The sequence below is a fragment of the Sciurus carolinensis genome, chromosome 9 (genome assembly GCF_902686445.1).
Source record: "Sciurus carolinensis chromosome 9, mSciCar1.2, whole genome shotgun sequence".
NCBI lineage: Eukaryota > Metazoa > Chordata > Mammalia > Rodentia > Sciuridae > Sciurus > Sciurus carolinensis.
Window position 1 is genome coordinate 101,422,713 of NC_062221.1, and position 121,896 is coordinate 101,544,608.

Here is a 121,896-nt window from a genome sequence, read left to right on the forward strand (position 1 = left end):
CTTGGGTGGTGTGAAGAATAGACTAAAGGAAGGCAAGAGTGGAGGAGCCAGGCCCAGTGGCCCATACTATTCCAGTTATTCAGGAGGCTGAGGCAGGACCATCACAAATTCAAGGTCCATCTTGATAACTTAGTAAATTATAAAAAATAAAAAAATTAAAAGGGCTGGTATTATAGCTCAGATGTAGAGGACCCCTGGGTTCAATCCCAGATACAACCATTTAAAAAAAAATAGAGAACAGGGACCCTCTAATTAGGACACTACTACAGTAGTCCAGGTGAGAGAAGATGGTGGCTTGGGTGGAGGATGTCACAGGAATTACTACAGGGTTTTAATTGATTTCTGCCACAAGAGTTGCCATTCACTGAGAGAATGAACACTGGGCAAGTATATTTTAATAGGAATATAGAGTAATCAAGGTCGGGCATTATGGAGCAAGTGGTGATGCCTAAGAAAGGTTGAATTAGTGAGGGTGGTGCAGAAGGATGCTGAAGATTTACCTGAGCAGGAGGGTAGTAGTGAAAATTGCATAGAACAAAATGGTATGGTGAGCACAGTTGGGATTGTTAACATGACTGCCAGAATTGGAACAGTAACCACAACAAGGGAAATTTAGCAAAATCGTGACAGAAATCAGCACCAGACCCCTAACAGATTTAATTCTTATAAACTTTCAAGAGCTATCCACTTTTACAGATAAGGAAGTCTGATTTCAGTGGAATAATCTTAAGTGCTTAGGTTTGTACTACTATAAAACTGCCACGTTTGAACTTTAGTACAACAAATCTTCATGCCTTTTTGGCTGTTTTCAATAAACATTGCAATGAATACTTTCTTGAACAGAAATTTTAAAAATTCTCCAAGTTTGAGCAGTTTGGGGTATTAGTTGTTACTAGTAAAATATCTATTCACCCTACTAATGGGAAACTTTAGATGTCTTAGAAACAGAGTTCCTAAGAAGGATCTATTAATTTAAAAGGAAATAGATTACTTTCTGGGGAAATAAAATGAACTGTATTGCTCTAGATCTGTGGTTTTCAAACCACAGAATTACCTGGAAGACTTGTTACATGACAGTTCCGTTCTCAACCTGACCAATATTTAACATTTTTAACAAGTTCCACAGTGATGCTGATTCTTCTGCTCCAGGGTCCAAACTTTTATGAATCACTGCTAATAGAAGATAATGAAATATCTGTGTCAGACTTTATCCTGTCTCTGAAATCACTGATCTTTGGACCATTTTAGCCCTTTCTATTTGGATATATTAGATCCACTCATGTTCTATATTTGTAGGGAAACTCACATGGCAGAATGGAAACATGGTTTTTGGACACTTATGATTTTTCAGTCCCACCTCTCCACTTATTAACTGTGTGACTTTAGTTGGTCTTTGACAAAGTCTTGGTGTCTGGAAAGCAATGTTTATATTTATGCTTGAGTTTTAACACTTAGAGGTAATACATAGAAAGTAGCTGATACACAGTAATTTAGTAAAATAAAAACCATTTCTTCCCAGTTTAAAAGACCCATCAATAAAGAATGAACTTCTTATTTTTAATTTTTATTCCATATAAAATTGGGTTGACTCCACCTAAAGTTGACATATAACCCCAACTTCTGGTGCTGTTGTCCACTGATGATTTAAATCAATATAGATCTTACATTGTCCTAGGTGCTTTGGTGTTGATGTGATTTGATTGTGTCTCCCAAAGGCTCATATCAACACCAAAGCACCTAGCATAATAAAAGATCTACATTGATTTCAATCATCAGTGGATAACTGCAACAGGAAAAAAAAAAAAAAAAGCTTAGTCCCTGATTTAATAATACCAAGGTAGTTGAGCTCTTAAGAAATGATCAGACCATGGGTGCACCATTCTTGGAAAGAATCAGTGCAATTCTCAAAGGAGTTGGTTTGCTCCTGAGATACTTTTATAAAAGTGAGCCTGGACCCGATCCCCTCTCTTTTGTTTCCTTGCTGGCATATATGCAGCCTCTACTCACTGGTTCCATTTCTGCCTCTCCAACATGCTGTTATCTATCCAGAAGTGTATCAAGAAGTGGCACCATGTGGTTCTATGCTTCCAACCACCAGAATTGTGAGCTAAATAAACCTTTTTAGACCTTATGGAGCATGAGATATTCTATTGTAACAACACAAAACAGTCTAAGACACGTGAAAAGTAACTTAATTGTATTATCTTTGAAGTGTACTTAGTAACCAGAATTCTTCACATTCTCAAAACTTTTAAGTTTCTGGAAACTTCAAGAAAGTTATCTATATTCCAGTAATTTGCCCAACTACTTAATACTTTCATTATTCAAAAATGGATCACATTTAGTCTAAAACTGTGAATCAGACAGAATTTTTCTCCATATTTTTTAATTGATACATTATAGTTATATATATTGGTGGTATCTGTTGTTAGATATTTACACATGCACATAATAGACAATATAACAAGACGGTTTGGCCAATATCATTCCCCAACACTTTCCCCCTTCCTCACTACCTCCCACCTCTTGGTCCCTTTCCTGTTTTAATGTCCCTTTGATTTTCATGAGGTCTGCACCCATCTTTCTTTTCCTTTTTTCCCCTCTAGCTTTCACATGTTGCCCAAAGCTGGGTCCTTGTCCCGAATGCCTATTCAATAATGAGGACACTGTTTAGAGAAAAAGGAAAAAGAGGGCTTATTGTTTGGTTAGCAAAGGAGAAACACAAGGACTCCTGTCCCAAAGGCTGTGATTCTCCACATCAGGAGGAACAGGGGAGTTTTAAAGGAGCTCTTCAAGGGTTACATTCCAGGTGTGCTTTGGTAGGGGGTTCCAGGGCTCCTAGATGGTGGATTAGGGTTCACTTGTTAATTTAGGAGATAGTCATCTCCCAGAACCTCAGCAGGCATCTCCTTCCTGTAGAGCTCAGGGTAATCTTGTTCCAGTTCAGAGAGAGGGAGAGAGGGGAAGAGAAAAAGGAAAAATTGTCCCTTTTTAAAAATAAACCTCAGAACTGTATTCAAAAGATGAAGTGGACCACTGTTACAATTCTCCACTGTCAATTTCCACATTCCATTTCTGTGAAAAAATAGGTGCCCACAGACATCTCCAGGCTGCTTCCTGCTGAGAAAAGGCAAAGTTGAGGGGAAGTGACCCAAAGTCCTTGTTTTCTGTCAGCGGGGACATGGACATTTAGCGGTTTTAAGCATCATAGCAGTCCAGAGGTCCATGGTGGCAGTCGGCAGGTGACTGAACAAGATATACATAGGGCAAGGTTCATGCTAGCACCACAATAAACAACAGTAAAGCGTTACTTTTTTTGTGTGAACAACTAACAAAAAGGAATTAGTATTTCATCCAGGTTCTGAAATAGGACAAACTTGTGTGATAGTTAAATACCAGGCACTTCCATAAGAACCCTTCCTTTACAGCCTCCAGCTTTACTTACTTTTGGTAAGACTGACACAAGTGTATATCTTAAGTTACATTTTCAAAAATCCATGTAGCACTGTGCTTAGGCTATACTCTCTTGCCAGGTGTTTAAGACCAAGCTGGTCAAAACTGACCTTGTTCCTATCTATTCTTAAGAGTCGGCTAAGATTCCTCAGAGATCATTCTTAGGGACATGTGCAAAGCCTCCTGGCTCCTTTAAGTTTCCTCTTGTCAGTGGTGCCATGTGCCAGGATGGTCAGGTCAGGGACTTGATGACCACATATGGCTTCTCTTGGAAGCATCAGGCATTTCACTCTCCAATTGCCCTCCTCTTTGCAGAATGTACACCAACTGGTTGGCTTCATGTTCTCTAGTGTTCACTCAATCTCCCTGATTGGCAGATCAAGTAACTCTCGGGAGTTTCAGAACCTTTAGTGGGGTCCTATCATTCTGTGGGTGCTGGCTGACCTTAGAGGGCAAGGGTCAAATATTGGCTGCTTTTTCCTTGGCCCTTTTACTTTCTTGACTTTAGTCTCTAAGTTTTTTGTTTTAAACATCCAGCAAGTCAGTTTCACTAAAGAGGTAATAACAAGTTATAACTTCAATATCTATAATTTTATAGTTATTTATCCCTTTTATTTAATTGGGGTCTGTATTACTACTGGAAGTTAGTCTTACATCCTGTCTGTCCTCTGTAGATGATGACCTGTTATTTCAAATTAACTCAGGTTGTTATATTAGAAGTTACACTTCTGTAAGGTACTAACAAATAAAATTTACAAGGAAAATACAAAATGAAATTAACAATAGCAAAAACAGATTCAGTTTGTATAATAGCTATGGTCCAAGAAACATTTTTTTAATAATCCCAAACCTTACTTAGTTACATTATATATTTCCTATTTATTTTGAGATTACAGTAATCTTTACAACAAAAATCAATCTTTTAAACACACTTTAAATGAGCTGAAGTCTGACACCTATTTTGGAACCATTCTAACATGGAGTAAGGTGGGAGGCAGAGCCTTATCTCAGGTAAAGCAGGACTCTTCACAAATAACAATACATTACATCTGATACATGAATCAAAGAAAAGCTAAGAGAGCTTTTAACCCTTTTTTTGGTGGGAAAGTGGCAAAATGGTTGCATGTTTTATAATATCCACCTTAAAGGGGCTGGGAAGATAGCTCAGTTGGTAGAGTGCTTGCCTTATAAGCATAAGGCCCTGGGTTCAATCCCCAGCACCCAAAAAAAAAAAAAAAAGGAACTATAATATCCACCTTAAAACACATCAGGCTCTCATTATCTTTTAAAAATACATTTTAAATTTCTATCCCAGTGTAAAAAGGAACATAAAATTTTACATACATCTTATTGAGAACAGGTCCAATTACAGAACATTAAGTGATATAAATTTCCAATTTGATTTATTATTTCTATAAGATTTAAAGTTACCATTTTAGGGGCTGGGGAGATAGCTCAGTTGGTAGAGTGCTTGCCTTGCAAGCACAAGGCCCTGGGTTCAATCCCCAGCACTGCAAAAAAAAAAAAAAAAAAAAAAAAAAAAGTTACCATTTTAGACAACTTTAGTTTGGAGAATACCAACTTGGTAAAGTGCTCTTCCAAGCTTTATGTTTTAAAATTTGTATACTAGAACAACTTGAGTATACTTAATAAACAAAGAACTAATAGTTAGTGTTACCATTACACAGATGTCCTTATATTAGCTAGGTTTAATTTTCACAGTAAAATTCGGAATTCACAGATATTTATAGGCTTGCAGAGTACAGCAGTACTGGCAAAAATCAAGGATAGCCTTAAATCTCTTATACATTTAGGAAACAGTGTTAATAATCAGAATTAGACTTAGTCAAAGCAGACAGATACGTCAGTTTTTTAAATGGCAGTGTCACCGATTTGTGTCAGATGCAATGTATAAAAGATAGCACTTATTGGTTAAACCTATATGGACCTTCATTTTATAAACTTTTACATAACATACAGATAAGCCTCAGACAAACATATTTAGTTTCAGATATATAAATATCTCTTGTCACATGTGTTTAAGTTACTCATGCAAATCAAGCCTGGTCAAGATTTTAAGTTGTCTGTTTCTGTGACAAAGAAAAATCCTAAAAGCAATGGACATCACACTTTAATATCTTATAGTTCCCAAGTCTTGCACAAACCAGTGCTCATCAGTGTGAGGTTTTTAACAGGCAGAAGAGGCACAGTAGGATATCTGGCAAAGCTGACTCATTGTCCAATTTAAACAACTGTCCAGAAGAGAATGACTGCCTCTTTCTTAAGGGGTTATTATTATTATTTTTCCCCCTGGGGCAAGTTATTTCGTCCTAAAATAAATCTTGGTTATGATTACATTGATCACCTTTCTCAGGGTCCCCGTGGCCTAAAAGGCCTTACTCATTTCTAGTAGACCCCTAGCAGAGAAGGTTCTGTTTTATTTTCCTGGAAGACAATTGCAAATGAAGTTGTTAATTTTGGGATGAGTATGTTATCTGTACATTTAATTTACAAAACAAATTTTATCCCAGGAGAGGATCAGACAGTCCGGCATATTTTTAAAAACTGTGCCTTAAATCTTTTTTCTTCCAGTTTGCACTCAAGGGGTTGGAACACAGGTCATTGTTCTTTGACCAGTCTCTCTTATCATCACCATAATGCCATCAACTTCAAGTGAATTCTCTACTGTCAATTGTACCCAGAGACTCTCTCTTTATATACTGTGTATCTAGGGCACTCTGTCTAATAAGGTCACATTGACCATACAGAGATTGTTAGGGATCTTTCTTCAGAAATCAGCAGAGCCAAGACACATGGGAACTCAGGGAGGCCTTGTATTTTGCAACAGGCAAAGCTACACCCAGAAGTGTCCAAATAGGACAGATCTTAAAAGGGAGAGACTGTTTTGTCTCCAGGTTATAATTAAATAATACTGGAACCTATTACCCCATTCCTTGTCACTGGCAGCTTTCATCTTCCATCCCCACTAAGACTGGCTAATCTTCAGACAATGAGTATAATGGGCCCCAGATAAGGTTTTTTTCAAATGTAAAGGCAGCCATGTTAGATTAAGCGTTCCAGTCCATTCCTTTGTCCCAGAGTGGTGGAAAAATGAAAATGGGATTGGACCCAAATGGAGGTTACAAAATATTCAGACTTAAGGACAGAAAGTACACAGCCAAATAGAAAGTCATGGGCCAAGTCAACAACCTTCGTACCTTCCCAACATCTGAATAGCACAGATTTCAAAAATTAGCCTTAATGCTTTTTGATGTTTGTTCAGCATGGACTCTGATCATTGCCTTCATCCAGAAGCCCAAGTTCCTGATCTAGTATACTCAAGTGGAAAAGCTTTCCGCCAGTTTCTCCCTCACATCACAAGGAGTTCCGTCTTATTTCCTCTCATTTAAAACTAATTTTATTTATTTTGTTTTTGTCCTCTGCCACCATCCTTGGATTTCATTCTTGAACCCATGAGAGAAGAACCCAGAAAGAAAATCAGTGAAGCCTATAGCTCACACTGATTTCATTTATCTGCAGAAGCAGCAAACTGAGCCCTGTTCTCAAACTCCAGTTTTATTCCCATGGGCAAAGAATGACTGGAAAGCAGGGTAGAGGCCAGGTCCTCTTTGCCCATTTCTCTGTAGACCAGGCAGCTTTCCTGGGATTTTCTTTTTTTCTCCTTTATCTCAGGACTGGTGTCCCTGGACCCACAACAGAAAGATTTGCAGCTGCCTGGAGCCAAGCTGAGAAGTAGCACTTAGACTGTCAGCACCAGGTTGAAAAGAAAAAAAATATTAAATCCTCCTTTTTTATCTTGCTATACTAAAACGTTAGTGGCCACACCTTTTTGCGTCCAACTGAATTTTTGCCTGTTAAGACTCATTATGTAATTGCATACATGTCTATATTTACAGAATCTTGCACTTTTTTAAAATCTGACAGACCAACTCCCAACTGCAAGATTGTACAATAATTCAGAAAACCATTCAAAGACCAGATTGTTACAGTAAAACATCATCTTTTTCTTAGACAGGTTTGTACCTATAGGTGACTCACTCAGCCAAGATATTTCCCAAGAAACAACCTATAGGATCAACACAGTATTGCCTATGACTTAAGGGGCCAGAAACAAATACAAACAAAAAACGTAGAGACAGACAAACAGAGGATCCCCAAACTATGGCCAACAGTTGGGAACTCTTAAAATAGACCAGATGGGGGAAATTCCCCCAAGTTCCCAACTCCTGCTTAACTGGACTTCTACACCAGCAACACCACAAATATCGCCACAAAAAGGGACCAAATATCCCAACAAAGGGGAACCAGATGTGTAGAATCAAGGGTCTTTGTGTGCACACCGGGGGAGCTTACTGAATGGCCAAGGTGTCACAACTTTACTACATTTGGTTTCTTTTTCTCAAAGTAGACCAAGATATAGCAGGGAAGGAAGGCAGGAGTTTCCCGAAGCAAAGGGCAGCTACTGGGAATCCCTCAGTTCCTCCCTTTACTTATAGGAATAGCTCCTCTAGTTCGACCTGAGGCACACTCCCGCATCTCCTGATTTTCCAGTAGTCAGCTTTCAAAAAGTTCACTTTACATCTTCTGCATGGAGGTGCAGTTGCTTGGAGTGCCAGGCCTGCCCAAGAAAACTGGAGCAGGGACTGCTCTTGGATCCCATCTGGGGTGCCAAATTTGTTTCCAAAACTGGGTCCTTGTTCCCAATGTCAATTCAATAATGAGGACATGGTTTTGGGAAAAAGGAAAAAGAAGGCTTATTGCTTTTCTAGTATAGGAGAAACACAGGGGATTCCTGTCCCAAAGGCTATAATTCTCTCCATCAGGTGGGGACAGGGAGTTTTAAAGGAGCTCTTCAAGGGTTACATTCCAGGTGTGCTTTGGTAGGGGGTTCCAGGGCACTTAGATGGTGGGTTAAGAGTCACTTGTTAATTTGGGAGATAGTCATCTCCCAGATCCTCAGCAGGCATCTCCTTCCTGTAGAGCACAGATAGCTCAGGGTAATCTTGTTCCCTGCCCCCAGGTTAGGGAGGGGGAGGGGGAAAGAGAGGAAGAGAAAAAGGAAAACTTGTCCAGTTTAAAAGTAAGCCTCAGAACTATATTTAAAAGGTGAAGTGAACCTTTGAGTGAGTTTGACTTATTTCACTTTACATAATGGTCTCTAGTTCTGGCCATTTTTCCTGCAAATGGCATAAATTTTTTAATGGCTGAATAAAACTCCATTGTGTATATATACTACATTTTCTTCAACTGTTGTTGGACACCTAAGCTATTTTGAACCATGCTGCTATAAACATGGGTGTGCATGTATCATGTAGTATGATGATTTTAATTCTTCAGGATAAATGCCAAGGAATGGTATAGATAGATGCATGCCTAGCATACTGATTTCCATAGTGGTTGTTCTAATTTACAATTCCACCAACAGTGTAAAAGTGTTTATTTTCTCCACATCCTCTACAGGATTTATTATTATTTGTATTCTCAATGACTGCCATGCTGACTGGTATGAGATGAAATTTTGGTGTAATTTTAATTTGCATTTCCATAATTGCTAAAAATGTTGAATGTATTTTCATTTTTTTTTGCCAGTCATTTTAATCTCTTCTTTTGAAAATTATCTTTTTAATTCATTTGCCCATTTATTAATTGGGCTATTTGATTTTTATGGTATAAAGTTTTAGTTCTTTATACATTCTAGGTATTAATCCTTTGCCAGAATAGTAGCTAGAAAAGATTTTCTTCTGTTCTTCAGGTTCTTTCTTCATATTCCTAATTACTTCCTTTGCTGGACAGATGCTTTTAAATTTGATGCTATCCTATTTATTAACACTTGGCATTATTTCCTGAGCTTTAAGGGTCATATTGAGAAAGTTGTTGCCTGTGCCTCTCTGCTGGAGTGTTGACCATTATGTTCTAGGAGTTGCATAATTTCTGGTCTAATTTCTAGGTCTTTGATTCATTTTGACTTGATTTTTGTGCAAGGTGAATAATAAAGGTCTAGTTTCATTTTTCAAATATGCATAACCATTTTTCCTAGCCCAATTTTTTAAAAAAGGCTGTCTTTTTCCAATCATGTTTTTGGCAACTTCGTCATGGATCAAATGAGTATAAATGTGTGGGTTTGTCTGTGTCTTCTATTCTGTAACTTCAGTCTATATGTGTTGTGATGTCAGTATCATGTAGTTTTTGTTTTTATAGCTCTGTAATATAATTTGAAATTGGGTATTATGGTGACTCCAGCATTCCTTTATTCCTCCCCCCCCCCCCCCAGAATTGTTTTGGCTATACTGGGCCTTGTATTCTTCCAAATGAATTTTAGGATTGTTTTCTCTAGTTCTGTGAAGAATAACATTGATATTTTGATAGTGATTTCATCAAATCTGTATATTGCCTTTGGTCATAAGGCCGTTTTAACAGTATTAATTAATTAATTAATTAATTATCTACCTATTCATGAACATGGTAGTTCTTTCCTTGTTCTGAGGTCTTCTGCAATTTCTTTCTCCAATGTTCTATAGTTTTCATTGTAGAAGTGTTTCACTTTTGGCTAGTTTTTTTTTCTTTTTTCTTTGACTATTGTGAATAGAATTGTTTTCCTGATTTTTTTTCACAGCAGATTCATTTTTGTCATATAGGAATGCTATTGATTTTTGTGTGTTGATTTTGTAACATGCTACTTTACCAATTTTTGTTTTTTTAATTAGCTCTAGCAGTCTAGAGTGGAGTTCTTTGGTTTGTCTACATATAGAATCATATCCTCTGTGAACAATGATAATTTGACTTCTTCCTTTCCTATTAAATTTTTTTTTCTTAGTTGTAGAGAGACAAAATACCTTTCTTTTATTTCTTTATTTTTATGTGGTGTTGAGGATTGAACCCAGTGCCTCACATGTGCTAGGCAAGTACACTACTATTAAGCTACAACCCCAACCCGTTCCTTCCTATTTTTATCCCTTTTATTTCCTTCTCTTACTTAATTGCTCTGGCTGGAATTTATAGCACTGTATTAAATAGGAGTAGTGAGAGTACCATCCTTTCCTTATCCCAGATTTGAAAGGAAAAGCTTTCAGTTTTTCCCCACTTACTATGAAGCTGGCTTTGGGTTTTTCATATAGACTTTATAACATTGAGGTGGGTTCCTTCTGTCCCTAGTTTCTTCAGTGTTTTTATCATGAGTTGGTGCTGAATTTCATCAAGGACTTTCTCTGCATCTTTTGAGATGACTGAGTGATTTTTGTCCTTAATTCTATTTCTGTGATGAATTACATTTTTTGATTTGTGTATATAAAATCATCCTTGTATCTTTGGAATAAAACCAACTTGGTATTTTTGTACAGTCTTCTTAATGTATTATTGAACATGATTTCTTAATATTTTATGACATATTTTTGATTCTAAAGTTCATCAGGGATATTTATCTATAGTTTTCCTGCCTTGTTATGTCCTTCTCTGATTTTGGTGTGAGTGTGATACTGGCTTCATAGAATTTAGAGTGTCCCATCACTTTCTATTGCATGGAATAATTTGAGGAGTATTGACATTAGTTTTTTGTTTGTTTGTTTTGTTTTGTTTTTGGTAATAGGGACTGAACTCAGGGACATTCAACCACTGAGCCACGTCCCCAGCCCTGATACTTGTTTTGTCAGATGTGAGAGTAGCTTGTCCTGCTTGTTTTCAGGTTCCATTTGCATTTTATATCAGTTTCCATCCTTTCATTTTCAACCCGTTGTCTTTGCCTGTAAGGTGTGACTTTTACAAACAATTTATATTTGGGTCTTGTTTTTTAATCCATTCTGCCAACCTATGGATTTTAATTAGAGAGTTGAGACCATTTACATTCAGTGTCATTACAGAGAGATGTTTATTAATTCCTGGCATTTTGATTTAGTTATAATGAGATGGATTCTTATTTGCTTATCTGCATTTCAGTGAGATTTGTTCATTTGTGAACTTTCAAGTTTGTTTTTGACTTCCTCTGTGGGGAGTATTCACTAAGTAAATACTTTAGTACTGGTTTAGTTGCCACAAATTCTTTTAGTTTCTGTTTAATCTTGGAAATTTTATATTTCTCTTCAATTTTGAAGGATAACTTAGCTGGACATAACAGTTTTGGTTATTTTCTTTCAGGACTTGGAACATATTATTCAGCCCTGTTGCCTTCTAGAGTTTGTGCTGAGAAATCAGAAATGATTCTTATTGGCTTGCCTCTAAATGTGATCTGATCATTTTCTCTTGAGGCTTTTAAAATTCTATCCTTGTTCTATATGTTAGGCATTTTAATTAAAATGTGTCATGGAAAGATTTTTATTTTGATCTTGTCTATTTGGGGTTCTGAATGCTGTCTGTATCTGGATGTCCATCTCATTCTGAAGGTTTAGAACATTTTCTGTTGTTATTTCCCTAAAGATTTTAATTCATTCCATTAGCCTGCATCTCACAACCCTCCTCAATTTCAGTGATTCTTAAATTTGGTCTGATATTGTTGTTCCAGAGTTCTTGCATATTCTGATCGTGGTTACTTTTTTTCCCCTTTAATAATGACTGACTGTTCAAGACTGGCCATATTGTCTTACAGCTCTGAGATTCTGTCTTCAGCATGGCCTACTGTAGTAGAGAAACTTTCAACTGAACATTTTATTTGATTTATTGTCTATCATTTCCAAGATTTCTGTTTTTTTTTCAATATTTCTATCTCCTTATTGAATTTCTCATTCAGATCCTTTATTTACTTCCTTAATTCATTCAGTTGTTATTCTGTTCTCTTGGAATTCATTTATCACTTGTATAATGATTCTTTTTAATTCTATGTCTGATATTTCATCCACTTCAGTATCTTTGTGTCAGTTGCTGGTGAATTATGAACTTTAGGAAGTATCATATAACCTCGTTTGTTCATATTTATTATATTTGTTCTGTGAATCTGTTGGAAAGCATTTCTCTTCTGCTCTTATGTGTGGGCCTTTTTAGGACGTAGTCTTCACTTGCCAAAGTGTTCTAGAGTAATCACGATTGAGACTGCCCTTATGTGCTATGCACAGCCTTTGTGTTAATTCTCTTTTTGCTGTAGCAGTGAATGTCTGTAGGTGGGACCTGGGGGCCCACCCCTGTTTCTACTTGGGGCCTGGTCATAAGTTTGGGTTTTCATCTCTTGTATTCTTTGTATTAAAGTATAGCTGGAGACTGAGTGTCATTAAGGTGTGTGGAGCAAGGCACTATCTTTTGGTTGAATTTAGTTCAACAGCAGAGTCTCTATGCTTTGAACTTACACTGTCCCTATAGGGTTCCAGCATCTCACAGAATAGGGCAAAACAAACAATAGAAACAACCAATGTAAATAATATATGACATTAAAATAAATACCCAGTTCTTATTATGACATCTACAACATTATTGCCAAAAAAACAAACCAAAACCAAACAGGAATGTGCAGTCAGCAATTGCCAATAGTAAAAACAATAACCATGAACTAGATCTGGCTTTAAAGCATACTGCTGTCAACAATATCATCCACAGCAGTACTAATTTTTTCATCATTAATGGTAGGGGCAGGAGTTATATAAACCAATTCTGAAAGATGATCAAAATACAGTTAAGAGAAAAGAAAATGTGCTAGGAAGGAAGAAAAGAATTTACAATTTCAAAAAGTGAACAGAGCATGCAGAAGAGATATAGCAAGTGACGGTAATAAGGAACAAAGAAAAAAAATAGGAGAAAAGAAGTGAAGGGAGAGAGACAGAATAATAGAATTTGCTATTAACAGGAAAAGAGAAACAAAATGAACACATACAAATCAAAGAATACTAACTCTCCAAAGACAGCAAGGACAAATAATTACCTTAAAAATGCTAAAATTCAAGGAAAAAATAAATATCTATATATGTCCCTGAACCAACCAGCACATCAAAAACAGAGAGAGAGACAGACAGACAGACATTGGGAGAGAGACTGAGATTCTTCTCCACTGAGGTGGTCAAAATAGTCACCAAGAATGGATGGTCACTGACTATGCCCAACTGTCTTTCATGTCTTCTTGAGCTGTGTCCTGAAAGCAAAAGCAAGGGCTGTGGATTGTTAACCCTTTACTCTTTTTGTATTGCTCTCTGAGCTGCCAGTTGTAGTGGCTTAAGCCTGAACCTGCCGGAAATAATTCTCAGCTTCCTTTCTCAGCACGATGAGGTAGAATGGAATGGGATATACTGTCAGTTGGAGTTTTGTCCACACAGACCAAGTCGGTGTACTCCCAGGGTGCAACTGCTTTAGAGTTCAATGAGTGGACTTCTGGTGGGGTGGGGCTTAGGTCTAATCAGGCCTCAGGGAGTTTTTTCAGGGGTATCTGCTCTAGAGAGATTTGATCAACACACCCTTAGGGCCTGAAAGTTACTGATCTCTTTTGGGGTTCTGGATCTCAGGAGCCTCCCAAGAATTCTATTCATGGGGCATGGGAGCCAATCCTCCACACATGCTACCTAGAACACTGCCTTCCCAGAATTAGTCCCTAAGTGTATTCACATTCCTGTTCATATTTCCACCTACTTCACCTGGTCATGTGTGCTTCCAGACTCAAAGAAGTGAGTTGGGCTCCCCCTTCCTTTTCCAACATGAATCCCTATTTACAATCTTCTCTATACCTGTTTCCCTCATGTTCTGCTAAGTACACCCTAAGCCACACAGTACACACTTGCTGTTAACAGAAGAAAAGACAAACAAAATGAAAACATACAAACCAAAGAATCCTCTCAAAAGATAAGGCAAGGAAAAATAACTACATTAAAAAATGCTAAAATTGCCAATTCCCCAGCTCCATGGCTGCTTCAGGATAGCTCTGCCTCAGTTCTCTGAGGCCAGTTGGGAAACTAAGAGCACTTTTGAAGCACCAGTGGGCAGTGCAGCCTCTGGATCACTTAAGTTCAGGCCTCTTTTTCTGAACTCAGGTTTTTCTGTACCAAATATGTGTTTCTGTGTTCTCTCTCCCTCTGTGGTAAACCAGTGCCACCACAGCTGCCACTGCCATAACTGGCTTGGCTCCAAGTTACTCTCATGTTTTTCTGATATACCCAAAATTTGATTATGACATTCTGACTGTCCAGTATTCAATTTTAGTGAAATCTCTTTCATCCATCTCACTGAGGAGCAGTATTCCTCAAATCCCACGCCACAGAGCAGCTGAGAATGTAGCCTTCCTCTAAACTGCGGTCTTGAATCCCCCAAGAATTTTAGATCTCAGAATGCTTCGACAACTTTCTCAGTGTTGCATTGCGTTTGTATAGTATGTACAAATCATGAGATATTCCATTATCTGTTCTTTCCCTTGCAGTTGTATCTCATTGCATTTAAAGTGGTTGTTTTTCTACATAAAGCCCCACTTTTTTCCAGTTAAAAGTTATAGCAAATGTTATAAAACATTTCCTTTGTTGGTGAACCAAAAGAGGAGCCCTCATGGCAAAAATCATTCTTTTTGGTTACAGTTTATTAATTGACCTAAACATTTCCCCTACTTTTGTAGGAATATATTTCATTGTGATTTATAATATGTGTGTGTGCTGGGGATTAAAACCAGAGCTTCACACACATTAAGCATGTGCCCTACCCACTGAACTACATATCTAGGTCTCTTCCCTTTGTAAGAGATTGTGTCTCCCTGTTTCTCGAGCTAGCTCCAAATTCCTGGAGTCAAATAGTCCTCCTGCCTCATCCTTCAGAATTGCTGGGAGTAGACATGTGTCACCATGCCCAGGATATCCTAATATTTTAACATTACTTCAATCTATTTTTTTTTCATTTTTTAAGTTGAAGCCCAATTTCATCATCTGTGTAGAATTACAAATACAGATAAATCCATTCACTACACAGTGAATGAATGAGTCAGTCTTTGGAGAGTTCTGATATTTCTTTCTTTTGTTCCTGCTAAGCAGAGTTATTTATCAGACTGAAATCACTTACCTGAAATGATTTTAATAATCAGAAAGTCAACTGTTGTTCCTGCATATGTACAGTGGTTAAAATAATGTCCCAAAATATCTATTTTGTGTAAACTGTTAGATTTTTCTGTATTGTTTATTTTAAAAACATACAATAATCTGATTATGTAACTGAAATACCCTCCATGCCTTTATGATGAGGCACAAATATATTAGAACTTAAATAAGCCTAATTCTTTTGAAAGCAGTGTACTACATAAGACTGAACACTTGCATTATCAACAAGGACAATGTTTTATTGAACAAATCTATGTACAGTACAAAAATTTTCTTGAAATGAGACACTATTGTTGATTTATTGCAGTTCAATGGCTCAGTTTTAATTTGTACTCTTATAAAATGCAAAGTAAAATAATTTAATGTTCAACAAGGAAGCACAAATTTCCTTTCTTGCTGAATCTGTAATATCTTTCACATATTCACAATTCTAAAATGCATATGCAGCATTTACTCATTCCAAAAAGGTGTTTTACAGTACCAAATAAATTAAAAAATAAACACTATCATCCCTTTTAGATTTTTCACCCATACAACAGCATTAAACCAAATGTGAAAGGAGTACGGCTGAACCTTATGTGTGATTCAAAAAGTATCACAAGTTCAGTGATATAAATTATGTATGCATTATATAATTGGTGTTTTTTTTTAAAAAAAGGAATATGGCTAAGCCCAAAGTACCAGTGTCCTTGTCCACAGAAATTCCCCTTTTCTAAATAGTCTGTGGTGAGCAGCAAAAATTCAGATTTGCTCTTTTCTTGACCTAACACACAGCATGAAGTTAATATTTAATATTTTGAAGGATATTTTTATTCAAAACAAACATTTGAAACTTGGCTCATATAAGATAGTCATATCCTCAAAAGAGAAGAAAGAAAGAAGAAAAGGAGAATAATATAAGGACTAAGAAGACAGTTTCCTTTTCTTCTGAATCTCAAATTAAAACTGTTAGAATTTTGTGCACCCCGTAAAAGCAAAAAGATGTAGGTTTATGTTTTAGAAGACAGAAAAAAATACATTCTTTCAATAGGCATTATTTGAGAAGTATATAAATAAAGAGGTTAAAACAATGTGGTTAAATATAATTTTATGACATTTCCTGATTTATATCAACCAATTTGATATCTTGCAGAAAATTTTCTAATACAAAAGTAGAATTTTAAAACCTCAAATTAAAGGCAAAATAATATCAGGTTGAATATGTTTGAAACATCTCAGCATGAACTTAAAAATCAGTGAAAATATAACACTTTGTGGGAATAGATTTATGTCAACAATTACAACTTATAAAAAATTAAAATTAAAAAAGTGGCAAACTTCTATTTTAAGCTTCTGGAATGTACAAAGCGGAAATTTTATTTCAAAAAAATTTCATTGTCCAGATGAACCAGTTTTCAAACAAAATTTTTATTACAAGATGTACTTTTAGAGTGAACTGAAATAAAACTCATTACATTTTCAGTATCAGAAGTATGGAAAACATTGTTTTAGTTTACCTTTTTAAAGAAAGGATTTAAAAACTTTATCATGAGTTGTTTTTATTTATCTGTTATCTACATGTAAATTCCACAGCCTAATGTAGGCTACATAACAAAACAAACTTAAATTTCATTGGAATGGACTTAACGACCATCATTGCATAGTAGTGAATGCCCATGATAAATAAACTAAACTGAAAAGTATTTTTTAGATCAGCTGATCAAACATGACCTTGAAATCATAATTTAATAGTTTGGATGCTACCCTGGAAGAAATGTCCCATTTTTTTCCCTAATAACCTTATTCAAGAAGCTTCAATATTCCTAAAATTTATAGTAGTAGGATCTGATGAGATTATCTGGTTTGAACAAAAATTTAACAGTTGAAATAATTGGAATAGTTGGCTGACATTGATATATTAGTGGACCACTTTTTAAAGAATTTGCCTTTGCATTTTATCTTTTCACTTCTGTTTTACATTAACGTACTATTACGTAGAAGATCTTTAGGCATCCTCTTTTCAAGGGACAAGTGGAAAACATCTGAAAGGGTATTTTAAAATAATTTGTAAAATGTTTATTGTCTTAATAATTTATTAAGTTAAAATCTTCCTTAGGAAAATTACTGGTCACCAAGGAAAATAATGCATTAATATATCTCTTATTATGCTCCTGCTGTGCAAATTTTTGTGTAAATACTTCCTTTTATATATAAACATTACTATGCAGACCAAATTCATCACTAATGAATAAAAAACATAAGTAATATGGCTTACTTTGGAATTAATTCTAACTGAATAAAATGAATGAATTCTCAACCTGATTCTTAGCTGACATTTTTAAACCAGTTATTTTCATAGGACTGTACTTAGATAACTCACACTAATGTCTAAAGGACCTTACTATGAATCATCGAGCAGTGTCCTAACATTATATACAAATAAAAATATCCCAGTGTGCTTTTACCATTATTCACATTGAAGAATTTGCAATTCAGTGTTTTCCTTCAACTACGTAGCCTGTAATGGTCTTAGATTCCTCCCATATCCCCCAAAATTACTGATGGTACTTTTCCATTTAACTGATGCTGCTGTGTATGAAATATAACCAATCTGTATTACAAAAGTGGAAAATGTGGAAGGTTCTATCAAGAGCTCATTAGCAAAAGTGTTGTTTTTTTCTATTGTTTTTTAATTTTCAATACTGGCATCATCATTCATTGAGGTTTGACCGGCTAATCAATCATCTGGAAACAGTTATAATCTTTAATAGATAGCATGGTGATAAAGCAAGCTATTTTCTATGTATCAGCTTCTAAATTATATCACAAACCAAACAGCAATGGTTCCTTAAAACGTTAGACCAGAAAGGAGGACATAATATGATTATGCATGACAAAAAACCAAATTCCATTTGTAGAATGATTTACATTGTTTATTATTTTAAACCAGCTCCCACTCCACCTTCTTTTTTATAATAGGTTAACTTTTCCTTTTCTGTAAGGCCATAGTTGTTTTTTTTTTTTTTCCTCCAATTTGTTGCCCAAACATGTTTTCACATAAGCAAAACCGAACATGCTGCTGTTAATTGTCATAAAGTTTTTGAAAATGTGGTTTTCTGGATAACTGGTACTTTGGGAGTTTTATAATAACCCTTTTGGAGTCTAAGCCAGCACATCTCCTCTGCAAGTTCATTCTAGAAAATGTGCTTTGTCTTTTATCTTTAGTAATCCGAGACCACTCTAAAATTAAGGCCATCAGGGAAATAGCAAACTGATGATGCATTTTCTTGTAGTGCTTTTTTCACACTACTGCTTGATCGACAGATCATTCTGAAACATTTTTATCAGGCACCTGTAAAACAGAACATGTCTGTTAATTCAAATTTTATATATGTTCAAAAGGAATTCTAAGTCAAATTGTATTAATAAAAAGGCAAGCTCTTTTTTTACTCTTTTTTTTCCAACTATTTTCTTCTGTTTTTGTAATACTCAACTTCACTTGATTTATATTCTGGCATTCAGATGAAAAAGCATTTCCATAAAAATTGTTTTGTTTCTAGAATTTTTATTACATTAAATTTAGAATGAAGAAAAGCCTCTGACATAGTGGAAAAAGTAGGATCAGAATATACAAAACCTTTATTCAAGTTCTGGCTTCCACAGATTTATTGTCCTATGCCTATTCAAAACTTAACTTGTGAAATTCAGTTGTGTGATATATAAAACAGGAATAGTAATATCACCTAATAGTGCTTATGAATTAAAGGAAATAATGTGTGGGGTGGGGCTTTACCGTCTATGCTGTTATTATTTTAGTGTTGATTATTTTAGCCCCATAAAGATCTATTATACCTATATTTAATGGCACTTCATATTTCTACAGATACATCTACTGAGAACATAGAAGACTTACTTTCATCATCTGAATCAAATCCAAAGAGTGTCTGACATTTCTTTTGTGCAAGGTGAGCCTCAAGTGCTTCTGCATTACAGTAGGTGGTCAGGCATTTGCCACATCTTAATCTTTTCACTGATTTTTTATAAATGTTATCTTGATCAGAACAGGCATCTACTCTATCAGTCAGAAATTTTCTGCGTTTTGGCATACTAAGGTACCGTTCATCAAGGTAACTTGGAGGCAATGGTCTGACATATGGCTTTGTTAAAATTAAGCCATATGAAGTATGTTCACTTGCAAGATTTGGTTTGGATGGTGCCTGAGTTACTGGCAGGGTATGTTCTTGTGGTACAACAGAGGGTAAAATAGAACCATTTTCTGTCCTGATTCTGTTTGCATCAGTTTTCAAAGCAGGATCTGATGAAACTAGAGGTGTTTGCTCTATTTCACTGTGTCCATTGACTAAATCACTAATACTACAACTAGTTTCAGAATTTGGCTCTATGTCAGGCATCTTTTGGTCTATCAAGCTTATATCTGAAACAGTGTCATCAGAATGTTCATTTCCATTCTGGACTAAACTGTCTGATTTGTTTTCCATACTTTCTATACATGTCTTTGGTTCTGTAGAATCTTTCCTTGATTTGCTAGTAGAAACTGGCAAACTAACAGTTTGTTTCTCATTACTAGATGAGTCTTTCTCCAGATGATTAGAATTTGAATCTGTATGAACATCCAAAAGAACTGCTTCACTTGGTTGTACAGATGATTCTGGTGTTTTACTTAAATAATGCTGAGCCTCATGTTCATATAGCAGAGGAAGATCTTCAAAAAGCTCATGGCATTCTGGAAAACTACACTGAGCTTGAAATATCCTGTGACTTTTTGTGTGTTGGGCAAGTTGGAATGGCAGCTTAAATGACTCATTGCAATTAAAATGCAAACAAAAGTACACATTTGGATAGCTGTGTCTATTAAGGTGATCTATAAAATGTTGAGAATCTTCAAATTGCCTTTGGCAAAATTTGCATTTTCCTTTGCTCCACTTCATTACTGTTTGTCGCACATTTAAGTCAGTTGGATGTACAGTTCTTGCATGTGTGTTTAGAAATCCAATTTTTTTAAATATCCTGACACAGCCTAGAGCAGGGCACTTAAAGTTTCCTTCTTGATCTGTAGCATATATGTCTTTCGGATGGCACACAGTTCCATTGATTTTATGAAGTACTGAAGTTTCTTGATTCAGGTCATAATCATCATCTTCATAATCACCTTCCTCATCTTCTTCCTCCCCGTAGTCATCCTCACATTGAGGTAAAGGCTCTGAAACATTTAAAGAAGTATCAGGATTGCCATTTTCAATAATGTTTTCAATCACTTCTTCTGGTACACCTAGGGGAATTTCAATGAATTCAGCCACATGCTCAGGAATGACTTCTTTGTTTCCATCACTGGCAGCAGTCAGAGTCCCTACTTCCAAATCCATGTTATCAGTATTTCCATTTTCAAATGACATGGAAGGACTGGAATAATTTATTTCCTCTAAAGCAGTGATTTCCTGATCATCCTGTTGAGCTGCAGCAATTTGCTGTCTCTGTATCTTCTTAACATGATTCTTCAAATGCTTCTGCATAAGTCCTCTGTTTCTAAATTTCCTACCACATATTACACATGAAAAACTGCCTTTCTTCTGATGAGCTTGGGCATGCCTTACAATGTGACCACCAAGAAATTCCTTGTTGCATAGCATACACCGATGCCTAGGAACATTGTGATCCACTTTGGAACTATTAAGAGCTGTAAGGTTTTTCTTTGTATTAATATGACCTCTAGGTTGCACTCCAGATAGATCATCAGCATCAGTCTCTCCAGTACTCTGATCTGTAAGAGAGTCGAGCCCTTCATCTAAACTTTGCTGTTCCGTTGTCTTTTTTAGATTACCTATAGAATTTTCCAGTGTACTTTCATTTAGAAATCTAACTGCTGATTTATCACTCAGTAATGCCACACAGTTTTTCTTAATCATTACAAAGTTCCAAAATTCAGGATCAAAAAACAATCCCTTTTTCAAAATTGGAAGTAATTCAAAACGAACACGATTTTGAACACTACTTGTGCCTTCATTATATTCTTCATCTGGACGTTTGTAAAGCTCTTCAACAGTATGATAAGCTTCTAAGGAACGCTCAAGAAAAAATATTGAGAGTGCGCAAATCCTGAGGATCTCCAAATCATTTGGCAAAAAATGTGCAATTGTTTTATAAATTAGACATTTAGTCTTAGGATCATCATGAAGGTCAAGTTGTAGAGCACAACCACAAATTTCAACACAAATTTGCAAGCCTTCTTCTTCAACCTGTAAAAAGAAAATATTACTACTAAATAACTTTTTTTAAAAAGTGATTATACTGCTTTTTCTTAAAAAATACAATTCTGAAAGGGAACCATTTAGTACACAGTATTGCATTGTGCAATTTTCCTTAATTTGTAGCTTTAATTCCTGTTATTATATTTGTTTTTTTAAACAAGAAATCTGGAATAGGACTTTAGTTTTCACTTTAACAAACTCTACGAACCATAATAAAATACTTCATAAGCTTATAGTGATTAGGATGGCTTACAAATGCAAACTCTTACGCTTTATTACTTTAATTCTTTGACAGAAGGGTTAACTTGTATACAGTGTTAAGAAATAAATAACTTTATGCCAGACATGCCTGTAATTCCAGTGACTGGGGATGCTGAGGCAGAAGGAACACAAGTTCCAGGCCAGCCTTAGTAACTTAGCAAGACCTTGTCTAAAAGTTTGAAAAATTAAAAAAATAGGGAGTACCTCAGGGTAAACACCCTTGGGTTCAATCCACAGTTCCAAAATCAAAACCCAAAACTAATATGGAAACTTCTGTAATGCTATACTAAATATTACATATTTTACTGATTAATACTATTTTTTATTTTCAGTTCTGGGAATCAAAGTTAAAACTTCACACATGCTGAACAAGTGATCTACCACTGAACTACACCCCACCCCAAGTAGTTTATCTAAATAAAGGGGAAATGCAGTATACATAAACAGGGCAGTTACCAGTTGGCAGTCTAACTGAATATCAGAATAATAAGCCTACTGGAAACTATCTGAAAATAATTCAAACTTTAAAACTTTTATTAATTACTCAAAGACAAACATAACAGCTTTTATTTAGGAATCTGTTGTTGATCTATCTTAAGTTCAACTTAAAAATAATTCCTCTAATAATCTGGAAGAATCTAAATACTTGTTTGAATAGGAGAAGATACCATATTAATATATCTTTATAGATTATTATATGTAATATCTCTATATATTATTATATCTTATTTCAATAGGACAAGATACCACATTAACCTATCTTTAAAATCATATACATACGTATATATATATATATATATATATATATATATATATAGTGCATATGTTAAATGTCATACTGCTTGCATATGGTTATAAATTATAGGGAGGAGCACTATTTTGCCAGCCTCAGGCCTTCTTAATCCCTTTCATGATGTCAAACCCTGCTTAACTACTTAACAGTTCTACAAACAGGCCTTAACTTCAGACAGTTTCCACTTTATCCAGGTAGCAAATTCCTATCAACTATTCGTGATTTTAGTATCAGTTCTACTCTGCAATCAGTTTTCTTGATTCATTTTGGCCTCTTTCCCAAGGTAATCACTATTCTTTCCACTGAGAATAACTTAAAACCTAAGAGGCATTTACGTATTGTTTTATAATTATCTGTGTATATGCCTACCTTTTAATTCCTAAATCACAGGCATAGTATCTTATTTTTTGTATCCTCCTATAAGGTTAGTAGAGAAGTTGGTACATGGTGATCACTGAATAAATGTTTGCACAATGAATGGTTATCAGATCTATTCTACTGACTTTTGTTTGCCCCTATAAATACATCATCTTGGGCTTGGAATCCTTTCTGAACTTAAAGTTTTTAAGTCTATTACAATTAATTTTCCCACCTAGATTTTCCAAGTATAACAAATTCAAAATCCACCAGTTTAAAACATAATCCCTTCTCTGCCTTTCTCCAAAGTTCTGTCTCCATCCTCAAGTTTAAAAATTTTAAGATCATCAAAAAAGGACATAGGCTATTCCTTACCTGAAATCCTTTAGTGTTTTCAGAATTATGAACTGAAGTTACAATGAGTAATGAGCAATCAAGTCCCTTTAGGAACAACCCCTAACCCCTAACCCCTACTATCTCTGATTAGTCTCAACTCCCATCCATTTCACCATGTTTCTCTGTTTCCCTATTAATGCCACCAGAGAGTTGTGAAAAATAAATGAGGAAAAAGTGTTCTATAAACTACAAAATTTGCTACAAATGTTAGTACTATCTTCATCTGTTAAACAAAACCCAGGCTAAAATATCTTCCTCTATGAAACCTTGGTAGATACGTCATTTGTGATACCTCCTTCTGAATTCACTATAACTATGCCTCTTTTCACAGCACTGAAACACTTGAATGATCTATTGGATAAAACCCTTTTTAGTAGGGCATAAACCATTAAGCATCATATTTTTAATGCTTATTTCATCTTTGGGTATTTCCTCTTATTATGTATTCTTAATCTAACCAGACACAAGAAAGTAAGAAAGCTCTATAAATAATCATCAGAACATAAACTTTATATAACACAATCTCTCAACTTTTGGTACAAATGAGAACTATATATAAACATAGAGATAGATAAATAGATACATATGGTTACATCTTGATTTTTAAAAATAAAGTCTGATCAGTGGACTCAGATAAACATCATATGTTAAGTGTTCTATATCATACTTTGTTTCTATGCAGGAGAGGTAACTTTGACAATATATTTGAATAATACTTCACTATTCAGTAAGGGTACCATAAGTGCAGTTTAAAAAATTAGAAATAAAAAGCAAAGCAAAAAACAAACAATGCTGCCAACTTTATATCATGGGAACATGATTACTACATGGTCACACATCTAATGAGTGATGTGATAATGTGATAAATACATAAATACGTAAGAAAAAATCAAAATATATTATTGAACAGCTGCCTCCTTACATATTTAAGAGTAATCTACATAAATACTGAATTAAGTGGAGCTAGGAAGCGTAGGGTAGCTTTATCTTTCCTGATTTTGTATTGAAGGTCTTGATGGTATTTTGGGTGAAAGTCATTAAAAAATAAATATATTATTTAATCGATGCCTATATATATATTTTAAAGTAACCCACATAAAGAGTTAATTAAATGGAGCTACAAAAAAAAGGATGGCCTTATCTTCCCTATCTTTCTATTCAAGATCTTGTTAATAATATTTGAAGGGAAAAGTTAAAGGATCTACAGAATTTATTTTCATGTCTATGTAAAATTTGTATGTTCAATTATATTCATTTGCAAGTGGCCCAAGAAAAACTTGATTCAGGACTATTTTAAAAACAGGCAATAAGTTTTTATAATTACTTCAAATAAATACTTTAAAAACCTGTCTTTAAGTTTCAAAAACCTCCCAGAATTCTTCCTTTTGATATAAACACCAGTGTTAAACTATGAACTAAGCTTCTCTGCGACAGTGAACAGGTATGCCCTATAGAAATGTAAAGGTCATTTGCCAATTAACATTTCACAAGTGGAATTTAGGATAATGTTAAAAGTGACAAAACATATTTATAAGAGATAATAGCTTCTTATTGAAGCAACTGTTCCCAAATTTTTAGTAAACTGACTTTTTTCTGTTTCAGTTTTTTCCTTATGTATACCCACATTGGGAGATTGAAGTTAGGGGAGAGGAGGATGTAATACACGGAGAATGGAGCCTTAAAATCCTCCTTACTTTTAATTTTATAGTCAAATAAATTTTATAGGAGATTCGAGTTTCAGTGAATTGTCATTTAAATTTAATTTAAAATTCAAGGGATAAACATATCCTATTTACCTCATCTTTAATGATTTTCATGAAAGGAAATATGACTCTCACATTAGTTGCTGTTCTTAAAAGCTGGTAGCATTGATCTACAAAAACTTGTTTTGAAGGATTAGATTTAAGCTGTAGTTTACTCCATATGAAAATCAACTCCCTGTAAATGAGAAAAAAAAAAGAGAAATATCAAAAATACAGTTTATTCAAATACAGACATTACCTATCCTTCTCTGAGTCTAAAGTGCCCTGGAAAAGACATACATGAAGTGGGTGTAAATGTGTATGCTGACCCTTAAGCTACTTCTGCTCCCTAACAGAAGCTGGGAGAAAAAGAGACCAGAAAGTACAGTTTTGAAGTGATAGGAATGAAATCCAATCATATGTTGGCAGATATTTCTAGTATTAGATCGAAAGAAAAATTCTAATCCCAATGTACCAATGTTGATATAATTTTAAAAAGCCATGAACTTTGGTTTACCCTACTTTTAAATTTAGAAACCAATGTTATAGACTATCTTAATCTATTAAGGTACCAAAAGTAATATAGATTAAAAGTGTAAGTAATAGTATTGATTCTGAAATTGTATGTTTTAAATAATTACTTTTGTTAGGTTATAGTATTTTTAAGCAGACAAGCTATGTACCATTTAAAGTATTTCAGAGGTAGATACCTTTTTAAAATATAGCCAAGCTTAAAGGATGAATAAGGCTAGGAGCAGTGGGCTCTGAGGCAAAGGTAGAAGATATAAATGATGTATTTGATTATCACATTTTAGCAAATTAGAATTCTTTAAAACTTGTCATAAAAGTTAGGCAAAGCATCATAATCTAAAAGTAATACAGTAACTTATGAAAATGTTTTTTTTTTTTTTAAAGTGATTACTGACTATGTACTTTGAGTCCAGCACATATAGGTATTCAATCTGTAGAAATCTGCAGTCATTTACACTGACTCAGCTCCTTTCCTCGTGGGGCCTGAGTGTGAAATACTTGCAAACAGCAGCATCCTCAGTGATATACTCAAGTGTGTTGCTTGTTTGGATTACCCTAAGGATCCTTTGGAAATAGGATCCAATGGATCTTCCTGTCTCTTAGGTTGTTCCTAATCTAGGGCTTCAGACAGGTATTTGGGAAGCTTTTGGAAATCCCCAGGGCACAGTGATCAGAGTTTACACTGACCAAATCATCATGTCCACCTGCACCAAGTTTCAGAAGAACAAGGAGCATGATGTGATTGAGTTCTTAGCCAGGGCTCAAGTTCAAGTTCCCTGGTCACCAGAAGATTCACATCTCAAAGAATTAAGAGTTTTACCAAGTTTAGTGCAAAAATATGAAGACATGGTGGCTGAGAAGTGGTTCATCTTGAATAGCTGTGGGTCATATACATCCTTAATTATGGTCCCTGGACAAGTGGAGGGCCCTGTGCTTGTGAGGGCTTCCACTCTGCTGCCTGCCCCCTTTAATCATGCCCACCAATAAATCCTACTTCCTGCCCCCCCATTCAATGGACACCTTGACTGCTATATGAAGGTAAACTTAAGAAAGACAACACAGAAAACATAACACAGAAAATAACAGAAAGTAAAGAAGTAAAATCAAAATTCCATCTCTATTTCATACTAGCTGTGTGGGTATTTTAGTCCACCACACATACTCTTTTAGAACTTTATCAGGTTTCACACTTTCCTTCCAAATCTCTCACTTTTACTTGTTTCAGAATTTCATGACTGTGTATTTCAATTTAGATTTCTTTCTATCACACTAACCCACTTAGAATTAATCATATGCCACTTAGTGCTTATTCAATACGATACTTAGTGTATTAGCAACAGAAACATGGGTGAAAAGGATCAATATTTGAGCCTTAGGTAGTCTCCTAGAGTGGTTTTCTCACTGTCTGTAAAAGTGCTTCATTTATTTTCACCATTGTTTCGTTGTTTATCCTGATTGCACTACTTGGAAAGTACTCATTTCAAAGACTAGTCATCTTTCAAAGTTTCTCTTCATGAAACTTTCATGAATATCCCAAACTAAAGTGGAAACTACTTCAGAAAAGATCTCGTCCCTCTTACCCTTCATTCTCTTCATACCTTTCATATGCTTCCTTGTGTGTGTTTTATAGGTTGCTTTCCCCCAACTTTTAATACATTATAAATCACCTCAGTGACATGTTGTACATTGGGAGTAGTGGCAAGAACATACAATTGGGAATGAAACCCCAAAATTTCAGTAACACATTAAATACTAATTGGAGGTAACAGTGAGCCACAGTTTCTGGGAATAGCCTTAGTACTACAAGGGTGAAACTCCCACGGCCCTGTCTCCTATGTGTCCTCTCTTCCCTCTGAAGATATTATTCAGGAGTAGGAAACTGACCCCAGTCAAGCTAGAGTACCTGGAGTGTTCTCAGCTCTAAAATTATGAAACCTGAGGACTCTTGGTATCCCTGCTGTTCAAGAGCAGGAGACACTAAAGCCAAATGACAGAAAACAAATTTTTGAAAAACACTAGCAATCTCTGTGTCCGTGATAGCAATGATCCCTGAGGACCAACTGTCTCTCTATGCTCTTGTGTCTCATGTCATATCCCAGTATGCTATCAGTAAATATTATCTTTCCTTTACACTCTTGAAACACAGCTTACTTCCAAACAGACTAGTATAAATCCCCATTCTGTATTAGCTTTGAGGTGTTTATCTCTTTCAGCTACAGTTTCTTACACATAACAACTGAAATTATTCCTATTCAACATTTTTTTAATTTAAAATATTTTAGTTTTTGAAAAGACTTACACATAACAACTGAAATTATTCCTATTCAACATTTTTTTAATTTAAAATATTATTTTAGTGTTTGAAAAGAAAGACTAAATATATTTATTTCATTAAATGCTTTTGTTTCAAAGTTATCAAAAGACATATCTTTACTGATATTCATGTAAGTAACTGAAATTTCAAAAATAAGACTGAAAAGCTAGTGCTCACTTAACTTTATTCAAGAGCTTTATTAAAAGAATTAAGAGAGATAAATGAAACACATAGATGAAATGTCTGGCATATACTGACATTTAATCACTAGTTTCTTACGTTTGTTTCTTGTCTTTGTAATCTTCATAGTACCAAGCACTAAGATTTATTCAACAAATATTTTTAAGCTGATAATCTTGTAATTTGCATTTATGGGTGGTGGGGGGAGTATTGGGAATTGAACCATGGTCTCACACAGGATAGGCAAGTACTCTACCACTGAGCTACCCCCAGCCTGATAATGTGGCAACTATTATATTCCTAAATGCTGAAATGTCTTGAGGGACTATATGAAGAGAAACTACAAATGGAATAAGATAAAAGATGATGGTGGACATTACAAATAAGGAGTATTTTTATGAAAAGGAGGATATGAATGAAGAAGGCAGAGACAGATCAACTATATTTAAAAAGACAGCATAGTTCTTCAACAGATTTTAAAACAAAATGATAATTGAAAATCTTAAGAGAGATATTCTACTCAATATCATACAAATGAATGTTTGACATGTTGGAAATATATGTTTGTTTACAGCTTATTTAAAAAACCTGAGATTCCTCTCAGTCTAAGGGCACAAAATGAAGGGACTTTTTGTTTTCATGTTTTTTTGTACTTTTTGTTTTATGACAAAAATCCTTATTTCTCTTTTATTTCATTTGAGTCATAAGAAAACTTGGTAAACAAAATATATATTCTAAGATCCTAATAAGTTTGCCAGGATAGGGCTACCAGATGGATTTTAGCTTTGTTTTTTTTTTTTTTTTGGTACTGGGGATCGAATTCAGGGCCTTGCGCTTGCGAGACAAGCGCTCTACCAGCTGAGCTATCTCCCCAGCCCTGGATTTTAGCTTTGTAACAGGCAAAGCAGAAATCCTGGCACATGGTTGTAAACCTCCATTTTGAATGAATTTATAAAATGAGACCTTAGTTTTACTTGTATGTTGGATTTTGAGGAAAAACAAGAAAAAACACCTTGAAAGCCACTGATAGTCTTCATTTAGAGGACAGGTTAATAAAGCTTAGTTTTCTTTTAGTCAGAGGATCCTTTAAAAAATAGCACTCATAGGTAGCTTATAAAGGGCCCTATTAACTACTAATATAAACATCAAATTACCTACTTTCAAGAAAAGACTATAATAGGGTCTACAGTCACCCCTACAACATAGTTTTTTTTTCTCTCTCTCTCTCTCTCTCTCTTAATTTGATGCTTTTATAGTAGATACTGTTTAACACCAGAGGCTGTGGTTTGAAGCTGCCTAGGTTTGAATCCTGGCTTCACTACTAAACTAAATGGCTTGAACACAGTATTACCTACTCCATTAGACTGTGGATTAAATGAGATAATCCATATATAAAACAAAATATAGGAAGCACTCACTAGATGTTAGAAGTGTTTATTATTTTTGTTATTATCATTAATGACGGTGAAAGAGAAATGGGGGTAGTACCTTGCTCTATTGGCTTGAGATAGAATAAAACTAGATTGTGGACCTGGTTCTGTCCACATACGGGGGAAATGAAGGGCAAGCCAAAATAAAACAGACAGTACAGATGTTATAGGCTGAAAAGAATCCTCCTCTTCAAACTAAAATAAAAATCAATGTGTAGAATAAAAATATCAAAACTTAGCATATTTAGCCAGAGTCAGCAGTGCGCGTCTGTAGTCCCAGCAACTCAGAGGGCTGATGCAGGAGGATGGCCAGTTTGAGGCCAGCCTCAGCAACTTAGTGAGGTTCTAAGTAACTAAGCAAGATCCTGTCTCAAAATAAAAAATAAAAAGGGCTAGGAATATAGCTCAGTGGTAAAGTGCTCCTAGGTGCAATCCCTGGTACCAAAATTAAAAAACCAACAAAAACAAAAATCTCAGGTTATTCAGAAAGAAGGGTCAAAAAGAGGCGTAGAGAAATCTTTTCTGGTTAGACAGCAGGAGTCACACACTCAACTTCTATTCTTCTGCTGTCTGTGGCCAGTAGCTGGAAGACAGGCATTATTCCATTTTAAGGTCCCTCCTTAAATAACAGAAATTGGTTAACAAAGAAAAGAACAAAATAAGCATATTTTCCTGGGGTTTTTTTTGTTCGTTTGTTTGTTATACTTGATTCCATTCACTTGTGTATGAGTAAATTAAAAGACTAAAGATACACTATTTAGCTTGCTAGATCTATAAAGAACATACTTATTCCACAGGAAAAGAGCTACTATTAATAGCCATGACTATATTCCATTTCAGAATATAAAAAATGATAATACTTTTAAAACAATTTAAAAGTTCACATGTCTCACTACCACCTCCCGATCTCTTCCACTATTTGCAATTTCAGTTGACATGGTCAGTTTTTCAAATTAAAAAAATTAACAATTTAACTAAAAGTATACTCCCCTAGAAGACAAGTGTACTTCTTTCTAGGCCCCCTTCTATTATTAGCTATTTGAAAATTTTAATCTGTAAACCAAAAATGGTCAAGTATGATTTGGAGCTATATATCTTTAGAATTTAAGAACTTAAAATTTGAGAGCACTGTTTAAAAATCCTACTAACTTTTAAATAGTTTTTAAAATTTTTTTTAAAAATTCAATTTCAAACATTGTTTTACTATAACACATATCTTAAGCATTTAAACACTGAGTTACATGTTACAGTCTCTAGTTTTTACAATATACTATTGTTCTTTGCACAAAAGTCTTAAAGTAGCTTAACATTTTTACACAATATTAAAACAGATATGAAATCCAAACTCTTCTAATCAATTCTCCCTCTCTTACCCATCTTATCATTTCATTTTAATTTCCATATTAGGAATACTTACCAGATACAGTACATATCACCATTCTGGAGCTGTGGAATAAGAAAGGATTCACACAGTTGCAAAGCTAACATAGTCTTGCCTTCTTTTTCAGCGTTACAGATGATATCAATTCCACTCTTACAGTCAGTTTTCAACAAATGCTGTAAGAGGAAAGGAAAAACCAGTTCATATCATTAAAAATATCTAAAAAGCTAATTGCAATAAGTGTTTACACAGAAGAAAGTACTTAGATTTCTAGTTTCTTCTTCAAAGACAATGATGAATTACAGAGAAATACTTTAATGTTTCTCATTTTTTCTGCAATAGCACTTTCATTTTATAATGAGTGCTTGTAATTTCATTAATGCCTATAACCTGTAGGCAAGTAGGTTCCATATTAGGAAAAGATTCATTCCTTAATCTTGAAAAAATAAATAAATATGAGCTTTTAGCATTTTAGTACTTTTTATTAATTTCATTATTTGCTAATATCACATTCTAATTCAACATGAACTTAAAGAATGGTGTCAAAAGAAAACACATCTAGATAATGTGATCTTTAAATCATTATATAACTGCAAAAAGAATTCAACAATAATGAGCTACCCCTTTCCCCACCTTTTTCAGTAAGGTTAAAATGGTCATTGGCAAAAATAATCCCAAACAATACCTCACGGAATAGCTGGTCTTCCACAGGTGACATAAATAAACATGTGAAGAATGCTTGATGGAAGTACAAGTCTTTACTGATTTCTGGGTGATTTATACAAGATTTAATAAGAGCCATTGCTTCAGGTATGCGTTCACAAGCAATTAGGTATCTGGCACGTAGTTCAAAGAACAGTGGATTTTCAGAACTTAAATATTTGTTCACTATATTAAAAAGAAACAGAGTCTGTTACCCTCAAGAAAAGATTCTCTAAAACTTTGTTGTTTGAAACTTCACCACTAAAATATATCTGATTATATTAACGAGTTTTTTAACTAACATTTTCCTTAGAAAACTTTATGGAAAGAATTTTCAATAGTATGGTTGGAAAAATGAAAATAAGAGCAATACCAAAACTGCATTCAAGAAATATTTGCTGATTTCTTCTCAGTCTAAAAAGAAAAAAAGAAAAAAAGAAAAAAAAATCCTAAAACTAAAATTTAAGAAAGGGAAAATATGAAATTTTCTTCTTTTAGTTTGATAATGTTTCAAAGTGTACTCTCTATGATGCCTTTCTAATCTCGAATTACATAGTTTTTCTTCTTACAGTCCATTTTCATTACTATAAGATTAAAAAGCTGAATCCTAAATTATCACATTAAACTACACTAATTCAGATTAATTTGAAATGTAACAAATTAATGAAAAAACAATCATGATATATTTTATTAATTTTTAAAATAAAATTCATCCAAAATAGTGCCAAATAGAACTGCTTATTCACATATGTTCATGGATCACATAAGGATAATTACTAATTTATACCTACTTTCACAGAGTCTGAAAATATATAGGCACCCTTAACTAAATAAGTTTATTTAGACCTAACAACAACCTTATGACAGGTATTATGTTATTTGTGTTGTAGGTAACAAAACTGAGTCTCAGAGAGTTCAAATGGGACTTGTCCAAAGACAAAGAATTTTTAAGTGGCTGGATCAAAACTGAACTTTAATTTTATGACTTTGAATCCAAAACCGTTTAATTACTTTCATATGTTTTATTAGTAAAGTGCTTATGAGTAATGTTTTATTTTGGCTTAAACATTTGCCTTGTATTTCTGGTTACAATATGATAGGCAAACACTGATTTGTAGTTAGTACATAAACTTCACCCTAGTCTTTACTGTAATGATCACTAACTAAAGAAGAGTTATCCATTTTAATAAGGCTCTAGCAGCTTTTCCCAAAGTGAAGTTTGCTAGTGTAGTTATGAAAGGAGTATTTATTATTCTAATGTGATATGCAGTCTAATGGGCCATTAGCCCTCAGACCAAACAACAATAGGTCTGCTTTAGCTCTGACTCAAAGAAGGCTAAAAATTCCCATAGAAGTCCAAACTTTCTTCTCCCTTGACCTTCCTCCTTTTGAAGCTCTTTGTCCATCTCCTATCTCCTAGGGTCACATTTCCCAATAATCTTTGCCTTTCCTATATTAGACTCTTAATACTCTTCCTAAATAATCCAACTCTTCCTCCTCAGTTAAAACTGTCTTTCTCTCCTGTTTTTTTTTTTTTAATTCCCTTCCAAGATCTACACACATCAAGCACAAGTCTCTTTTGTATCCCGTGGGTTCTCCATACCATTATCACATATACCTTAGTTCTTTTCTTAATGTACTATCTCAAATATCCCATCCTACCCTACCACTTTGCACTGCTTCTCCTGGTTTTATCTCTTTATTTTCTCTCACTATCATAGCTCTACATTTGTATCTGCAGGTGGTTTATTCTTAAATCAGAGAATCACAGCCCCCTTCCCCATTCACCTCCACTCACAACCTACCCCTCACTTCTGGTGTAAATGGAAATATCCTAACCTGCTCAGCAAAACCTAGGATATGAAGTCTTTCTCACCAGACAAGGACTTTATTGGTTCCAGGGTTGTGAGTTCTTTTTTCTCTGCCTTTCCTATAACTGCACTTTATAGGCTCTCTTCACACTTTGAAATGTTTCCCACACTTTTGTGCTTATTCACTGCTTCCAAACATACATTCTAGGTTTTGGTGATTCAAAATATTCTGAAGTTCAAAACAGTTTAATAATAGACGAAACCCCACCATACCCCCCAATAAAGAATTAACTAAATGACAGAACCTACTGATTCAAAAAGAAATTTTGGCCCACAAGGGTCCACAGGAGGATCTGTTTGACAGGAGGTAATGTCAAAGAAGGATATACGTAGTAAGGGAGTGATATAAAACTTAACTTCTATTAGTAGATAAAGTTTAGGGAAATACTGCTCTATGATATTTGGGATTAGTATTAAAATGTATTTATTCATTCAATTAGTCATTCATTCATTCATTGTGTGGTCATTCATTCATTCAACAAATACTTATATTAAATAACTACTCTACACCAGGCACTGGACTAATAGTAGAATATACAGTACTGGTGAGAATAAATTCAGAGTTCCAGGCCTCATGGAGTTTCCTATAAGGGAGATTCCATGTGGTTTCATGAAAAGAAAGTTTTTGTTTTTACTTTTATAAATATGGGTATTCCTACTTAAACAGATTTTAAAACTATAACTGAAGTGATAAACTCCTTTTAAATAAGTAATGTTCAGTAAATATATTCTCAATTCTCATTACTAGAAATAAATGTATCTCATCTAATGTCAAAAATCACTCTGGGCCAGGTCAGAATAAAATTTAAACATTCTTCATTTGAAAATAAATAACTCCATTATTCAGTATTATAAAATAAGAGAAATGACTACTGCTGCTCTAATTAGGAAACAAAATTGTGTTTGCTTCTCACAAATGTTGGTTTTGATTTTGAATCTCCTGAAGTACCTATCTCCTGAGATGCTGGCTGGGCTTTAAGAACAGCTTGCAACACTGGATCTTCCCATGGGCCACCATCTCTAATGATTCGAGTCACCAGTTCCAGATTCACATTTCCATATCTGCGGAGGTGATTCTGGCATTCCTAGGAGAGAAAAATCATTTTGGCTTTGTGAATTTAAAGGGATTAAAAACTAAACTTAATTATCACTGCCAATAAAAATCACTGATGGCCAAATGAGACGGCTATTAAATTATAAAAGAGAAAGGGGTACTATTGTAACATGTAGGGTGACAAAACCCCATTAGTACACAAATTGGCCTTAATGCCAAAGGTTACACAATATGTACATAAATGGACTTAGAAAATCCCATTAAAACAGAGATGAAGTGTAACCCAAGGGAAAAACTTACAGAAATTCATCATTTCTAGGAAAAGAACCAGGTTGCAAAGAAACTAAAAACTAAATGTTCAGTTAAAATTATATTAGGACTCAAAAGTTCCAATGGCAGGCAAGAGCTGAACAAAATGATGTGGAGTGAGCCCTGCTCAGTATGCATACCCTGGTTTGCAGGTAGACACAGATCCCCTGCCCTGCCCTGAATTTATGCCAAAAATCTAAGTTGTGGTAGAAAGCTGGAAGATGGAAAGTTCTACTCTCTCTTGTTGAGTAATTAGATATGTAGTTTGGGGATGAAGAAATGACAAGTTGAAGAAAATCTAACCTATAATGTGAAAAATTTGTATGAGGTTTAAGATATATGTTGGTTAAAAAGATATATGTTGCTAAAGTGAGTAATAATGGGTAATTTGTCTACATTATCTGTTTTTTTTAAGGATATGTAAAATGTTTTTAGAGAATCTGTCATCTTTCATTATAATATGGAACTTGCAATAGAAGTTATGTTTGTAAAAAAAACAGTTGATATTTGGGAGAACCTGGTTTACTGAATTTGATTCTAATAAATTTGATTAGATTTAAATGTACAAGATTTTATTGGCTGATCATGCTTTTTGATTCATTATACTATACTGTTAAGTATTCTTTTTAAAGATGTTTCAGGAAATTCAGTCTGATAATTTCAAAAGATTAACTAAAGTCCCAGTGAAAGTATTATTTTCTAAAACACTAAATTGAGCTTGAAGCCTTAAGAAAAACACTAAACAAAATGACAAACTGACAATGTTAAAATTTTGAATATTAACTGTGAATCAATTAAAATACAAGCGATTGCCAGAATTTCTTTCTGTGCTCACAAAATACTTCAGACATTAAAAACTTGATGCAAATATTCATGATAAAAAAATTTCTTTGGAAATTACACTTCTCAGATGAATCATCAAGCTACATATTCAAAGTGACTATAAATATTTTACTTGTATTAAATTGCCATATTCTATCATTTGAACATTCCTTATTGAACTAAAAAAGTGATTTCTATATGCCACTTAAACTTCCTGGCTAAAACATACAAAAGAGGAGGTTTCATTTGTTTTATAAGAAAACGAGGCAAAAGAAATGAAAGTTTAAAAATTAGTATTTCAGTCATATAAGTCAAAGGATTGTTAAGTCCAAACATCATGAAATAAATTATCTACCAAAAGTTACTTAAGGGTGTACCCAAATTAAAACAAGCAGGCAAACAAAAAATCATATAAACAGAGGACAAATTACTTAACCTCTCTGTGTACCCATCATTAATTAACAGCACCTATTTCACAGGATTGTTGTGGGGATTAAATAATAATGTATGGGACAGTGCTTGGTTATTAGGCATTCAATAAATGTTAACTTTTATTCCTTTTACTGTTTTTTAACGTTTTGAAAAAGTATTTTATTTTAGGACATCCAGTCACCTTAGCATTTAAAAAAAAAAAAAAAACAGACTTTACTATTTCCACATGTGAGCATGTAGAGAATGCATAAAAAATAAGTATAAAGTTATTGGTTAACATAACACATTTGGAACATAATGATCTGTGGCAGAACTTTCATGGTTAAAAACAATCATCAATTTTAAACCTCATGAGGTAGACAAACAGTATACACACACACACACACACACACATTATTGCCCCTAAAGTTCAACTATTAGGAAGCTGGCCTTCAGTCCAATCAAAACAAGAAATAAACTGGACACTACTCCCTGAGTCACTGGTTAGTCTAGTTCTACTGGTGAGCCCTTGGACAGTCCATTTTTCCAGCTGTCTAAGGGTAGATGAGACACCAATTATGTAGCCATTAGTCTGGAGGACTTAGACTAACTAGACTTAGGTCCAAGTCAAGGTGTAATGCCTATTTCCTAAACTTGACTGAAAATTAGAAACACTTGGAGGTTTTGTTAAAAAAGATTCTGGGCCCCAAGTTAGACTACTGAATCAGATTTGTAGGGGAAAACCTTGACAATCTATATATTTAACAACTCCCACTTACAGGCAACTTTGGATACTTGGGTTTAGGGGTTTTTTAGAGATAGGGTCTTGCTGTGTTGCCAAGGCTGACCCCAAACTCTGGCCCCAGTAACCTCCTGCCTCAGCCTTTTCATTACTAAGACTATGTACACATGAAACCATGCCAGCAGCATTCTTTTTGATACCTCCATTTAATGTACACTGCATAAAAGTTATCATAAATTATATACCATCAGTCCTTCTAGTAAAAATTAGTAAATTAGCTTATATTCAAGTTTTCTAAAATAAAAATTAATTCTAAATGTTTTTTTGTGTATGTACTGTTTTTTTGGAGACAAGGTGTTGCTCAGTTGCTGAGGCTGGCTTTGAAATTGCGAACCTCCTGCCTCAGCCCCTGAGTCCACTGGGATGGTGTGCTTCACCATGCCTGGCCTTGTATGAGTACTTCTTGAGTCAATATACCATTATTTTGGAAACCACTCCTATTGGAAGTAGCTCTTGATAGGAAACAAATGAAATAAAGATTTCATTGTGGTCTATTTAAAAGGACAAGATGAAAGAGAACAAGTGAGTTTGAAAAAGTTTTTTGATTCTTCCTTTCTTTAATAGTATGTGGCTCTTTTTGTATGGTATTCAATTTAATACCTCCAAAGTGAATAAGGAAGAACTTAAATCACTGTAGAATTCAGTTATTCTCTTCTAGGATATATATCCAAATTTTTAAGGGATGTTTACTTAAATAATGAATTGGCATGTATATTGACTTGATCTTTTATTGTCATCTGTCTACCATTGTTATTACCTACTACACTATGCTAAATATAATCTCCTTAGATACTTCCAATCAACCTAATGTTTTTACCAATGTGGAAAGAAAACACAACTCTCTACCTTACTCTTCTTTTAGAATCCATCATGGGATGGGCTTGATGTTTTACTCCAGAACTGGTTGCCATTATAAATATGGCAACATGCATCTGTAAAGCTGTACATTGATGTTTGGATCCTTCAATATGTTGGCTTGAGCTCTTCAGCAGTTTATCGTAGAATGAAATTCTTAATGCTTTCACCTCACATATAAGAACATCCAACTCTTATTCATTCACCTATTACACACCAGGAATCCTCTTCTCCAGCATGATATCTGCCACATATCCCAATTTCACTTTGTATTTTCTTGCCTGTGCCCTTTCTTCATATCACTTTCTTTCTCCTACTTTAATAAAGCTCTCTAAACCCTATCTTTCCATAGTCCTAGTTCCCCTGAGAAGCCTCCACTACTTCAACCCACAATAAACTTAATTGTTCTCCTGCAGCAAAATCTGTACCATTTCACTCTTCTGGTACCTATCATATAAGAGGAGGGTCATGGATTATCATCTTATGTGTTAACATCTTACTTTCTTAGGTTGTTAACTTTCTTAAAAAGGAATGTGACAAAGATACCTTCTTAATATATTTTTGATGACTGTTTTGCGGAAATCTGTGTGAAGTGGAAGCATATGGAACATCTATGATATTTTGAATTAAATATAGATCGCAGAGTAAAATTACATCAAATTCACAGGTAAGTTACTGCAGCAAATTGAAGTAAAAATGTTAAAAGGTCTTCAATATGGTTAATTTTATGAAATATAGCCTTTAAATTAAAGCAAAATCTTTATAATACTTTGAAATGAAATGAGAATGATCATATCTTTCATTTTTAAACTTTCATTAGTTATTTTATGGCAAAGCACTTCAAAAAGTTCTAAAATTTGGACTGGGGATATAGCTCAGTGGTAGAACACCTGCCTGACATACATTAGGTCCTGGGGTTCAATACCCAAAAGCCATCCACCCAAAAAATAGTCGTAAAATTCAAGGACATTACACATTTTTTTCGAAAGGACAATTATACTAATTTTCTGTTCTTTTCTATATGTTCTTTTTCTATATGTTCCTAAGGAGTATTTACCTGATGTTTTTGAAAAAATCAAAAACAAAAACAAAAACAAGTTCTGAGTTTGCCCATATAAAATAAAGGGAAGAGTTAACGATGAAAGAATTGTTTTTCCAAAGAAAGTTTTTATGGAGAAAATAGTTTAAAATGAATATTTGGGAGTGTTTGCATCACTACATGATCACTGCTGCTGAAAAACCAGTATGTCACCTATAAAAACTTACAATTTTCTGTTGAAAAATCTTTGATTTGGATATTTTAGTGAGTTTTTAATTCATTTTTAAAAACTGATAAGTATTAGACTGGAGGGTATAGCTCAATGGTAGAGAGCTTGCCTAGCATAAGGCCTTGGGTTCAATCCCCAGCATGTGAGAGAAAGTGAGTTAGTATTCAAAACACTGATTTCAGGAATAATAGATATTTCCTAGTCAAATTTCAATAAAACCATTGGCATAATTGGTGAAAGGTATTTTAAACAAAGTGTTCTGATTTAGAGTAGAACATTTTTTCATTTGATTGTACCAAACCTATCCTCATTCTCTTCACCTATGACAGCAGTTAAAAATCAATCATAAACTCAGCAACTCGGGAAGCTGAAGCAGGAAGAACTCAAGTTCAAAGTCAGTCTCAGCAACAGTGAGGCGCTAAGCAATTCAGTGAGACCCTGTCTCTAAATAAAATACAAAATAGTGCTGGGATGTGCCTCATTGGTCAAGTACCCCTAAGTTCAATCCCTGGTACCTCAAGGGGGGTGGGGGTGGGAAATCTACAATCAAATTAAACTGAACCTAAAATCATATTTTGAGTCATTACATGAAAATGTATTAACATTTTTCATAAATAAAGCATACCCAATCACACTGCTGTCAGTTTCTATACTATTAAATTAAAAACAAAATTTTATATTTTAATGTATATTTAATAATGTATATAGTATTAGTATATGCACGTAATACACACATAATGAGTACATGTGCTCAAACTTTTTAAAAAAATTATACAATAATACAAGTCTGAAGATTCTTGATATTAGGTATTATTTGTTTTTATACTTGTGTATGGGGTCATATTTAAAATTTGTCTTTGTAGTCTACTAATCCTAACATCATGTCAGTTTTTAAAAATATCTTCTGACGTGTTCCTTCTTTGCCATTTCTGCAATTACTATTCCAATCTAGACAAACTAAAGTTTCTTATCTACTATCACTCAGATCAGCAAACTGAAGTTTCTTCATCTCTTATCTCCTCAATAAGGCAGGCTTCAGGTTTTCAAATGTTAAGATCATGAATCTCTTAATAGTAAAAATAAAACATTTCTTTAAATCTGTTGCTTTCCCATGTACATTAATGCAAACACATGCTTATATCATTACATATGACAGATTAAGGAATACATCCTACTAGAAAGAATGCTGGGTTGAGAAAAGACCTTCAGCACTTATTCTGTTTCCATAAACTTCATCTCTTTTAGAGCTGTTTTCAGATCTATAAAAAAAGGACTTGGATTAAACAATCTTTTTTTTTTTTTTTAAAGTTTTTTTGCACTGGGAATTGAACTGAATGGTGCCTTACCACTAAGCTACATCCCCAGTCCTTTATATTTTGAGACAAGGCATCACTAAGTTGCTGACGGTGGCCTCAAACTTGTGATCCTCCTGCCTCACCCTCCCAAGTTGCTAGATTTATAAGTGTGTGCCACTGTGCCTGACTGGATTAAACAATTTCTGATGTGAGTCCCAGATTCAAAATTATAAAAATATATGGATACTCATAAATGATACAGACATTAGATTATTAAAAAATACTTAGGATCATGTACTTAGTGAGCTATTTAAGATACCACTTTGGGAATTTTACAAAAAAAAAGAGTAAATATGAATAATCATTCCCTATTTAATAAGCCTGATTAGTTTTTATATCTGCTTTTAAAACATAAAAATGTAAATATTTCTTAAAGATACAGTTTTATTTGAAGGGGAAGCCAATCATAACTAACGTAAGTCAGTTGAAAAAGCACAGTCAAATTTCAAAAAGTGAATTGGTGGCTGCTATGCTAAAAAGCAAGTATGACCCTACCATTAGCATTTTAAAATAAGTAATGAATTAATATGGCTGCCAGCCAGGTGCAGTGGTGTATACCTGTAGTATCAGTGACTTGGGAAGCTAAGGCAGGAGAATCACAAGTTTGAGGCCATCCTCAGTAACTTAGAGAAACTCTGTCTCAAAATGAAAAATAAAAAGGACTGGTATGGGATTATAGCTCAGTAGTAAAGCACCCCTGGGTTCATTCCCTAGTACCAGAATTAAAAAAAAAAAAAAAAAGTACAAGGCTACCAGAGAAGTGCTATTGTCATAGTTTTAACCTGTACTAATAATATGGGCCCTGAAGTCTTAAGGTATATAAAAGATTTATTTGAACATGATTTCCCACATAAAGAAATAAACCAAACATCTAGCAGAAAAAGCACTGAAGTCTATCTAGAGAACCGATCTCCATTGCCGTCTATGCTACAAATTAGGCAAGTTACTTAATCTACAAATTTTATTTGAGTGGATAAAAGTATGACTCTTTCTGGTCATTTATTTCACCATTTATTTAAAAATAAGACTGGACTTAGTACTCGTACAGTTCTTTACTGCTTAAATTTTCTATGGCATGTTTAATCTGGAAAAATATAAACTGCTTCAAGCACTAATATGCTAAGAATTCTCCTTATTTGTGTTAGGACACTAACACAATCTGCTTTCAATAAATAATGAATGCTTGATGTGTAGTCAGAAATAGTTTCAAAGTGTTAACCCTATCACTGATTTTGAAGGCAATTTACATGCCTGCTTCTAACAACACTAGACTATAGGGTGCTCAAAATACAAAATCTTCCTTTATGGTTGGATACCAAATGTGAATAACTATCAGCATACAATGCTTAATTAATATCCTTTCTTGAAATGACTGCTTTTCTGGCTTTTTCTGCAATAAATACAACCTACTAATGTTGAGAGTCCCATCTTTTGGAGGCTGTCTCAAATTTATTTATTGTAAATTTCATCCTTGAAACAACTCTGCCTCTTGTACCTTCTCAAATTATACCAGTTTGGGGCTGGAGATAAAGCTCAGTTGGTAGAACGCTTGCCTTGCAAGCATGAGGCCCTGGGTTCAGTCCCCAGCACCACAAAAAAAAAAAAAAAAAAAAAATTATACCAGTTTAACAGCTAAAGATGTTTCTTTCTCAAATAGATTATTTTTTAAACACACAAAGTACAAAGATTTCTGAGGTGTGATATATAATTATCAAAGTAGGATTAACTATTTCAAAATAAATGCTAATGAATAAATACCAAACTTCACCCATTCAAACAAAGTTTATCCAAAGAATATAAGATTTCAAAATGATTTGAGAATCTAAACTTTTTTTTGGAATGGATGGGGCAACACTGGGAATCAGAACCAGGACCATACACATGCTATGCAAGTACTTCACCAGTGAGCTACATCTCCAACCATTTAAAATCTAAACTTAATTTTATCATCAGTCTTTTTCCTTTCAGGGCTAATGGTTTCTAATCAAATGTTTCTTTTCATAGATAGTGAAATCCTTTCCCTTATACTTTTCTTATAATTAAACATATTTCAATTTCCCTTTTTCCTACACATTGTCAAAGTAGATTCTATAAGTAAATATTTGATATTTTTATCCCACAAATACCTTGATTGATGTGTCCCATTTCGACATAGTGGTAACCAATGGAACAAGTAATTTCAAACAGTATACCTAATATTTTTATGTTTACATCTGTTCAGCAAGGATGATACCTCTAAAAGGGGTTGGCTTTTTTTTTTTTTTTTAAAGAAAGGAATGACTAGACATCAGAAATAAATGTGAACATATTTATTTATCCTCCATTTGTTTTGGTAAACATTAATATCAGGACTTAGGGATTAAGACTACTAAATATTGGTAAGAAAGGGATGAAAGCCAGTCCCTGCCTACCAGATCTAACGATGTAGTAAGAGAGAATAAAGGTGGATGAGTACTTTGGTAATGGTGAAAAAAAATCTTAAGAAGGGTAAAAGTCATATGTAGTCAAGATGGATTTGAGCAGAGACAGATAAGAACTTCTATTTAAGAAAATATAACACAGTTTTGAAACTGCTCTTTCCAAATGCCTTGCCATAAAACTGATTTGATTTTATCTTTTAACCAGCACTACTACAAGGTCGTTTTATTTTGAATACCATGAATAGGCCTTTGCCAAATTAAATCTTAAAGAAACTTTTTCCACATACTCCAGAAAGGGGACATAGTCTACTTTTTAGTGGCAGCTCTGTAGTTCTAGGAGAGATCAGTACTTATCCCAGTGAAGCAAGATAGGGCTTAAATTTTTTTGGCAATAACATTTGATTATATTTTGCTCTTATAATGCTATTGCAATAAGACAGCCTTGAGCCACTCCTGCTTAGAAAATGGCATCTCACCTTCCAGTCACCCAAGGGACACAAAGACAAAAAAATGCTGTGAAATTCCAAGAAAAGAACTTCTTCTTGGGGTGGAGGGGTGGAGGACTCTTTGACTTATACACTAACCCCAAAGGATGGGGATAAAGTTTTCTCAAAGATTAGGGCAGGCTCATGTGCAGAGCTAGAGCAGTAAGGATTTTAGATTACTGTTTTGGTTAACATTTTGGTTACTACGTGAGTCTTCTATTTTTTAAATTAATCTTCAAAATCATAATATCTGTTTTTCTCTTGATTTATAAAAGTAATATATGGTCTTGGTTTAAAAAAAACAAAATTAGTAATCCCCAGCACCATTAAAAAATTTTTTTTAAAATTTTTTTAAATTAGGAAAGTATAAACATAGAACCATTTATCTAACCATTTTTTTTGGCATTAATACTTGGATATTCTGATGATATTTAATACAGCAAGTCTGGAATGGGACTTACTTCCTCCTATATTCTGTTTTTATCCCTGTAATCACTGCCCACTTAGCAAATGATACCACTTCATGCAGTTACTTCAACTTAGCTTTCTCCAGAATATACTTAATTCTTGCCAATCTTACTTATCTCCATTTAGTCAATACTATAACCTGAGATTTCAGTTCCAGATTATTATGGTTTTTTTTTTTTTCCACAATCTGTCTCTCTTCCCGAATTATTTGACATTAATACAATCTTCACAACAGCCATAATAATAATAGTTTATAAACTCTTATTTGTTTCTTTAGGCCAGTGCCATTTCTTTTACTCTATAAGGGTCCTAACTGTAAATTCTTTGTTTTGATCATACAGCATGCTTCTTTGTTATCCTGATAAAAGACCCATAGTCAGTTTGTTTTCCAAGTATTTAAACTATATATTTTTGTTGACCTCTCTTATAAACTATAGGGCTTGACAGCTGTATTATTAATTTTTGTTTCTTTTGAAAACTCCACGGATATTATTTATTTATTCTGGCATTTGTTACCATATGAGTTCACTGCCAGCCTACCTTATTTTCCCTTTGAGGGAATCCTGTTTGTTCTACACGTTTGTGGGAACTTTTCTTTATTTTGAAAACTGCAAACTAAAACACTTATTCCTGAATGCAAGTTAAAAAAAAAAAAAACTACTTTTATAGATTATTTCCTTCACTAATTTTGTTTCTGTTGCCATTAATCTGTTGTTAATTGCTTTCACAGCACTTTCAATTTAGTAGTTTCATCTCCATGCAATATAAAATTTCATGGAACATAATTTGAACTTAACCTCAGCAAGAACATAACAGATCCATTTTTAAAATTTTATCATTTTATCTTACAATGTAACTGATGAAAGTGGTATTTATTTTCTTTGATCATCTTTGCGTGTGGGGTGGCGTTTGCTTGTACTGGCGTTTAACCCAGGGTTGCTCTACTACTGAGCTTCTCCGCCTGCCTTTTAAAAATGTTTTTATTTTGAGACAGGGTCTTGCTAAATTGCCAAAACTGGCCTTAAATTTGCAGTCTTCCTGCCCCAGTCTCCCAGTCACTGGGATTATAGGACTGCACCACCACACTCAACTCTTTGGTCATCTAGAATTTTAGAACATAGGGGTGTTTTACCAGTGGACGAATGGGTCCATATTAATTCTTTCAGGTCTGAACAAAGAGAAGAGGGCAAAGTTTATATGCACTACAGTTATTTTGTTAATTCAATGGCATATATATAAGGGAGGATACAGGAAGCTTTGGTGGAAATTAACCATATCTCCCTACAAGACTATCTCTCAGTATTAGAACAGATTGAGTTTCATTTGGATCATACTCCCATTTTCTCAATGGAAAGAAGGCTTTTAGGCAGTCATACATTACATTTTTAATGTGGGTATAAAGTTACATTGGGATTCCTGCTTTTGGGTCTCTACTACATGCCTGATGCACTTTTCAAAAACAATAACAAAGATGAGACTGGCTACATACCATATCCCCATAATCTGCTATTTCATCCAGTCCCTCTTGTTATATGCTAATGGTGGAGGATGGGATTACTGTATACCACTGGACAGTTTCTTTTTCTTTTTTCTCCTTCTCATACATTTCACTATTTCATCATATTCAGTCAACAAAGTATTTTTTGATCCATCCCTCAATCTGATTTTCAAGTCTGAGTGCTTTGCAAAAGGCCTTCATCCTAGTTTCCAACACTGACAATGAATTTTTTCCTCATTTTACATTATTTTTGCAGTGTAATTTTGCTGGGTATCTAGAAGATATTTTAATGATGATCATGTGTAAGGTAGGCTCATCATTTGAGAAGTGTGTCATCTTATGTTGAGGTAAAGAAAAACTTATTAGAATCAGAGCTAAGAAAGAAACTTTTGGATGCCAGGAAATGGAATATCTGGCTATAAGAATGAAGGTTTATCTTGGAATAGTGCAGAAAAAATTACAATCAATGGATGAGAAATTAAAAATACTTGTACAACTTAGATTTTAGGAGATCTGAAATTGATAAAATAAAAAAATAAGTTTATGAGCTAGGTTTTGGTCTTATTGTAAAAACTGAAATCCAGACATTTAGACTTCAGAATCAACATCTTTTACCAGGAGACCTTCAAAACAGTGACATGGTCATTTTGCATGGAATGATAACAAGTACTTTGTTAATAACTATTCAAAGATGCTATGCACTGACTACAGTTATCATCACCGATTCATAAGTAAGGAAACCGTTACAGAAATTATATAACTTGCACAAAATGACAGAGTGCTGAAGCTGGGATATTCACAGTTGAAATACGGGAGGAAAAACAAGGATGTATACTCAAATCTAGTGAAGAATGTTAACCTACTGCAACTCAGTGTGGTCCAGGATTAGCACCAGCAATATCACCTGGGAGCTTGTTAGAAATGCAGACTATTAGGTCTTATCTCACCTTACCTATCTGATTATAATATGAATTTTAACAAGATCCTAAGATAATCTTATGTACATTAAAGTATCAACACGTGTTTGTCCCACTTAAGGAAGGAGAAAAAGAACTCCATCTTAAACTGGTATGACTCTACAAAAGACAGATAGGAACCACTTAGGGAAATAAGAACTTATACTAGTATAGTACATAAGTGTATTTCAAAAGGTGACATTAGGATTTGCATTGCATTATGAAAGATGAGACAAAAGACTGGATGATTTTCAAGCTTAAAAAATACAGAGTTTTAGAGAGGTGTACATGGAGCACATGTTGATCTTTGCTAGATTCCCACGGGTTAGAGGCCTGGGAAGCAACAATGGCAATAAACTCAATTTAGAAAATGAAGAATGATCCCCCAAGTAAAACTAAAATGGGAACAAAAAGTGAAACCTCTCTTAGGTGGTAAGAGTTAAGAGAACCTGAAAGAAATTCACAGTGGGAAAAAGCCACAACAACAAAAGTGGCAGAGATTTTTTTTAAAGTGGCAGGTTATGTTTTAGTCTTTAGAAGTCAGCTAGGATTAGGGCAGGAAATTAAAAAAAAAAAAAAATGTGGAAAACCATGAATTCTCCCTTGAGGGATTATTTTAATAACAGAATGGAAACTCTGCTTCTAAGAGAATAAGGATATTCCCTTTGTGTTACGTTTTCATACATTTAAAATAGAAATTAAATACAGTCTCTCAATGACTGCAAACACTTAGGTGATTCCCCTTTATCAGTGCTCAGCTGACATCTCCATGAGGTATTTCTTGATCACCCCATTTAAAACTACAATGTGTTTTCCCCAATATTACCAGGCCAGCACTCTCTTAATTGCCTTAACTATTGTTTTCTAAAAATATCTTCATTTACAAAGATTTTATTTACTGTCTTTCCCCACACTAGAATTAAACTCTATAAATCAGACAGAGTCTTTCTATTTTGTTTATTAATGTTTTCCCCAGAGCTTAGTGCCTGGCACATTATGGGGAAACAGCACCTATCTGCTGAGTAAAAGTTCAAGAATGGATTGCCAGGAACACACATATCAAAGGAAAAGTGGAAAATTACCAAGTGCTAGATACTAGACTATATACTTTAATTAGATCTTGAATTTCATGACAGCAGGTATTTTGATCTCTTTTTACTAAGGTAAAAATGGATGAAACAGAAGTAGCAACATAATTTACATGATAGAGCAATACTCCTGATTGATCATAAGCCTTTATTTTAACATCACAGTAATATACATACAATATTGGAGACTGCCACTGAAGAAGTTAAAAACATATTTTCCTTAATTCTAGCCAAGAGAGGTGCTGATGAGATAAATGACACATGAGTGAGCCAGGGAACTAGTTTGTTGCTTCCCAGGTAGAAGATAAAAAGATCAAATGTTCTTTTGATCTACAGGAGGGGTATTGAAATCTTGTCATTCTTACCTGGATTTATTCTTTCCTACACCAGATACAACAACAACAACAAAAAGGCCTGCTAGCTTGAGAAGGTTATTTTGAGATGAGAAAATCAAGGTACAGCCAAAGGAAAAAGGGACATGGAACAGCCAGTTTACTTCTAGACAAAAATGCTTTTCACCATGGTTAAGTTCTATATATCACAGCAATAAAAAGTGAGATATATGACCAAATGTGCATAGGAATCTACAAAGGCAATACAATTCTGATCTAGCAGATATGGAATTGGAATCTTGGCTGTGAACTGTGAACTGCTTCAGAATATAGTTAAAAATTAATTTTAAGATCTTTATCTGCCAGTATAACAGGGTCTTAAACATCATCAACTTAGTGATCATAAAAACTTTTAAGCAATAAATAACTGATAAACTACTTTTAGGCTAGAATAGATGTGTACTAAATGTAGACAAATATGTTTTACCTGGAATGATCCAAGAATATCCTTTAAGGGCTCTTCATAGAACTCATCTCTTCCAAAGAACAGCAGCAACTCAAAGAAACTCCTAGAAAGAATAAATGAATAACCTTCATTGCCTGAGTTTTTGATCCAGTTTAGAAGATTATCAAGTGATAACAGCTGTCTAATACTACACATTTTATTTTAAAATATCCGGTTTTTAAAAAACTATCATTTAAATTCAAATTATGTTTTTAGTTAGATTATAAAAGAGATAGCCTAAAGAAATATATATAAAAAAAATACTAAAGTTACTATAGAATGGAACAATTACATTACTTATGCCTACCAGTATCCACAAGCAATCAAATTTAATGGCACAGAGGGTGGTAAAAATGATGACCATGCGTGGAAGGATGATTTAAAATAGGCATAAAAGTCCAGCTCTACTCTAGTACAATGTGCCCTAAGAAAACATTCAAAATCTTTTTCAGAAGGATATAAGGGATGGATAAAGCTGACACAAAAACATAAAGCTAGAGAATGACCATGACGTTCTCAGCCAACATATATATTAGAGCATATATTACCAACTATATTAAGTAAATGACACTTTTCCTCAAACTCTAGACTTACCTTGATTATCCCACTTATAGCAGAACTGCTCAAATTCTATAGTTCTTCCTTTTTAAATAAATCATTTGGAAAATACTGTTACGAAAATCTTCATGTCCTTTTAATAATTTATGATGTCATAAAGAAAGGAATTTCCTAATCATGACCATGGAAGATTATAAAATTACTTAATATTTTTAGACCATCCTAAAGTAATAAAAAGACGAACCTTTCCAAATCTTAGATTTTAATTCATTTACCATATACTCCACTAGAAATATCTAAGATATTATTATAAATGTTTGCCTTTAATAAAAATAAATCACTAATAAAGACTGAAATTTTAAAATGGAGATGTAACTATGAGAATAGTTTTTAAAAATATATGAGAGGGGCTGGGAATATAGCTCAGTTGGTAGAGTGCGCGCCTCGCAAGCACAAGGCCCTGGGTTCAAATCCCCAGCACTGCAAAATTTAAAAAAAAAAAAAAAATATATATATATATATATGTATGTATATATATATATATATATATGTATATATATACATATATATATATGAGAAACAGTTAAAGCCAATTAAAAGCAAAATGACAAAGAAAGAAACAATCTCTGCTGATATTCCTAATAAAAACCTTTCATATATCATTTTCTTAAAAAGTCAGGAAAACAGAAAACTGAGAGAGAAGACTATTTCACAGAAAATACAGGCAAGTGGACTTTTTTCCAACTATAAAAAAAATGCTCTATCTTATTCACAATTAAATGGAAAAAAAGACAAAAATCCACTTTTCCTATCCCATTTACAAAAATAAAACAGTTGATGTCGTCTATGATGGCTCTGGTGTACAGATACACATTGTGATATCTTGGAGAGAATGCAAATGGTACTACCTCTTTTAAGAGAAATGCATTAAAATCATCAAAATTTAAAACACACACACACCACTTAACTTAGCAGTTTCACTTAGGAATTTCACCCTCCAAATATACAACACATAAATTCAGTGACATACTATTTGGTTTGAATTTGGAATGTCCCCCAAAGTTCATGTGTTGAAAGTTTAGTCTTCAATGCAGCAAGTTCAGCCAATCATGGACTAAACATCTGAAACCATGAACCAAAATAAACATTTCCTCCTTTAAGTTGTTCTTGTCAAGTCTTTTAGTCACAGTGATGCAAAAGTTGACTGAAACAAGCAGCAAGATGAAATCTTATACTGTCTCATTCTGTCCCAAACAGGACATGAATCATCCCTTCATCCAATGTATCCATATGTGTATGCTATCTGCAACTTAGTCACTTAGTAGTTGGTTATCCGATCAACTGTCAAGTTATGGCAATGCTTGTGTTCAAGTAACCCTTATTTTACATAATAACTGCCCCAAAGCACAAAAGTAGTGATGCAAAGGAGGTACCTGGAGACAAAACAGAATATCTGGTATTATATGACAACATTGCAGGACATGCAGACATAAAAAAATATGTATGAGGTTTGTTACTATCCAAGGTTTTAGGTATGTACTGGGTGTCTTGGAATGTATCCCTCAGAGAAGAGGGTCTGGTGTGTATTATTTTTGTGCAAAGGGAATTGGGGGGGGGGGGTATGGAATGTACATACATACTAATACATAGAGATCTAACACTGTCAGAGTACTTACAGGGAAATCCAACAAGCTAGTAAAAGCAGTTGCCTCTGGATAGGGTAAATAAGAATTAAGGATAAGGGATAAAAGCAAGAACTATTTTTCATTATTGATCCTTTTGCATTTATTTTACTATTAGTACGCATGGGGGGGAAATCTAATAAATGTACCTCTGGAACATTATCTATTCCCATTTTAACAAAGTACTAATTATTCCCATCTCTCTCATCTTTAAAGTTCTACTGGACCTGTCTCTATCCCAGCTATTCCACCCTTGCCCAAAATCCATGTTCAACACAGCTACCACTGTTATCACCCTAAAACATGAAAATGATCCCATTACTTATAGAGGTTATAAACTGCTGTTTGAACTATACCATTTAAGGCATGGAGTTTCACATGACACACTAGTTTGATATGGATAATACATTGTTTGAAAAGCATTTTAACTAGTTATCAATATTTTTAAATTGTGATATTTCTGATTAAATCTAGATTTCTCTGAGTTTTTGAAAAACAGGAACCCTTAAAACATAAGACTTGCATTTTTCTATAAGGGTAAGCTGAGAAGTAACTGCATGAACTCTCCCCTTTCAATGTCAGCCTCCATTCACCTTTCTTAGTTTTCTAATACACTGCCTGTTTAACTTATTACTTACATTCTCTTCCCATTCTAGTTAGGTATTTGAGATCACTGATGAATCCAAATTTCCTATCACAATATCAGAATGTTTCTGTGATCCAAATCTGTCCTTACACACTAAGCTTTTACCATAATTTCTATGCTCTCCAACCATAGGTACTTCTCCCATTTCTTAAAATATACTTGTGTACTTTGAGATCTTCCAATCCATAACTTCAAGATCTGCTTACATGCTTTCACTTAGGAACATGACCTAAAACCCCCTTTCTCTTCAAGCATACACCAGATTCTTCTGTACACCTATTCTCCTTGCACTTATCTTGATAATACCAAGTCAAAATATGAGGAAGTTGTTTGTATTAAGTAGAAGAGAGTGAGATTGCATTATAATGTTGAGTAGATCATATTAACTGATGAACCAATTACAAAGGAGAGAGAGATAGAAAGGTTATTAGTGGAAATAATATGTGCAGTGATAAGCAATAAATTTAGAAATTAGTATGAAAATCAATATGACCTTGTAAATAATCAAAACATGGAAGAGACTGTATTGGTATTTTTGTTATTGTAACAAACCACCTGAGGCAGGCTACTTTATAAGGAAAAGGGGTTTATTTTGGCACATAGTACTTGGGTTGCAAGGTCTAAGGGCCTCATGTCGTGAAGGTCACATAGCGTGTTTTGTTTTGGAGGAATGTCCCCAAAGTTTCTCGTTGAAAGTGTGGTCCCCAATGCAGCAAGAGAAAAGGCTTTCAGGAAGTGTTTGGCTCATGAGGGCTCTGACCTCATCAGTGAGTTAATCCACTGAGGGATTCACAGCTGGAAGGCACTCTTGGGAATTCGTGGAAACTATAGGCAATAAGGCATGGTTGAAGAAAGTAGGTCCCTAGTGGTGTTTCCTGGAAGAGTATTTCTTCTCTCAGATTCCTTCTTCCCCTCTCACCCTCACCCTTTTATCTTTCCTTCCTTCCTCCTTCCCTCCATCTCTGCTTCCCATCTGCTACAAGGTAAAGAGCTCTCTGCCCTACCACACTATTTCACATTATATTTCAGCCCACCGTTGACTGAAACTTCTGAAACTGTGAGCCAAAATAAAACTTTCCTCTCAAAAGTTGATTTTTCTCACATATCTGTCACAACAACAAAAAGCTGACTAACACACAGGACATCATATGGCAAGACAGAGGAAGCATGCATGGTTAGTGTACATCTGTGTGGTCTCTCTCCACCTTTTATAAAGCTGTCAAGATTCAGTCATAAAGACTTTAATCCAAATCACTTTCCAAAGGCCACACCTCTAAGAATCATAGTTGAATTAAGTTTCCACCCTCTTAAAGTCTTCATAATGGGAATTAAATTTCAATACATAAGATGGGGGACACTCCCAACTTTATCTGAATCATAGCAAAAATGTAGAATTATTGTTTGAATTATATGAACATGAATGTGGAAGCCAATACAGAGACCTCTGTGTGTTCCACCACTACCTACCTCAATAACAAAGTCCAATTCAGCAATAATATTTAAATATGAAAAATATACATGGTAAATAAATAAAGAGTAAATAAAGGCAAAACAAAATGGTTTGGCTGTTTCTGCATGAGGGAAAGATTCATGAAACTCATGATGCATTTGGACAATAAGAAAAGGCCAAAATCAACAAAGGAAGACTCTATATGTAGAAGTAGAAATGTCACATTTCAAACTTGATGTCATTTATTGACTTACATAAAGGATGATTTAAATGTTTAGGGATCAACTTATCTAGTCCTCATGGAAGAAAACTTCATGGGGTACAGAATAACTAAGTTCAAAATAGAACCAATTAAAACCCCAAAATATTAGTGGCAGCCTAGATCAGGGCTGAAAAATTACTGCCTCAGGGTTAAATGTAAGCCAAAGAAATCCAGTGTTAGTGTACTGCACAATTTAAGAACAGTTAACCATATTTAAATTATTTTAAAAAGTCAGAAGAATATTTCATGACAGGTAAATATTACATGAAATTCAAATAAATAAGGTGTTAATGGAACATCCATTTGTTTACCTATTGACTATAGGTGCTTTCACACTACAATGGCAGAATTAAGTAGTGGCAACAGAGATGTTATGGGTGAGAACCTAAAATATTTACTGTCTCTTTACACATTAATGGTCTAGAGGGTCTAGAATCACCTTGTATGAGTTTGAATCTCAGCTCCAACATTTATTTACTTGATGTGTAATCCTGGGCAAATTACTTAGTATTTCAATGCCTCAGTTTTATTTATAATACAGATTTAATAATAATAGTAGCTGCCTCTTGAAAGAAGAGCACTTTAAACAATCCCTGGTATTTAGTCCCAAAGGTTTTTGCTGACAACAGTACAGGCATAGATGAGAAATACTATGATACTAGACCATCACAATAAAACAAATCATAATAAAGCCAGTCACACAAATTTTTTGGTTTCCTCATACATAGGAAAATTGTTTATACTATACTCAGTGTGTAAGAACATTATCCTAAAAATCAATGTACATACTTTATTGAAAAAATACTTTTATTGCTAAAAAATTGTTAATGATAAGCTCAGACTTTAGTGAATCTCATTCTGTTTTGCTGATAGGTGGGTCATGTCTCAATGCTGAAAGCTGTGGGACAGATCAGGTCAGTGTTTGCTGAAGGTGAGGTAGCTATGGCAATTTAAAAAAAATAAGACAACAATGAAGTTTGCCACATCAAGTGACTCTCCTTTTCATTCAGAAGAGATGTCACTGCAGCATGTGATGTTGTTGATAGCATTTTACCAATCAAAGTGTATCACATGGTATAGCATGAAGTAGAATTGTTTTCAAATTGGAAAAAACAATACCAATAAATCAGATGCATTTTTATACGTAAGCAACGAATCCACTGCAAGAGAAATTAGGGAAACTACCCCATTCACAATAGCCTCAACAAAAATAAAATACTTGGGAATCAATCTAACAAAAGAGGTGAAAGACCTCTACAATGAAAACTACAGAACACTATAAAAAGAAATTGAAGAAGACCTTAGAAGATGGAAAGATCTTCCAAGCTCTAGGATAGGCAGAATTAATATTGTCAAAATGGCCATACTACCAAAAGTGTTATACAAATTCAATGTAATTTCTATTAAAATCCCAATGACATTCTACATACAAACAGAAAAATCAATCATGAAATTCATTTAGAAAAATAGGAGACCAGAATAGTCAAGGCAATCTTTAGCAAGAAGAATTAAAACAGGAAGCATCACACTGGCAGACCTTAAACTATACTACAGAGCAACAGTAACAAAATGGCATGGTTCTGGCACCAAGACAGACATGTAGACCAATGCTACAAAATAGAAGACACAGAGACAAATCCACATAAATATGGTTACCTCATACTACTCAAAGGTGCCAAAAGTATACGTTTTAGAAAAGATAGCCTATTCAACAAATAGTACTGGGAAAATCCATATGTAATAAAATGAAATTAAACCTCTTTCTCTCTCACCCTGTGCAAAAATTGACTCAGTGGATCAAAGATTTAGGCACTAAAACAGACACCCTGTGCCTAATAGAAGAAAAAGTAAGCCCAAACCTTCATCATGTCAGCTTAGGACCTGACTTCCTTAACAAGACTTCTAAAAGCATAAGAAGTAAAATTAAGAATCAATAAATGGGATGGATTCAAACAAAAAAGCTTCTTCTCAGCAATGGAAACAATCATGAAGAGAGAGCCTACAGAATGTGAAAAAATCTTTACCACACGCACTTCAGATACAGCACTAATCTCCAAAATACATAAATAACTCAAAAAACTTGACACCAAAAAAACAAATAACCCAATCAATAAATGAGCTAAGGAACTGAGCAGACACTTCACAGAAGAAATACAATCAATCAATGAACATATGAAAAATGTTCATCATCTCTTGCAATTAGAGGAATGCAAATCAAAACTGCTCTAAGATTTCATCCCACTCCAGTCAGAATGGCAATTATCAAAAAATACAAGCAATAATAAGTGTTGGCAAGGTGTGGCAATAAAGGTACACTCCTACATTGTTGGATGGGCTGCAATTTGGTGCAACCACTTTTGAAAGCAGTATGGAGAATCCTAAGAAAACTTGGAATGGAACCACCATTTGACCCAGCTAACCCACTCCTTGGCCTATATATACCCAAAGGACTTAAAATCAGCATACTGCAGTGACACAACCACATCAATGTTTACAGCAGCTCAATTCACAATAGTTAGATTGTGGAACTACCTAGATGCCCTTCATTAGATGAATGGATAAAGAAACTGTGGCACATATACAAAATGGAATATTACCCAGCCTTAAAGAAGAATGAAATTATGGCATTTGCGGTAAATGGATGGAACTGGACAATATCATGCTAAGTGAAATAAGCCAATCCCAAAAAATCAAAGGCCAAATGTTTCTCTGATAAGTGGATGCTGATCTATAGTAGGGGGTGAGGTAAGGAAGAATGAAGGAACTTTGGATTGTTCAGAGGGGAATGAAGGGAGGAGTGGGTGGGTGGGGATGGGAAGAACGGTAGAATAAGATAGACATTATTACCCCTATATACATACATGGGAAAAAAAATTTTTTTAATAATATAAAAAAATAGATTCCATCTCAAAAAAAACCACTCTTTCCTTTCCTTTTCGTTTTTTTTTTTTTTTTTCTTTGTTTGTTTGTTTGTTTTTTGTTTCTCCTTCAAGACAGGGTGTTGCTATGCTGCCCAGGATGACTCTGAACTACTGGACTCAAGTCATCCTCCTGCCTCAACTTCTGCATCCTGGCTAGAAACCACTTTCTTTATTCATCCATAAGAAGCAATTCTTCATTAAAATTATACAATGAGATTGTACCAATTTAGTCACATCTTCAGGTTCCAAGTCTAATTCTAATTCTCTTGCTCTTTCCCATATCTGCAGTTACTTCTACTACTAAAGTCCTGAACCTTTCAAATTCATTCTTGAGAGTTAGAATCAGCTTGTTCCAAACTCCTACTGGTGTTGCTATATTGACAACTTCCCATTCATTGCAAATGTTTTTAACAGCATCTAGAATGGTAAATCCATCTTAGAAGGCTTTCGATTTACTTCGCCCAGATTCATCAGAACCACTGCCTAAAGCAGAAAGCATTATAAAACATATTTCTTAAATTTTTTAAAATTTCTTTTTGAAATTTCTTAAATTTCTTTAAAGTCTTATGACTTTAAAGTCAAAATTACTCCTTGAATGATGGGTTCCAGAATGGTTGTTATGTTAGCAAGCATGAAAACAATATTAATCTCATTGTATAGCTCTCTTACCAAAGCTCCTGGGCAAATGAGTACATTGATGATGAGCAGTGAATTTGAAAGGAATTCTTTTTACTGGGCAGTAGTTCTCAAGAGTGAGCTTAAAATATTCAGTAAATCGTGTTGTAAACAGATGTGCTGTCACCCATTGTTGTTACACTGTAAAGCACAGGAGAGTAGATTTAGTATAATTCTTAAGAGTCCTCAGACTTTCAGAATGGTAAATGATCTTTGACTTAAACTCACCAGTCAAATTAGCCCTAACAACAGTCAGCCTGGCACTTCTCTTCCTGACTTCTCTTCCCTAAGAATCCAAGGTTGATTCATCCATATTGGAAATCTGTTCTTTAGTGTAGACACTGCTGTAGTTTTAAACTTAAATGTCCCACAAAGGTCTGTATGTTAAAGGTTTGGCCTCGAGCCTATAGCAACATTGGGAGATAGTAGAACTTTTAAAAAGGTGGGGCCTAGTGGGAGGTCTTAGTCACTGAGGGTATGCCCTTGAATGGGATTATGGGACACCATTCTCTTCCTCTCCCTTTACTTCCTGGCCACCATGAAGGGAACAGCTTCTTCTGCCTTGTACTCCTGCAGTGATGTACTACTGCCTTATCACAAGCCCCAAAGCAACCAGGAAGGACAACTGACCATGGACTAAAACCTCTAATACTGTGAGCCAAAATAAACCTTCCCTCTTTTAAATTTGATTATTTTAGGTATTTGGTTATAGAAACAAAGTTGTCTAACACAGCCACCTTCTAGATGACTTGCTATAGCTTCTACATCAGCTTACTGCTTCTACTTGCTTCTTTCCTTGAACCTCCTTAAACCTCCTGAACCAACAGCCTCAATCTTTCTTCTCAAGTTTCCTTACTTAGTTTTAATCTTAGTCCTAACATTAGTCTTAGTCTTCTTTACTTCTTAGACTTCTTCAGAGAACTGACCTGAAGAGTCTTCCTCCAGATTAGCTTTTGGTGTAAGGGAAAGTTGTAGCTGTTTTTTTCTATCCAGACCACTAAAAATTTCTCCTTATAAGAACCTGTGTGTTAACTGGAATAGCATTTTTAATTTCCTTCAAGAACTTTTCCTTTGCATTCACAACTTGGCAAACTAGAACAAGAATCCTAGCTTTTGGTCTATCTCAGCTTTCTTTACTACTATTAATTGACATTATTATCCAAGTTTCCTTCAAAAAACTATTTATTTAAGGAAGTAAGTTCTTCACAGGTTTGTTATCCTCCATTATACATGTCAGTTTTGTTGAAATATTACACCAATTTTTCTTCTTAAGTTATGAAGATTTTTTAAAATATCTGATTAGATTCATCAAGATTACTTTCCAAAATTTCCAAAATACTATTATATTAATATTTATATTAGCTTTTAATGTTATTTAACAAATTTGTTTCTATAACATGTTTAACATGTTTAATATGTTAATAGCCCATATCAATTATAATCAAGCAAAATTATAGCTTACCTATAATTCATTTACTTAAATTAAAAGAATTATCCAAGATGAAATTACCTAAACAAAATGATCAACAAAAATAATTTGTGGGACAAATATACTATAAATGGTGTGCTTTTTGAATTAAAAAATAGATATCCCACACATAACCATACATAATTTACTTATTTGCCTGTCATCAATCAGTATATTTCTATTAGCTATGCAAGCTTAACTAACTATAGTATTACTGAAATCCCTATTTATATAACAAATTACAGTCTGTCATTTGCGTAGAATTTAGGTCATACTTTCCTGTGTCTTACAAATAGTAACAAGGTACCAGACTTAGGTATACAGACAAACACAAAGTGTTTGGTAATTATAACCAAACACTGTATCTCTACAGTCCATCAGTAATTTCCACACAGAAGTGTAAGAATGTGGATTTGTACAATTACCTACCATAAAAAATTCCACTATTCTAATACTTAATTATTCAAATATAAGAAATCCACTTACCAACTTAAGTCAAAGAAAATTAGGTCTATTTGATATATATCAAATAATAATAGAAAAATTTAGTGAAATTTTACACTTTATAACACTCAATTCTTAAGAATTTTTCTATGTGTATTAACTCTAAATCTTTGATATCTTACAGATATTTCTACTGAATGCTACTTAACATAAATAAAGAGCATTTACTTTGACATTCAACCTTCCATCTTTAATATATTTTCTTCAGTAACATGTCTATGAGGGAAGGAAAAGATTTTAGATTCGATTAATGATTATACCCCTGAGAATAACTAAAATGCTAAATAGTGGCCTTTGCCTTGACTAAAAATTCAAACATATTCAACGTACTCTTCTTACCACTTTTCTAAACTAAGGAAAATGGCCTTTCCATACTTAGAGTTTATGTAGTGTGAAAATTCTCAAGCCAGGAATTTAGTTAATATTGGTCCTGAGCTAGTAATATCCCGGTAGAACCTTGTTAAAAACAAAAACATAAAAAGCAAATCCTTTCTAGAGAGCCCCTGTTCAATCCAGGCTTCAATTACTAACACATTCACTAAAAAAATACACATTCACAAGGTCAAAAAAAGTAGCCACACAAACCCACAAAATACTAGGAAACATAGCACCATGAACAAGAGTCAATAGAGAAATGTTAATTTATAAGGGCTTAATGTATTAAAATCAGACAGAGAATATAAACTTTGAGTATAGTTTAAGAAATGAAAGCGAGGCGCAGTGGCCCACAACTGTAATCCCATGTAATCAATTGCAGCAACTTGGTACACTGAGCCAGGATGATGTCAAGTTCAAGACCAGCGTCAGCAAATTAGTAAGGCCCTAGCAATTTCATGAGATCCTGTCTCAAAATAAAAAAACTAAAAGGACTGGGGATGTAGCTCAGTGGTGAAACAGCCCTAGGTTCAATCCCCTACAAAATCAAACAAACAAACAAACAAAAACCTGTGGTGAGGTCAGAGGCAAACAAAGTCCATTTTCTGAGTAGAAATTTAAATGGTATAATCCTATATCATGAATTATAAATGGTATAATTCTTTACTAATGGAAGAAACACTGGGAATACGCAGCAAAATTACAATCTGCTCATCTTTTTGCCCAGATTCTTACCCATCCCAAATCTAATGACAGAAAAAGTAAAAGGACATATGCAAAAAGATATTAATCATAACACTATTTATAGTAGGAAAAGGATGGAAACTACCCAAATACCTCAGTGAAGGATAAGCTGAATAAACAACACTGCATCTACACAAGGAAATATTATGAACTATAAAAGTGAATTTGGATTAGTCTGTGTCATTATAATCTCTAAGACATGTAAGTAAAAAAAAACAGGAGAAAGCATATGTGTGTCTATCCAAGAGGACAGATATGTAGGTTTATATATTTTAAGCTGGATCTTGCTTTTTCATCCAACCGACTTTCTTTTTAATAGGAATAGATCATTTATATTTAATGTAATTTGTGATGTTTAGATTTTAAACTTACCATTTTAATTGTATTGTCATCTGTCCATATGAATCCAAAGACAGATTCATATTTGACCTCTTCTTTCACCTTCTTTTACACTGAATAATTTTATTCCATTTTTTTTCCTCTTTAGCTTAATGTATCCACTAGTGGATACATTCGCCTAGGCTAATGTAGTATAGGTTTTACAAATATGTACCTTTGAAATCCCAGCCTGGCCACAAATAATACCATGCTATTTTAGGTACCATAATCTAGGTGCTACTTTTATCATTTATTTAAGTATGCTATAAACCAACAATCCTCCTCTACAATTTTGCTTTATTCCCAGCATTTAGAAAACATGTTCCATACATTGGCTTTAAGTTTTGTAAAATTTCCAGGTGCTTACCTGTAATCCTAGCCACTTGAAAAGGCTAAGTCAGGAAGATCACAAGTTAAAGGCCAACCTTAGCAACTTAGGAAGACTCTGTCTCAAAATAAAAAAAGGGCTTGGGATGGACTTCAGCAGTAAAGTACCCCAGGGTTCAATTCCCAGGACCCCCCAAAAGAAAAAAACTTTTATAAAACTTATATTGGAATGCAGTCACATCATTTATGTATTCTCTGTGAATACTTCTGTACAGAAAAGAGTATCGTAGTTAAAACAAAGACATTAGGGTCATGAGTCTAAAATATTTGGTCCTATCAAATATTTTTTTTCCTTCATCATTCCTCACTTGAAAATTGTTATTTCATTGTATTCTGGCTTATATAGTTTCTTATCTTTATTCTGTTTGGGTAATGACTTTCCTCTTGATTTTTAGTTTGAATGTGATGCCTTTAGATGATCTAGGTGCTAAGTTCTTAAGTGTATGGGAGAAAGAGAGAGAGAGGGAGAGGGAGGGAGAGAGGAGGGAGAGAGAGAGGGAGAGAGAGAGAGAGAGAGAAAGAGAGAGGGAGAGAGAGAGAGCACTACGTGTTTAAAATGATCCTAGTTGGTGTTCTCTGAGTTTCTGGATCTGTGAATCGATTTCTCTCTTTATTTTAGAAAATTCACAGGTATTATTTTGTTAGTATTTCTTCTGCCTCATTTTCTCTTTTCCTTCTGGGATTCCAGTATACATAGTTAACAGTTTTACATTGTCCCAAAGTTCTTAGTAGCTGTGTTCTGGTTTCTTTTTTTCTCTTTGCCTTTTACTTTGTGTAATTTCTATTAATCTACATTCAAGATTCATTCTTTCCTCCACTGTGTCATTATCAACTAATGAACCTATCAAAAGCATTAGTCATTTTTCATCTATTACTGATTTATTTTTTAATTTCCAGCATTTCCATTTAAGTCTTTCTTAAAGTTTCTGTCTCTCTGCTTAAATCCCCAATCTGTTCAAGTACACTTGACCATCATTTCCACTAGAGTCCTTAGAGTTGAATCTGATTCTTTTAAAGGCTTTGTCTCTTGATGGTGGGATAGGATGGTAGAGAATGAGATATACAGTATTTGTGCTTGGAAAGAGGAGTGTCTTTTCTTTTCCTGTGCCTTTATTGTGAAACATTTGAGGTGGCCCATGACGATAATCAGACAGTTGGGTAGGCTGAGGCAGGAGGATCATTAAGTTCAACGCCAGCCTCAGCAAAAAGCAAGATGTTAAGCAACTCAGTGAGACCCTGTCTCTAAATAAAACACAAAATAGGGTTAAGGATATAGCTCAGTGGTAGAGTGCCCCTGAGTTCAATACCCAGCACTGCCCCCCTGCCCCAAAAAATAAACAGTAGTCAGAGTTAAACTTAGCATCAGTTCTGTTATTGCTATTATATACATTAATGTTACACTGGCAATGTTCACATTACTGAACTCTTTTATTGTTTGAGTGAAGACTGGGTTGCCAGATAATATTTTTCTTAGGCTTGTCCCACAGGCCACAGTTTTCAACCAGAGATAAAGATGAATGATATTAAGTAAAGAAAAGGAATATATAAAAGACCTGGAACTTTTATACATAAGAAATACAGTGTCAAAGATACAAAGTATATGACAAGGAACTAACAGCAGATTAAAAACAAAAGATACTATTCATGAAAGCAAAGATAAGAAAGAAATAGAAACTTTTAAATAAAACACAAAAAAGAAAAAAAAATGTAGAGCCATCAACAAGCTACTGGAAAAGTGTTGGTTCCCTTCAAATGGTATTTCTGAAGAAAGCATAACAGTGGTTTCTAAAAAATGTGTTTTGAAGAATTTTCCCAAAGTTGAAAAAAAAAAAAAAAAAACAACTCTATAGCCAAGAAGCTAAAGATCAGGAAATATGAAGAAAAACTACGTAAGACACGTTACAGATTCCTTAAAATCAACAATAAACTTCAAACTACACCAACAAGAACATGAAAATACATGCCGCATGGTGAAAAAATATTTATATTATCACAGACTTGATAAAGAATAAATAATAGCAGATAGCACATGAAAAGATGTTTATTCATGAATAGCACTGAGGAAATGCAAACTGAAACCAAAATGACAATACCACTCCACAACCACTAGAATGGTTATCAAGAAAAAGATAAATAAGTGTTAGTATAGGTATGGAGAAACAAGAACCGCCCCCATAGGTGTTTGGTTAGAATTTTAAACAGTGCAGGCACTTTGAATACAGTTTAGCAATTTTCTAAATGTTACACATAAACTTACACATCTAGCAATTCCACTTCTAGGTATCTATCCAACAGAAATGATCTGCTGACACAGACATGTACATATATGTTCACAACTCAAAAGTGGAAAATATCTCAACATCCCTCAATTAGTAAATGCATAAACAATATATACCTATTCTAAAGAATATTATTTAGGACAAATAGGAATGAGCTACTGATATATGTTACAACATGGATTAGCTTCAAAAACTTTCTGGGATAGAAGATACAGCTCAGGGAAAGAACAATTGCCCAGGATGTGAAAGGCCTCGGATTTCATCCCAGCAACACACACACACACACACCCACACACACACATTGTTCCAAGTGAAAGCAGTCATACAAGACAGTTACACAAAACTATCAAATATTTTCACTTGTGCATAAAAGCGTATTATAAGAAATGAACAGAAATAGCAACTCTAGAGAAAGAATGTAACCAATGGTTTCCTTGAGCTAGGTAGGCACTGGTGACTGCAGATGAATATAAGGGAACTTTGGAGGAGAGGGGACAGATCATTAAACTGTAGTAAAACTAGATGTGTTGATGGCTGCACAACTCTATAAATTTACTACATATCATAAAATATACTTCTAATGGGTAAATTTAAGTATATGAAAATTATATTACTTAATAAAATTAGAAATAAAAAGATAACTAGTAAGAGATAAGGAGTAGGGAGGTGTAATCAAACCAAGATTGGCAATATACTGATAATTGCTGAAGATGTTTAGAGGTAAGGGTAGTTCTTTATATTGTTCCTTCTACTTTGGTGTATGATTGAAAATAATCATAATAGTTTTGTTTTAAGTCACTATGTTGAAAAAGGTGTGAGAAATCGTGTATTCTCTTAAATTGCTGGCAACAATTGTGAGATAAGAGGAAACCTGGCAATATTTACAAAAATGATAAATCTCATCTCTGATCTGACATTTCACTCCTAGGATATATCTAGGCTATGAAAATGAATTTATTAAAGGGTTACTGATAATAGCAAAAGATTGGAACAAAACTAAATATCTATGAATTAGGGACTGGTAGTAAGACAGATACTCAACAGTCAATTTAATGACTGATGAGGTTCTTTCTACACTAATGGGGAATAATATACAAGTTAAAAAATTCAAAATAATATGCATAGTACATTAATATTTGCCTAAAATGATGAAAAGTGTAATATGAGCATTTTCCTTCTGTATGCATACAGTGTCTTTGGATGGAAATGAAAATAATTATATCAATTTACTACTGTAATAGAAACTAGGAGAAAGGTAAAAGTAAACAGCATGGATATATCACTGCATATTAATCATACTTTTTGAATTTTGCACTAGAAGCTGATATTATGTACTCAAAATTTAAATAAAAAGTAATAGAAATAAGGTGTCAAGCTTACCAAACTAAATAAAACCCTGATTTACTTCTAGAGTAGTTAATCTGTCCTCTGATATTTCTCATGCTTTAGTTACTAATTTTAGCTTTTCACTTGTATGCCCCCGGTTACACTGTTTCAGATTAAAGTGCTAACAATGGAGAATGTGCGAGAACAGAATCTTTAATGAAAAAATAGAAAAATTTTAAAACAGCCACCTCAAAAGTTCACATTATATATATGGAAACAGCTAAGAATGACAGCTGATATTTCAACCCCCTGGCGCCCCCCCCAAAAAAATGCAAGCCAAAAAGAAAGTAGATGGGTATCTTTAAAGTCCTGAAGATAAAAAAACAAAAACAAAAACTACCTGTCCATCTAGAATGCAATAATCAGTGGAAACATCTTTCAAAACCAAAAGTTGTTGTCAGTTACACTAAAATCAGTGGCCATAGTTAGGTTTGGCTAAAGGGAAGCCATAGCGGAAAATTAGAAATCAGGAGGAAGGGAGAAATGAGAGTGTTTCTCTCTTATTTTTCCCTTAGACTTTCATTTCTCCCTTGTCCCTCTATTTCAGGATTCCCTATAGCACAGTTATATTTCCTCATAGATTCCCTCTTACACAAGTTGGTACTTTTTCTTCTCATCAATCATCTACTGGTCTCTAGGCTCTAGTACCTTCACTGTCCTTTTCCTCCCAGTAGAGCTAAAGCAATTTGTATAGTTGCTAATATCTGGGTTAAACACCTGCTGTCTAATACCTAGATCTTCTAATACATTTAAAACTCATTCTAAGAATTTAATTCCCTCCATCAAATTACCTTACATTGGCATATCTTACATTTTCCTAACTGGGTCTTAAATGAAATCTTAATTTAAAAAAAAATGAAAACAAAAATGAACAAGGAGGAAGGTTTCTATAATTAAAAGGAAAAACCTTTTCAAGACATCAAAGCTTAAGAAAACTGAAGCCTATAGACTTCAACCACTAAACATACATAATTTGGTGCCTTGATCAAGAAAAAATGTCTTGTAAGATTTCTGTATAAGCAGCAATGAGCAAAATCTAATCATTTATTAACAATGACAAAAGCAATTCCTTTTTCTTTTTTTCTTTTTTTTTTTTTTTTCCCTTTTTTTCAGTTGTCTTACGTCCTTCCACAATGAAAGTTAACAGTATGTCATGGTCTAGTTCTAGAAACCAAAAATACCAGTGGAAAGAAACAGGAGTTAAAAGGTTCAGAACTGTAGTTTTTCAGTAGTTTGAGCTAGCACAAGATAAAGCCATTCGAATATCAAAAACATTCAGAAATGGATTTATACCCTTATAACTCTATGCATCATCTTCTAAAGAATAACTGTTCTTCCTAAGAGCAAGAGCTTTTAGCATCTTGTTTTTGCTCTCATTAGTTTGTATTCACACTGACCAACAGAATTGTCCATCTTTTCTTCCTTTAGTTATAGAAGAAAATAGTAAGTATCATTTTCCAAAACTCTACATGTACAATCCTCTAGATTCTGATATATACTAAAATGGATGGGAACAGGGTATCTCATCACATGAGCATTTTCCATCCCTGCCAACATAAATATACCCCTAGATTATCCCCTCTCTGTGCCCATAAAAATGATGCAGTCTCAACTACTTAACAAAATTAACAGAAGGGGCAAAAAAATACCAGAAATATAGAAATAAAGATGCTGTCACAACTAACACTAATTGAAATCCTGAGCTTCTAAACATAAACAGTACAAACAAATGTACATTGGTTTATCTAATATTGACTTTAGCTACAATACATCCTAAAAATGAAATATTTTAATAGTAAAGAACAAAACAATTACAATAAGATTTCATAAAAGAAAAGAATTAAGGTCACCAATATTCCTGAAAAACAAAAAAAACTCTCTTCTCAGAAAGAGAAAACAAAAACAGGCTAGACAATCTGTATTTCTCTCAAATAAATAAGGTCACCTGCCACAAATGATTAGTAATGATATTGGATGCAAACTGAAAAAGGTGTTGAATAAAAGTTGGTCAATATAATTAAGAGTCAAGAAGCAGTTAAGAGTGCTCTATGTTGTGAGGAAGGAAGGACCTACCTCCCCAACCCAACTCCACCACCACCCCCCAAAAAATATACCTATAACACTAGTCTTTCTCACTTTGATTTCTAGGCTGTTTCCTAAATTGGTTGAAGCCTAGACCTAAATTGTGTATGCAAATAAAACTTCATTTTAGTGTAGTCAAAACTAAAGTTGTGTACAAATGCTATGTTTGAGATATAGTACAATTAAGCAATATAATCAGAAAAGATTAATGATCTACCATTACATGCATAGAGTGGCCCAACACTACTCTAAATAAGAGATTGATTATATCTCCTTAGCTCCGTGAATGAGAAGGGTCTTTGGCCTTCTAAGCACATGATAGAAAGATCCACAGTTTCAAAATGTGTGGCTTCCTTTTACCTGTGAAACTTATAGTATTCAATCAATCTAAAATAAAAGAAAAAGAAGAAAAAAAAAAAAACAATTAAATCAACTTTGCAAAAGTGGCCCAACTTCTCAGTCCTCAGTTTCTTATCTGTAAAGATGAATTTGAGGTTCATTTTAATGCAAATACACACACACACACATACCCCAAAATCTTCATAAAACACAGCTTACAAAAAGTTAACCCAGAAAGTGAGACAATTATACTTAAAACAATTCTCTACATGACTATTCATTCCAAAACATTTGAAAAAACATTCTGGTATCAATAAAAATATAATCCACTTTCCTTCCCTGTAAAAAATACCTTAATTGAACCTTCGTTTTAAAAGTCTTCCAGCCTACATAAAGCAGATCTTCATATAAATGTAATTATAAAGTGGGTAAAGGATTTTTATGAAAGTGGGCAAAAGACAATATTGCCAGAGAATATAGTGACTTTCATATTTTACATACAACAGGTATTTTTTTATATGTATAAAATAAATACATAAGACAGAAACTTAGTATATAATAAGTTAATTCCTTGGCACACCTATATATTTCTACTATAAAGTAAATAAAATTTTAAATATAATGATACAAATTATAAAATAGAATTCTACAAACAGTTTCTAAATTTAATAAATTGTTAATATTTTGACTTCCTCTCCAGGTACCCTGAATACTGCTTTTGTCATACCTAGGAGGTATTTCAGCTCCTTCATCTAAGTTATTTCTATCATTCTTTCAGAGCTCAGAAAGTGTTAGTTCACCCAGAAAGTTTTCCCTGACATCCCGGACCAGATCAAGTTGTTTTGCTCTCTAATTACTGTAAGTATCCCAAAATTGCAATTACATAATAACATAACTGCTTATTTAGTATTTCATAGCTCTGTAAAGTCTTTCAGGAAAAAGACCTATCCATCGTATTTCCTATTTTATCACTTGAACCAAGAACAGATTTTTACAGAAAATAAATGAACAGATAATTATGGAGTAATTGTTTTTCTGGTCAAAGATTTATTTAAGTAAAATCTGCCATTACAAACTCACTACTCTTTTAGTAGAACCACCATGTAGCTAATTCTTCATCTTTATTCTGATTTGGAAAATACAGTTCATTTTTCTGTTAAAGTAAATCCTAAGAATACAGAACTGTTGTTATTTGGAATGGAGGTCCCGCTGAGGGTGATGACGATGATGTCTCCCAGTAAACACAGACATCAGAGACCAGGCTCAGAATGCACAGATCTAATTTTACTTATGATTGCAAAGACATATATAGGCACATTATTCAATCAGGTTAAGGCACTTGTTAAAACATAACAGAACCAACCTATAGGTAAGCTCTATGTCATACTAATGTAAACAAACCAAGTATCCTAAGTGATTCTGTCCAGCAACAAGTCTGAGACAAAGGACTGGGGGAAGGGCAAGCTCTAGCACACAGCATGAGCCAAGGCAGCACTGGCGAACTCACAGAACTCACATCACAGCTTGCTGTGATACCTGTTGAGAGAGGCTTTCCCTCAGCTTGTAGCTCAGCCTCAGTAACTGTAAAGGCCTACAATCCATGGCGAGTCTTTACCATTTCCTCAGTTTCTCCATCCAGACTGTTAGGTTTACTTAAACCATGGCAGTGACTGCTGTCAAATAAGCTTGAGGAATGTTCCCTACATTTCCCCTTCTTTACTAATTGAAGCAAGCAGGGTCTTTGCAAATACTTGTGATGTGGCACGGTAAGCTAGTCCCTTAGAAAGAAGATAGAACATACAACGAAACCCTCATAAGCATAAGAGAACGACAAATTTAAGTATGAGCACAGTTACAAAAAGTTGCTTTAACCAAGACATGTCTGGTAACCAAGAAGTCAGCCAATCTAGCAGGCCTATATTTCCAGGTTTTTGATGAATGTTATTAACAATATTCTTTAAATGACTTAGCTCTTTGGAAATAAAATTACCATTATCAGTTAAATTGAAACAACACATATTATTAAGCTTCTTACAGCTCTTATGGTGTAACAGCAACAAATAATCAATGGCAGCTCTATTATCAAGAATAGCTTGGCGATGCTGCCTTTGTTCCTCATTGAGCAGTGCAATAGTCATAAAAGTATGATTAATATTTTTTACCATGGCACAGGCTAATTTCATTACTCCTTTATATGCCCCTACAGCCAGTGTGGGAATTCCTACTAAAGAAAATGTTAATGCATCATACTCTGTCTTAGATAACAAAGTTACAGAGTCATCACAATTTTCGCCAAGAGGAATGGCTCGCTTATTGATTCTCTGAGAGGGATGGTGTCCTAAAAGATCACGAGATAAGGGTAGAAGCACAGTAAGTCTGCTAACATAACAAGAAGTACCATGTGACTTATTAGTTGGATATAATTAAATGTGTAAGCTCCACAGGAAAAGAACCAGCCAGAAGGCAAAGGAACATGTCCATACGCATAACTAATTGGTTCAGTAGAACTACAATTAAAAGAAGGACTTCGTACATCCCTACATTTCCCGCTACAATTTCAAATTTCAGCACATGTATCTGTTTGATTAAAGGCCACTATGGGAGTCAGGAATTCCACAGCATTAGAGGTTTTTTTTTTAAGTGAAGTCATACCCCAATTATAGTAGTCTTTATAGAAAATAATCTTGTTGAAGACTGAAAACACCGTCATATTCTTTACCTCTAGGACAGGATGACAAACAGGTAAAAGGCAAGATCCTAGCACCATGCTCATATGTGTATCTTGACAGATACAATTTCAGAGGAATTAACAATTTCTGCCAAACAAACTCAAATATAATGAGTACAATCGGTCAAAGAGGAAGATGATGGGACAGAGGCATGAGCATTGGAATTAGCAGTGATTATAGCACACATTAATAGGAATAACATCCCTGGCCCTGGATTGACCTCCAGTGACATCTGCTCTGCTTGATGCATTAGATTCTTCATATCTCCCCAAGGCATGATGTCTTCTGGTGTGGATCGAGCATCTTATCCTTAATCTTCAATTGCACCATCTGTCTTGTTGGTGGTATCATCTGTTTTTGTTGTTGTGACTGGTCTGACATTTCTTGCTGGCACCCAGATGGGCCATGTTGCCGATTCTGGAAAGACACAAGCAAAACCTCGACCTTGGGTTAAAGGAGGATGAGGGCAGTTCCATTCCTTTGTCAAGGATCTTTCCATCTAACCAATGGTAATGGTGATGGAGATGATAAAAGTGATCCCCAGTGTTTATAAGCAGGGGATATTCCATGTGAAATGAAAGTTTAAAAATTTTAAGATACATAAGGAAGATATTAGTATTTCTCCAGGGGAGGATGAGTTCCCCCTTTCCTTTTGTATTTGAGTTTTCAAAGAACAATTTGCATGTTTTATGACTGCCTGTCCTTGTGGGTTATGAGGAATACCAGTAAGATGATAAATGTTCCATGATTCACGAAATTGTTTAAATTGAGAACTAACAAAACATGGCCCATTATCTGTCTTCAAGGACCAAGGTATTCCCATTATCAAGAATGCTTGTTTCAATGGCATCAGAATGGCATGTTTTGTTTGTTTACCACTTAAAGCAGTAGCTAAGTGTAACTTGAATATGTATCTATAATTACATGAACAAATTTTAATTTCCCAAAAGAAGGTACGTGAATGACGTCTATTTGCCATAACTTATTTGGTTGTAGATCTCTAGGATTTACACCTTGAGACTGAAGACATCTTAAAGGCAACAAGGGTGCACATTTAGCACATGTCTGGATCAAATGTTTGCAAGAGGAAATAGTTAGATCCGGATATAAACGATGTAGAGACTGAACAGACATGTGAAATCTAGCATGTAGCTCTTTTGCTTGTTGAATTAGAGAAGAATCTATGTACATTATCAATTTATCAATAGTTTCATTACCTTAGTTAAAGGTTCTGGTAAGTTAGTATGACATCTTTTATGTTGAATAAACCAAGGATTAGTTTGATTCTCTATTAGAAGCTTTAATGTGTCCACCGCTTGATCTAGTGGGCACAATGAAGGTCTAAAAGTAGAGTATGGAAGATTTTTTGCTACTTGAGTTGCATAAGCACTGTCAGAAAAGAGATTAAAGATTCTGGGCAAACCTCAAAAGCCTTAATTATTGCTAATAACTGTCCTAATTGTGGCGATCCATTAATGTTTTCCTTTATTATTCTTTGTTTTTTTTTTGTAGGTGATATGATTAATATTCCCCAACAAGTTCTATTCGCATCAGTAAAACTTACTGTGGCTTCTGGCAAGGGTTTAGACTGAGGAAAAACTTGTTGAATATCAACAGGTAAAGTGTTCAAAGTCTGAAGAAGTTTGTCTTTAGGCAAATGACTATTTCTCCAGTAAATCCTTCCATTAATATTTGACAATTTAAATTGTTAGCTAGTAATGAAGCAAATTGGTCATGTGAAAAAGGAAGAATTATACTATCAGGTTCTCGTCCATATTGAGAACATATTATATTTTGTAATTTTTGAGCTAAGAGTGACAGTGTATCCGCCCATGAGTGTATCTTAGATAATTTACTTCTAGCCAAATGTACCCAATATAAAGGTTCTGACTGATAAATTAACCCTGTAGGAATAGATCTTGTAGACAGAACTATAACCAGAAGTGGTCTCAGAGGATCATATCATCCTAAGCTCAATGATTGAATTTGCTTATTTATCAATTTTATAGTCTCCTTAGCTTCTTCAGTCATAATTCTAGTGCTATTAGGATCAGATGAGCCTTCCAAAAGCGTAAATAATGGTTGTAATTGATTTGTAGTGATTGGCAAGGCTGTACGATTCCAATTAATGTTCTCACATAATTGCTGTAATTCAGCCAAATAAGAGTTTGCAATCTGTAACTGCGGCACTAGAGGGCACATGCAGTCTGACAAAACACACCCCAGAAACAAGTAAGGTGGCACATTTTGAACTTTATTAGAAGCAATATTAAGGCCCAAATCTAATAAATTTTGATGTAGTTGGTTGAATAATTCATTTAATATATCTGCATCTTGAACTATTAGGAATATCATCCATATAATGAATTATGTAGGATAAACCCTGTAATGGCCTTGTCGCATGTGCCACATAATGTTGACACATTGTAGGGCTATTTTTCATCTCTTGAGGTAAAAATGTCCATTGAAATCTCTTTGAGGGCAGATTAACTGTGAGAACAGTAAATGCAAAATATGGTTTATCTTCTGGATGCAGGGGAATCAAAAAGAAACACTCTTTGATATCTATTATTATACTGTGACAATTCTTTGGTATAAAGGGCAGATGTGGCAATCCTGGTTGTAAAGTTCCCATTTTTTTTCATGTGAGCATTAATGGCTCTCAAATCATGTAATAATCTCCATTTATTTTTATCTCTTTTTGAATAATGAATATAGGAGTATTGTGAGGACTAACAGAAGGTTCAATAAGACCAGCTATCAATTGTTCAACTAATAAATTTAAATGATTGAGCTTTTCCTGAGTTAATGGCCACTGTCCCACCCATATGGGGGCTGTAGTGTCCCACTGCAATTTTATGGGATCTGGTTTAATAAACGTAACAGTGGCCTTTAGCATTGGGGGTGCCTCCCACTTTGACCTGTTTTGTCATGAATAATTATATCGTCATAGGGGGCTTTATTATCTGTTGTGATCACTGCATCCATACCTTCCAACAAATCTCTCCCATATAATCTTTCCATAACTAAAGGAGTAATTGCGCCTTTGCTACCATCCATGTCTTCCCAAACTATGGTATGTTTAAGTTTTCGGGAAGGTTGTAGTCCTCCTATCCCCTGAACATTAGGTCCTTGTTCTGTTCTCCATCCTTAACTGTCAGCTTCATCCACTCTTAATGATGTTATATCAGCTCCTGTATCTACTATACCCTTAAATGTTATTCCGTCGAGCTTAATTTGCATTCTAGATTTATATATTTGCACTGGAATTGTCCACATTACTTTCGGATTATTTGTTCCTCTTGGTCACAGGGCTGAGAGCTGCCCCTTTTCCAGTTTAAAGGCGTCCCTGTATTATCTGATTTTGATCTACAATCTCTAACCCAGTGAAAACCTTTATGACATTTTGGGCATTTAGAAGGAGGAGTCTTTCATGACTGTCCTTGTTTAGGGTTTTTAGATGGGCACTCTCTTGAAAAGTGTCTTCTTCCTCCACAAGCCCAACACGTATTTCAGTCTTTCTCTTGAATCCCTCCTTTTAAATTGAAGGAGCAGCCAAAGTTTCTGTTAACGCCATAGCCTGAACAGAATTTGTCCCTATATCTCTGCATGCTAACAACCAATCATCTGCATCTCCGTTTCTAAACCGAGCTATAGCTCCTTGACATTCAGATGTCACCCCTTCAAATACCTTCTCTTTAAATAGTGCCTCTGCTGCTGCAGCATGTTCTACCTTGTGGTTAACTGCATCTGTGGCTCTAGCCACAAAGTCTGCAAAACTTTCATTAGGCTTTTGGATTAACTTAACTAATGGCTTAGAAGATTCCTTAGTAGGGACCTATCATAGAGCCCTGAGAGCACATGATCGAACCTGATCAAAATATTGGGGTAGTCCCAGTGTCTGTGTAGCTGGAGATGCATAAATTCCATTACCCTGTAAACAATCTACATTTAATGGCACACCAGTTGTTCTGTTTCTTTCTGCTTGTTCTTCACATTGATCCATATATGCAGCTTTCCAGAGTAAAGATTGCCCTCCAGGCAAACAGGCACACATTAATTACATCCAATCAAAATGACAATTTAATTCTGAACTAATTTGTTCTGTCATCTGATCAAAGCATGGGGATCTTATGTGGTCTTCCAAGGCGGCTTTTCTCAATGATTTTATGGTTTCAGGTGGATGCGAACACCATCGTTGCAGCCTTTGAGCATTTATTACTGGATTAGCTGGAAAATCTTGAATTACATTATCATTAAACTCCGAATGTTCTGAAATCATGAGACGGAGGGGTTGACCAAGCATTAGAACCTGCAGTATGGTCCCTAGAATTGCATAAGTCTTTGTAAAGTTCCTCCCATGGGGACTTTCCTTTTCCAGTAGGGAGAGCTCTTGCTTCACTCCTTTGTTTTGGATAGGGTGGGGGGGTCCACGAGGAATGTGAGGGAACAGGATTCTTGGCTGAAATTGATTGGGGGGGGGGGGAATTTCCTGTTCTCCCATTACTTGCAGAGGACAAAGGGACAAAGAGGAGTAGCTGGAGGGAGGTTATCTTCAGCTGTATCTGCCGCTTGGTCTCCACCATCTTCCCCAGGCGAGACTACATTTTTTGTTTCACCTTCCTCTATAGTCCGAGAGAGTAAAATTTACAGATCTATATTCTGTCAGAACTCCCTTTAAACAAGTATAGATCACTGTTATTACTGGATAAAATAGTGCTGGTGGGACTAAACTTTCTCTCACTTCTGCCTTCCTAGCAGCATATGAAACTCCCCCAAACATCAGGATCCCAGACATGAGCCACGGAAACCCAAGGAGCTATTTTTTGAACCTTTTTCCCAACATGCTAATAATTCCCTTTCAGACACTTTAATCTGCCTACTCCATAATAATTCTTTCAAAGCATTCACTTGAGGCTCCTTCGCTGAAGGAGGTAAATTACCCATTATGGAAGGTCACTCACACGACCTGAGGAATGTCAGCGGGTCCATGTCTTGGGAACCAGATGTAATTATTTGAAATGGAGGTCCCACTGAGGGTGATGACGACAATGTCTCCCAGTAAACACAGACATCAGAGACCAGGCTCAGAATGCACAGATCTAATTTTACTTATGATTGCAAAGACATATATAGGCACATTATCCAATCAGGTTAAGGCACTTGTTAAAACATAACAGAACCAACCTATAGGTAAGCTCTATGTCATACTAATGTAAACAAACCAAGTATCCTAAGTGATTCTGTCCAGCAACAAGTCTGAGACAAAGGACTGGGGGAAGGGCAAGCTCTAGCACACAGCATGAGGCGAGGCAGCACTGGCGAACTCACAGAACTCACATCACAGCTTGCTGTGATACCTGTTGAGAGAGGCTTTCCCTCAGCTTGTAGCTTAGCCTCAGTAACTGCAAAGGCCTACAATCCATGGCGAGTCTTTACCATTTCCTCAGTTTCTCCATCCAGACTGTTAGGTTTATTTAAACCATGGTATCAGTAACTGCTATCAAATAAGCTTGAGGAATGTTCCCTACACAGAACATTTTCCTTTTAAGAAACATTACTACTGCCAGGTGAAGTGGCACATACTATAAACCCAGTGGCTCCAGAGGCTAAGGCAGGAGGATTGTGAATCCCAACCCTGCATCAGCAATTTAGTGAAGCCCTAAGCAACTCAGTGAGACCCTGTCTCTAAATAAAATATAACAAAGGACTAGAGAAGTGACTCAGTGGTTAAACTCCCCATCCTCAGTACCAAAAAAAGGGAAACATTACTACTTAGTAAATAATCCAGATTATTAATTTCTTTCACCAAACTTTCTCCATCTTATGTAAGATTTGATTGTTTAATATTACTTATTACATGAGTAGGAATAAATAAACTAGCAATAAAACAGAAATCAGTATATGATATTTTAAATAAAAGTACTTTTGAAAGATCTAAAAGCATTTTTACATTGCAACATTATAATTCACAAAGGTAGGGGGAAATCCTAATGGGCACTGAAAAAACAATACTAATTGCTTAAAAACAACTTATTTCTTTTATACTTATTTTATTTTCCCTAAAATTCAGTAGAGAATAACTGGAACTACTTTGTTAGCTTGTATAAGAACATATAAAAATGTTCTCTGAACATCTGCTTTTGTCTATCTAGTCAGCCTTCTTTCACACTGCCTCCCATACTTCTAAAAGGAACTGCTTATTTCTCTAACATCTCTGTGGTTCTGGGGGGCTACCATGTAGTACATTTGTTATCTCCAACCATGGGGTGGACTTGACTTCAAACAAGCCAAAAATTTTACCATATTCTCCTTAACTGAGTGATTAATCCAAGTGGTAGACACATAACACAGGCTGGGCCAGGTATTTTCCCAAGATATTTTTGGAATTGGAAGTAGTAGGGTAAAGGAATTTCTTCTTCCATGTTTAATAAACTAAGCTCAATCTTTGTTGTTGTTGTTGTTGTTTGTTTGCTTTTTGTACTAGGGATTAATCCCAGGGGTGCTTAACCACTGAGCCACATCCCCAGCCCTTTTTATTTTTTATTTTGAGACAGGGTCTTGCTAAGTTGCTTAGGGCCTCTCTAAATTGCTACAGCTGACTCTGAACTTGCAATCCTCCAGTCTCAACCTCCCAAGCCCTTGGGATTACAGACGTGTACCACCATGCCTGGCAAAGTTCAATCTAGATGTGTTGGCAACTCTGAAATAATTAAGCCAAAAGAGCAAAGAAAAAAAAAGAAAAAGCAGTTCTAAATGATATTTTATTTCCCAAACTCAGAAGATTCTGAAACAAGTTCTAATTCTTGCTTTTCCATGGTTTAATTATCTAATAAATCATTCCAGTCTTTTCTTTTCTTTCTTTCTTTCTTTTTTTTTTTTTTTGTTAATTTGCTTAGTTAGTTTGAGTAAGATTTTTCAATTATAATCATATATCCTGTGTTCCTTTAGGCATCACAAAATTAATAAAAAAATTTTTTTAAATGATTGTTTTTTTAAAAAATGTTGCCTCACTTTTACAAATGTAAGCAATGTTATATTCTAAATTCTTCCCTCTTACAATTTTAAATATATAAAAATCAATTTATAAAGAAGTACGAAATACATGTATACTTTCTTAAATTTCTTTTTTGTTTTGTTTTATATTTTGGATTATTTCTTTAACTATTAACTTCCAACCTTCCTCAGAACTTTAAATGTTAACCATATTTTCTTAATTTCAGTTTCATTTCTGCTATCTCATTATTCCTCTCAGCACAATGTTGCTGTTTTAATGTAATATATATATAAAGTAATATATATATATATATATCTTCTCAAATCTCTTAAAATGTTATAGATTTTATATTTCATTTTAATGTTTTAATTTTCAGCATTAACACTATTCCAGACTCTTTTTGGTTTGCTTTCACTGTATTTTTTTCATGTTAAACTGCATTCTTTAAATGTCTGATGATTTCTGAATATCCATTAACATTTAAAAATAAGCCACAAGCAAGTACTTAGAAGCCTTGTGAGCAAGTCTGAGTTCCTTGACTAATGATTTTTTTTTCTCTGGGGTTATTAAGTAATTAGCTATTTCAATGAGGTACACTTAAATGCCAGAATGTAAAGATCTCTGCTCCAGGATAATTTTATTTCTTTAGAAAAAAAGAAAGTAGTAAATACAGTTCCCCACCTTACCCTGGCCCTATAGCCTGGTGACTGAGCTGAATGAAAAATTTGCAATTGCTTTATCTCTATACTCCTAAAATATCTCATTCCCTATAAAATTTTATGCCTTCCATGTTCAAATTCCACGCCTGTTGGTGGGAGGAATAAAGACAGAAAGGCGTCCTACTATCTTACAAAATATGAAAATCTTGTTTTAACTGCTACACAGTTTTAAAAAAATAATCAATGTGTGCATACAAAAAAATAAATAAAACAATAGAAGTTTCACAAGTAATACTCATCCTATGAGACATTCCCTGATATTTTCTATTGTCTAAGTAAAGGTGATAAATACCTTCAAATTATTATGTGAGTACAACCTAAAGCTAAATAATTATAAACAGATAAAAATTGTAACTTGTTCTTCTAGGTTTTAATTATCCCTCCTCTATCTGCTTTCTGAACTCGAGAAAATTGTAGTTATCTTTCATTTGATGATGCTCCTTCTCTAGTCTCTTTTCACCCTATCTCTTTTACCACTTTATGATAATTTTAATGGACACCTAAAAGGGCAAAAAGGAGAAACTCAAGTGCCCAGTTTGTAATTTTTAATTCAGAGTTCTCCACAGACATTTTTTAAAAATATTTTCCTAACTCTTTCTGGCACATCTTAAGGTCCCTCTGCTAATTACCATGGCCTCAATTGCTGGGACTTACTATCTGATTATGAAGGCAATCTGGGGAATTAAAAAGCAAATTCGAGTGCTTATAGTGATCAGAAGAATCTATGTATCACAATTCCATTTAACTCTAAGACTAAAAGTAAATTTTGGGTTAAATATTCAAAATTAAATCTAAATACTTAAATGAGGAAATGAAAAAGGTTTTAGGACAGATTTCAAGAAAATTTTCTTCAGAAGAATAATCAAAAACCATTTCTCAAATACATGAAGAAAAATAATGTATTTATGAAATAAACAGTACTTACACAGCAAGACTACTCAAAACATATTGTACGTGCTCACATTCATCTGGGAATGATGCACTGGCTGACGTAAAACAACAAAGTGCAGTCTGAAGAACCTGAAGTTGTGGCAATGGGACCTGCCATCTTCCAGCATAATCTTCAACCACCTGACAGGGAAGCAATCAAAAAAGTACATTACTATAGAAAATGTTCTCAACTTTTCATGTTAAAGATGTGGAGACAATTTATTGGATAAAGTAAAACTTTTAGTTCAGCATGAACACAGATGACCTGAGGGATAGGGAAAAGTCCTGTATTATTTATTTTCATGGCATACATCTGAAAATAAAATCAATTATTAACTTTAAAAACATGTAAACAGAACGGTATTGATCAAACACCAATTATTAAATATTAAAATAGCTAGAATATAGTAATAAAAAAAATTATGAGTGTGATATTACCATCATTATTTATAAGGCTCTAAGTATTCTGTCAACAAAAGAACATGATATATTGGTTGTGAATATCTAATGGATATCCTATTATGAGGAAGAGTCCAGAATACAGTCAGTCTTGGCTCTGTCACTTAACTAGTTTTATGAATTTGGATAGGTCATCTTTCTGTGTGCCTGAGTTTCCTCACCATAAAATAGAAATAGCATTGTTTATCATGCAGGTTTCCTCTGAAACTAAATTGGAAAACATTTTAGGATCCTCAAATCTTTTAAAAATGTTAATTATAATCTAACATATTAAGGCTGCTATATTAAAACAATGTGCTATGTTAAAATCCATTGTATTAAACTATGGTCTATAGGCTAAATTTGGCCAGCTGCCTACTTTTTGCACTACCTTCAAGCAATTTATGATTCTTACATTTTTAAGTGTGTGAAAAAAATATTTTGTAATGTGTGAAAATTTGAAATTCCAATTTCAATATCTACAAATATGTATCATAACAGAGCTTCATTCATTTCTATATGTTCTATGGTTGCTTTCTTTCTACAACAACCAAATTCAGTTGTTATGACTGAAACCATAAGGCTTGTAAAGCTTAAAATGTTTACTACCTGCTTCTTTACAGAGTTTGTTGCTTCTTTATGTAAAAGCTGAAAAAACTTGAATACAAAAGTCAACATTCAAAGCCCAAAAGACTTCATAATAATCACTTCCTATTTGGAGACAATGTTCTGTGAGTCTCTAAAATTTCTGTGATTTCAGAAAGAAGTTCTTTTCAAAATTATTCATCTTTTCAAAGACACATGTAGGAAACAATCTTGAAAATAAAGAGATGATGTTTCCCTCCAGAGCAGTAGCCTCTACTGTCCAGTACAAAAAGACAGAATCTTCTGCTGAGGCAAGTCAAGAAGACATGCCAGAGAAACAACATGTATCCCACTTGTTTACAATAAAAAAAAAAAAAAAAAAAAAAGAAGAAGACATGCTTACAGAACATTATATAAGATTAGGGTTCCTTAAGTTTGAGGTTCCTCAGATGTGATGGAAACCTCAATACATAATATCCACCTGGGCCACTCACATCAACCACATGAGACCTGAGGGGCAAGGGCAACCATCATAAACATGAAGATCAAGCTGTTTGCTGTGCCATGATTAACAAAGTTCTTTTTTTCTGAGCAAGGAGTTTTAAGTCTTCTGCCAGCATTCATAAAATCCTGTCAGGCTAACCTAGATAAAATCTCAGAATCTTTATAATTTTCAACAATTCCAAATGGTAATACCTGGTACTTTGTACATTTTCTCCAATGTTCTGGCAACATATACAGATGAAAAGTAAAGGTAGAGGGGATAATCTCTATAAATTTGTATCTCTTCTAGATCTTGTGATTCTCACTAGCTAAGAAAATAAAAAGTACTCCTAGCTGTGCTTTCCCCAAGTAGGACCTTTCTAAACTACCAAAGTTCAATAAAGAATGAATGTTAAATAAACAGCAGTGACCTTGTTTCTAAATTTCTCTTCACTAGGGTCTAAACTAACTTTATTGTTTCTTTCAGGCCACCATACCACTTTGGTGCCACATAAAAAATATGTTTCTTGCAGCCTCACAACTTTTCTATCTCTACTCCCAAATAGTTTCCCCTAATTTATGTCTACTTACAACCTTATTCATTTCATATTCATGGACATAATTTCTATCCTTAGAAGTTTTCTTTTTTCTCAGGTTATACTTCTCATTATAGCTTCCCTTATTGATATTCAGTTACCACTACCTTGCCTGGTCTAGCTTAGCCCAAACCTGACATAATAAAAGTTCTTGTGAGCAACACCTCCAACAGGATTGCTACAATTCTCCTGAAGGGGCATAAAAAAATGAAATGATATTTAGGTATATTTTTACACTAATGTCATGAGAAGCAGTGCTAATTCATCATAACACTATTTCTCTTCGAAATATTTTCCTTGAAATATATAAACAATTACTTGGAAACTTTTCCTACTCTGAGTGCTATCTAAGCTTTCAGCAAATGGGAGCTGATACCATTACATCATAATGTGAATGTGCTTTACCAGGCTGCACTGCAGAGAACAACAAATCTTCCATTTTCTTTTTCGTGTTTTAAAAACTAATAGTCTTAACATAATGATAGACAAGATAATGCTGAAGTTGCTACAAACAATAGGAATAGTTTTTTACCTAGATCTTAAAAATCTACTTCTAATCTTACTACAGTTCTTAACTCTTAAAGAAAATGGTATTGAGAAGTAGAGAATCAAGGTCAGCAGTCCTTTAGGGATTGGAAGAAAACCTTTCCTCGGTCAGGAATGGTACTGCACACCTAGTAACCTAGGAGGATGGCAAGTTTGAGGCCAGCCTCAGCAACTTTGTAAGACCCTATCTCAAAATTTAAAAAGGAATGGGGATGGAGCCCACATGGTAAAGCAACCCTGGGTTCAAACTCCAGTCCCCCACATACAAAAATAGAAACAAATATTTTTGTGGTATTTATGGAGACCATATGAACACTTTTGAAAGAAGTTATAGCCAAGCAAGTTATGATACAAGGGGAAATGAAGAGACAGGCAAAACTCCTTCCAAAAAAGATGTTGGAATAGTCTAGTAGTACTATAGCACTTTCTCAGCATTCCCATTTACAGGAACATATACCCTGCTCTAAAAGTGATACAATGTTCCACAATCTAGCTGCTGTGAATTGAGTTACTATAAACATTGATGTGGTTACCTTACTGTAGTGTGCTAATTTTAAGTCCTTTGGGTATAAACCAAGGAGTGCGATAACTGGGTCAGAAGGTGAGCCCATTCCAAGTTTTCTCCACACTGCTTTCCAGAGTGACTGCACCAATTTGCAACTCCACCAGCTAGATTGTGGAACCAACCTAGATGCCCTTCAACAGATGAATGGATAAAGAAACTATGGTATATATATGCAATGGAATATTATTCAGTCATAAATAATAATATTATGACATTTGCAGATAAATGGATGGAACTGGAGAATAAAAGTGAAATAAGCCAGTTCCAAAAAAACAAAAGATCAAATGTTTTCCCTGATAAGTGAATGAAGATATATAATGGAGGTAGGGAGGTGGGGAGTGAAAGAAGAATGGAGGAACTTTAGATTTTGTAAAAGGAAATAAGGGAGGGGTATGAAAAGTGGTGGAATAAGACAGACATCATTACCCTATGTACATGTATGATTACATCAATGGTATGAATCTACATGGTATACAACCATAGAAACAAATGATGCACCCCATTTGTGTACAATGAATCAAAATGCAGTCAGTAAAAAATAAAAATAATTAAATTTTTTAAAAAGAATAAAAAAAGTGATATAATGTGTACTATATAGTGTCACATCTGAACAGCATAAATTTAATGTTAACAATAAGCACAGGCTCCTTCTCTGTCATAACAGTCAAAATACTGACAATGTAAATCTTTTAAAAAGTGAAAATTAAATTATTTATTTAGGAACACTAAAATACACCATCTAGGGGCTGGGGTTGTGGCTCAGTGGTGGAATGCTTACCTAGCACATGTGTGGCACTGGGTTTAATCCTCAGCACCACATTAAAATAAATAAAACACAGGCATTGTGTCCATCTACAACTAAAAATATATATATATATTAAAAAATACACCATCTAAACTGTTATGGACTAAATTCTGTGCATCTAAAATCCTTATGATGAAGCCCTAATGTCCAATATGACTGTATTTTGACCCAGTTTTAGGAAGTAATTAAGGTTAAATAAGTTCATGTGGGATTTTATTATGATAGGATTGGTAGTCATATAAAAAGAAGTAGGGAAGAGAGCTCTCTTCTATAAGCATGCACCAAGGAATACACAGCCAGAAGGATACCATCTGCAAGTCAAGAAGATATCTCTCATAAGGACCTGACCATGCTAGTACCCTGATCTGAAACTTCTAGCCTTCAGAACAAATTTTTGTTGTTTAAAATACCCAGTCTATGGAATTTCGTTGTGGCAGCCTAAGTTAATTCATGAATGTACAAAAATAAGGAAATGTAATAGTTCAGAAACAACAAAAAATAATAATGTTATCAACTGAAATACAGTTATCTATTTAAAGTGAGCGCTCCTTTTTTTTTTCTTATATAACAAAGAAGGACACCAAATATTAGTTGTCACTGACCAAACAATGATCCTGATATCTGAACTCAGGTAATAATTAATAGACTAGATCATTAACAACTTCATTTCTATTAGTTAGCTATTCACATAGCTATCATTCTCCTTGAAATCTACCATTGTCATCAGCCTTCATTATTTTGAACAGTTCACAATCAATAATAGTGTTCACTAATATTAATTTCATCACTTGTTTATAGTAAAATCATCCAGAAGACATGTTGCAATTATCTTCCTTTCTAACAGCTTCAAAGAATGGCTATAATACGCATTTCTATTAATTTGTTCAATATAGATTACTACAATCTAGGTACTTATAAGCTGCTAATATTCTAAATATATGCTTTGGAATCAGAGAGAACTAGGTTTGAGTTCCAGCTCTCACTTACTGACTGTGTAATCTAACAAAGTTAAAAACTCTAAGTTTCCAGTAAAATGAATTTAATATTGTCTTAATCAAAGGTCTATTGAAAAACTAAGATGTTAGTGACTTTATCATAGCATAGTTAGGACATGGTTAATGATTTGTTTCCAAATGTGATTAAATACAATAAAATTTAAACTTTCAGCAACAAAACAGGTCGCTCCCAAATAAAATCTCAAAATCCACTGTTAACTACTTAGTTCTATACTCATCTAACAAATGAATCATATTCTAGATAAAGCCAAACAAATAAAATGTCCCTATGCCTGAAATATTCCTAAGGATTCACTGTTTTTACAATTTTCAATGATGAATGATGAAGATAAAGAAAAACTATAATCAAAAACATTGTTTTGTCATTTTGGCTTGTTTTATCAGTGTAATTCTGTAAACAAAATCTAAAAAATCATTTTAAAAACTATCAAAATGATTTAGAAACACATTCTAGTAAATTAAAAGTTGTTCAGAATCCACAAAGGACATAATCTGGGGCAGCAAACAACCTAAAACCCAGTACTTTTCAATGCTTAATAAAGGACATTCTTCATTCAACTCATTACTCCTTAAGTTGATATTTCTAAAACATGAAGGTCTTTAAAAAGTTCTATGAATGTGGTAAAACTAAATCTTTTCTATTTGCAAGATGGGAGTGTCTCTAATTCTTAATAATCCTTACAATCTTACTGTTAAAAAGTATATTGAATAACAAGACTCCCAAAGCACAAGAAATAAAAGCAAGAATCAATAAAGAGAATAGATTCAAAGTAAAAAGCTTTTTCTCAGCAAAGGAATCAATAATATGAAGAGAGATCCTATAGAGTGGGAGAAAATCTTTATATACACACTTCGATAGAGCACTAATCTCCAGAATTTATAAACAACTCAAAAAACTTAACACCAAAAATACAAATAACCCAATCAATAAATGGGCTAAGGAACTGAACTGACACTTCACAGAAGAAATACAATCAATCAACAAATAGATGAAAAAAATGTTCAACATATCTAGTAACTAGAGAAATGCAAATCAAAACTATCCTAAGATTTCATCTCATTCCAATTAGAATGGCCATTATTAAGAATACAAGCAACAACAGGTGTTGGCAAGGATGTGGGGGAAAAGGCACACTCATATATTGCTGGTGGGATTGCAAATTGGTGTAGCCACTCTGGAAAGCAGTATGGAGATTCCTCAGAAAATACGGAATGGACCTACCCTTTGACCCAGTTATCCCACTCCTCATTTTATACCAAAGGACTTAGAAGCAGCACACTACAGTGACACAGTCACATCAGTGTTTATAGCAGCTCAATTCACAATAGTTAGATTGTAGAACCACCTAGATGCCCTTCAATAGGTGAATGGATAAAGAAACTGTGGTATATATACACAATGGACTATTAGCCATAAAGAAGAATAAAATTATGTCAATCACTGGTAAATGGATGGAGTTGGAGAATATCATGCTAAGTGAAATAAGCCAATCCCAAAAAACCAAAGGCCAAATGTTTGCTCTGATAAGTGGATGCTGATAGGGGTGGGGGGTTAAGGGAAGAATGGAGGAATGTTGGATTGTGTGAGGAGGGGAGGGGACCGGGGGAAGGAAAGATCATGGAACGAGACAAAACATCATTACCCTTTATACATGTATGATAACACGAATGGTGTAACTCTACATCATGTACAACCGGAGAAACAAAAAGTTGTACTGTATTGTGTACAATGAGTCAAAATACATTCTGCTGTCATGTATAACTAAATAGAACAATAAAAAAGTATATTGAAGATTTTCTAGTCCAACATACCAACCAAAGCATGAAAACCCATTATTACATCACTCCCAGAGGGTTAAACAATATTAATACTGCTACTAATGGATAGCTCATTTCTTCAAAAGACAATGTACTAGATTTAACAGATCAGATTCATTTATTGGAAAATTCTTCATTATTATGCAAAAGCTACTGATATCTGTCAGTTCTAGCTTGAAGTTCTAAAATTATATAAACAAAACAAAATTCTGACAAACATTATAAAGCAACCATCATTCACATTTTTTTACTATTCTCTAAATTAAACACTTTTCAACCATTTCAGTTATTTCCTAATAGTCTCCAAAATTTTCACCGTTCTCACTAGTATATCCTGTTTGTCATCCATGTTCCTTTTAAATATGGTTCCCAGAATGGTACTTAAGATTCTGGCCAATCCAGTCAGAATCAGTAGGCCTACTGCATCCTTGTTTTTGACTCTGAATATATTTATGCAGCTAGAGAATTGTTTAGGTTTTACTGATTTTGAGTCAACAAAAATGTTATATATTTTCCACACAGATTGCTATTAAACCAATTCTTCTACATCCCATAACTTTCATTTTCCCCATTCCTAGTGTCTGGACTAAACCTTCAGCCCTACATTTCTAACTAATACATCATTAGCTTTTACTCCCACTTTGTGTTGCCAATAACACAAACTCTGAAAAGGAGTTTTTTTTTTTTTTTTTTCCTAGTCACAGCAAGGTTGTATATAAAAAGTAATTCACAAATAATAGAGCCAAATTCAGATCCTTCAGTATATATTAAGGACAATTAACCAATATCATTTTAGCAAGAGTGGTCAGTTACTAACACTAATCTACCCCTCATATCTCCATCTTTCCATAAGAATGTCATGATAAAATTTTTGTAAAATAAAAAAATGCTGAAATCTATATATTCCAAGTATGTCACATTTCCTATACTCTTTAGACTCTTTAGCAATAATCCTATTTTTTAAGAAGTAAAAATAAAACTTTTAATGATCTGATTTAATGATCCTGTAAAGACCAGAGATAAAAATATCCTTTTCTAACTACTGACCTCCATATTATTATTATTCAGTAATTCTCCATATTATGCTACTTTTAGTAGTTTCTATAGTTTCCATAAGCCATCTTTTTAAAAAGCAGAGTATTTGCCCATATCTAGAATGAAGGCACATCTTCAGTTTTCTGGTTCTTCAAACACTGGTATGATTTTATACAAAATGTTCCCTGTATAACAGGTTGTCATTTACCTGAGAGATTTAAGCTTATTTTGAAACCCAGTCCAGCTTTACTTATATATTTTGGTCTTTAATTCTTTTAGTCATCTCTAACTTGAAAATCACTCACCTTGTTAGAAAATATATTTTTAAAATGAAGTAGTTACAGTTTTTTACCCAAGGCATTCATATTCATTGATTTAACAGAAGATAATGAACATATACAAGAAAGAACAAATTAAATAGTCATACTGTAGGAACTCATCCATCTAAGAGGAAAGAAATATATATCAAAATCCTACTAAATTAGTTTAACAGAAAAATCAAATATACATAAAAGTTTGAAAGTGTATTATACTTGCTAATACAAGAATTCTAGATTTAGCATTATAATATTAAATACAAACACACTTCATAAAGCAATTCAGTCCATGAAGTAGTTTTTACTGTCATAAAATCCACCTAAAATTCAATACATACACAAAATAAAGGGTTTCTGGCAAATCATGAAAAAATTACAGTGCAGTTATATGCTACAAAGAATTACCTCCACACTAAAAATCAACCTTGGCTTGACAGATGACTGCCATTAAACACACTGTAAATAAGTCTTTGAACAAAGATGTTTGATATTAGTATTTAAAACTAATTGTGACTTCTGTTTTTCAATATTCTGCTAAACTGCACTTTGCCGGTCTGCACCTGGAACAGTATACAGCATTTTTCATTTATCTTGCCTCCGTTATTTCAATAAAGAAAAGGTATCCCTATCCCAGAAGCAGCATCTTTTATTTTTATATTATTGTCACAATTTGAAGTTTTTGTATGCTTCATGAATAAAATGAGGAAAAATGATTTCCCATGAAACATTAAGTGTATAACTTTTTCTTCTTTTTGTACCTATCAACTTCATCTATAAGCCAAGGCAAAGAACCAAAAAGCAGAATTCCTATATTGGTGAGTTAAACAGAGAAGGGACCGGTAAACCACAAAAACTCATTCAATACTCTCTCCTCTATTCAAATCTTCTATCTTTTTTTGTTCTCTTCCTAAATTCTGGATATTGTGAGTTTAGAGAAATTTTTTTTCTCTTTTTTCTCTATACTCTCATTCATAAAATAGGAACTTAGTACTTCCTCAAAAACTACCACTGTGAGGACAAATTTCATCCTCTGCTAAAATTCCCCTACTTCATAGCAGTAAAAAAGTCAATGATACTAGTGAAAACCACCAGCTCCAGGTCAATGTTAATGTACAGGTTTTGTCTGTCTCCTTCTTGAGTTTTCTGCATTCACTACATGTAAGGCAGGTCAAGACCTCCACATCTGGGAATCTGTTCGAAAAAATTATAAGTAGAATACATCATTTTAAAGGCTTCAGATAAATTCTGATCCCTCTAAATTATGTGAGTTCCCATCTGTTTTGAAAACAGAGGAGAGAGTAAATAATATATTCAACGTTTTCTTCATAAACATTAAAATTGGTGCCTGAAGAAGGGAATCTCAAAATACATACACAAGGAGAAATGTATGAAGATCAAATTAAAATGAGAGATGAACAAATACTAAGTACCAGGTTTGCTCAGTCTCAAGATGAACTAAATTTGTTTTTAAAAAAATGTACTTACATTAAAATAAAAGAATTAAAAAAAAAAAAATAAGGTTAAAATAGGAGTATGAGTTCACTCAAAAGCTAGATTAGAATGATACCAAAAGAGAAAAAGGAGTTATATACCAAAATAACTGGTCTTAAAAATGGAACTGGGAGGAAAAGTAGCATTATAGTTGTTACTTATTAGAAAGGAAGGATAATTGATTCCAATGAGGGACAGAAGATAACTGTACGATGGAAATAGCAAGAGTGAACCAGACCAGAAATCCAAGTGTGGTAAAATGCTCTTTTTAAAGACAGATGGAAGGCTGGGGTTGTAACTCAGTGGTAGCACACTTGCCTAGCATATGTGAGGCCCTGGGTTCGATCCTCAGCACCACATAAAAATAAAATAAAAGTACTGCATGTAACTACAAATTAAAAATATATATTAAAAAAAAAAACCTAAGTATAGATGGAAAGGTGACAATAAGAGCAAGCAAAAACTGCACCTTGAAAACTGAGACTACTATGCAAGGTAACATAAAACCCATACAGATTTGAGAAGTAAAAAATATTTAAAATACTGAAGCATTTCAGGTGCATTTCTTCTTAACAGTTATTACAAATGGCAACATGATACAGCACTGTGCTATAAAGGAAAGTGCTCCAAAAAGTGAGCTCTCAGGAATGAACAGGAAAAGCAAATGCTAAAGAGAAACAAAGTAAAGAGATCAGTCCTGGATTTGACATTTGGGATACCAAAGATTTTCTTCAATAAGAAAGATTACAGTGGATGTGGGGGCAAAGGTACACTCATACATGTACAAATTGGTGCAACCATTATGGAAAGCAGTATGGAGATTCCTCAGAAAACTTGGAATGGAACCACCATTTGACCCAGTTATCCCACTCCTTGGTTTACAAAAGGATTTAAAATCAGCATACTACAGTGACACAACCACATCAATATTTATAGCAGCTCGATTGACTATCGCCCTAGATGCAGTTCAACAGATGAATAGATAAAGAAAATGTGATATATATTACTCAGTTTAAAAAAGATTGAAATTCTGGCATTTGCTGGTAAATGGATGGAGTTAGAGAATATCATAATATGTGAAATAAGCCAAACCCAAAAAACCAAAGGTTGAATATTTTCTCTGATATTCAGATGCTAATTCACAATTAAGGGGAGGGGGGTCAATAGGGAAGAATAGAATTACTTTAGATTAGGTAGAGACCAGTGAAGGGAGGGGAAGAGATATAGGATAGGAATGATAGTAGAGTGAAACAGTCATTATTACCTCATGTACATATATGACTGACTGACCGATGTGAACCTACAGTATGTATAATCAGAAAATGAGAGATTACACTTCATTTATGTATGATCTATCAAAATGTATAAATGCATTCTACTGTCATGTATAACTAATTAGAACAAAAAAATTAAAAAATAAAGAAAGTGGGCAAAAGTTTTTTGATACTGAAAGCTTCTGGATGAATTGAGGACTCCTTGACTTTCATCTCTGGTATTATGGACGATACTGTAAGAGATTGAAAGAGCAAAAAGAAAAGAGAAAGGAAAAGAAAAATAGGATGGCCCAACTTAAGAAAAGCCTAAAATGTAAACAAAAAAAAACTCCAGCTAGCTATGTTTATCTAAAATGACATGACATATCCTACTATTGCTAAAAGCAATGTGATAAAAATACATATTTACACTGTCAATAAAGTTTAACAAATTATGAAAGACCTAAAACAACTAAAAGCAGTTTTAAAAAAGGACCAAGAAAAAAGGAACAGATATTATCTTCACTGGGCTCTGAAAAGCATAAACTTCAGAAACAACAACAGGTAATTGTTGATGGTTATTACATAAATAATCCAAATATGAGACACACAAAAAAAACACTTTTTATGATTTAGTTCAATTTCAGGGGGAGTGGCAACAGCTCACGTAACAGGACTAAATATGTCTTGGCACAGAGAGATAGAGAAACAGACAAGGCAGTAGAGAATGCAGGACAATGGCTGTGCTTGGAGCCTTACACATTACTTGGAAGTGATATACACTACTAGATACACTACTGCACACTACTATACACTATATACTCTAGAGGCACAGTACAAGCTATGCCATTATGCAGATTCCGCAATTCTTTCAGCACAGGAGCACAAGGACAACACAAAAGAAAGCTTTTAATATGAAGGAAATCAAAAGCAATAGATACCAATTATGACCTAGTGCCTAGGGCTGCCATTCATGGAAATTTGCAAACTTTGCAAAACCACAAATTTAGATATGACTTTCAGGAACAATGAAATGTTTGATGATAAGAGCTCTCAACTCTTCCCCAAAATGATAAATACACAGTGGCATAAGCAACTACTTGATGAGTTTTTTGGTTTTTTTTTTTTTTTTTTTAAACTTAGGTACAAGTTATAAATTCTGGCAGTTGGCACATAAGACTGACACCATGTTGAGGTTGAAAAGAAAAACCGACTAGTTACCCTATTTCCAGGACATTATCTTCCCTCCAATATCATTAAATCATACTGGCAAAAGTAATGTGAGTCAACCGTATCCTTTAGTGGGGTGAAGACTCACAAGCAGGGGAAGATAAACCAAGTTACAGCTTGAAAAATTCCCAGCTCTAAACTATAGAGGCACACAAGAGAACCTTTGGCTTTGATGAAGCAACATTCTAGAAAGGAAGGAATTTGAGATTTTAATCTTTGGACTCTAGATTTTCTCCCTGTAAAAATGAATAGGATACATTCACTCGATCAAATGTGATATACTGTCATTCAATTGACTAAATATGATTTAGTCCCCTGTACCAAAGCTGCTTACATCCCCAAATTATGACTTAAAAGAAAATTTTAATCTTAAAAACTATCATGAGGGAAAGTGTATGGTTCAGTAGTACAGCATATACTAAGCATACAAGTGGCCCTGGATTCAATCCCCAGCACTGAAGGGAAAAAAAAAAAAAAAAACTTACCTAAATTAACTAAAACAGAAAAGCAATCTCTATTCAAAGTCCTTTTAACAGATCTAAGTATTGAGGCTTTGCTCAAAGGAGAAAAAAATAATAAGTTTTATAGTTTAATAAATAATTATTAGTTACCATAAAATTAATTTTTCTTAAATGGGAATGATATCCTCAAGATAAATTAAAATGCACATTGTGGCAAATGATTAACAATTTGCTATTCCTTTTTTTTTTTTTTTAAAGAAATGTACTAACTTTTCTAATCTAATAGAACCAAAATTATACTGTTCATTTAGATATCTTAATTGTCCCTTCTACCATCTACTATTTATTGCTAATATTACTGCCATATGCCCAGATACTCAGATAAGAAACCGAATGCAAGTTCATAGAATTCTTTTGTGCCTTCTCTTCACAATCAACAAGATTCAGCTAAATTCTTTATTTCAATTATATTTCTTGAAACCATTCCTGCTACCCCATTTTCATTGCACTTCCTCAGCCAGGCCCTCAGTTATTCCTTTTCTAAATATCAGTAAAGTTTCCTTTTTTGTGCAGGTGTTCACTCTTTAACTTTAGTCTACCTTAAAGCATTTTAAGATTAATTAATGATGTCACTGCTTTGCCCTTAAACTCTATATATCATTCCACAGAATTCAAAACCCTAAGCCAAGATCTAGAGCAAAACATTTTCCCAATCTAATACCTACCAATAATTTCTAAGTCTATGTTCTAGTGCAGTGCTTCTCAGAACCTGGAAGGCTTGTGTAAAACTAAGGTGGTAGACCCTAGACCCAGAGGTTTCGGGGAAACAAAAATTGCATATCCACTCTAAGTTTATAAACACAGCATAACATGCAGGAAATCAAATAAATTAAGAAAAGATGAATGCATTTAAATATTCTCACAATTCTAGTCTACCCATTTGTTTTATATTTTCCCTACTCTTGATAATAAGTTATATTCACTATAGTACCTTTGCATAACATTTAAGAAAAATAAAAGATCATTTCATTGTCCATATATAACAATAAATAACATCTTGATTTATTTCCCTTTCCTAGCTACCTGTTTTGGGAGTAGATACTTAACCTGAGTCTCAGCTGCATCATTCACAAATGAAGATAAAAATAGTGCTTACAAGATGGTTGCAAAGAATAAATGAGAATCTAGGACAGGGACTGACGTATTTTTTTCTTAAAGAGCCAAAAAAATAGCTTATGGGCCATACACCCTTCATCCCAATTATTCAACCCGGCTATATCACAAAAACTGGCACAGAAAATATAGGAAAAAATGGGCAAATTCCAATGAAGTTTATTTGCAAAAACAGGTAGTGCTGCCTGTGCTACAATGGCTTACAGCAAAGGTTCAAAACTTTTGGTGTGTTTGGATTATTGTTGCTTTGTTTATATGACAAGTTTTAAAATTAAGAGAATTATAAAAAACCTTGAACCTGCTCACAAAAGAAAATGCAAATTAAGTTTTACAAGTAATTTCAGAGAGTTCTAGACTTCCTGAAGTATGCAAATGGCTCTTATGGATTATCATCAAGGAATCCTCTTTCGAGTGAAATAGTTCATCTGATTTTTCTTTAAAGTACTTTTCCTCTAAATTTCAGAAGTGACCCCACTAGGAATGGACTGACCTATAGTCAAATCGTAGAATTCCTGTTACGAACAAATTTTTTCTCTAGTTTTTTTTTTTTTTTTTTGTAGTTACCATTACATTTTTCTAGGTGATCACATAGTTACTTAAAACAGTTTTATGGCTGAATGATATTTTAGTTATGGCAGTTAAAAAGATCACTCAATTATTTTAAAGATTCTGGCTGCTTTCCCATTTTTAATTCATTCATTTCATTAATTATAATTGTTATAATTAAAAGTTTTATATCCAAATTTATATTTTCTAATATAAAGTTCTATAAGAAAATATATAATATATAACATATAATACATAGTACTATAAGAAGAATGATTAAGTCAAAAGGTACAAATTCTTTTTCAGATTTCTAATATACTTTGACAAATTGTGACCCAAAAGGTTGTGATTTTTTACTCCCCCAACTGAAATGAGATAGGCATTTGTCAGCACACCCTCGTGAGCATGGAATATACAAATTTTAAACTTTACTAATTCTATAATCTGGAAGAGCTTTGGGAAGTTTTTTCAAAGGATGATAATAGAACAGATTAAATAAAATCCAAAAATGTGTATCCATTTTATTTTGATTTTGTAAGATTTCTCAACATTAAATCTAAATAATATGGGAGACCAAAAGTTTAAATTTAAATAATCATTTATAAACATTTAAAACATATCTCATACCTTCCTGCCTTAAAAACACAAATAACTTGTTTGTAATCAATATAACTTTTATTTTGAGAATAACTGCTATAGCAAGCTACTGTTTCTAAGTATATCCCATTTAGATGGATTAGGGAGGGAAGTTAAAAGAGTTGAGAATCACTTCCTGCCAGGAACTTTTAATATCTTTAATTTTTTTCCCTTTTTCTCTCTTTCATATTCATGAACTTCTTCAGTTTTTGTTGCTATGGGTCTTTTTTATTTTTTAATCAATATCCATTCCACTACTTCAGCTCAATCAATACTATTTTAATATGCTACAATATTATGAAATAGACATGCACAGATACTCTAATACATACCAAGTAGATATTCCAGATATAATACAATGTATATGTGTATTGTACTAGGGAAATGCACAGGCTGGCTCTTGGCAGACTGGCCAAGTTCTAGTCTTGATTATTACATACTAGCTACATGACTTAGTCAAGCCACTTAATCTCTTATCTTAGTTTCCTGACCTGTAAAATGAGAATAATGTCATTCTCCACATGGGTATATGGCAGATTAAATGAGATTAAAAAAGAAAAAGTACTTATCATACTTTGTGAGGCATGGAAAACACTGAAAATGTGAGTTATAGACATATACATATAACATCCCAATATAATTTCCAGATATTAAAAACATAATATACATACATGGAGTCATCAATGCTATAGTTTTATTTCCCCCACAATTTGTGTGTTGGAAACTTAATCCCCAAAGACATGTACTGATGGTATTTGGAGGCGCTACCTTTGGGAGGTTATGGGATCACTAGGGTAAGACAATCGTTATGGAATAAGGGGCTTTTATAAGAAGAGAAAATATGAGTATACACCCTCCATAGCTCTTTCGATGTGATGCTTTCCATCATGTTTTGTCTCAGAAAGAAGGCCTTCACCAAAAGCAGCCCATAAATCCCAGACTTCCTAGGCTCCTGAACTGAAAGAAATGTCTTTCATTTATAAATTACCCAGTCTGTAGTATTGTATTTTAAGAACAGAAAACAGTCTCAGACAATTGGCAACAGTGAGTAGTGAGGATTTAGAACATTTAAACTTTAGAGTAGCCAAAAATACTGGTAACGTCATTTAACTCTAATGGCAGAAATAAATGTTAATAAACTGAATACATATATTTTTGGAATAGTACATATACACATATAAATACATATATATTTTCACAGTAGACACAGCAATGCTGTGACCTGTTTGCTAATGTCTACTCATATAACACTTTTCCTTCTGTCTTTTTTCCTTTCACTTCTTTGTGCTGTTTTGCCAAATATGGGGCCAGAAAATTATCCTGACTCTTTTTTCAGTTAGTTAACCAATCAATTGCACAGTATCACTCAACCCTGAATGAATGAGTCATGTTCTCCATGCCTTCACTTAGTAAGCACTGATAAAGGTACAAACTAGTAGTCACTTTATAATCATAATTAGCAAACTCAAATAGTGCTGAGGTCAGTTCAACCTACTTCTCAAAGAAGTTATCATTTTAGGCTTCCATTCTCTTTAACCTCCAATCACCTCTCAAACAATGAACTATTTTCCTTCTGTAGAACTCCTAGAAAAGCAATCCCTTCATGTATGCTTTGAAACTTGTACTTCCTTCCCTCCAGCAATTTTCTATTATAAATTATCCTTCTTTCTTCTGTATATGTACCTCTTCCTTTCAAATGGCTCATTCTCAAGATTTTAAGCAAACCCAATTTTCACCAATTTATCTATTTTAAATTTCTTCCATTCAATCCACACCTTCCAGTTACCACCCATATCTTTCCTTCTCCTTTACACATTATCTACATGTACCACCTCTATTTCTTCACCTCCCACTCCTCAAACTACTCCGGTATGATTCCTGAACCTACCACTAAGTCAAAATAGCTCCTCTTGGAATGGCCAAAGGTTCTATGTTAATACAATTGGATCTCAACAGTTTTTGATGCAGGTTACCACTCACCCTCTCCTGAAACATTGTGTCACCTTGTCTTTAGGGAAACCATAGTTTCCTGGTTTTCTCTAATCTCTTTAATCCTTCTCAAACTTCATTTGAAGACTCATCCTTTCCTACTGGGTCATTTAATTTTGGAGTTTCTCAAGCTTCAGTTCTAATTCCTCTTATTTTCCTATTCTGTATTTTCTTCCTTATGTGAGCTCATTCACAAATCTGGCTTCGGATAACAACCACACAGCTCAAACCTCCCTTCTGAGCTGTAATTTCTCTAAGTTCAGCTATCTTTAAAATCTCCTGGTTCAAAGCAAAAGTATTTTAAATTCAACATGTTCAAACTAAACCAAAGAATCTCAGCAGAGCTCAACTTGCCCAAGAATCCACAATAGCACCATATCTACTATATATTCCCAAAGTCTTATATAAGTGACAAGCCTCAACCCTCACATCAATGATTTTATTACTCCTCAGATAAAGAATTTGGGTTATTTTCATATTCACTGCTGCTTTTGAGAGCTGAAGGTTTACAGTCTTAATGTGCTGAACTTTAGAAACAGGAACACAAATCACTCTTCTTTCATATTTCAGTTGCTACAATGTCTTCCCCATCACCTAAAATCCTGACGAAGACATCCTGGCATTTTTTTGATCAAATTCTTTCAACTATTTCACCAGACACATATTTTGTCATAAATTTCTTGAATTTAATTTGAAGTTATTTCTTGTTTGTAATTGTTAAGGTATAGTTTAGCACATTTTGGCAGGAAAATTAAAAAAAAAATTGGTGCCAACATTAACAGTATAACTGGTGCCTTCTTTTTGGCAGAACTACAAAATGATGGTATCACTAAAAAACTTAAAAGTAACAAACTCCACTTTAAATACTTTCTTCTACCATTTTATCTACAAAATTAAAATTGGGGATGGGGCCTAGTACATGCTATGCGAACACTTTACCACAGAGCTACACCACTAGTCTGAGTTTTGTCTTTGTTTTTTGTTTTTTGTTTTTTGTACCAGGTTTTGAACCCAGGGGCACTCTACCCCTGAGCCCAGTTCTTTTTAGTTTTTATTTTGAGACAGAATTTTGCTAAGCTGCTGAGGCTGGCCTCAAACTTGATCCTGCTGCCTTAGCCTCCCAAAGGGCTAAGATTACAGGGATGCATCCCCACCCTTGGCCTGGGACAGATTTTTTTTAAAGCATTGCAATGAATGGTTATTTAGAACACTAGATATATATCTAATCAAAGTCTTTGAATTAAAAAGTTACTTAAGTTTAGGATCTCATTGGTCAACCTAAAATGATCTTTATTAAGTTCGCTTCACCAATTCTTTAAAGAAAAAGGCAGTTCACATATTTGGGGGAAAAAAATTAAAATTTCATCATACTCAAATTAACTAAAATGAATTGTAGAAAATAATCTGTGCGGAATAGAAAGAAAAAATTATTTTTATACTTTATTTTTCCTTTGATTATAATAGCAGTAGGTTTAATAAAGAAAATCTAAAGAAATAAAGAGGAATAAAGAAAAATAATGATCTAGGGATGCAGTTCAGTGATAAAGCAGTTGATACATAGGCCCTGGATTCAATACCCAGCACCACAAAGAAAAAATTTTTAAAAGCAAGAAAAACAAAATTCAGTCATAAATGTACCACTAAGAAGTCACCCACAGCTAACAATCAGGCTTAATGTTTTTTAGTCTTTTTTATTCACAAAGGTAAACCATCCATGTCCTGTCTTTGCAGAAGTTTTTATACTAGATGTTGAACATCCCTAAATCAAAATTCAAATTCAGTAGCTCCAAAATCTGAAATTTTCTAAGTGCCAAAATGGTACCACAAGTCAGAAATTCAACATCTGACCTCATGTGACAGATCAAAATCAAAAATGCAATATGCACCAGAAATATCAAATAAAATTACCTTCAGACTATATATATATGAAGTATATATGAAATATAAATTAAGTTTATATTGAGTGTTGGGTCCCATCCCCAAGATATCTTATTATGTACATGCAAATATTCCAAAATCTAAAAAATTCTAAACTCCAATATACTTCTGGTAATAAGCAATTCAGATAAAGGACACTCAATCTGTATAAAAAATTTCCCATATGAAGAAAAATTATTTTTCTTTGGGGGTAGGGAACACAGAATTGCATTATATGTAAAGCCATTTTACATTATTTTCTCAAGGATTTATTACTATAAATAACATCATTGTGAACAATTAGAATTCAACTATGAAACTCAACCTGAAAAGCATTAGTTCACCCAATATAGGCATCATGGTCTAAAGTTCATTTTAATTGTTTTTCCTAATTATAATAAAACAGTTAATGTTCTTCCATGAAATTCACTTTTTATGACCTGGAAATATTCAAATGTGCCAAATTTTAAAAACAATTTTTCAAAAAGCACTTTCAAAAAAGAGCTAAAAATTTTTCTTTGCAATTAGAAATAAAAATAACTCTGCCAAAGGAATACATAAAGTAAATGAATGCAATGAAATTATTTCTAGCTCTGAATACAGGTCAAGAATAATACTCTTGCAAAAGTAATAAATCATTACAATTACTTTTAATATTTTCCTTTTCATCATCTTCCATATCTATTATTCTTTACTGAGCTAGAAAACTTATTTGAAACTTCTAGTTAAATGTGGCAGATTGAACACACATTTACTTCTGCTCCCACTTGCAAACTCCACTAAAATAACAGTAAAAACATTTTTGTTTTAGAAGACCTAAATTCACAAGGACAAAAGGAATGAAAAAGGAGAGATGACTATATTTGGGTAGCTGGAAATTAGGTGGATGGGTGGTAACTAGCTCACAGACCTAAGAAACTGAACCCATTCCATGAGTGAAGAGAGTTTAGGAAGTTAACTGATTTGTGCCTGAAGAACCTCAGAACCCCAGAAAATCTCAGGAATTTGAGGCACTGCATACCTCTAAAAATGGAAATAAAAGCAGAGTGAAAAACAGAAAGATCAGTTTAAAATCTTCCCAAGATTCCCTTCATAGAAAAACAATGGAAACTACCTTCTAATTCTCTAGAGAGGCTGAAAACTAACTTTCTGGAAAGACACTCACAAATGAAGACGGAGGTTTGAAAGAAAGGGAGTATGGAGAAAACAGGGTAAAATCAATGTGTACACCACGAATATGCTAAAAATCAAAATGGTAATGTAGTTCCTACCTTTTTCAATTAAGCTTACTGATCACATGCACAATTAAAGAAAAAAACAGGCATGGTGGCGCACACCCAGCAACTTGGGAACCTAAGACAAGGAAGATCTCGAAGTTCAAGACCAGCCCCAGTAACATGGAGAAGCCCTCAGCAACTTAATTGAGACCCTGTCTCAAAATAAAAAAATTAAAAGGGCTAGGCATGTAGTTCAATGGTAAAGTTTCCCTGTGTTAAATCCCCTATTTTTAAATAAAGAAAAACCATTTTTAAACATGGAGGTAAATACCAAAAGAACTAAGAATTGTAAGGATTGCCTTTGAAGAATAAGAAGTAGGAGAGTAATGAGAGCATGAGTGCTATTTTTTATAAGCTATGACCCTTTCCACCATGAAAAGTTAGCTGAAATCTATAATCCCTATTCTTATTTTCTTTCTTCCCTACTAGCAAAATCACAGACATGAATTGATTAGGAAAACACAAAAATTTGAACAAAAAATTTCCTACCATTCTTTTTCAGAAGGGGATAGCTAAACAAGCTGGAAGAAGTCAATAAGTAGGTTTTGAGGCAAGTGATTTTTTTGTCTATTCCCTGTTCCTGGTACTTGGAAGTCAGATATGACGGCTTCAATTTCAGCAATCATTTTAGGTCAGAGACAAACTGAGGCTAGGAAGCAAAGGATGACGGATAAATGTAAATGATAATACAATAATGATAAGCACACTATATCCTGCCTGTCTATGTAAGACTTTTTACATGAGAAATAAATGCCTACCTTATTTAAGCTGCTTAAGTCAGGTCATTATTAGCAGCAAAATGCAAGTCCTGATATTTGGTCTAGTATGATTTTTTAAATAATGCACATGGATAAAATTAAAAGGTAATTCCAATTAATAGCAACAATTGGCAAAAACTAGAAGTATTATATAAATTCTATATAAAAACCAAGAGATATTGTTTTTCACCAATTAAATTTTAATACCTCTAAAGAGACATATATGCATATTTTATAAAAGCAAGGATGCAAATTCTTTTTTCTGTTAAGTATGTGTTACAGTGCCTACAAGAGTTCATCGAAAAATTCTTTTTAAGTACATGTTACAGGGCCTAGCCCACAAGAGTTGATTAAAAATTTTTTAAGAATTATTAATTACCCTTTTGCCACATAGAGCAGTAAACATATAAAGTACTTGCTAAGCGTCTCAAAATAAAGGTACAGCAGAATTTCTCAACAAAGGCACCATTAGTATTTTAGACCAAATAATTCTTAGTTGGGACTATTCTGTGCATTGTAGGGCATTTAGCAGCATCTCTGGCTCTACTCACTAGCTGCCAATAACAACAATCAAAAATATTTCAAGATTTGCCAGATGCAGTGGTGCACGCCTATATTCCCAGCAACTTGGAGGTTGAGGCAGGAGATTAGCAAGTTAAAGACCAACCTTAGCAGCTTAGCAAGACCCTGTCTCAAAATAAAAATAGAAAGGGCTGGGGATGTAGCTCAGTGGTAAAGCACCCCTGGGTTCAACACCCAGTACCCAAAGATAGGTAGGTAGACAGACAGCTGGCCAAATGCCCCCCACCATAAGATACAAAATTTCTAAATACCCCTAAAATAGAGAAAATGTAGTGTTCTGCAAATCATTGATTTCACCAGGAAATAGTACAAAATTTAAGAATTATAACATTTCTAAATTTTCTCAAATTTATTGTAGGATACAAATTATAAACTACCTTCAGATTAGATTATCTCTAATGCCCCTTTTAAACCCTCAGTCGATTTCACATGAAGAAGTATTAATAGCTTCTATTTAAGCCTATTTATGCACTAGGTATTGTACTAAGCACTTTATGTGCACTGTCTCAGTATATACTCATGACATCCTCATGTGATGGCTATTAAGAAAACTGTAGTACAAAATAAGTTTAAGGTCCACTTTAATTAACATTTAAATGTGTTTCCAGAAATGTTTATTTATTATTCACTATATTCATTCTGGCACCTAAGAAGAAAGTACCTTAACTTGTTTAGTTTACAATTTATGACCAAAAACATATTTTTCAATATATCTGGTAATAAAAGAAAGTTTAATTATTATAACCTTCAAGAATTCAGGAAATGTTCATAGCACTTAACAAGTCAGAGAAACAATTATATGTTTCTTTAAATATTTTTTACATTATGGTATAAATTTAAGAATACTTTTTAATCTTTTTATCCATGATTCCTTGAGTACTTCCAGGAACATTTTTTTCTTCTCTTTGTACAAACTTGCCAAAAATAAATTTTTTTTTCACTTTATAATTACTTGAGGATTATCTGTAATTTTAATCTGTCTTTCAGTATATACTGATGACTAGGTTCAAATCCCAGCCTGTCCACCCACAGGAACCTACACAGATTAATTTATTTAGGCCTAAATTTCAACTATGTAACTTGCTATCTCAAGGTTAAGAGTTAGTAGGTTTTCAAAAAAAGTTACTTTCCCTTAACTTTCATAAGTGAAGCTAATTAAGTATTAGTTAAGAGCCTATTTTATGTAAGCATTGGTTGAGAATCTACTCACAAGGGCAAAAGGGAGTATGGGATAGGGACAGTTAGCTCAACATTACACAAATCTGCTGTTTTACTTTTCATTACGATGAAAGACACAGAACCTCTCTTCAAAAGAAGTGTTCCTTCCTCTGTCCCTTCACCCACACAACTAACTGCCAAGAAATTTTGATTCATATTTCCCTCTAAAAGGAGGAAGATAAATTTGAGCCTTTCTTCTCAAAACCATGGGGCTATGTGTATAATTCATATACTGAGTTAACTGTCACCTACCTAGTGCATGCTATCCATTTTAAAAATTACTCATGATTAAGTCATTTTCTAATGAATGCAAGTTATTTAATATTACTCTCAGTGAAGAGTAGAAAACCAAATCTTTAAAAAGAAACAATTTGGGGAATTAGGTTATATAATCCAATTTCCCTTACTGACAAAACAGAATTCCTATAGTAGAACTTTATTAATCATTAGACAAAATCCAACCTAATACAGATGATTCTTTTACTCCATCTCATAGGTTGAATATAAAAAATAACTTCACAAAGCTTACCTGCAAGGTGAAACCAGAACAGAAATTCAAGAACAGTTCTATTGGTAATCTAGAGTATTATAAAATAAGTAATGAGGTTTCAGGTTAAAGTTATTAACATGAAAGTATGTCATTATAACATTCGCAATTTAACAGTATAAAACAAAAGTCCATTAGGTTCTTCCTGCTTAGTTTTATTTCCTTGGATATTCAGCAGGTACTAGAATTTTATAAAATTCTCAACTTTGTTTACTGTCAATAATCTACCAGTTTCTCACAGGTTAAATCTGTTCATTTGTTCTTAAAATTGATTTCAAGAAACAAGAGTAGTTAGAAGTTCTCCAAAATACTGTGACATACAGTTTCAAATTCTTCAGCAATTAAGCTTTATTTGATCAAGTAAATAATACTAATATGAACAAAACTGAGCTGTTGCTCAATAGTAGAGCATAGGCCCTAGGTTCAATCTCCAGAACAAAATAAAATAAAATATAAAAAAACCACACAAGGCCAAATTGCTTTTTAATAACATAAAAGGCAAAACAGAAAACGTGGAGGGTTTTTTCTTTTTTACACCTGAATACATTAACATCAATTATATCCTAATTTCAAAAGTTTAAAATTCCTGTTGATAAAGTCTACCATTAACATCATTTCTAGAAGTAAAACAAGTGCTCTGAAAATAAGACACTGAACTTCTAAATCCAGTGACTGTCAATTACCAAAATAAAAATACATTTTCAAGAAAATCACTAAACAGAGGTCAAAACAATTTGACACACCCTTTATACCAAGCCAATTTCAATCTGCAAATCAAATTATTGATGACACTAGGGGCAAAAAAAAAAAAAAAAAAAGAAAAGAAAAAGAAAAAGCAAGTTAAATTCAAGCATTAAAAACTTACCTGAATGTCAACTTCATCTTTTTTCTTTCAATGTTTAGAGGAGTATAAAAACCAAATGTAAGTAAAAATGATGCCTGCTTCTAGTTACCTTTATTTCATGCTTGTTACCAGAAAGAAATTAATAGTTAACGATCCAAACCCTTACATATTTACTCATTTAACCACTATCCCTAATTGACAGAGGAGGAAACTGAAGCACAGAGGGGTTAACAAACTTGTGTAAGGTAAACAGCTAAGAAGTGGTGGAGCAAGTATTTGAACCCTGCACATCCAAGATAATAAATTTTAAAAGAGGTAGGATGAAAAAGGAATATTTTTTTCCAAAGTAGTTTACAGAACAGTATTGTGAATGAGAATAAAGCATTTAAATAATAAATGTATGAAGGTGAGAACACAGATTACCCAAACCTCACTCCTGAACAAGTAGGTTAGTACTATCATATTTTTTTTTACAAATACTAAACTACATCCAATCCTAATGGCAGTTGACTGAGTAAAGGAAATAATTTACTGTCACTGTTTGGACACTGAATTTATAGGCTAAACAACATACAGTGTAATTTAAAGGACGATGGGGATGATGATGGTGATGTAACTGGAGCAATAGTTTAAGGAAAACGACTTTCTCCATAAGCAGTTAAGTAGGAAAGAGTGCGTGTGTCAAGAGAAGGGGTAAGAAAAGGAACGATGACAATCACACTCCCTTAACGCCCCCCCCCCCGAAAACAACTAACTAAATAACCGAGGGTCAGCGCCAAAACAAACTGGAGGACTGACCCAAGCGAGATCTTGGGAGGGGATGACAGGAGACCCCAACAGAGGGGGAGGGGTGGCGGTGACAGGAGAGGCAAGAGAGAAATGACATGCCTACTATCCCCCCGAAAGAGGAGAATACAGAAGGCACGGGCGGAGAGGGAAGACAAAATGTTACCCGGGGTTCCAATGAAGTGAGAAGGAACAGTACAGAAAACAAGAAAGGCGGGACCCTCGGGCAGGAAGGGGTCTGTTTGGGGCAGAGGAGGCATGTCAGAACAGAGCTTTCCGGCCAGCTGACCCTCCTTCTCCCTAGTATCTTCTCCCCCAAAAAACTCACTTTCCCAACAACCGTAAACCCACAGGTCACTCTGCTCCCCGTCCCCCACCCGAAGCCCGATAGGTGCAGGCGGGGGAGTCGGTGGGGGGGTCACCCTCACCCTCCTTGTTGGACTGCAGAAGCGAGCACCGGACATAGCCCAAATTCGTGGATCAGAAGGCCACGAGACGCAGAGAGGCCCAGAATCCCGGTGACAAGTCGGGGCGGCCGACAGGCGCCTCACCTGACAGAAGCGTCGGCAATAATCCCGACTGCTGATCCCGACGCCGTCGCCGCCGCCACAGCTGCCGCCACCAGCGCCACCTCTGCCGTCGCCCAAAGCTCTAAGCCCTATGGGGCCCGGCGGCGACTCCACAATGGCCACGAGCTCTTCTCCGAGGCGCTCGGCCTCCTGGTCGCTCTCTTCCTCCGCCATGAGGCTCTCGCCGCCCAGCGCGTACCAACCCCTGCGCCGCCGCCGCTGTAGCTGCCTAGGCTAACCTCCTCCTCCCCCTAGTTCCCTCCCCCTTCCCTCCGCCCCAGCCGGACAGGGGCCACTCGGATGGGCTCTATTTCCGGCTCCGCCCACCCACGCCCCCAGTTGTCATTGGAGAAACATAACCGCCAATCATACTCATGCCCGCCCTTCCACTACTATTGGTTAAGTCAGCCGTCTGTTTGCTACAACCGCAGTCTGTTGGTCAATGCTGCTCGGCGGTTGCTGGGGACCGCCTTACGGGCTCTGCCATAGGCGGTGCAGGAGGACGGGGCGCGGCGGGGGACACGGCGGCCGCCGCGGGGCTCGAGCGGGTAACGGCGGCGACGGCGGCGGCGGCTACGGGTCCTCCTCCTCCCTCACCCCCTAGCTCCTCCTTTTCTTCCTCTTTCCTTTCCGGCCGGGTCTCGTCCACTTCCCCTAACAGCGGCCCGGATCTTACGGTACCGTGTAGCTTGGGAGGCCAAGGGTGGGCCCGGCCGTTGGTGTGGGCTGTGGGCCCCGGGCCTTGGGTCCCGAAGCGGGAGCCGGGGGCGGGGCCGGGGCTGGGACTCCGTTGTCGGCGGGAGGAAGGAGGAGGAGACGGGAAGCCTGACAGCGGCAGCCTCCGCCAGGCGACTGCCGCCTCCTCCCCTGAGACTGCCGCCAACTCGGCTGTCGAGTTCCTGGGCCCACAGCCGGTAGCTGGGACGCGGCCCTACCCAGCTCGCGGGGTGGGCGCGGTGGGGCGCCAGTGTGCTGGGCTCGGCGCGGGAGGACGGAGTCTAGACGCCAGGAACGTCCCGCGCCCCGCCTCTCCCCACCCCCGCCCGAACCCCGGGGCCTGGGGAGCGCGAGGAGGTGTAGAGCAAGGCGGAAAACCTAGAAGGTATCGGGCTGGGAAGTGTGGGGGTAAACGTGAGGATCGAGTTGGTGGCGTGGAGTTACCTAAACAGATTTTAGAGACACCTGCGTGGTAGCCGTTGATTTTTCTTGTTCATATTGTTATCCACCCTTCTTTCTTTCCCCTCCCCCATTTTTCTTTCCGTTTGTTTTCCGTGTTTTACAGTAAAGGCATGACTTCCCGGCACCTCAGGGAAAATAGGGTGCAAGCCCAGAAACTATTTCCCCACCACCACTTGTTGAAAAACTGATTTGAAGGCGTCTCCGGGTTTAAACAAACGAAAAGTGCCAGAATTTGATGTGTCTCAAGTTTTGCGCTGGAGACCCTTCACTACTAAGTATCAAGAAAAAATAAAACTGGAAACTAATCCGGTAAACACTTAAACTTGAAAACTTCTAATGAGTTTTACTTCTAGTAAATTAGATCTAGTAAATTAGTTGCTGTTTTTCTTTTGTTGACTAATTCCTACTCTTAACTTTTTAACTTCCTCGTTTGTTTAAAATATCCTTATATTAAATACATTTGTTGTTTGGGTCTGTCAATTGGAGCCTCATCTGCCGGGTGGATAGTTGCCTCTGCAGTAACAGAAAGATATTTTGAAAGTTCCAGGACGTTGGAAAGTGTAGGCCTTTCACCGTAGCACAAATGATTGAACATTTCCTACTGCAAAGAATTACATGTTTGTGTATTGTTTCGATATTTGAAATCAAATATTTAAAGACAAGATTTTTCACATAGAAAATAGAATTTAAACATAAGTGTGCACAGATATTTGACGTTTTTCACAACTATCTTATAGACATTAGTCAATGTTAAGGAGTGTAAAATACATTAGTCATAAGTTATAGGAGTGTAAAATACATACCATTAACTTAAAGTGCAAACATATAACGATAACAGTACTGAGCAGGAATCGTATCTGTTGTCTCTGCCATCACAAACCTATAACCTAACACAGTACCTGACAAATGAGAGTTGTACACTTAAAAAAAAAAAAAAAAGAATTTAAGCCTGTTAAAACCTAGACTTACTCATGCTTTTCAGAATTTCTGCAAAATGTTAAGTCCTCTGGATTGGATCCAGAGATGTCCAACACACTGACAGTTTAAAGTTCTTTGGAGTGAAAATTCATATTACTCAGCTATTAATTCTGTACTGTGGAGTAATGCAGTGAACTACTGCATTGTTTGTGATTACACTTGTAAAGCATAATTCTTCATAATATACTTGGAAATCTTTCTCTCAACATATTTATACAGAACAGAGTTCCAATTAATGCTCTCAAATTTATTTCATCTTATCCCTAGGGAAAAATTAAGACTTACCTAATAATTTCTCACCAACTAAAGTATGTTCATCATCTCAGGTCATCAATGCCTATAATTTATGTTTTTGACATTTAATCCAGTGGTCATAAAAGTTTATAATTAGGATAAATTGATAAATCATTAAGCTGCTTCTAAATTGAATAACTATTTGGACAAATAGTTAAGATGCTCATTTACCTTTTTTTTTTTTTTTTTTTCTCTTTTTGTGGTGTTGAGAATTGAACATAGGTCTTCACTCATGCTAGGCAGGTGCTCTACCATGGAGCTACATCCCTAGTCCTTCATTCACTTTTTTCATCAGCCAGTTTTGATTGATCATCTGTCATACTGGACACTATATTAAGTCTTTAAATTGTCTAAATTATTAGTTTATAGTGAAATAAATATTAACTGATACAGTTATTCATGGAATAATGAATGGCAAAAGGAAACCAAGTATGAAAAAAAGAGCACTTTGCATATCTTGGATTAACACCATTTTGAAAACTTAGGAGTTGTATACTTGCATTAAAAAATAACTTCAAATTCTATATATTGACTTTAAAATTTAGTGTCATTGTTGCTGTTAACTGCATTTGGTTTATGTTCATTCTTAGTTTTTACTATTTGTTCTCGGAATAATTTTGAAGATTATATCCCTCTTCATATAGAGCTACGCCAGATTAATGGTCCACATGTTAGAACAAACTTTGTACACAGTCAAGTTCCTAAAATCATTTGCCCAAAGTTCAACTTTCTATACTTGCCCCAGAAAGAAGCTCTTTTAAACTTGAACACATATCTAAATTGGATAAGATTAATATCATCAATACTCATAAAGTTTACACTGTGATTAGGTTTTCTTAAAAGATAGTGACATCTGGGATAGTTTGGGTTCTTTCATAGTTCTAATTTATTTGATTAACATTAAAAAACAAAGAACCTAAATGTTAGTATAACTTTCTCTAGTTTTGTGTTCCTGTAAGATTTAATGTTCAGTTAAGATTTAATGGAGTCCACTAATTTGAATTAAGTTTTATGAAGTCTTTAATCTTAAAATGTTTATACTCTGCCTTTTATTGTCAGTTACTTCTAAAATAAATTGTTGTCATAATACTTATATTTGTTTCTCTTGTCTTGAAAGAACCTAATTCAAGATCAAAATGGAACGATTTGTAGTAACAGCACCACCTGCTCGAAACCGTTCTAAGACTGCTTTGTATGTGACACCCCTGGATCGTGTCACTGAGTTTGGAGGTGAGCTTCATGAAGATGGAGGAAAACTCTTCTGCACTTCTTGCAATGTGGTTCTGAATCATGTTCGCAAGTCTGCTATTAGTGACCACCTCAAGTCAAAGACTCATACCAAGAGGAAGGCAGAATTTGAAGAGCAAAATGTGAGAAAGAAGCAGAGGCCCCTAACTGCATCTCTTCAGTGCAACAGTACTGCGCAAACAGAGAAAGTCAGTGTTATCCAGGACTTTGTGAAAATGTGCCTGGAAGCCAACATCCCCCTTGAGAAGGCTGATCACCCAGCAGTCCGTGCTTTCCTGTCTCGCCATGTGAAGAATGGAGGCTCCATACCTAAGTCAGACCAGCTGAGGAGAGCATATCTGCCTGATGGATATGAGAATGAGAATCAGCTCCTCAACTCACAAGATTGTTGACAAGGAGGTTACCACCGTTGTGATCAAGATAAATAATGTGGAGTATTAAAGTTATGTGTTGATTGTGTGGTTCATTTTTATATTTATTTCATTTAAAATCATGTGATGCAGAATAGTTTTGCAATGTGTATATAGTTGCAGGCAAAAAAAAAAGAAAAAGAAAAAAAAAACCTCACTGCAAAACTTATTGTTAATTTTAGTCACCAATGGTATAAAGCAAAACTTAGGTATAAGAGTGTGCTAGGATACCTGAAGTCTGATGGTTATCTTTAAAATTGATGGTTTTTCTCCTGAAATGTTTGTGCATGGAAGAACTGCCCTGCTTTTTTAACCCTGTTGCCATGTATGATTATTCCTTGTGAGATTACTTAATTATTTGGATTGAAGACTAGCCTAGGAAATTGAAGCTGCTGCCAGGCAACACCACTTACAGTAACTTAAAGAAATTATTTCTGATTAGAGGATTCTCTTCAAAGTGGAAGAGATGGTGAGAAACTGTTCTTATTTCTTGAGATTCCCTCGTAGAAGTGAATGTTTATTTCAAACTGTTTTATTTGTATATGAAATAGCTACCTAACGATCCTTCAGTTCCTCACTGTCTTTTCTCCCCCTTTTTCAGGCTTGTTGTATTTAGTTAGCAGCTTCTAGTGACCAAAAGACTAAAATCTTTCTTTTAATGTCAATGCCAAAAAATATTGGGGATTTTGCAGTGACAAGATTTTAGTCTCTTACTATAAACACAAATTTTTGAAACAGCTTTCATTTTAAGCATCATCTTAAATTTGCAATTTTTTTTAATGTCTTAGTGTCACTTGAGGACTGATGTTTTACTTTAAACTGGTAAGCATTTTATGGTTGAGTATCCTCTTTTTATGGAGAATTAGTAGTTACTTTTTGGCTGACAGATAAATAATAAGGAAATTGCTTTCTACACTTTTAATTTTTCCATAAAATTTTATAAGAGTTTATTTAGGTAAATAGACTAGACTAGAAACAAGTTTACTTACTTTCATTTTTATCTGCTTTGCCTCTGGTGGTGTAAGGTTTTTAAACATGAATGGTAAATAAATGGCTAGAAAATCTGGTGAGATTTTTGTAGTGGAGATCTGGCAGCATCCTGCATAGCTGTTTGGGTGAGGAAATAGTTCTGTTAAAGGTCAACCATGTTCAGAAAATGATCTCTTCCTGAATCTCACTGTCCTGTAAGGTTGTAAAAGTAGTGTAGCCCAGCTAAGTTCTCTCCATCAGAGATCCAAATTATATTTTTTAAAAATTTAACAGCTGAAAACGTGAACCAGAGCTTTAATAAAAATTGTTAATTATTTGAAAACATTCAAGTTAAAAATGTTTATAAAATATATTTCTATTACAGAGCAGTGACAAATGATGCCCTGTGTGACTTTTAGAGGGAGTTTTCTTTGAGGTCATTTTTGCCACATATCTTCATTTAAAAAAAGAAAAAACCAAAGTGAGAAAAATACTGAACATCTTAAGTGTCTTAAAAATTTAAGTTTCTAATTCAAATTGTCAGTGACTATCTGATTTTAGATTTTGTTTTGTTTTCATTTTTAAAAGCCTGCTACCAAAATCACTTGTCAAAATTTGAACTTTTAATTTTTCTCATGTTTGGTTATGTTAAAGTAGCACAATAATAGCCTAGAGGAGTGCTCTTATTGGTAAAGCACATACACGAGGAGACAGCAGCAAAACCCAAAATGTGTGTTTTGCTTTAACTTCTTGAAAATTTGCAGGCAACCATGTTTAATTTGAATTTTTTAATATGGTAGAAGATCTAAGAAGCTAGGAAAATAATTGAGTTATCTAGAACTGTTTTCATAATACAAAAATAAGGTTAGATATACAATCATTCCAATTTTTTGAAACTCCATGTGATTCAGACTACTCCCTATTGTTTGGGTTATTACTTTGCACTACTAGTAACTGTGTAATGGAAGACCAAGGTTAGAGCACAGCAGTGATTGATATTACACTAGAAAAATGAGTAATTCACATTTGAGTTTCTAGCAGTTATTTCTTATTTGATGATAATTTGGGTCCTGTTTATTTTAATGTATTCTTTCAGGCTCCTAACTATTCCCACATTCACTATATCTAGGGACATATCCATTCTGTTAGGATTATATCATGTCCTTAGAAGACTTTTCCATCCTATAGTGGTGGGGGTGTTAATATTAATGTTTCTTTACTGATTATGAACCGTTCATTTCCTGAAAGTGGTTAACTTTGTCTTGTGGTTAAATAAGAATGATTGTTTTAGCCTGCTCAAACTGATACAGAACCGTGAAACCATGATTGGCATATGTTAGGTAACAAATGAGAATGTCCAAGAGGCATATGCTGCTTTGGAGGTAAAGTGAACGTGTGTACAGAAGCTTTCAATCTTAACTATATAGTGTTAGTGTGATGCTATCCTATTGGAAAAATAGCAACTTTTTTTTATTTTATAAGTTGTATGCATAAACATAAGATTTGTAATGTTTCATTTATAAACTGCCTTCAACACATGCTTAACTGTTAATAGTGTTTTCCCAAAGTATGGTAGTATGTCTTCCAGAATTTCACTATATACTTACAGTAAATAGTTCCTAGCTTGTTGAAATGTTGAATTTCTTAATTGGTTTTGTTTTTGATTATATGGGGCATATAGCAAGCCTGAAGGACATTGTAATCATTTTTACAGGGTGAAAATTTAGAAAGATTTTGTATGGGAGCCTATATATTTTATCCATTATCATCTTTGATTAAGGCTTTTTTTTTTTTTTTTTCTTCCCCAAAGGCTACTTCCAGTTAATGCATTTGACCCTACCAAATTTCAGGGACCAGCAAACCTTTAAAAAGTTCTGCATCTTACCTATTGTAATCAACTAAGTATCAGTTTGGGATTGTTCTGAAGTATTAATTGCTTAAGAGCTATTTTATGTACAATTGGTGAGATCTTCAAGCTGAAAGTTCCATGTTAAAACTTTTGCCTAAAAGAATTTGTGTGTGCATCTTAATGGAAAATACCTACAAGCAAAATAAAATTTAAGGTGGCCCAAACAAAAGCCACGGTTTACCATTTGATGCTTAGTCTTTGTAAGGGCTCTCTATTTTGACTCACTTCTACTGCCATTAAATGAGGCGTCTAACCTTTAAACATGTTAATTTGATTCATTTACATGGAAGATTAGTTCTATAATTTCATTTAAACCTTACCTAAAATTTCTTTAGCTTCTGGTCAGCACTGATTAAAATGTGAATAGTGAAGTGGCTCTTTTTAACCTTGGTTTATATCAACCCATACTATCATAGATTTCTGAGGTAAATAAAAGTTCTTATCTAGTGGTATTCTACTTGTATCCAGAATACTGTATTAATTAAAATTTTACCATGTTCATTTTTGTATTCCTGTGCTTATTTTTTTTGTTTTGCTTCTGCATGTATCTTTAGTATAAATGTATTGCTTTTTAATAAGGTTTTGTCTTTGTGACTTTTAGAAATAAATTTCAAAAAGTTGTTTCAGAAGTTTTTGAAAGCACATTTTATTTTGCAAGCCAATGACAAATATAGTTCATAATTTCAAAAGTTAACAGAATTTTACTAATTATTTTTCTCCCTTTTTTAGTTTTAGTCCTTAACATTTTGCCAAACTGGACTCACATCATAGCTACAAATAACCTTTTTACCCAAAATAATATAGGTAATATTTAAAATTAACTAGTGCTTTAGTAGGAAACATTTGAATTCTCTATTTTTAGGAATGGTAATTAAGAAACAAAGGACCTCATTAGCAACTTAGAAATTTGATTTTTGAAGGATCTGCTTTATTCTGATCATTTGGATCAGAAAATACATAGAAAATAAAAATTGGTTTTCAATAATTTCAATACCTCTGCCACTTTGATTTATCAAGAAAATAAACTCGTAATTATATCTTCCTGGAAACAAATGGTAAAAAAGATTATTTCTACTTCCAGTTTAGTATCACCAAACCATCCTGGTCTTTATTTTTCCTAAGGAATTTCATCACAACTTTTAATAAATATAGAGCAATTGAAAGTATCTGGGTCTTGTACTTTTTAATTTTTGTTTTCTTTTTGTAAACTGAGTTGTATTATGTATCTGTAGTGCTGTATGTCATTCTGCAAGATTATCAGACAAGCTAACCTTTCACCGAGAAAGCTAAACCTAGAAAGTAGACTAAGAAATGAATGTGTGGTATTCATGGTATATATAGGATGACTCCCATTTAACTACTACTCCACTACGTTACTTGAGTTCAGTGGTTTAATGTCCATATTATTGATAGTGAATGCTTCTAGCTTGCTTTTTTTTTTGTAATTGGTTCTTTTTATACATGACAACAGAATCCATTTTGATATAATTATACAAGCATGGAATACCATTCTTACAGGTGATGTGGGATTCATTGTGTCATTTTCATACATGTACATGGGAAAATTAGGTCAGATTTGTTCCACTGTCTTTCCTTTTCTTGTCCCCACTCCTTTCTCTTCATTCCTCATTGTTAAATCTGCTGCACTTCTATTCTTCCCTCACCCCCCACTTCCCTTATTGTGGGTTAGCTTCCACATATCAGAGAAAATATTCAACCTTTGGTTTTTTGGGGACAGGCTTCCTTCACTTAGCATTGATAGTCTTCAGATCCATCCATTTGCAGACAAATATAAAATTCTTTATGACTGATTTAATACTCCATTGTGTATATTTACCACATTTTCTTATCCATTCATCTGTTAAAGGGCACCTACCTTACCTATTGGGAGTTGAGCTGCTATAAACATGGATGTGGCTGCATCATTGTAGTGTACTGATTTTAAATCCTTTGGGTATACCAAGAAGTGGGATTACTGGGTCAACGACGTTTTCTGAGAAATCTCTATACTGCTTTCCAAAGTGGTTGCACCAATTTGCAGTTGGACCAGCAATGTATGAGTGCACCTTTTCCCCCACGTCCTCACCAACATTTGTTACTTGTATTCTTGAAAATTGCCATTCTGACTGGAATGAGATGGAATTTCAGTGTAGTTTCAATTTACATTTCTAATTGCTAGAGGTGTTGACCATTTTTTCATATATTTGTTGACCATTTATAATTCTTTTCTGCAAAGTGTATTTTCAGTTCTTTTGTCCATTTATTGATTGGGTTATTTGGGTTTTTTTTTTTTCTTTGTTTTAAGTTTTTTGATTACTTTATATATCCTAGAAATTAACGTTCTGTCCAAGATGCAGATGGCAAGCTTTTCCTCCCATTTTGTAGGCACTCACTTTGAGAGAGAAATAAATGCTCTTATTTCCTTTGTTATAAAGAAGCTTTTTAGTTTGATGCCATCCACTTAATGATTATTGATTTTACTTCTTGTACTTTAGGAGTCTTAAGGAAGTCAGTCCCTAAGCTGATATGTTGGAATGTTGGGCCTACCTTTTCTTCTAGTATGTACAGTGTTTCTGATCTAATTCCTAGATTCTTGATCCACTTTGAGCAGAGTGAAGGTGAAAGCTAGGCATTAAATTTCATTCTACTACATATGGATTTCCAGTTTTCCCAGCACCATTTTTTAAAGAGGCTATGTTTTTCTCCAATTATGTTATTGGCATCTTTGTCTAGTATGAGGAAACTATTTTTGTAGGTTGTCTCTGTGTCTTCTGTTCCATTCATCATGTTTATTTTGGTGCTAATACCATGCTATATTTTTTTACTATAGCTCTATAGTATAATTTTAGATCTAGTATTGTGATGCTGCCTGCTTCATTTTTCTCACTAAGGATTACTTTGACTATTCTGGGCCTCTTGTTTTTCCAATTGAATTTCATGACTGCATTTTCTATTTCCATGAAGAACATACTGGAATTTTCATGGAAATTGCACTGAATCTGTATAGCACTTTTGGCAGTATAGTCATTTTGACAATATTAATTCTGCCTATCCAAGAACGTGGGAGGTTTTTCCATCTTATTAGGTCTTCCTCGATTTCTTTAGAGTTCTGTATTTTCATTGTAGAGGTCTTTCACCTCTTTTGTTAGATTTATTCCCAAGTACTTTTTTTTTTTTTTTGAGGCTATTGTGAATGGGATGGTTTCCCTAATTTCTCTTTCAGCTGATTAATCACTAATTGATTAAACACAATTGATTTCTGGGTGTTAATTTTGTATCCTCCTAGTTTCCTAAATTTATTAATGAGTTCTAGAAGTTTTCTGGTGGAATTTTGGGGGGCTTCTAAAGATAGAATCATGCCATCAGCAAACAGCTAGTTTTAGCTCTTCTTTTCTTATTCATATCCCTTTTATTTCATTCTTTTGTCTTATTACCCTGGCTAGGAATTTGAGGACTATGTTGAAAAGAAGTGGTGAAAGTGGACATCCCTGTCTTGTTCCAGTTTTAGAGGGAATGTTTTCAATTCTTCTTCATTTACAATGATGTTAGCCTTGGGTTTGTCATCTATAGCTTTAACAATGTTGCGGTATGATCCTTTTATCCCTATTTATTCTAGTGTTTTAATGCTGAATGGATGCCATAATTTGTCAAATGTCTTTTCTGCATCTATTGAGATAATCACATGATTCTTATCTTTATTTATATGATATATTACATTTATTGATTTCTGTGTGTTGAACCAACCTTGCATCCCTAGGATGAAACCTACTTGGTCATTGTGCCCTATCTTCTTAATGTGTTTTTGTATGTGATTTGCTAGTATTTTTGAGAATCTGCAACCGTGTTCATCAACGATATTAGTCTAATGTTTTCTCTCCTTGATGTGTCTGTCTGGTTTTGGTATCAGTGTGATATTGGTTTCAGAGAATGAGTTTGGAAGAGTTTCCTTCTTTTCTGTTTCATGGAATAATTTGAGGAGGATTGGTGTAAATTCTTCTTTAAAGGTCTGACATAACTTGACTGAGAATCCATCTGGTCCTGGTCTTTTATTTGTTGGTAGGCTATTGGTGACTTCTTCAGTCTCACTACTTGAAAATTTTCTATATCCTCCTGGATTAATCTGGGCAGATCATATGTCTCCAGGAATTCTGTCTCTAGGAATTTATCGATGTCTTCAAGATTTTCCAACTTATTGGAGTATACATTTTCAAAATAGCTTCTGATTATCCTCTGTATTTGAGAGTGTCTGTGTTATCTCCATTTCATCATGGATTTTAGTAGTTTGTGTGTTTTCTTTCTCTTCATTAGCTTGGCTAAGGGTTTATCAATTTTGTTTATTTTCTCAAAGAACCGATTTATTGATTTTTTTGAATTTTTTAAAATCTCGATTTTATTGATTTCAGCTCTGATTTTAATTATTTCCTGACTTCTGCTAATTTGGGTGTTGATTTGTTCTTTTTCTTGGGCCTTGAGATGTAATATTATATTATTTATTTGGCATCTTTCTATTCCATTACTGTATGAGCCCAGTGCTATGAACTTTCCTCTTAGAACTGCCTTCATAATGTCCCAGAGATTTTGATATGTTGTAACATTATTCTTATTCACCTCTAAGTATTGTTTTAATTTCATCCCTGATTTCTTCTGCTATCCATTCATCATTAATAGTGAATTTGTCTACAGGTATTAGAGTAATTTCTATTTTTTATCTTATTGATTTCTAATTTTATTTCATTATGATTGGATATAATGCAAGGTATTATCTCTATTTTTTTGTATTTGCCAAGAGTTGCTTTGTGTCCTAAAATATCCTATATTTTAGAAAATGTTCCATGTGTAGCTAAGAAGAAAGTATATTCGCCCACTGGTGGATGAAATATTCTATATATATATCTGTTAAGCTTAAATTATTAATTATATTTTTTAGTTCTGTAGCTCTTTTATTTAGCTTTTCTTTGGATAATCTGTCTAGTGATGATAGAGGTCACCCAGTATTATTGTGCTGTGGTCTATTTGATCCTTGATATTGAGAAGGGTTTGTTTGATGTACATAGATTCTCCATTGTTTGGGGCATAGATATTTACAACTCTTTTTTCTTATTGTTTTATGCAGTATGAAATGGACTTCTTTGTCTCTTCTGATTAACTGTGACTTAAAGTTCACTTCATCAGATATGAGAATATAAACTCTGCTTGTTTTTGTGACCCATGTGAATGATAGGTTTTTTTCCTATCCTTTTATCTTTAGTCTGATGATGTCTTTGCCTATGAGGTGAATCTCTTGGAGACAGTATATTGTTGGATCTTGCTTTTTAATCCAATCCACCATTCTATGTCTTTTCATTGATGAATTGAGTTCATTAGCATTCCATTAACATTATTGAGACAATATTTTTTATTTCCTGTCATTTTTATTTATTTCTATTTGACAAATTAGATTCTCCTTTGGTATACTATTCTTCTAGTATAGTTTCACACTCTGCTTGTTTTCATTTGTATTCTCCATTTCTTCTTCATGGAATGTTTTGTTGACTATGTTTTGTAGTACCAGCTTTCTTATTGTGAATTCTTTTAAATTTTGCTTAACATGGTGTTTTAACCTCATCTTCAAATCTGAAGCTTAATTTTGTTGGATATAGTATTCTTGGTTGGCATCCATTTTCCTTCAGAACGTGGAATATATTATTTCAAGACTTCCTAGCTTTTAGGGCCTGGGTTGAAAAATCAGCTGAGATCCGATTTGGCTTACCTCTAAATGTGGCCAGTTGCTTTTCTATAGCTGCTTTTAAACTTCTACCCTTTTTCTGTTTGTTAGGCATTTTATAATAATGTACCTGAGTGGATCTGTTGTAATTTTGTATATCTGGAGTCCTATATGCCTCCTGTATTTGATTTTCCATTTCATTCTTAAGACTTGGGAATTTTTCTGTTATTACTTCGTTGAAAAGATGGTACATTCTTTTAGTTCATACTTCAGGCCTTCATCTACCCCATGAATCTTAGATTTGGCCTTTCTAAAGTTATCCCATGTTTCTCCCCTCAAAAATGCTTTTCATGGTCTCAACATCTTTTCTCCATTAACAACTTTATTTTCAAGATTATGTACTTTGTCTTCATTGCCTGAAAATCTATCTTCCAAATGGTCTAATCTATTGGTGATGCTTTCTAATGAATTTTTAGTTTGGTTTATTGATTCCTTCAAGAATTTCCAATTCTTCTTCAGAATTTCTATTTCTTTATTGAAGTGACTTTATACTTCTTGTATTTTCTCTGTGATTTCACTCCTTACATCATCTTTTATCTTATAGATCAGTTTAACTATAAACTTTCTAAATTCCTTCTCTGACATTTGCTCCACTCTGGTGTTGGTAGAGTCTGCTATTGAGTCATTTTGGTTTGTTTGGGATGGTTTTTTCCCTTGCTTTTTCATATTGTTTGGGTGTCTACCTAGATATCCAAATGGATCTGAAACAGCAGAGCTTCTATTCTATGAGCTTTTAGAGAACCTGTAGGTTTCTTTTGCATTACAGATTGGGGGGACGCAAATAATTGTAACATAACCAAATATGCTTACAATATAAAGCACTAAATTAAGTACTTAATTCCTACTATGACGATTATAATGTTAATTGAAATAATAAACAGAAATGGTACACTCAGAAATTTCTACCAGTAAAGACAGTAAATAATCATGAATTACATCTCACATAAAATCAAACAATAGGTGTTATTTATGACTTCTGCTGTACTAATTGTTGCTATAGCATTAGTGGTGAGGTCTGGCATTTTTATAAAACAAGAGTAAGGAAAGAGTTATTTAAGAGGAAAGAAGAAGAAATCAGAGGGGAGAAAAGGGATTTGTAGTTCCAAGATGTGAATAGGGAAGAGGCAACATAGAAAGGATGAGTTGGTTAGGATGGTTAGGAGAAAAAGTAGAAGTAAAAGAATTAAAGGAAGAGTGAAAGAGAGAACAATAGAGTTTGGCTATTAGCAAGAGAAAAGAGAGAAAGGGAAACGGAGTTGTGAAAAAGACAATAAAAAATCAATCCAAAATATACTAATCAAAAACCTTAACCCTCAAAAATCAGAGGAAGGAAAAATAGCTGCCATCAAGAAATGCTAGAAATGAGAAAGCAGAAACAAATGTGTATGTTAAATTTGAATAATATGCAATCAATATTTACTGAATTTCTACCACATGTCTGACACTACTCTAGCCATAGGGGAAACATCAGAGAATAAAATTCCCTACCCTTAATAAGTATATATCCTAATCATGAGTCATTTTCATAATACAGTGAACCTTGAAGTAGGGGGCAAATTTTGGTCTTTCTATTAACTGCTTTAAGTATTTCTCATGAAACTTGTTGCTATCCAAATAATACTGGTTTCCTGTGAATCCTCAAAGTCTTAATATGTTAAGAAGAGCAACAAAAATTGATAGTTTGCAGATTTTTTAAAAAAGATATAAAAATCTATTCAGTGATGGGATTTGCCAATGTAAATGTAAAGAACCTGAAACAGACATTATAATGAATTGCCCACAGTAAGCTAAAAACTTAATTGAATATTCAGTATCAAGACAGCCACTGGTATGCTTAACCACACAGTAACTAATGATTACCATAATCCAACTGCCTGATTTAAGTTGTAGAAGTAGCTGATGGATGCTAAAACCTTTCCTGTTTAAACATGAAAGGAATTACTGTGTGATAGATTTTGTATTTTGTATTCCTTTTCCATCTGATTTTTTTTCTTTTTACCATGTTCATATAGTATATATTTAATAGTAGTAATGATAACAATTTTATGTATTCTTTCTGGGCTATCAAATGCCACTTTTATGAATATATCTTACAGAAATAAAATAGCTAATTTGTAAAGATACAGGTGAAAGGAAGTTTTCACTTTAGTAGTAAGCACCTGCAAATATTCCAAATGTCCAGCAATAGGGCAATGGTTGAAAATAATGACACATCTATATTACAAACTATTCACATTATCTAAAACTAAAGACCACTAATTGCTAAATTTAAAAAATTACAGTATGTTTTCTCACTTTAAAAAAAAAAAATGCTATATAAGAGTAATACATGTGTATAGGTGGATAGACACACACCAAATGTTAAGATAATTGACAATGGTGACACTGGAGCAATGGGAGTACAATTACCTGCTTTTTTAAAAATATATATATATATATATATATATATATATATTTCTCTGTGGTTGACTTATTCATATCAAGCATATGGTGTCTTTGTTACATAAAATATGAAGTAACTTTTATTGAAATGAGTTCACATAATACTTATATCCAAACTGTAAAGAATAACAACATTGCATAATTCATCTACCTTATTAATGAAAATTTAAAGAAATTTAATTCTTTAATTTTCATAAATTTAATAAATTTCATATATTTTAATTGTTGAATAATTTTTTTATTCATTGTGCACAAATGGGGTGCAATTTTTCATTTCTCTGGTTATACACAATGTAGAGTCACGCCATTTGTGTAATCATACATGTACATAGGGTAATGATGTTTGTCTCATTTCATTATCTTTCCTCCCCCCCACCCCCTCCCCATTCCTCATTTCCCTCTACACAATCCAACATTCCCCCACACCCTGTTATGTATCATCATTCACTTATCAGAGAAAACATTTGACCTTTGGTTTTTTGGGATTTGCTCATTTCATTTAGCATGATATTCTCCAACTCCATCCATTTACCTGCAAATGCCATAATTTTATTCTTCTTGAAGGCTGAGTAATATTCCATTGTGTATCTATATCATAGTTTCTTTATCCATTCATCAATTGAAGGGCATCTAGGTTGGTTCCACAATCTAGCTATTGCAAATTGAGCTGCTATAAACACTGATGTGGCTGCATCACTACAGTATGCTGATTTTAAGTCCTTTGGGTATAGGCCAAAGAATGAGATAGCTGGATTAAAAAGTGGTTCCATTCTGAGTTTCTTAAGGAATCTCCATACTGCTTTCCAGAGTAGCTGCACCAATTTGCAATCCCACTATCAATGTATGAGTATGCCTTTTTCCCCACATCTTCGCCAACACCTATTTTTGCTTGTATTTCTTTTTTTCCCCTTTTTTAAAATTTTTTTGTTGCTTGTATTCTTGATAATAGCCATTACAATTGGAGTAAGATGAAGTCTTAGGGTAGTTTTGACTTGCATTCTCTTACTACTAGAGATGTTGAACATTTTTTCATGTACATGTTGATCGCTTGTATATCTTCTTCTGTGAAGTGTCTGTTCAACTCCTTAGACCATTTATTGATTGGGTTATTTGTATTTTTGTTGTTAAGTTTTTTGAGTTCTTTATAAATTCTGGAGATTAGTGAGTGCTCTATCTGAAGTGTGTGTGGTAACAATTTTCTCCCACTGAGAAAAATTTTTTGTTGTTTCCTTTGCTAAGAAAAAGTTTTTTAGTTTGAATCCATCCCATTTATTGATTCCTGCTTTTATTTCTTGTGCTTTGAAAGTCTTGTTAAAGAAGTCTTGTCCTAAGCTGACATGATGAAGATTTTGGCCAATATTTTTAAGTAACTAAAAAAAAAAAAAATTCTTTACTTTTATGAAATTTAGCTGCACATTTATAAGGTTAAGTTGTATTTCTTTCTCCCAAGTCATTTATTACTAAACAGGTAATAAGAAGTCATTTTCAAACCTATATTAATATCTTCGCACTTTTACTCTGTAAGTAGCCTATAATTTAAGTTGTTTATAGTAGTTTTATATATTACTCCACTGTGCTCCAATAAGGCCTTTAACAAACATAAGTCTAATCACTGTTAAAATCCTGCACATATGTTTCAAAATATTTCCAGTTAATGAAAACCTTCAAAAATGTCTCCAGCTAATGGAAATAAGAGAATGTCACAGAATACCATCAAGTTATTCTTTATAACTTATAATAATGTCTCTATATCACTTTAACTTCCTACTTTAGGAAATCAATTTTGGATCAGCATTGGAACTCCATGTCTGATAACCATTTATCATCTACTCCTCTCCATGAAGATTGCTATTCCAGAACTTTGTTTTCAGAGTGTTTTTTTCCCTCCTGAGGGATCACCTAGCATCTTCTTGGTTCCTGACACAATAGTAGTTCCTTTGCTCTTCAGTGTAATAGTGGTGACACACAACAGTCAAGGTGCAGTCCTTCTGTCTATTAATGGTCTTATGTTCTCTTCCTTTTGTAGATTCTCAATACTGTAGGTTTGGCTAGGCAAAATATCAATTCACCATGGGATCAAAAGAGTCGTAGACAAATTCATGCCTAGAATCCTTGCAATCATTTGCCCACTTTTTTAGGTGTACCCACAAAATGAAGCAGATTTTTGTAATTCAATCTCCGGATACTAACAGAATGCTGCATGTAGAAGTCTTACCAAGTCATACATGAACATGACTCCAGATTCTACATTTCTATAGAAATAGGTATTATAATAAAATTTTCTTCTACGATTGTTAGGCAATTAACCTTAAATTCATTTGATGAATATTAATGGGTTTGTCACATGGAATTTTTGTCTGTTAACCTGTAATAAGGAAGCTATAGCTATAAACATCTCATTGATTTGTTTCCTTTATAAGGTTGTAAAGAGTGTCAATTATTATATTACATATAAGAAATAAAAACCAGATCCTTTAAAATTGTATCCAGCATAATTTATTTCTTTTACTTTTATATTCTTTTAAATTTTTTTTGTCAAAACATTACATACACATAGTTTAAGAAATCCAATGATCATGCTAAATAAGCATAATCAGTAACCCCTGCCTCACTCTCACTCTCCTTTGTTCTTCAATACCCCCTCTCCAAGATCACCTAGTTTAAACTCTTTTACCTGTTTCTTCTGATATTTATGTTCATGTTTCTAAACAACATGTTTACACTATCATTTTTGATTTATCACTTTTAGACATGATGATTAAAATGAAGGTTTTGTACTTTTCATTATTATTCCACTTTTCCTCACCGTAGTTTTTCTGTAGCTAAAATCAAAAGACATTTCAATTTTAATGACCATGTATATGATTGTCCACCATTGAACCAAATAGTAGCCTGTGATTATTTTCATTACTATACCATTTTTGATTTTTCCTAAATTTATTGATTTTAAGTTTGTGTTTCACTATTTCCAAGACCTATGGTAAATATCTATAAAGGATTTTTCCAAATGTTTATAAATGTCAAGTAAATGATCAATTCTCCTTATTTTCTGAAGCCCTCCCTTCCCAACCTTCTATTCTTCCTCTCAAACCTGAACTTATTTTTCTCTGGGTCCAATGTAATGGTTATCCTGGCATATCTCTTTGTTTCACTACTTTTCTGGCTAAATACTTCCTTTCCTATACTCATATCTTATGCCTTACTTATCCATTGCTTGGTTTAAGCATGCCCTTAAATTTTCCTAAGAAAAACATGCATGGAAAGTAGAACTAAAATTAACTTTAGTACCTTCTCATGTTTAAATGAAAATTTGGTTGAGTAGGTTGAAAATAATTTTCTTTGATAATTTTGAAAGCATTGCTCAATAAATATAAATAACAGCACTATGCAATCTTTCATGATCCATGTTAGATTAAGAAGTTTAGTGTTTT

The 121,896-nt window shown here is 34.2% G+C and overlaps 2 protein-coding genes and 1 non-coding gene across 6 annotated transcripts; 2 read left to right on the forward strand and 1 right to left on the reverse strand.

The window, feature by feature from the left end:
* Positions 1-18,413: 18,413 nt before the first annotated feature.
* Positions 18,414-103,509, reverse strand: Znf654 (zinc finger protein 654). 2 transcript variants are annotated; one of them, XM_047563202.1, is made up of 9 exons: positions 103,255-103,509; positions 77,787-77,932; positions 48,263-48,344; positions 34,602-34,737; positions 31,765-31,967; positions 31,116-31,255; positions 25,298-25,439; positions 19,342-21,682; positions 18,414-18,780 (listed from the first exon to the last, which is right to left on the reverse strand). In XM_047563202.1, the coding sequence occupies exons 1-9, from the start codon at positions 103,444-103,446 to the stop codon at positions 18,773-18,775; spliced, it is 3,390 nt and encodes a 1,129-aa protein (XP_047419158.1). In that variant the 5' UTR covers positions 103,447-103,509; the 3' UTR covers positions 18,414-18,772. The 2 variants fall into 2 exon arrangements, with proteins under 2 accessions (XP_047419158.1, XP_047419159.1); XM_047563203.1 differs by lacking the exons at positions 34,602-34,737; positions 77,787-77,932; positions 103,255-103,509 and having other exon boundaries at positions 48,263-48,342.
* Positions 26,216-26,352, forward strand: LOC124993836 (small nucleolar RNA SNORA70). Its single transcript, XR_007110355.1, has one exon. It is a non-coding gene; the product is annotated as a small nucleolar RNA SNORA70 (small nucleolar RNA).
* A 229-nt stretch (positions 103,510-103,738) lies between the features above and the next one.
* Positions 103,739-107,579, forward strand: Cggbp1 (CGG triplet repeat binding protein 1). 3 transcript variants are annotated; one of them, XM_047565126.1, is made up of 3 exons: positions 103,739-103,820; positions 104,555-104,760; positions 106,841-107,579. In XM_047565126.1, exon 3 carries the CDS (start codon positions 106,860-106,862, stop codon positions 107,361-107,363), a length of 504 nt encoding a protein of 167 aa, XP_047421082.1. In that variant the 5' UTR covers positions 103,739-103,820; positions 104,555-104,760; positions 106,841-106,859; the 3' UTR covers positions 107,364-107,579. The 3 variants fall into 3 exon arrangements, with proteins under 3 accessions (XP_047421082.1, XP_047421081.1, XP_047421083.1); XM_047565125.1 differs by having other exon boundaries at positions 103,763-103,949; XM_047565127.1 differs by lacking the exon at positions 103,739-103,820 and adding an exon at positions 103,989-104,374.
* Positions 107,580-121,896: the final 14,317 nt, after the last annotated feature.

Coding starts and splice junctions, on each gene's coding strand:
- Znf654 (XM_047563202.1), bottom strand. CDS start 103,446: ATGGCGGAGGAAGAGAGCGACCAGGAGGCCGAGCGCCTCGGAGAAGAG. Junction 34,738..48,262: donor ATATTCTTGGATCATTCCAG/GTAAAACATATT, acceptor TTTCTCTCCTAG/GAATGCCAGAATCACCTCCG. Junction 21,683..25,297: donor TGAAAATCATTAAAGATGAG/GTAAATAGGATA, acceptor TTCTTTTTACAG/GTTGAAGAAGAAGGCTTGCA.
- Cggbp1 (XM_047565126.1), top strand. CDS start 106,860: ATGGAACGATTTGTAGTAACAGCACCACCTGCTCGAAACCGTTCTAAG.